At 40.9% G+C, this 144,179-nt stretch overlaps 5 protein-coding genes across 9 annotated transcripts; 3 read left to right on the forward strand and 2 right to left on the reverse strand.

Moving 5' to 3' along the window:
• Nucleotides 1-3,341: 3,341 nt before the first annotated feature.
• On the reverse strand, nt 3,342-13,110 carry ccdc124 (coiled-coil domain containing 124). Of its 2 annotated transcripts, none has more exons than XM_053504440.1 (5): nt 13,042-13,110; nt 12,169-12,335; nt 8,107-8,290; nt 4,535-4,634; nt 3,342-3,851 (listed from the first exon to the last, which is right to left on the reverse strand). In XM_053504440.1, exons 2-5 carry the CDS (start codon nt 12,325-12,327, stop codon nt 3,650-3,652), a joined length of 645 nt encoding a protein of 214 aa, XP_053360415.1. In that variant the 5' UTR covers nt 12,328-12,335; nt 13,042-13,110; the 3' UTR covers nt 3,342-3,649. The 2 variants fall into 2 exon arrangements, with proteins under 2 accessions (XP_053360415.1, XP_053360416.1); XM_053504441.1 differs by having other exon boundaries at nt 13,000-13,081.
• A 3,577-nt stretch (nt 13,111-16,687) lies between these two features.
• slc5a5 (solute carrier family 5 member 5) lies at nt 16,688-29,686 on the forward strand. 3 transcript variants are annotated; one of them, XM_053504409.1, is made up of 16 exons: nt 16,688-16,727; nt 19,196-19,545; nt 20,087-20,152; nt 20,228-20,279; nt 22,352-22,419; nt 22,819-22,973; nt 23,083-23,223; nt 23,388-23,517; nt 24,632-24,720; nt 24,862-24,974; nt 25,207-25,277; nt 25,833-25,919; nt 26,692-26,894; nt 27,069-27,172; nt 28,726-28,808; nt 29,403-29,686. In XM_053504409.1, the coding sequence occupies exons 1-16, from the start codon at nt 16,709-16,711 to the stop codon at nt 29,490-29,492; spliced, it is 1,821 nt and encodes a 606-aa protein (XP_053360384.1). In that variant the 5' UTR covers nt 16,688-16,708; the 3' UTR covers nt 29,493-29,686. The 3 variants fall into 3 exon arrangements, with proteins under 3 accessions (XP_053360384.1, XP_053360383.1, XP_053360385.1); XM_053504408.1 differs by having other exon boundaries at nt 16,706-16,736; XM_053504410.1 differs by lacking the exons at nt 28,726-28,808; nt 29,403-29,686 and adding an exon at nt 28,550-28,669 and having other exon boundaries at nt 16,706-16,736.
• A 2,902-nt stretch (nt 29,687-32,588) lies between these two features.
• jak3 (Janus kinase 3 (a protein tyrosine kinase, leukocyte)) lies at nt 32,589-66,032 on the forward strand. Its single transcript, XM_053503997.1, has 24 exons — nt 32,589-32,811; nt 42,535-42,738; nt 42,978-43,095; nt 43,426-43,543; nt 43,790-43,935; nt 44,042-44,306; nt 46,092-46,214; nt 46,553-46,710; nt 46,807-46,918; nt 47,240-47,420; nt 49,168-49,292; nt 49,436-49,567; nt 49,864-49,951; nt 52,832-52,953; nt 53,439-53,577; nt 53,743-53,891; nt 54,601-54,751; nt 55,802-55,932; nt 57,915-58,104; nt 58,341-58,465; nt 58,627-58,799; nt 64,150-64,267; nt 64,551-64,664; nt 65,280-66,032. Exons 2-24 carry the CDS (start codon nt 42,546-42,548, stop codon nt 65,397-65,399), a joined length of 3,291 nt encoding a protein of 1,096 aa, XP_053359972.1. The 5' UTR covers nt 32,589-32,811; nt 42,535-42,545; the 3' UTR covers nt 65,400-66,032.
• Nucleotides 66,033-82,146: 16,114 nt separating this feature from the next.
• Nucleotides 82,147-85,057, reverse strand: LOC128529697 (N-acetyllactosaminide beta-1,3-N-acetylglucosaminyltransferase 3-like). Its single transcript, XM_053503172.1, has 3 exons — nt 84,927-85,057; nt 84,775-84,815; nt 82,147-83,673 (listed from the first exon to the last, which is right to left on the reverse strand). Exons 1-3 carry the CDS (start codon nt 84,989-84,991, stop codon nt 82,556-82,558), a joined length of 1,224 nt encoding a protein of 407 aa, XP_053359147.1. The 5' UTR covers nt 84,992-85,057; the 3' UTR covers nt 82,147-82,555.
• A 37,463-nt stretch (nt 85,058-122,520) lies between these two features.
• On the forward strand, nt 122,521-132,595 carry LOC128530073 (N-acetyllactosaminide beta-1,3-N-acetylglucosaminyltransferase 3-like). 2 transcript variants are annotated; one of them, XM_053503791.1, is made up of 4 exons: nt 122,521-122,625; nt 128,036-129,177; nt 130,327-130,419; nt 130,555-132,595. In XM_053503791.1, exons 2-4 carry the CDS (start codon nt 129,147-129,149, stop codon nt 131,712-131,714), a joined length of 1,284 nt encoding a protein of 427 aa, XP_053359766.1. In that variant the 5' UTR covers nt 122,521-122,625; nt 128,036-129,146; the 3' UTR covers nt 131,715-132,595. The 2 variants fall into 2 exon arrangements, with proteins under 2 accessions (XP_053359766.1, XP_053359768.1); XM_053503793.1 differs by lacking the exon at nt 130,327-130,419.
• The last annotated feature ends 11,584 nt before the right edge of the window (nt 132,596-144,179 follow it).

The raw sequence follows: 144,179 nt of genomic DNA on the forward strand, positions 1-144,179 counted from the left end.
CTATTCAGGAAGCCTTATTGTGTCGGCCGGATATGTAGAGTTTTGCCAAAGAATTAGAAACGCTGTGTGTAAATGAAGCTGCTGGTTTTGTTCCGTGCCCTCAGATCATTCGAGTTTCCTTCCTCTCTGCTGTAAATGAACCCGAGATCGTTCACACGTCAGAATGAGACGTGACAGGCTTGAGATTGGAAATGAACGTTTCTCGGTGGAGGTGATTTGTGTGTATCGTCCTTGACCCCAGGTCGTGTGTGTGTGTGTGTGTTAATTAAATGTCTCTGCAGGACACGGCTGATAAATCCATAATCACACCTGCTAAGTGCGGCTCGGATTTTCCACTTCAGCAAAAAGCAGGCTAAAAGCAGTGGGGTTCTGATTTACTGCAGATTTCTGAGTTCGAGCGGCTGTAGGACGAGTCGACGCGCTGAAGACACCGGCTTAAAATAACTCACTCAGAAGATCAAAGGGGTCGTGAGGAGGTTTTTAACTAAAGAAAGACCGACTGGTTGTTCAGATCAGCTGAACGTCGGAAGAAAGACTCGGATCGGGCGATTGTGTGCTTTGAACGAGAAAAAGATCTGATGTTCTCGTGGATCGATTAGCGTTTGGTTTAACTGAAAGTTCAGCTACGTTTAGTTTTCTGGATCAGCTGATCACGTGGTTCAGTGAAGGTTCAGGTCAGACAGAAGATCAGACACAAAAGATCAGCCTGCCAGCACGGTGGCTTAGCGGTTAGCAGTGTGGCCTCCTCCAGGGTCTGGGTTCGATTCCCCTCTTTGTGTGCGTGGAGTTTGCATGTTCTCCCTCTGGGTTTGTGGGTTTCCTCCCACAGTCCAAAGACCTGCACATTAGACTAATTGGTGTCCCCAAATTGCCCATAGTGTGTAAATGAGTGTGTGTATGTGTGTGCTTTGTGATGATTGGCACCCTGTCCAGGGTGTATCCCGCCAGAGATAGGCTCCGCCCCCCGTGACCCTGTATACAAGATAAAGAGGTATAGACTATGAGTTAGTGGATCAACTAGATATTTTTCTATATAGTCAGGGCAAAGGATGATCAGCCCAACATTTGGACTGAGTGATGAGTCTGTGACTTTCACTGTGCTGTAACGTACATGTGACAAATAAAGGCTTAATTTAACTTAATCTGGCTGGATCTGAAGATGATCTGAAGATGATGGTACTAAAAAAACAAAGCCAATGAACAAAACAACCCAAAGCAAACGAGCACACCACTGATGGATTGGTTTATTAACTTGGACATTTAGTTCAATCAAAAGATCAGCTAATTAATTTGATTAAGTAATCAACTGGTTTAAACAACAATGGCAAAATCAGTTCAATCAAAATATCAGCTGAATTTTTGTTTATGTTTGGTTTTACAAATGACTGATGATTGGAACTGAGGCTGATCTTTCTGGTTAAACTTAAATAAGATCATTTCTAAACTAATCCTTCAGACTGGAGCTTCAGTTTAAACAAAAGACGATCAACAAAAGCTCCGACTCGAGTGATGTCGGGTTCTAACAAACGAACGCGGCTGATCGTTTCTGAAGACGGATCGTGCGACTCGGTGAATTGTTCAGATCGTCTGGATGTGGGATTTGACCAGAAGAGCTGCGGATGGTTTGGATTTATGACTGGCTGAATGTTTGCGTAGAGCGTAGGAGGATCAGTTAATCTCTCAGGTGGAACAGATGAAGATTGGCCGTTTGTTTCGTTCGAAGTCACTGATCAATAGGTTTAATCAGAGGATTAGCTGAGTGCTGAGCTCAAAAAACTAGATGTCAAACAAAGGTTTTAAACATCTTAATAAAGTGAATATAGACTAAAGTCTCCCTCACACACACACACACGTTGTTGTTGTTCTCCTGAAGGACCTGGCCCTGAATACAGGTCACATGGGATTTACTCAGCTGTGAGGAATTCTCCAAACACTGAGCTAATTTCATTTCAGTGTGTAACCTCATGGGGTTCCTGTGTGTGTGTGTAAGTGAGAGAGAAAACACCTGGTTGCTGCAGTGTGTCTTCCTGTGGAGAAAGCCCAGCAGTATTATTGTCCGTCTCTAAAGGTCTCTGCACCGCGGTGACGTCACTCGACCAGCGCTTGATTACGGTTCGGCGGAGACCTCAGGATCACAACTTACTGAGGCGTCATGTGACCGGGATGAATTTGTCCAACTTCGAAGCTCACCCCCCACCCTCGAATGATCGGGATATATCACATCAAAAGGTCCAATCCAACGTCTCACATCCTCACTAACAGATTAAACAGTAGGATCTTATGATCGTTGGTTTTAGCAAACAAACAAACAAACAAACAAAACACAGGACTGTTTATGGGATTGTTTGGATCAGCTAATAGTTCTTTTGTTCCACTAAAAGATCCACTGATTTAATTACTTTGATGTTTTGTCCGATCAGTATATGAATTCTAACGTTACCTCATCATGAAAAGGAAAGATCAGCCGAACTTTTTAAACAAAGAACCAAACAGACGATTCAGTAACGCTCTGGATCGACCAGCTGTCTCTCTGTGAGAAGGGAAGAGTTAATCACATGGAGCAGGTGATCACGTGATACGGTGCAAAAAACTCTAGGCAGGAGATCAACTGAATTTTATTTCAGCAAACGATCATTTAATCAGAATCTCTAACTGCTACTTCATTAATTTAAGTAGAAGAAGATTTTTAGCTTCTTGTTTTATATCAAAGAGCCGCAACAGACTCGATCCGACTAAAACAGAAAAAGAAAAGATTTTGCTAAAATTTTAAAAATCAGCAGTTCATCAGGATCATTATTTTAAATTTAACCGAAAGATCAGCTTATAATTTGAAATATCATATGCTTTAATCTTTAGAGAAGGCCAGGGGGATCATCTGGATCATCTCATCGGGCCTGAAAAAAGACCGGCTGAAAGTTTGGACCTGAGATGAAAAAGAGGAACTAATTTGGATTTTCAGAATGTCCTGTGGGAGTGACAGGAGCCGAATCTCAAACAATCTTCTATAAAATCCCGTGCAAACATTTAGTCTCCTTTTAAAACCATGAGCTCGGCAGATCAGCCCAAACCATCACTCGATCAAAACCATCAGATGATCAGGAGCGCTGTTTCTGACGTCACCAGGTAGCAACATCTCCGCAGACAGACACACACACACACACACACACACACACACACACACACGCACGTTCAGCAGTTTAATAAAGTCAGTACGTGTGAGCTGCAGCAGTCATGACGTGGTCTTTGAGTCTATGAGTCTAACACACTGCTGTAACGTCAGACTGGTGTTTATTCCTCAGACTCACGTCATCAACGGCTAAAACTCGGCTTTACAATCTTACTCCAGTTCACTCTCTTCTTTATTTTCAACAACAAAAACAAACAAACAAACAAACAAACGCTCTAATAATAAAATAAACTGCTGATGAAAAGTACTGATCTGCTGCTCAATCTGAGAGTGTGTGTGTGTGTGTGTGTGTGTGTGTGTGTTGTATGGCACAAACTGCAACTTAAATATGAATTTCAGGAGTCAGGTGTCTGTCTGCACGTGTCATCTTGAGGGGGCGTGTCATCTCGGTCGGGGCTCAGGGGTTGGTGCGGACCCTGCGTTACGTGCGTCAGTCTCTGAGCTCTCGCTGTGTGGGCGTGGTTACTTGGTGTTGTAGCCGACGAAGCGCTGGTTTAATGGGTTCTCCGGGGACTTCGTCCACTCTTTCTTTAGCTGCTGTTTGAGCTGAGACATGCGCATGTTGGGGTTCTCCATCTTCAGACGGGGCAGGTTGGCCTCCTCAAACGCAGCAAAGGCCGCCTTCATCCTCCGCTCAGGGTGGCGGTCCAGATCCTCTTTAGTGCTTCAGAAACACACACACACATTACACTAACAATTAGAGATGGGAAACAACAGTGACGTTACGTGGTGACGACACATAAGTGGCGATTCGATTTATATTGTAATTCTATTAGTATAACGATTTTTATAAAACCCTGATTCAATATTACAATTAAAGAGCAAACTCCTGAAATTATTTACTTCTACTACACAGGACGCTGTGCTGCCTGCCAACAGGTGAACAGTTTAGAGCACCACCTGCAGGATCATAGAGGAACTGCAACATTTTACAACTACAAATGCAAACATATAAATTAATAACTCATAAAAAAATTATATATTATACAAAATATATTGTAAACACAGTGTAAACACATCTCCTGTTAAACTGAACTTCCAGCCTCCTAACACACAGTATGAGTGCAGATCAATCCCTGCTTTCTGTTTCACCCAGATGAGGATGGGTTCCCTGTTGAGTCTGGTTCCTCTCAAGGTTTCTTCCTATTACCATCTCAGGAAGTTTTTCTTTGCCACTGTCGCTCTCGACTCGTTCATCAGGGACGATCTGATTATTCTGATTCACACACACTCACATTCCAAACAAACTTAAATAATTTTCTTTTTCCGCTTTGCTACAATAACCCTTGTTAAAAGTGCTATAGAAATAAAAGTAAATTTAATTAATAATAAAAATAACGATGATACCTGAGCATGGCGATGGCGTCCTCGATGGTCCGGGCCGATTCTTCCTCAGGAATGAAGTGGTTAATGTTCTCCTCCAGCGGCGTCTCCAAATGACTCTTCTCTATGAGCGGGAAAAAACAGGATCAGAAACATGTACTGTACGTGTGTGTGTGTGTGTGTGTGTGTGTGTGTATAGTGTAGTGTATGTAATGTGTGTAGTGTAGTGTGTGTAATGAGCAGTGTTTGGGGGATGTTACTTTTTAAAGTAACTAATTACATTACAAAATTACTGTGTTTAAAAAATAACCAGTTACATTACAGCGTTACTTTCTGATAAAAGTAACTAGTTTGAGTACTTTTCTATTTCTATAACTCCTTTGTGATTCCTCATGCATGTTGTTTTAGTCAAGACCTTTATAATTATTCTACCATCATCACTCAGTCAAGTTCAGCCCATAATCTGTTAACTACTAATACCCCTACCTTACCTACTAATACCCCTATCTCACCTACTAATACCCCCATCTCACCTACTGATACCCCCATCTCACCTGCCGATACCCCCATCTCACCTGCCGATACCCCTATCTCACCTACCGATACCCCCATCTCACCTACCGATACCCCCATCTCACCTACTGATACCCCCATCTCACCTACTGATACCCGTATCTCACTCACTGATACCCCCATCTCACCTACTAATACCCGGATCTCACCCACTGATACCCCTATCTCACCCACTGATACCCCCATCTCACCTACTGATACCCCTATCTCACCTACTAATACCCCCATCTCACCTACTAATACCCCCATCTCACCCACTGATACCCCCATTACACCCACTGATCCCCCCATCACACCTACTAATACCCTTATCTCACCTACTAATACCCCCATCTCACCTACTAATACCCCCATCTCACCTACTAATACCCCCATCACACCTACTAATACCCCCATCTCACCTACTAATACCCTATCTCACCCACTGATACCCCTATCTCACCCACTGATACCCCCATCTCACCTACTAATACCCCCATCTCACCTACTAATACCCCCATCTCACCTACTAATACCCCCATCTCACCCACTGATACCCCCATTACACCCACTGATCCCCCCATCACACCTACTAATACCCTTATCTCACCTACTAATACCCCCATCTCACCTACTAATACCCCCATCTCACCTACTAATACCCCCATCACACCTACTAATACCCCCATCACACCTACTAATACCCCATATCACACCTACTAATACCCCATATCTCACCTACTAATACCCCCATCTCACCTACTGATACCCCCATCTCACCTACTGATACCCCCATCTCACCTACTGATACCCCCATCTCACCCACCGATACCCCCATCTCACCTACCGATACCCCCATCTCACCTACCGATACCCTCATCCCACCTACCGATACCCCCATCTCACCTACCGATACCCCCATCTCACCTACCGATACCCCCATCTCACCTACTAATACCCCCATCTCACCCACTAATACCCCCATCTCACCTACTAATACCCTATCTCACCTACTAATACCCCCATCTCACCCACTAATACCCCATCTCACCTACTAATACCCTATCTCACCTACTAATACCCTTATCTCACCTACTAATACCCCCATCTCACCTACTAATACCCCCATCTCACCTACTAATACCCCCATCTCACCTACTAATACCCCCATCTCACCTACTAATACCCCCATCTCACCTACTAATACCCCCATCACACCTACTAATACCCCCATCACACCTACTAATACCCCATATCTCACCTACTAATACCCCATATCTCACCTACTAATACCCCATATCTCACCTACCGATACCCCCATCTCACCTACCGATACCCCCATCTCACCTACCGATACCCCCATCTCACCTACCGATACTCCCATCTCACCTACCGATACCCCCATCTCACCTACCGATACCCCCATCTCACCTACCGATACCCCCATCTCACCTACCGATACCCCCATCTCTCCTACTTATACCCCCATCTCACCCACTAATACCCCCATCTCACCCACTAATACCCCCATCTCACCTACTAATACCCTATCTCACCTACTAATACCCCCATCTCACCCACTAATACCCCATCTCACCTACTAATACCCTTATCTCACCTACTAATACCCCCATCTCACCTACTAATACCCCCATCTCACCTACTAATACCCCCATCTCACCTACTAATACCCCAATCACACCTACAAATACCCCCATCACACCTACTAATACCCCATATCTCACCTACTAATACCCCCATCTCACCTACTAATACCCCCATCTCACCTACTGATACCCCCATCTCACCTACTGATACCCCCATCTCACCCACTGATACCCCCATCTCACCCACTGATACCCCCATCTCACCTACCAATACTCCCATCTCACCTACCGATACCCCCATCTCACCTACCAATACCCCCATCTCACCTACCAATACCCCCATCTCACCTACCGATACCCCCATCTCACCTACCGATACCCCCATCTCACCTACCGATACCCCCATCTCACCTACTAATACCCCTATCTCACCCACTAATACCCCCATCTCACCTACTAATACCCCCATCTCACCTACTAATACCCTATCTCACCTACTAATACCCCCATCTCACCCACTAATACCCCTATCTCACCCACTAATACCCCCATCTCACCCACTAATACTCCCATCTCACCTACTGATACCCCCATCTCACCTACTAATACCCCCATCTCACCCACTAATACTCCCATCTCACCTACTGATACCCCCATCTCACCCACTGATACCCCTATCTCACCCACTGATACCCCCATTACACCTACTAATCCCCCCCATCACACCTACTAATACCCCATCTCACCCACTAATACCCCCATCTCACCTACTAATACCCCCATCTCACCTACTGATACCCCCATCTCACCTACTGATACCCCTATCTCACCTACTAATACCCCTATCTCACCTACTGATACCCCTATCTCACCTACGCTGTTTTGCGCGGTGGCCGTAAGTTCAGTTCATCATGATTCACTGTATAACAGATTACATTTTGAAAGAATAACTAAATAACTGAGTACCTAAATAGCGACCTAACGCGTTGAATTACTTGTTACATCAAAAAAGTAATCTGAGTACTCTAAGGCGCTACACCCAACACTGTCGATAACGGGTTAGTGTTTGGTGGGTTTGTAATCCTGGCATGAACCTCTGGACCAGCTGCTCTATAAAAGTGCACATAAGAACCTCACACTGCTTTACACTTTGTTTCACCCTGCAGGATTCTGATACACTCAAAGAAATGAGAGACTGGATTTTACATGGGACCAGACTGTGATGTCTAGACGACTGGGTCAGAGCAACTCCAACACAGCAGCTCTGGTCACATGGTCACATGGTCAGTGGGGTTCAGAACCTGCCTCCATGGTGAGGGTCACCCAGGGGTCACTAATGGGTGTGGGGAGTGAAGGCTGCTCAGAGGGGAGGGATTACTGTTATAGCTGATTGTTGTAGTGTGTGTGTGTGTGTGTGTGTGTGTGTGTGAGAGAAACCTTTCTTCTCAGGCTCTTTAAGTGCTTGCTCTTGGTCGAGGTTCTGCTTGATCTGAGCCCGTGTCACTCTGCCCGGTGCCGCCTGGCTCTGTTTGCCCTTCAGCTTTAAATCCTCCTCATCCAGGAGGCGCTGGTTCTCCCTCTTCCTCTCCAGAGCCTCCAGTCGCTTCTTCTCCTTCTCATCCTGCACACACACACACACACACACACACACACACACACACACACAGTTCCCAGTGTCTTACTTAACATGATTGTCATTTTGTGGTTTTATTCCTCCTGATGTAAAGAGACGGCAGGAAACAACACGACCCACGAGTGAGAAGTGAACAACGACTTTGAAGGTGTTTCAAGGACTCGTGCGTCCTGTGTGTGTCGCGTGATAAAATTAGACGTGGTGAGGGATTGAACGCGCGACCCCGCTGACCTGCATTACTGCATCCTATTATTACGACGGTGTCCCAATTCTACACGTTAACGTTTCCGTACGACTTTCACGTCACACGCAGCACTCGAGCTTCATCTCCGCCTACCACACTGTTCAAAAACTCAAATACACACACAACACTCTTACAACATCTGTGTCACACACTGGAGGTCGAACGCCTGTCCCGTACACTAAGAGGAACGTGTAGTAACACACACCTGCATGTACCGAGCTCCTGACAGTCGAACAGAAATAAGTGAATAACAGGAGATTTTGCCTTGTAGTGACTGTAGGCAGGAAATGATGTCAGAAGTAAAAGGTTAAAACTCTCCTCATCAGCTTTAACGCCACACGTCTCGTCTCCGTGTCCTCGGCCGTGTCCTTTCTCTGGAACACAATCACATCTGCTGCTTCTAATCGGTTAGTAACCAGGAAGTGATGTCAGAGAAAAGACAACACACACATCAGAGAGTTTAACACGGTTAAATCAGGGTGTGTGTGTGTGTGTGTGTTCAATCCCCTGGAGACATGTGCGTCCCAAATTAGCGTCCCCGAGCCCTAGATTTCTCTGAGTGCCGGCTCTGAAGCAGACGTCGTCTGTGTGATGAAGATGTCTCGAGGTGTTCCTGAGGTCGCAGGTCACAGAGCGGGGTGTGAGGAGCGTCAGGGTTACACTGCTCGATCAGGGGAACAATTCACCAGCACCGGTCTCCTGGTCAGTAATGAGGTCACGATTATTTAACATAAATTCCTATTGGCTTTGAAAACATTCTCATTTCCTGAACTCGTGTTTTTAACAGCAGATTTTCACTGGAGTTTAAACATAATTAAAACCGAAAGCCAAAACTCAAATAAATAAAAGCCTGAGATAAATCCCTGCACCTGGGTGAGGGCGTGTCGGGGGGTTTAGAGAGTTCAGGAAGCAGATCCGGTGTGCGCCGGGTTTCTGACACAAAGCCAGAACACTGCCTTGAACAGAACCAGGCACAATAATGAATTAACATCATTTGATCTTAATTATCTTATTTTCATCATCGTCGGAAACTAAAATCATAATTAAAAATAAAAATCTTCAATGACCCCTATGAATCCTTTTTCAAGTCCCCAAAACCACTGGAGTTACCCCACATGACCTCTAATGACCTGGGGGGTTAGTGTTTAAGGTACTGAACTAAGGCATTGGACTACGGTTTGGAAGGTCCCAGGTTCAAATCCCATGACCACCAAGTTGTCCCTGTTAAGACGGCGTCTGCCAAATCCCTAAATGTAACAACTTATTTAATAAACTCATTAAAATTAACCTTTACTTGGATGAAAATTGACCTCAATGAGCATCAGAGGTTAAAGGTCATCCGTGATACCAGTGAACAACCCCCCTAGAACAGATACATTTTACATTTACATTTAGTCATTTGGCAGACCCTCTTATCCAGAGCGACTTACATTTTTATCTCATTACACATCTGAGCAGTTGAGGGTTAAGGGCCGCGCTCAAGGGCCCAACAGTGGCAACTTGGTGGTTGTGGGGTTTGAACCTGGGATCTTCCGAACCGTAGTCCAATGCCTTAACCACTGAGCTACCACTGGCCCTAACACAAAGCTAAAAATAGACCAATCACAGCAGAGCGTCGAGATGAAACACACCGTGTCAAAGAGAGGCGGCCAATCAAAGGCAGAGATGATGATGAGATCAGATTTGAGGAGCTTCATTTTCTGAGAAAGGTTAAAAATCTCGGCATGCAGGGTCACATGACCTCATCCATCCAAAGGTCAGGAGACGGGAGACAGATGGACAGTGATGTGTCTGATACCGTGATGCTAATAACACAATGTTGAATCCATCAGGAGCTGAAGATAGACGTGAGGAAGAGGATGATGATAATGTCAAAATATGTCAAGAACTTTGAATGTATCCCTGAGTGAAGTCGCCAAAAACCATCACACGCTATGATGAACCTGGCTCTCATGAGGATGGTCCCAGGAAAGGAAGCCCAAGAGCTACCTCTGCTGGAGAGGAGAAGTTTATTAGAATGACCGCTCAGAAATGCAGATTTAAGCACCTCAGATTAGAGCAAACAGAAACACTCCTCAGAGCTCAAGCAGAAGACAAATTTCACATCCAGAGTTCAGAGGTTCATGAATCAGGCCCTTAGGGTCAAACTGCGGCAAAGAAACCATTACTTGAGTAGAAGGAAAGCAAAAGAGACTCGCTTGGGCCAGGAAACGAAAGAAGTGGACGTTAGATCAGTGGAACACTGTCCTATGGTCTGATGAGTCCAAATGTGAGTTCTTTGGTTCTAACCACCGTGTCTTTGTTAAACAAGAGCAGGAGAACAGAACTCAGTTCCTGAATGTATGATTCTTGGAACGGAGAGAGAAGGAAAAGCAGCCAACAGGTTCTCTATACCTCTGGGAACTCCTTCAGGATTGGTGGAAAACCATCCCAGGTGACGACCTCATGAGGCTGACTGAGAGAACACCAAGAGCAGGCAAAGCTGGCATCAAAGCAAAAGGTGGCGACTTTAAAGATTCCAAAATGTAAAATGCATTCTGGGTTATTTAACACATATTTGTTGAAATTATAAATTCCCTACATCTGCTACGTCATCAAGAGTGAATGTGAAATTCTGCGTGAAACTGCGATGGGTTCCCTTGAGACGTGTTGTAAAATAATGCAGTAAATAATAATGTAAATGTCAGCTTTTTGGAATGTGAGAGTTTGGCGCCACCTAGTGGGCATTAAAAGATGCACAAAGTTCTGTAAAAAAGATCATCTTACACATCTACTGTGCAACTGCGCATTTCTTCTGTTTTGTGTGCGTGACCATGACAACATCATCTGCTTTGTCAGGGTGTGAGCTTTACTTACAGCCTCAACACCAACAGTTAACAGTCGAGTTACGAATTTCCGCAGATATGAACAGACTGCGATTCTGCAAACATTCTGGGACGTGAACAAATTGCAGAAGTCTTTCATTTGTATTTCACAAAAAATAGATACTTAAGTGCTCCAGATATTTACAATTATAAACAACATTGTCAATATTGTATTGGGGAGAGGGGGGGTTTGTCCTGTAAAGCTGTCCTGATGGTGAATAATCATAATTTCAGAAAATCCTTAACAAAACAGAGTTCACAGTCCAATACAGTGGGAAACAGCTCTGAGGCAAAAAACACCATGTAGCGTTGACCCTCCCTCTCAGCTGTGTCACCAGCCCCGCCCCTCTCACGGCGATTTAACAAGAGCATTATGCAAAACGAAAACAACAAACCTGGAAGTTTTTTTTTTTATGCTGTACATTGTATATTTGTGTCAAAGGCGTATAAGACTCACTTTGTCAGATTTACAAACAAACCTGACGTATGACTGTACTCCTGGAACGGAACTTGTTCATAAGTCGGGGGCTACCTGTATTGCTGATCACTAAATTACTTATTTATCACGCAAGATGCTTTCTGATTGACAGCACCGAGGACACACACACACTCCCTTGCACGCACACACACACACACACACACCCACCCAATAAACCTCTAATGAGCATTAGATTAGTGTAGGTTATTATGAGGCACTGCAGTGTGTTAGAGGAGGAGTGTGCACAGATGATGATGATGACGATGATGAAGAGTCAGACCTTCCTTTGCTCTTTCTTCAGCACATGTTTGTCACTCTCCTGCCACAGCGCGTCCTCCAGCTCCGCCTGCTTCTTGGCGTCCGCTGCAGCTTTCACCTCGGCTTTCCGAGCTCGCGCCGCCGCCGACTTCGAGTTCTCACCCTGGAACTTCTTAGGCATCTCTGCACCTTTACACACACACACACACACACACACCAGAAGAAATGTTATTAAGAAATAATAATTTGCTCAAAACCTTAAAACAAACCTTTAATTAACAAGGATTCATGTTTTATATATTCTGTATATGAACCATCTACTGAAGGATGAACCCTCATTGCTAATCACGTGACAGGTGATGTCCAATCAGGGTTAACGCAGCTGTGTACCTCGGTGTGGGCGGGGCTTGTGTGATTAAAGGGGTTTCTGATTAGCATATTCATAGAAAAACTGAATATCTTAACCGGTGACGTCATCACTGCTTTCGTGACGTCACGTTCAGTTTTCGCATTAAGTGCAGACAAACACTGTGTGAAGGACAGAACACACTCATTTATTTACTTATTTTAACTGATTTAAAGTGTAAATGTTTAAAAGATCCGTCATGTTTATTATAAGTTCTGATGATAAAGGAGAGGTTTGTGTTTCTGGTGACTTTAATTCGAGGGAAGTAAATTCCAGTCGCTCGAGTCAACACTGTGTGTGTGTGTGTGTGTGTGTGTGCTAAGTGCTAACAGGCTAAACCCGCTAACTACCTGCTGCTGTGAGAGAAAATACCGCCTTTACCACGCGACACGCACAGACATTACTCTATTAAACATTATATATTAATTAGAGAAATGAATCCCGAACCCGAGATAAAGGAGAAGAGCTTTTATCCCTTTATTTCCCGACCTGTCGTGGCTCCACTCCGCTCGGGTGCTGATCCTCTTCCTCGCCGCCCGCTGAAAGAGCGAGCGGCGCTTTAACGGTCACTTCCGCCCCCTGGAGGCTGAGTGATACAACTACAACCTGATGTCATCCACACAGCGTTACAGTAATTTATTTTTTGGACTTGTTTAAAGATACTTAGGAATAACAGAGACTGAAATTAAAACAAATCTGTAAAAATATTTAGGCCGTCGTTTTTTAAAAATAATAAACAACAACAGTATCATTTATCGTCGTCTTATCGTTATTTGCATATTTAGTATTCCAAAAATGTAGGTGTGGACATGAGAAAGCTTTTACACGCCATCTTGTGGCTAACTGATGAATTACACCTCCGACCAAAAATACGAAATATATCAAATTATTATAGACTTTATATACAATTACCAAACCAAAATAGGTTAATTAAACACATAAAAATATTTCATAACCCATGACGTTATTACGGGTTGTTAATGGTTAAATAGTTTGTATAAACAGTTAAAATGTTAAATCTTATAATAATCTGATCTGATCTTTAATGTAATCAGTGATATTATTATTATTATTATTATTATAGCCCACGTCCATGTCTGTGTGTCTCTCTGTACAGCAGAACTCTCTGTCTAACTTATTAATACAAAGAAATCCCATTCTGTAAGGTTGAGTATCTTACGCCTTGTTTACACTAAGTTGTCCTTCTTTGGTGCTCAGACAAATACACTCCCTGTTCGGTAATCGGAGAGTGAATCACAGATGAGAAATGGAAAAAGTAGATCAAAGGATAAAGATGAAGTTTTGTCTTAAAACCACTCCAGCGTGTTAAAATTCACTTATACCACTTCAGCGCTGTTATTTCAGCCAAAGTGAAAATATGAACTAATCCCAGTAAAAATATTCACTTTATCTTTTCTAATTAATATCTATTGGTGCAGGTGTTTGTTTACATTGAGACAGTAGCGCATTAGTAGATTATTTTACAGTAGATTATTAAATCCCACACATAACTGTTCATAACATCACTTTTACTCCACATTTAGATTCACTGATGGTGCAGATTAAACTTCAGGTAGAGATCTAAGGACTGCAGGAGATTCAGTAAAGTCTGACAAAAAATTGTCTTAGTCTGATTTCTGGTCCTCCAATGTGTAAATTAACAAAGATATTACTGAAAGAATGAGTTCTGACCCAGTGTACAGACAAAACATTTCTTTTATAAATTCTACAAATGTACAAGAGTGAACATGAGAAAGCTTTTACAATTGATAAATTTCACACTTCGACGAAAAAGCTAAAAATATCAAATTATTATAGACTTCATGTATACAACCCAACAAAAAATAGGTTAAATAAACACACGTAATATTTTATAACTTATTTTAATAACCCAGCTGACTCTTTTATGTTTTTTAGAAAAATAAAATTATAAGCAGAGACAATAAACACCTTTATCGCTGTCTTGCGGCTCAGCGAGCAATTACACTTATGACCAAAGAATGTGTTTAAATATTATTATACTATATGGATTTAAATATAAATATGCAAAACTAATATGTTTAATTTCTTAACATGTTGAAAATATGTAAAAACAACTGCAACAGGAAAGAATACGATTGCATTTCCCGAGTTACTTATTTGAATGTAATAAATATTTATATAATATGTAACTGTTATTTTTTTAGGTCCAACTAAAATAGCCACACGTTTCCATCCCTTAATCTCCCTCTGTTTCACTCTTTCTTCAAATGTGCCATTTCAGTGTCTATGTGAATGAACTACTGATGAGCCACGCCCCTCACAGAGTACTGCACAGCTGAGCCACAAGCCAGGGGAGGGGCTCTTCTTATATGAGGTCACAATAGTAGGAATCTAATTGGCTTGTTTCAACCCCACCCAATACAAACAGTAAAAAAGTCAGAAACATCATGTAATTTATTATTTATTCATAATTTATCATTATCATTATTTATCTTTATTTCTGTGTGTCACATGACCTTTGAGTTACAGTTGAGTTCTCCTAAAATTGCATTAGCACTGTTACCACCAGGTAGCGCTCATACACACATACGGTACACCTGTAAGCATGAGCTCTGGTGCTGATTTCCATCGTCCTGAACACGGGGTGCCTAAACTTTTAAGCAACAGAATAAACATATAACCCTAAATTCTTCCCGCTGTATAAATCCAACCAATCACAGCACTTTGGGCTGTTCCCCCTCAGGGGTCGCCGCAGCCAATCATCTGCCTCCATCTAACTCTATCCTCTGCATCCTCTTCTCTCACACCAACTACCTTCATGTCCTCTCTCACTGCATCCATAAACCTCCTCTCTGGTCTCCTCCAGACCTCCTGCACATACGGTCATTTAATCCACCAAGCCCCGCCCACTGACTCCACCCACAACCAGCTATACAGCATGGCAGTGCAAGTGGCTCATGTGCGACCAGGTGGATCTCAAGAGGATGCACACACACATTCTCTCTCTCTCTCTCTCTCTCTCTCTCTCTCTACACACACACACACACACACACACACACACACACACTCTATACAAAACTAGTTTTCATTTCTCAGCTTCAGCACGGAGCAAAGAGGACGTCAGCAGTAAACAGGGTAAGATGAACAACTGGACAAATGTATCACTTCACAAACTAATAGATTTTATTTGTATCTTAAAAAAAACAAACAAAAAAAACAAACACAATATATTACTTTTATTATTATTTCCCAGTATTACAGCTCCACTTCCTAATAGGACAATTTTCATTTCATTATTACGGTATAGAAAAACTGTTTAAAATTCTCTGTAACATAAACAATAAACATACATTTTTCTAGATTTTACAGAAACTCGTTTTTTGTTAATAAACACATTATATCTTAAAGCTGTTTTGTATTGTATCTTAGAAATACCTTTATCATGTTTTACAATGCACAGCTTTATTTTCATTATAATAAATATTGTTTCTGCAGATATGTTTTCTCACATAGTTTCTTTTCATTATTATTTATTTTTTTTAAGTTTTTATTTTAAAACATTTCACACAAACAAAGCATTGTGTTTATTTATATATAAAATTAATCCTTTTAAAGTAATATTTTATAACTGAAGTGGATTAATGAGCTAAACAATGATACACATGTTAAATAGTAAAGTGTTATTATAATGTATAATAATATAAAAAAGGACTTTAGAACACATGGTTAAACTTAATATTATTACCGATGTACTAATGTTTAAATTTTATTTAATTAATAAATTGAATCTTATTTAATAAGACTTACAAGCATTACATTTGCTAAAATTTTGAATGTGATTTAGCTACAAGATAGGAGGATTATGTTACATAAATTCTGTGTATATCTAAATAATTATTGAAATTTATTCATATTTATTAACATTTCCAACATACAAAAAACATATATAAAGTAAACGAGTAAAAAATAAATGAGCATCAGTGAACTTCAAGTGAATTACTGTGAAACATTTTTTCTTAAAGAAAAAGAATGCAGCAGTGTGTGTATATGTGGATGTTTGTGTGTGTGTGTGTGTGTGTGTGTGAGAGAGAGAGAAATAGTGAGAAACAATGCAGCAAGATGTGCTCTGTGTGTGTGTGTTTTCACAGCTGAAGAGTGTGTGAGGAGAGTCAGCATGTCCGCAGCTGTAACAGGTAGAACATGTAAATAAACAGTTTCACTGCTAAATGAGATAACTCCAATTTAGCAGTTTTAAGAAAAACATTTTTTTTTCAAAAGAAACAAAAGATTTTACAAACTGATGCAGATATTTTGTGCATATTTTTGGTCACGGGGTGTTAAAAACACAAACAGCAAATGATTCTGTCAATCCAAGCTTTAAGCAATGGGAATAAGGAACTGAATGTTGGAGGCACCGGAGTGTAACGTGGACACCCTGAACATTTGTGACTGTAAGGCCTGGGGGTCCAACTTAACCCTGTCTCAGAAACTCCAAAATCAGCAAATAGAGGAAACGGTTTGAAGGAAAACCCAGGGACAGGACTCCAGTGGATGAACTATCGCCAACAGATCTGTACCCTCTAAGAGAAGAATATCAGTGTCCTGCAGTCAGTCTCCACTTAACCAGGCTCCTATACCACCCAGGTCACCACTTATGGGACACATGGTACTGCCCTGCTTTATGCCAATCAGCCCTGCCAACAAGCGTTTAGACGATTGGAGGCTCCCTTCCACAGAAGGGAAGGGGAATTGGTACTATTTATGGGTCTGGTCCCTGACTTACACATGCCTGTCCTCTCAGGCTCAGCTTCCTTGCCCTGCTTTCTCCCACAATAGCAGCTGATCACATGCTAAACCTGGACCCGGAGAAGTTACTGACAGTGCTGACACAGGAGCAGGTGATGAGGTGGAAAATAGTTGGGAAGTAAACTTCGTCCTTGAGAAATAAAAAAAAAAAAAAAACTGCTGGAGTAAAGTTTGTCTTGTGGAAGGCAATGACCAAGGTGTCGGGTGCCCACTATCAGCCACCTTCTTCCTCATTACACACCAGTCTCCTCTACCATTAGACCCTGTGCTGTGGCCAATAGTATGATCTCCTGGTTATACTGCTCTTAAAAATTAACATGGTGAAGGTTCTAGCCCATATGCACACTTTGTGCAGAGACGTGGGAATCAAGAACATGTTCCAGGAAATTGTTTACACTGTTCTGGCATTGTAGCCAAAGTTAAAAGTTCTGTCTACATTATCATTGGTATCCCATTTGAATGCATTGGCACATACCTGTTGGGATCCATTCTGGGCGGTGAATACATTTTGGTAATCTTTGATTACGCTACACAGTACCCTTAAGCTGTTCCTCTGTGAGAGAGAACATCAAAGAACCTTGTTCAAGAACTGGTTCTCCAGAGCAGTGGTGTAGGGCTCATGAAAGACATTTTAACACCTTTTATGAGAAAGCCTTTAAGCATCCACTGGGCTTGCCACATGGAGGCCACCCCTGAGGACTGCTAGATGTCACCAAGTAAGCAACAAGCCATGATCCTACTGATCTGTAGTTAAATAATTACAGGAGATAAACAACATTATTAACAGTGCCAAACCTTTAACAGGCCAGATCAGCCCACAGGAGATCAGGTCCTCCTCCTGCTGCCAAGCAACAGCTGTAAGTTGCAAAGAGAAAAGTATCACTTGCAGCAGCCTGGTAAGCAGGAAGACACTCAGTATCCCATATGAATTTGATGAAATGAACCAGTTTTTGATACCCTAACGTATGCATGTTCTGTAGAATCTTATGACCAAAAGGGCAGTTTACCCAGGTTTAGACCTAAACAGGAAACTCTTGAATGTTTCCCCATCAGAAGCCATGCGTGGATAAAACCATTCACAACATTCTGAGATCTCACACCGCGGCCTGTAACATGGGACTTGTATCAGGTGAAATGGACTCGTACAAGGCTGCGTCATACAACATTCACATAGCGGTGAAGAAGGCGAAGCAGCGCTCTGGGAGGTAATCAGAGTCACAGCTCCAACAGAGTGACTCTAGGAGCCTGTGGCAGGGACTAAGGACAATAACGGACTATAAAGCACCAACATCTGGTATGATGAACGCAGACGTGTCTCTGGCCGATGAACTGAACACCTTCTATGCTCACTTCGAGGCTGCAGGTAAACACTGCTAATAGCACTAGTATTGCTAAAAATGCTAATGCCAGCAGTGCTAATAGCTGCAGACAAGAAAAGAATGCCATTAATGGAAATGCGGTTATCATTTCTAAACACGACCTGAGGACAACCTTCAGGAAAGTGAACACCAGGACCAGCAGCAGGACCAGACAGCATGCCAGGTTGAGTCCTCAGAGTCTGTGCAGACCAGCTAGTTCTGTTCCTTTCCCAAAGGAACCCCATCCTGCTTCCCTCGACAACTATCGCCCTGTAGCCCTGACTTCAGTAGTGATTAAAAACACTTGGGTAGTAACCCTAGGTCTTGCTAAAGCCTGAAATGTTTAGATCAATTTTCAACTTGTTGGTTCCTATATGACATTAACCAGGGTGAATTTCCTTGATATCATCTTTTTGTAAAAAAGTTTAACATGGATGTGTAGACTTTATATCCACTGCAAAATGACTCTTCTTCTTCTTCTTCTTCTTCTGAATCAGACAGGTTGGGCTTCACAGTGGGAGACTATGCCGTGTTTGGTGCCATGTTGGCTGTCTCCATGATTATCGGTCTATTTCAGTCTTTGCGCTCACATGGACGAAGGTTCTCAGATTCAGAAAAGGTGGAGAATTTCTTCACGGGTGGGCGTAGCCTGGGGGCGGTGCCAGTGGGTGTGTCCCTGTGTGCAAGCTTCATGTCGGGCGTGCAGGTCCTTGGGGTTCCGGCTGAGTCGTACTTGTACGGCTTAAAGTTCCTCTACATGTGTTTGGGTCAAGGCATCAATTCCTTCCTGACGGCCACGCTGTTCCTCCCTGTGTACTACAGACTGGCCATCACCTCCTCCAACCAGGTACACACACACACACACACACACACACACACACACAATTCCACTCAGTCTAAGTTTCATTGTGCTTTTGACAAAACAGCTTTACACAAATAAAAATTCTAGATCAAATTTTTTTAAATGCTTCTACCTAATGAGCAAGCTCATGACATGAGGAAGAAACCTTGAGAGGAACCAGACTCAACAGGAACCCATCCTCATGTGGATGATACCAGATGGCAGGGATTGATCTGCACTCATACTGTCTGGACGTTCAGTAGAACAGGAGATGTGTTTAGGTTAATACGGAGTTGAGTTTGTTATTGGAGGCTCAGGTACAAAACTGTAGGGAACTCCAGTCCTAGACTGTGGAGCAGCGCGAGAACATCTAATGCTTTAAAGGTCAAAAGTAGTATTTAAACATTTTAAAAGCAAAATATCACAGTGTGGATAAGATTAGAGTGATGTTCTCATATCTTCTGAGGACTCTGCTGCATTCTTTACAGTACCACATCAAAAGCCCTGTGTGTGTGTGTGTGTGTGTGTGTGTGTGTGTGTATGTCAGTATCTGAGGATGAGGTTCGGCAGAGGCATGCAGCTGCTGGGAAGTCTGCAGTTTCTCATAGCTACAGTAAGCTTACACACACACACACACACACACTAATGTTTACACTCAGTTGATTATTATTTCTCTTTGTCTCTGCAGCTTCTCTACACTGGCATTGTTATCCTTGCTCCTGCACTCATCCTAAATCAGGGTACACATATACACACACACACACACACACACACACACACACACACACACACACACACAAACTTTATGAATATTTATTTAAGACTTAGAATGAAATAGAAAATAATAGCAATAAAACTTTTTAAATGATTCAAAATTTGGTTTAAAATCAAAATATAAGATAAACATAAAATACAGTGCAGTCGGTTCATTCAAAACATGCAGAGTTATGTGATAAATGTGACTAATGATTTATCACATCTGATCTCTTCTGGAACTCTGCTGGTTCCACCTGCGGGCAGCATAAAGGCTAAAGGCGGACTCCCCTTGTTCTGTGTGAACCCTTGGTATTTCTTAGTGGTCTGTTAGAGTTATATTCAGTGAGCAGATCTGTAATGTATTTAGGTCCTAGGCCATTGAGTGATTTATAAACAAGTAAAAGTACTTTAAAATCCATAAATGTTACAGGAAGCCAGTGTAAGGACCTGAGGACTGGTGTGATGTGATCAGATCTTCTGGTTCTAATCAGAATCCTGACAGCACTGTTCTGGATGAGCTGCAGCTGTCTAATGGTCTTCTTGGGAAGGCCGGTGAGGAGACCATTACAATAATCCACCCTGCTGGTGATAAAGGCATGGACACGTTTCTCCAAGTCTTGATTGGAAACAAAACATCTAATCCATGCAACGTTTCTGAGATGATAGTATGCTGATTTAGTTACTGCTTTGACGTGACTACTGAAACTAAGGTCTGTCTCTAGAATCACCCCAAGATTCTTGACTTGATTTTTAGTTGGTGAAGGTATGTGTTCACCTTCAGAGCTTCATCTCTGTTTCCAAATGCAGTGACCTCAGGTTTCTCCTTGTTTTACTGAAGAACTTTTAAAGCACATTTGAACCTGTGTATCGTCAGCATAGCTGTGATAAGCAATTTGGTTCTTTTGATTTCTGCATTATCAATATGAATATTAAAGTCCCCTGTTATAGCAAATCAGGTTCTGCAGTTCTGGGAACTCTTCAATAAAGTCTGGAAAGTATTTTGGGGGTCTGTAAATAACGATGAACAGAATGCGCAGGGCACCTTCTTAGTGAAATCCCTAGATATTTAAAAGACAAGTACTGAACAAATGACACGGTCATTGATAGACATCTTTAAATAGAGCACCTCCACCTCCACCTCCACCTCTCCTAACAGTTCTGCTGACGGTTCTTGGCTGTTTCATTAAGGACTGTTGCATCTTCTAGCCAAGTTTCATTAAAAAAACATAAAATCCAACTTGTTTGTGGTGATCAACTTAGTGATTAAAAATGTTTTATTTTTTAGTGAGTGAATATTTAAAAATGCTAACTTGACATTACGTTCTGTCCCCGCGGTAATCTTAGTTTGATGCACAATAGGTCACAGATTAGACGGGTCAGCTGTTCGGCTTGAGAAGGCCTTAGACTTTCTTTTTTGTGATAAAACAGAGATAGAGAAAGTGACAGGCACACTGGGTTCCCATCACTACTATAATAGCGGGGACCCGACACATCGCAGAAAAAGGGTGGGAGGGTTCGGCTCCAGAAGACACCAGGAGAGAGAGACGTGTCTGGTGAGATGGGCGCTGGCTCTGCGGTTTCTGGTGGCTGTATCATATTGTCCTGAATTCTCTGGCTGTTTTTCAGGAAGTTATCTTGGAGCTGTTGTAGTCTGTGACAGTCTGTCTGTGATGAGCTCTGTGGGCAGGACTGAGCCGAGATGTCCATGAGCAGTGCTTGTTTTGGCTGCCTGGTGTTATCGGTGTCCTTGTGGGATTCTTTAACCACATGATGACTCGAAAGCTGTCTGTGGTCACTTATACTTTGTCCAGGCGTTCATGTGCCATCCAGGATTGGCACCATCTTCTGAAGGATGATGGAGGCAGAAAGAGATATTATTCTTTAGCACGCTTGTACCAAGTTTGTTTGGGTGGAGACCATCCAGTTTAAACAGTTGTCTACGGACGCTATAGTCAAATTCAGCTTTCATTTAATGGGAAAATAATCAACTTCTGGATGATACACGTTTCTATAATAAGACGTGTGTGTGTGTGTGCTTGTGTGTGTGTGTGTTTAGCTACAGGGTTGAACATGTGGGCGTGTCTGATCTCTACCGGACTCATCTGTACTCTCTACACAAGTCTGGTGAGACGTTTCTGTTTTAAAACACACAACACACTGATGTGCTCATTTTTATTCCACAAGAACGAGAATGTGTTAAGATATAAACGTGTAAGAGTTCGGGTCAGGTTTTATTGTCATCATAACCGTGTTCAGTCGCACCAGTGCAAACGTGCAAAGAAGAGCAACAACACAAGACAATGCGATACTCTGTGATAGTGAGACAGACGCAGTCTTTAAACTTAATACTGAACTGAAATCTAATTCTGAACTCCCTCTTTAAACACTACTCGCAGTTTATGCCTCACTTTATATTTTGTTTCAAAATTGTATCCATTCATTAATGCTCTCTCCATAGCAGGGAGGTTGGTTTGCTGGTTAAAGAGTAAGTCTCTCTCTCTCTCTCTCTCTCTCTCTCCGCAGGGAGGAATGAAGGCCGTGGTGTGGACGGATGTGTTTCAGGTCGTGGTGATGCTTTCGGGTTTTATCGTCGTCTACGTTCACGGCACCGTCCTGGCAGGAGGACCAGCGCGAGTCCTAGAGACCGCCAACAACGGGTCACGCATCAACTTTAATGAGTATGGTGCTGAGTTTCTCTGAACGCAGTGTGGTGTGTCTCAGTGCAGCAGATAAATAGGTGAAATCTGCGGATTTTTCCCCGTGTCACGCTCTTTCTCTCTCGGATAGTTTTGAATTAGATCCTCAGAGGCGATACTCCTTCTGGAGTTTTACGGTCGGAGGGACGATGGTGTGGTTATCCATGTACGCAGCCAATCAGGCTCAGGTGCAGCGCTACATCTCCTGCAGGACAGAGCGGCAGGCTAAGTGGTGAGACGCAACACAATACATCATGCTAAGCTGAAGGCCGTTCATTTACTAGATACACTGTCACTGGATTGTAACAGAAGAGTCACTGTAGCTCCAAAATCAATACTTCACTGTCAGTGTGTGCATGTTGTTTATGTGTGTGTGTGTGTGTGTGTGTGTTTCAGGGCTTTGTTGATCAATCAGGTGGGTTTGTGTCTGATCGTGAGCAGCGCGGCTGTATGTGGTGTCGTGATGTTCGCTCTTTATTCACACTGCGATCCTCTCAAATCTGGCCGAATTACTGCATCAGATCAGGTCGGTCTCTCTCTCTCTCTCTCTCTCACACACACACACACACACACACACACACACACACACATATCATTCAATACATAAATACTTTTGGATTTACATTTACATTTAGGCATTTAGCAGACTCTCTTATCCAGAGCGACTTACATTTTTATCTCATTACACATCTGAGCAGTTGAGGGTTAAGGGCCGCGCTCAAGGGCCCAACAGTGGTAACCTGGTGGTTGTGGGGTTTGAACCTGGGATCTTCCCAACCGTAGTCCAATGCTATTTAATTATTAATGTACAAACAAAATGTACACACTTTTGGCTTGTTGAATCGAATTGTTGTCTATGAGTTAAACTGAATCATTCTTATTGCACAAAAATCAGCTTGACTCAGTGAATTGAATCTTTAGTCAAATTAAAGTGAATCAAATAATTTGTAATGCAAAACTATTCTCATTTATAAATAGGATTCGACACGCGGTCAGCTTAGTGGAACGCAGTTTATTATAGAGCGGTGTCTCTGCGTGAGAGTTTAGTCTGTCCCAGAGTCAAGTTCTTAAGGTAAATTTCCTATTGTGAAATGCATTGTCCCATAGAAATAATCTCAATCCTAATGACCGATTTCAATCCTAATGACTGATTTCCAACTCTATAATCATATTTTTGCATATAAAAACAATCAAAACATTTAATTGATAGACAATATGAAATAAACAGACATTAATCCTCACTTAACATAGACTTTTGATTTCTCTTGGCACTGGCTGCTTTAAAAACCAAACTCCCTTTTCTTCAAGCTACCGTTCATGATAACATTTCTGCGTCCCGCGGTGCTACAGTACGTCTTCACTAAATCTTACACAAAAATGCAAAAAACCCACAAAAAAAAGTAAACTAAAAGTTTTGAACGGCTCCCAGACAGACGCGGGCGTTTGATTTGGCTCGGTCCAATCGCTCTTATGATGAAAATTCTTCGTATGTCGAGACAAATTTCTTACGGAATTTCAGTTCTTAAGGCAAAAACTCTTAACGCTCATATGCCGAGGTACCGCCGTACTGTACAGTATATATGTCTGTGTTTGTTTTCGTGTGTAATATTTGAGTGTAATTCCAGTGATTGTGCTTACAGTACATGCCGTATTTGGTACTTGATATTTTTCGGGACCTTCCTGGCTTTCCTGGACTTTTCCTGGCCTGTGCATACGGTGGAACATTAAGGTAAATCATGAAGCGAATTCTATTCATTTGTCTTATCACTGCCACTCTCAGCCAATCAGAACACACTCCACTGCACTGATTGTAGTGAAGAATGATAGAATGAGGAATAAAGCGTTAAGGTTCCGGTCCGTCTCCTCACAGTACGGTCTCGACCAGCATTAACGCCATGGCTGCAGTTACGATGGAGGATCTGCTAAAGCCTTTAATGAGTGACTTATTACAGAGGAAACAGATGCAGCTCTGCAAATTACTATGTAAGAAACGCATATACAGTATTTTCTTTAGAACTAATTTATTGTTAACGTGTAGGGGAGTAGCCCCGCCCCTCAGCCTAATTAAAACAAATAATCACTTTACATACCATGATGGTGTTTTTGAAGGACACATTCCATGTGGTTTTGTGATGTTCTGATGTGTATATGTCTGTGTGCGTGTGTGTGCGTTTGTGTGTGTGTGTGTGTGTGTGTGCGCGCGTGTGTGTGACAGCGTTTCTGTATGGAGCCGGCTGCATCACTACAGCAGCTCTCTGCTCTCTCCTGGACTGGGGAGTTCTGCAGGTACACGAACAGTCTAGACATTTTACACCCCTGTCAAGTGCACAGTGTAAGAGTGTAGCACATCTCCTTCTTTTAAATGGTGCATGAGAGCTCAATCCTGAAACACAAAACAATAAAAAAGAGCAAGGGCTTCTTCCTAAAACATCATATTATTGAGAAGTCCAGCAGTGGACTCTGACACTAGATTTATATTCCAGGAATGCAATGCAGCTACACACCCTCGTGTTACAGCAGATAATTAGCTGACAAACAAGATGTAGAAAATGTAACACTGGAGCACTAGAAGCTGATGTGTTTGGGCAGAGTGTGTGGATAAGGAAGTGAGTGTGCGTGTGTAGTGGTGAGTCCACGGATGATAGACAGAGCGCTGCTGGGAACAAACTTACTGGGATTTTTCTGGGAGTGTCATGGCCCAAAGGGCTGATACACACGTCCTAGTCTGTAGGATATACTGTAGTATTATATGTGTGTGTGATGTTGATGATTAAAACCAGAGTAAGACTGGATGCATGTACAGTATGCATTCTCATTCCTGTATCCTGTATCCAATCACAGGGCTCGTTTACGGTAATGGGTGTGGTTAACGGGCCACTCCTCGGCACTTTTATACTGGGCATGTTCATCCCAGCTGCAAATAAACAGGTAAGAACCTGGGCATTAAACACCCGGTGCATTATGGGAAATCATCCCCTCTGCACAGTTCTCTTCTGTGCAAAATAATTTTAGTGGCAGAACACGAGACATGAATAGCTTCTTCTGTTAAGCTCTACTGTTTTGTTTAAGCTTAGGAAAAAATGGCTAAATCTGTACTAATAAATAATGAACTATGAACAGCAGGGAACTCTGTCCAACTGTATAAATACGAGGTTTGCCATCTGGAACACGAATCACATCAACTGTACTTCTAAAAGTTTCCCAGGTGACTTCGCTGGATGACTGAGAATCTTCACCCACATAAATTTGGCATGTAAAGCAGATCCACTTCAATTTAGCCAAACGATAGCATGTGCTCTTTTGATTCTTGGAAAACATGGAATTTGTGCTCATTCGACGCACTTTATCACATCACTGTATATTTTTAAAAACAATACTTCAACAATTCTTCGGTTGCCCTTCTTGATAATTCTTTAAAGGTTCTATGTACAACCTTAGAACAATATTTTCCAATAAAACCCCTTTTATCTGGAAGCAAAGACTCCTTCATTATAAAAAGATTTTCTAATAGTACTGTGTCTTTACTTGCTATATGTAACACAGATGGGAAAGTTCCTCTAGTAGCTTTTAGGGTTTCTAGAAGCTGTAACCATTTCTCCAGAAGCTGAAATTCTCTAAAAGTTGTAAACGCTCCTCTAGATGGTGGAAGGGTATCTCTAGAAACTCTTAATAACCCCACCTAGCTCGTCTCGGTTCTCAGGGTGCGTTTGCTGGCGTGGCGGTGGGGTTCTCTCTCGCTCTGTGGCTCGCTGTTGGAAGCTCCATTTATCCTCCAAACCCACAGAGGATGGGGGTGTTACCCACCAGCACAGACTACTGTCCTTCAGCTAACACTACACACAACTCCACCATGCTAACCCCACCATCGCCTACGCTAACACCTCCAGGAGCTGCAGAGACCTGGTGAGTAAAACGCATTGAGATGGAGGCAGGGCCGAGGAGCTACAGTACGAGGCTTCTGGGGACCAAGCTTTCTAATGTCCTGATATTCATATATACATTTTCATCTTATTTCTTTACTTGTTATCTTTGATTGATGGAGACTTTAAGTAACTTATCTGCGGCTCTCGGCTGTAGGCATTATGGGCTTCGTGATTTTTACGCCATATCCTACCTCTACTTTGGAGCGCTGTCCACCGGAGCATCTGTGCTAGTGGGATCAGTGGTCAGCTACCTGACAGGTGAGACTGCCACGCCCAGTTTACATAGAATGCTAGATATTTTGTTTAAATTCATATTTATTGGTATAATGTGTTTAACAATGACCATTTTTACAAATCAGCTTTACAGAAATACAGATATCAATTTGGAGCTTGAAATGTATAAATGACCACTGAGCAAGTCTGAGAAAGAAACTTTAAGAAGAACCAGACTAGTTCTTCTAGTCCAGATAGTGCAGTTCTAAAGCATTCCCTTCTGTAACTGTACAAAGTCTACAGTGCACTGTAAACCCCAATGAACACATTGAGAACTGTTAACTTAAATCATTACAATCAGTTCAAATTAATAGACCTTGATGAGTATTTTGAACCTTTTGGGATTAATGAGTTTGTAGAAATGACACTTTTCAAATTAGCTGAACAACTTTAATATTTTAAGCCACAGTAACGGTCTCCTTAAAGTTCCACCAACTTCGAATCTTCCAGCCTAGCGATTTTGTAAACCGGCCACGTTGAATTGTTTTGATTAAGATGGTGGATTGGTCTGTCTTTGCATGACTAAAGTTGATGTTTTTGATTTATGTCATCTGATTGTTTACAGTTTGGTGCTCTCTAGAGTTATGAATAGAATGTGTTTAGACGCACATGGGAGAAAACGTGAGCTCGACTTTTTGCTACCTACTGTTTAGAAGTTTAAAAGAAAGATTTCTTGTAATTGGCAAATATCAATCTTCAATTTGAATCGATTACTTTACTAACATGAATGAAGTTTTTTAAATTTTCAGGTTTACAACTCCGGTTTACGGGGTTTGAATATAAATCCTGAATTCCTACTAGATTTAGTTTTAGTGTTAATATTCATATATTTTAACTGAAGAAAAATCTTTTTGATTGACGGGCGTGGTGGCTCAGTGGTAGGTGTTTCCCCTGCCACGTGAAAGGCCTGGGTTCGATGCTCAGCCACTGGATGAAGATCCCGTCCCAAGCCCAGATAAAACGGGAGGGCTGCTTTATTAAGAGCATCTGGTGTAAAACCTGTGCCAAGCTTGTGTGCGGACCGGATGGTCCACTGCGGCGACTCGTTGCTGGGAGCATTCGAAAGACTAACCACAATTTCTTTGATTTGCAACAACTAAAAAAAAATTATAATTACTATTAAATAGTATGAGTTATGTTACTCATTAATGCAAATAAAGAATGATTAATATGAATGAGTACAACAAACTTAAACTCATAGTTCTGTTTACTTAAAATTGAAAACATCATTACTCAAAAAATTTGATGTGACTGAGTTTTGCCGACTTATTCGGGTTTACAGTGTGTAAAGTAAAAACATCCATAGCTTTAACTTTAAATCGATCAAATCAAACTGCAGTTATTGTTTTTGAGAAATTGCAGGATCTCCAAGCAAGAACATCCACAACCTGGTCTATGGTTTCAGTATGGTAACAACCACAGTGACCTCATGGTGACCTCTAGGCTGAACATGCTGTATGATGCCACTCCACCCCACCCCAGCTCATCATTCCTCCAGGCTCAGATGTTTTTATTGATGTTTTTATTATTGTTTTTAGGACCGACAGAGAGAGGCTCGATCCTGCCTGGTCTGCTGTGGTGGGATCTGAAACCTCAGCGTGAGGATCCTCAGGAAGGCACAGTAAGATCAGAGAAAAGTTGGATTTCATCAGAGCAAAAATAGCTTCCGAGGAATCTCCAAGCATGAATTCAAACATGCATCTGCCTCGGATTCAGACTGACATGCTGATTAGCACAAATACACAATTCACTCGGCAGCACGGAGATCTCTGTTTAATAGTAACTCAGGATTCCAGTGGAATTTATAGCTGTAGCTCAATGTCTTTTATAAATAACTCCTCTGGTGAATCAATCAAGTGTTAAATGACTCATTGATTCAATTACATGCTAATTAATATAAATAGTTCACAGTTCATTCAGCGGCACACTGACCTGTGTGTTTGTGTGTGTTCGTATAAGTGACTCCTTGAACATTCAGTTTCAGTCACATGAGTGATTTCCTCAATCCTGTAATTCATGCGCGTATGTAAACAACTTGTTTCCTGATCATAAGTCATAAGTTCCTTGCGTGATCGGATCCTCGGACTGAGTAACAGTCGATCCTGCGCGTTAAATTATGATCAACTTTAGGTGGAATTTAATGGAATGGTCGAACTGTGTAAACCTTCATCATACGTCAGGTTCTCATGACTCACGCTGTTTTTCTCGTCCGCAGGATGAATCGATGATCATTAATCCCCCCGTCGTCCATCTGAACCCTGACAAAGACACTGATCAAGAGGGAAAAGCTGTATCTGTTCTGTGAGGAATGTTCCTGATCTGTCTAATTTGTGGATGCAGAAGAAGACGTGCGTCCTCATAATCATGTGTGTGTTTTATATCAACAAATACAACTTAACCGCAGTGGAATAAATAATTCTTCCTTCTGTTGATTTTGTTTGATCTCTCTCTCTCTTTGATGTTAGACTGCAACAGACAGACGGATATTTAATGCCCGACGTTCCGTACATTCCTCATGAACCCTGAGTGTTGATGTTCTTATCTCTGCTCAATCCTGCTCCACTCAACACATGTCTAATACACCTTTCACACACCTGCACCACACCTGCCTGTCTCATCAACACACACGTGGATTCATATACAGATTAAAATGGAAGGAGGGATTAAACCATAAACAGCTGAAGAAGAATGCAAGCTGAACGAGCCGTTCCATGAACACGTCAATGAAGGACTGAGTTCTCTTTATACAGAACGTTTAACTGTAGACGGTGTTACAGAGCAGCTCTGCAGGAACAGGAGCGTACGCTCTACTGAGCAACCCTGAGGTCAAAAAAGTAAAGATAGACAGCAGTGTGTGTGTGTGTGTGTGTGTGTGTGTGTGTGTGTGATTTCTCTCAATAATCCATAATTCTCATTTCTGTAACTCTTCTTTGTGACTCTTCTGTACCAAAAATGGTTTGGGTACTGGTACAGGATGTGATGGTGACTCAGGTACTGGTACTGGTGCTGGTACTGGTACTGGTACTGATCCTAATATTAGTTCAGGTACTGATTTTGGTTCTGGTACTGAGACTAACTTAACTACTGATACTGATACTGTTATGATTATGACATTGGTATTGATACTCAGACCAACTTTGCTACTGGTACTGAGACTGGTACTGGTATGGTTATCATACTGGTCCTGTACTGAGACTAACTTTGCTACTGGTACTGAGACTGGTACTGGTATGGTTATCATACTGGTCCTGTACTCAGACCAACTTTGCTACTGGTACTGAGACTGGTACTGGTATGGTTATCATACTGGTCCTGTACTGAGACTAACTTTGCTACTGGTACAATCCTATCTTATGATAACCTTATTATAAAAGTTTATCTGCTTATTAAATAAACTTTTCTGAGTGTAGCTGTTTTCACTGTGTTGTTGTTCCTGATGAACGGACCGCGGGCCTGGATAAACCCGGCATCTCGTCTCCTCAGGCAGCCGTAAAGTCTTTAGAGTGTAGAGATGAAACACCAGTTTAAACACCAGTTGTACACAGCAGTGTGTTTCTCAGCTTTAAACTTTAACAGTCTTACTTTGTTTTTCTCCCGCAACGGAAACAAGAGACTGAAGACCAGAAACCACACACACACACACACACACACACACAGTTATAACATTCACACAGCTTTATCTTCCTGTCAATAGAAAGACACACACAACTATGACATTTTATATACACACAGGTGCATCTCAACAAATTAGACAAAAAGTTGGAAAGTTGATTTATTTCAGTAATTCAATTCCAAAAGTGAAACTCATACATTATACAGATTCACTACACACAGACTGAAATATTTCAAGTGTTTTTGATGATTTTGATGATTATGGCTTTCAGCCAACGAAAACCCAAAAAAGAGGAAGATGTGAGACACGAGAACCAACAGCGCAGAAGAGCTGAAGGCCGCTGTCAGAGCAACCTGAGCGTCCATACAGTAGGACCTCAGCAGAGACACAGACTGACCACGCACCCACACACACACACACACACACACACACACTTCAGTATTGGGCCGGCCCCCCTTTGCAGCTCTAACAGCTTCCACTCTTCCTGGAAGGCCGTCTACAAAATGTTGAAGTGTTTTTGTGGGAATTCGTGTCCATTTATTCTGAGGTCAGACAAATACTTTTGTCCATATAGTGTAGTAAGTGTGTGTGTGTGTGTGTGTGTTTGTGTGAAGCAATATTTGCTCCTGAGGAAATGTCTTTATAATTAATCAGGTGATTATTTAAAGTAAAACTATATTATTCTATTAATATTAATAATAATATTTTAATAATATCATTATGATATGATATTATATTTAAAAAAGTATTTATTCCATGTCCTTTATTTTTATAGCCGTATTATATGAAGATTTATTGCTGAGAAAGCCACTAATCAGCATCGAGTAAATGTGTCTGACATTATACATTATAACAATGATGCTAATTATTAACATTTTAAACATCATTATCCTGGGTTCATTGAGATGTGAGAGAACAAATCTATATAAAGTAACAAACCAAGCATGAAAATAACTGCACTTATAAAAACCTAAAACAGACATCAGATTTACAATGTTTGATTCAATTTAATTTTAATTATGTAGCTTCTAACAATCGTCATTGTCTTAATGCAGCTTCACAAAATGTTCCGCGAGTGATGTCACTAATTAATCAACAGCGTGGTCTTGCCCTTATGCTGTGTGTTGTACTATATATACAGTACACACCCCAAGTTACATCATTATACAGTGGATGAGTTGAAGGTTATTTATAAAGATATAATAAGATGCGTGCTTGTTCTCAGACTGATTCTGTTACACTTATACTGTATGTCACCAGTGTTGGGTGTAACGCATCACAACGCAACACATTAGAGTACTTAGATTACTTTTTTGATACAATATAACGAGTAATCTAACGCATTAGGTCGCCATTTAAGTACTCGGTTATTTAGTTACTTTTTCAACAAAGTAATCCGTGATCCAGACAGCAGGCATTCCCAATCCGTTAGTGTGTGTGTGAACGGTTTAATACACCAATCTGTAATGAAAGGGATAGGTAAATTACACATAGAAATATTTAAAGCAAATACAATGAGTTAGCTCAAAAATAAATATTAAATTGAATGAAATTGAATAAGAGTTATTTTACTCTATTGTGATAAAGCTAATGTTTTGTCCCACAAGTGTGTGCTTTCAACACAGATTCTGTATATGTTCAAACCAACTTTATTTTTAGCCACTTGGGTTTGTAACTAAAATGATCTTTTCCTTTTTTCAGGCAGCTTGTATAAAGCTGTGAGTTTGTGCGAGAAAGAGGAAGCGATACTTCAGTTTTCCTCAACTGTATAGTTACAAATGAGACGACATGAAGGGGAACGGCAGAAAAATGAAAGCGAATGGAGATGACGAGAAACGTCTGTATGTGTGGTTATGCTACAGGAAATCAATGTGATGTCACACACACACACGCACGCACATTCACACACTGCATTCAGGAAGAAGAACACACACATGCACATGCACACAACATGCGTTTTCATCGGACTGAAAAGTGACAACAAACATCATCATAGTCATCATCATAGCAGGTAAAGAACTGGAGTTTATATCCGTTACTTCGACATTAGGACATTAGAACATCTGTATGTGTGTGAGATGATGTTTAATGTTAACATTCATGTCGTGTCACAGTGTTGTGTGTGTGTGTGTGTGTATGTGTGTGTGTATGATTATAGGCATATATACGTTTCATGTAATCTTTAATAATTATACTACAATCCATACTTCGACTTCATCCACATAATATGACTATAAACATATACATCTGGCTTGTCGATATATGATGGCTGACAGGTCTGTAAACAGTAAACAGGAAAAGAGATCAGATTTTATATATATATATAGATATTATTTCTTTATTGGATTACTGTTATATCCTCAGCTTTATTCTCCTCAGACTGTTTTTATAAAATAACTTTGTGTCTAAAACACGAGAGAGTGCTCTAACATATTAGCGTTCTTTGCTTCTACTTCCTGTTCCTGAAGACATTTTCGTGGCCATAGCCCATAGCTTCGTGCCCATAGCTTCGTGCCAATAGAAGGAGAAATTCAAACGGTAATGTTTTCATGGAAACAGAATGTTACAATAATTCCTTTTTTTACATTATTATTCGTTTACTTTGTTACACATAACATCCTGTATGTCATAAATATTTATGTAAACATCAAATAATAAAAGATAACACTTTAAAACAATAAATGTGTAAATTTGGCAGAATTGATCAACATAAATACATATTAACTATTGACTATGTAAATTAACATTGACTATGTAAAGCTGCTTTGCGGCAATGAAAATTGCTAAAAGCGCTATACAAATAAAATTGAATTGAATTATTAATATATCTATCTATATATCTAATATATGGATATATTAAGATTTTTTTTAATTTTATTTTGCTTACATTGCATTATGCTTCCTTTATAAGCCTTTCAGATAAATTAATTGAATTAAAAGGGAAAGAAAGATTTGTTTTATATATTACACATACATACACAACTCAATAAGTTTGTACATGATGTTAAATTCAAACCAAATTCATTTTGTTCTTCTGAAAAAAAGCTGCAAATGTTGAAATACTATAATACATTAGGTTTCATACGGTACAGTATATGTTACATTCCATTACATATCCATATTATTAGAAATATTGCTTAAATATGTATTTAATTCCAATATATAATTAAATAACATAATTTTTGACACTTTCATCATTCTAGCAAAGAATTAGACCAAACAGCTGAGAGTTTGCACTGTGGAAATGATATTGTAATGTTACTAACTCTTCATTAAAGAGCATCCGAAGAGTCCGACACACTCCTAAGCCGTGTATACACCTTTATAAACTAACTCTGGATGTCAAGTCCCATATGTTTTATGTTCCATATCACTGTGACTTTACATGAAGCTCGTTAGTCCAAATGTTTTTTTATCTATAACTGATAGACTTTGCTTTAGTAACAGCACTTTCACCAAACGTTTGTTCATCCAGTCAGATTTATTCAGCTGATATTTTAAAGTAAGTGTAATGAGGTTGTGTGAGGTCTTCACAAAGCTTCAAAGCTGATCAAATTTCTTAAAGCCACAAGATCAATGTGTTGTTAGTGGAATAATGAGATCATTGTAGTGACTGTATTAATCTGATCTTATAATGTAATCATCGTAACATCAGACTAAACTGTTTTATTTAAGGTATAATAAACACAGAGGTTTCTTCAAAAATAACATTAAATAACATTTTTAGGATAAAAGTTAAAAGTTTGTAACATTTTTACTGTTTATATAATGTATGCTGTAATAAATTGTTCCCTAGTTATCAAACGCCGTCTCTGGCCTGCGCACAGCGCGTTACATTTCTCATATAATTTTAAAAATGTTCAATTCAAAGTTATTTTAAACATTAGATTAGATTAGATTAGATTAGATTCAACTTTATTGTCATTACACATGTACAAGTACAAGGCAACAAAATGCAGTTTAGGTCTAACCCAGTGGTTCTTAAACATTTCCTGTCATTCCTCTCTTAAGGCGGTGGGTGAATTTTTAAGCCTCAATCGTCAACAAAATGATAACAAAATCAGCCAAGTGTACTATTTATTGAAATATCAACTTCTAAACCAATAAGATCAAATAACACCAAGTTCAAAACAGATAAAATACACGTGCTATTGTTATAACAGGCTTACTTCGTCACTTATCTAGAGCTAAGGAAGTCGAGTGGCTTATTAACGTGACTGGGGTGTGTTGTCTCTAAGTGTCTTCCTACTTTGTCTCATGCTGTCCGCTGCCAGCGGTTTCAGACACAAAACACACACGGGTCTCTCCTCTGCGCCACCATCCCCACCATGAATCCAAGCGCAACATACAGTGGGCTTCATCATGTTTTCCTTTCGGCTGGATTTTTGGTTGATTAGGCTGATGATGCTGAATCACCTGCTTTTTTGTGGGCCATGTAACAAATGTATCCACTGACGTTATTACGCTCACTACATACAGTACAGTACAGTACGCTACTGACCCGGTTTGTGTCCGCGGTAAAGTTAGTTTGATATTCGCATCTTTGAATTCAATAGCTGCGTAAATAAACCCGCAAATAAGATACCCAGATATATTTCCTCTCTACATTGTCTTTAAGCTACAGCCGCCTTAAATTATACACGTTTAAAAGCATAAACACCAAACACCATTACGGCACAACAAATGATTTAGGGATCATCGCAAAATGCCGCACACCAACAAAAAGCGTAGAACGATCTTGATCTTCCCTTCTGTTCAGCTCCTGAAGGATCAAAAAGCAACTTTGTTGCTGCACTGGAAACTAGAAATGCCAGACTAGTACTGCCTGAAAAAATACAGAAACATCAGCATACACATTGGAATGAATGAAATGACATATATAATACCGAATGTTTCCTTATATATTGTTTCTCTGGAATTAACATGCTGACGTTAAACCGTTATTTTTGCACTATGGTTCCACTTTTTGTCTGATGTTATTTTAATTTACTTGTATTAATGATGCATTTCTTTGCGTGTGATTGTTTAGTTTAGATTGTCCGATCTTTTTTGTCAATAAAGAAAAGCATGAATTCGAATAGGAACAGTGCAGGATAAAGGTATAAGTTCTAAGTTTATTTAAAAAGGAATTTGCAAATAGATATGAACATAATATACAGATTGCTATTTTCTATAGACAGGAATTTAGGAGTAGACATGTGCGAATATATACTTAATCAGAAGTTTACAAATGTATTGTGCATGGATATTTGTATTTTCAAACAGCTACAGTATGTACATTGTTGTGCAGTCCATATTAAATAGTGTAATGGTAATGGGAAAAGTATAGGGGTGTGTGAGGGGTGGGCAGGTGTCAGGGGCAGAGTTCAATAAGGAGACAGCTCTGGGAAAGAAGCTGTTCCTCAGTCTGCTGGTTCTTGACCTGGGACACCTGAAGCGCCAACCAGAAGGCAGAAGAGAAAACAGTTTGTGGGCAGGGTGAGAGTAATCTTTAAGTATACTGCGTGTGCGATGCACACAGTGTTTCTTTTGAATGTCCTTAATGGCTGGAAGTGGAGTCCCTATAATACGCTGGGCAGTTTTCACCACCCGCTTCAGTGCCCTACGCTCAGCAACAGAGCAGCTTCCGTACCAGACTATGACAGAGTTGGTTAGGATGCTTTCTATTGCACAGCAATAGAAGTTCACCAGAGTAGTTGAGGACAGCTGGTTCTTCTTAAGTGTTCTCAAAAAGAATAGGCACTGGTGAGCCTTCTGGACCAGGCCAGAGGTGTTAATGGATCAGGATAGGTTCTCCTAAATGTGGGTCCCTAAGAACTTAAAGGGAGAGACAGGCTCAACAACCATACCGTTGATGTGAATGGGTTCATATGAACCTCTTCTTCCTTTCCTGAAGTCCAAAATGAGCTCCTTGGTCTTATTGGTGTTAAGGAACAGATTATTGTCCATGCACCAAGTGGCCAGGTGCTTGATCTCCTCCCTGTAGGCAGTCTCATCGTTGTTGCTAATGATCACCGTAGTGTCGTCTGCAAACTTGATGATGTTGTTCGATCCATACACAGGCCTGCAGTCGTGGGGTGAAGAGGAAGTAAAGGAAGGGGCTCAGCACACAGCCCTGTGGTACGCCAGTGTTGAGCATTACGGTAGTGGAGCAGATGTGGCCTACTACTGCAACTAACTCCTGGCAGGCCTGCCTCTGTCCACAATTCATCCTCTGCAACTGATCCAGAATGCAGCAGCACGTCTCGTTTTTAACCTTCCCAAGTTCTCCCACACCACTCCACTCCTCCGCTCCCTGCACTGGCTTCCTGTAGCTGCCCGCATTAAATTCAAAACGCCGGAGCTTGCCTACAAAGCTAAAAATGGCCCAGCACCCACTTACCTCTCTGCTCTAATCACCCCATGTACTGCACCACGTTCCCTCCGATCCTCCAGCACTGCTCGCCTCATCCCACCATCTCTCAGGGATCGAGGGCGGCATTCATCCAGGCTCTTTTCTGTTCTGGCACCTAGGTGGTGTAATGAACTTCCTCTAGATGTCTGTAGAGCTGAGACTTTGACTATCTTTAAACGAAGCCTCAAGACGCATCTGTTTCTTTAGTACTTGAATTAAAAAAAAAAAAAACTCTTCCCAGTTGTGTTGGACTAATGGCACTTGGTTATTAACCTAGTTGACCTAGTAAGTTATTACATACATAATAAGTATGTATCCAATGATGTAAACTTTAAATCTGGATAAAAGCGTCTGCCAAATGCCTAAATGTAAATGTATGTAAATGGCCTGACCCAACATGCTGGGGTCTGTTGGTCAAAAAGTCCATAAGCCAATTACAAAGTGAGGTGTTAATATCCAGATCTCTAAGTTTGATGATTATCTTAGAGGGTAAAACAGTATTAAATGCTGAGCTAAAGTCAACAAACAACAGTCGTGCATAGGTGTTTGTATTGTCCAAGTGTGTGAGTACAGAGTGCAGCGCTATGGAGACTGCATCATCTGTGCTCCTGTTGTATAGAGTGGATAGAAAAAGTCTACTTTCAAGAAGTGATATGACCATGTTGCATAAGTAAACACACTCCTTAAGAAACATGATGTAACAATGGGATTTGTGTTTCTGCTTGTTATCGAGCTGGAAGGTGAAACGTTTTCTCCTCTTCAGCTGTCTAACAGAGTCCTGCAGGTGTGTGTTTGGAGCTCTCATTGATTCCCTTTATCCTGACCAGAGCTCCAGCATCAGCTGAAGAGAAGCAGAACCATACAGTAGTGTGATGCTACCACATGCTTCACACTGCCTCTGGTCTTCTTTGAGTGACGAGCTTCTTGTTTTAGATTTATGTCCAAAAAGTTGCTCAGCAGACCAGAACACATTCAGTGACATGGGTTAAATGTTTTTGTTTATTGAGGTCTTTAGTCGACCCCCCCCCCCCCCGCCATCACCGAGGCAGGTGAAGAATAAGAGAGATTGTTGTCACATGCAGCAAGTGAGGCGTGCTATTCAGATGATCTTGCAGTTACTTTGTTTTAGCAGAAGGTCCCTCAGTGCTGGCCGCAAGCCCCCTGCAAATACTTATGCAACCAAGTTATTGTGAATTGTTTTTTTTTCTCTAAAATTTTATATATTTATTTGTCTTTCACTTGTTAAAGCAACCTGCACATTTACCAGGGAGATTTAAATATTTTATAACCATTTAAAATATTAATACATTATATAAGCATGTATTCTAACATTTATACAATAATTCATGCTTAGTAAATTGGTAATAATACCAAACTAGTAAAATCTTTATTATTTTATTAGAATTTATTTATTATCTAACCTTAAATGAATGTTTTGTTGCTTACGCAGTGCCATCACTATGCATCACTCTGTCTATATACTGTATAATAGAGTTACATTTATGTAGACAGACTTAGAAGATCCTTTGTCCTTGAAGATATGGAATTTCCTTCAGGATCAATAAAGTATCTATCTATCTATCTATCTATCTATCTATCTATCTATCTATCTATCTATCTATCTATCTATCTACTGTATCTAATACTTACATTATACATGTACTGTATGTATCATTTAGTGTTTGTCCTGATTGATTGATTGATCACATCATGGTAAAAATAGCGCCTTTATCTTAAAAGAGCAGAAAGGACATGGATTAAAATGAATACACTCGTTACTACGACATATCAGCTCTATCATGAAACCAAACCTTATTGTTAGACTGATTGTGAGGGGAAACACCTGCCTCAATCCCACAGAAATTCCACAAAGAGCCCAGAGCAGGGTGAAACAGTAACACACACACACACACACACACACACACACACACACACACACAGAGCTAAAACTAAATGAAACCGTAATGAGCGGTGCAAATGAGTTTAAACTCAACATAAATACTGAGGTTATAAACCACACACTGAAACATACACACACACACACAGTTTTGTTTGTGGTGTTCAAATTCTATTTTATGCTCATGCTGTAATTTATACTTTTAAACATAGAAGTGTTTAAAGCAGTGAGTCTGAGCCTGAGCTCTGTCCTGTCTCTCTACAATACACTGACCATAGTATACTCATCTCTCTCTACACAGTGTGTGTGTGTGTGTGTGTGTAAGAAAGAGAGATTACCTCAGATTAGAACTTCTATACACACTCACAACCTGTCTGAGTATTTTACATTTCGTCAGCCCTAATGAGTCACTAACACTGTTAGATCTCTTACAGACGGGAGGAGACATGTGACTAACCTTTTATTACTCAACTCATATATTACAATTATAATAAAGCTATAATAACACCAGGACGGGTCAGACTGGTACTGGTACTGATACTGGTTTAAGTACAGATACTGATACTGGTACTGTTACTGGTTTTGGTACAGATACTGATACTGGTACTGTTACTGGTTTTGGTACAGATACTGATACTGGTACTGTTACTGGTTTTGGTACAGATACTGATACTGGTACTGTTACTGGTTTTGGTACAGATATTGATACTGGTTTTAGTACAGATACTGATACTGGTACTGTTACTGGTTTTGGTACAGATTTTGATACTGGTTTTAGTACAGATACTGATACTGGTACTGTTACTGGTTTTGGTACAGATATTGATACTGGTTTTAGTACAGATACTGATACTGGTACTGTTACTGGTTTTGGTACAGATTTTGATACTGGTTTTAGTACAGATACTGATACTGGTACTGTTACTGGTTTTGGTACAGATATTGATACTGGTTTTAGTACAGATACTGATACTGGTACTGTTACTGGTTTTGGTACAGATACAAATACTGGTACTGTTACTGGTTTTGGTACAGATATTGATACTGGTTTTAGTACAGATACTGATACTGGTACTGTTACTGGTTTTGGTACAGATTTTGATACTGGTTTTAGTACAGATACTGATACTGGTACTGTTACTGGTTTTGGTACAGATATTGATACTGGTTTTAGTACAGATACTGATACTGGTACTGTTACTGGTTTTGGTACAGATTTTGATACTGGTTTTAGTACAGATACTGATACTGGTACTGTTACTGGTTTTGGTACAGATATTGATACTGGTTTTAGTACAGATACTGATACTGGTACTGTTACTGGTTTTGGTACAGATACAAATACTGGTACTGTTACTGGTTTTGGTACAGATATTGATACTGGTTTTAGTACAGATACTGATACTGGTACTGTTACTGGTTTTGGTACAGATATTGATACTGGTTTTAGTACAGATACTGATACTGGTACTGTTACTGGTTTTGGTACAGATATTGATACTGGTTTTAGTACAGATACTGATACTGGTACTGTTACTGGTTTTGGTACAGATACTGATGTTGGTACTGATACTGGTTTTAGTACAGATACCGATACTGGTAATAGTACTGAAACTGATACTGATGGTGATGCTGTTCATGGTACTGATAGTGGCTCATTCTGTCATTAGTACATGTCACGCCCATGGGTTATATTTTTCCATCTTGATAACTATTTACTTCACTATTTCAGGCCACATTCCTCCTTCATTTAACACAAACAATTTAACAGAAATTAGTTTTGCTTAAATGTATTAAAAATCCATATTCAATACTAGAATTTACTGTTTTTACTGAATTTGAGCTGCTCGATTTGCTAAACGTCAGGTTTTGCTCTTTTCATTAAGAATAAAAATCATGTTTATGTTTACAGTTGGCATAAATATTTCTTTAAGATAATCATTAAAATATGAGAAAGGTATTTTACAAACTATTTTGCTGTTTCATGTACATTAAAACGTCCTCTTTGTGTGTCAGAGAAGTTTCTATCAGCTGTGTTACCCTTTAAAAAAAATCCCCTCCAAGTCATCAAGGGTTTGTTCGAAGGTCACATGTCCAACATCAGGTGACTTCCCTTTTGGAGGGGGATTTGAAGACAGTGTGATATTTAACTCCTTCTCTTTAATATGACTATTAGTGTGTGCACATGGAGTAGATTAATTGCTCGTCAGCTGTGTTACCAACATGATCCTCTGAACTTGTCATGTGACGCTCGGCCCGGGGTCTGAAGATAACACCAAGCCCAAAAATGTCCGGAGTGAGATATCATCAGAATGAGTCCTTGTCCTCTGTGGTCCTCACCTCATATGGAGATTGACAGGGAAATATGGTTCAAGATCTCAGACTTGAAATGCAACACAGAAGAACAAAAGAAACACGAAGATAAAATGGGTGATGAGTAGTTATCAGTTTAAAAGGACACGCGAATGAGAAAAAGAAACACAAAAAGAAAAAGAAAAAAAAAACAATAAATGAAGATGAAATACAATTAGTTGGATGAGTTGGAAAACAATATAGAGAGACACCACAAGGTCCCACCTGGAGTAGACGGAGCACTGGTACACTATATGGACAAAAGTTTTTGGCCAAACCTGCAATGATATTGTATCCAAATAGATACACTTCAATATGGAGTCTTCTCTTCTCTTCTTTGTTCATTCTGTAGAGCGATATGAGGTCAGGCACTGATGTTGGACGGGAATAGACTGATATATATATATATAGACTGAACACTCAGGATTGGAGTGACACCAATGAGATCTGACCCATCTGGACTATTAGACACCATAGAGACACATGTGAACCACAGACACATCACAGACACACATCCGGACCGGGGAGACACCAGTGAGACACACATCCGGACTGGGGAGACACCAGTGAGACACACATCCGGACTGGGGAGACACCAGTGAGACACACATCCGGACCGGGGAGACACCAGTGAGACACACATCCGGACTGGGGAGACACCAGTGAGACACACATCCGGACTGGGGAGACACCAGTGAGACACACATGTGGACTAGAGATGCACCACAGATACATACCTGAATGGCAGAGACACAAATGAGATATATTTCTAGACTAGGGAGACACCAATGAAAAACACATCTGGACCAGGGACACACCAAAGGGACCAGGGACACACCAAAGGGACCAGGGACACACCAAAGAAACACATGTGAACAACTGAGATTACATATTGATACTGATACTGAGTGTAAGACCTTTGATGTCCCTGTCCTCAGGGTTGTTCAGCAGCTGTACGTAGTCGTTCCCTCAGCATCATACCACGTCATATGATACCTTAACGTGTCAAATGTTAACCTGATGTTCTTTACACAAGTGAAGAGTAGCTACATGTTAAAAGTCGTAAAAATGAACGTGTGTGTGTTTTGCAGGAGACGCAGTGATGGACATGAGTGAGGAGGAAACGAAGCCGCTGATGACGTGCGAGCGCACGGGGAGTCACAAGTCGAGCTGCGACTCCTTCATACTCGTGCACTTGCACTGCAGCACGACGTCGAAAAGCGACAGCACGCTCTCCATCCCTGCAGGACACGTGACCGCTGAGAGCATCTGTGTTCTTGCAGCTAAAAACTGCGGTAACACACACACACACACACACACACACACACAGACTAGGATTGTTTTAATTCTGTAATAGTTATAAAACACTAATTTCACCCAATTTGCTCAGTAAGATCTGTTCATGTGTAACTGGTTTCATATTGATGACATCATACAATGACATTATCTACATGAGTCTAGACCTAATCAGCACTGCTTTCTTGGTTTTTCTAAATGTGTGGTTGTGTGTGTGTGTGTGTGTGTGTGTGTGTAGGGATACTCCCAGTGTTTAACAGTTTATTTGCTCTGGCGTCAGAGGATCTGTCATACTGGTACCCACCAACACACATTTTCAAGAGTGATGAGAGTGTAACTGTGCACTACAGAGTTCGGTGAGTGTATACACACACACACGCACACACACACGCACACACACACACACACACACACAATGTAAAGCCCCGCTCACTAAGAGAAGTGATAAGTTTACAAAGAGCGATACACAAAGAGAGATGAGTCCGTCTGCACTTGTGGTCTCTGTCGCTCTCTCTCAAATGAAAAAGTAGATTTCTGGGATTTTTCTTGACTCCCAGAACTTCCGGGAGAGGTGGAATGTCCGGCCGTATACTTTAATCAGAATGTTATTGTAGTTAAAGCAACTCTGTGTAATTATGGACCTGATGTGTGTGTGTGTGTGTGTGTGTGTGTGTGTGTGTTTAAAGGTTCTTTTTCTCAGGATGGTTTGGTCAGGGTTCCAGAGCAACGTATCGTTACAACCTGAATTCTGAGAGAATCTGTGCTGTTCTGGATTACAGTGTCATTGACTATCTCTTTGCTCAGGTAACACCAACCCCCCCCCGGCCACACACACACACACACACACACACACACACACACACACACACACACGAGGCTGTTCAGGAAATGACCCCGACCCTGATCCCGACCCTGACCCTGACCCCGACCCTGACCCCGACCCTGACCTCGACCCCGACCCTGACCCTGACCCCGACCCTGACCCTGACCCTGACCCCGACCCTGACCCCGACCCTGATCCCGACCCTGACCCTGACCCTTTCTTTCCAGTCCCGCAGTGATTTCGTCTCAGGCTGTGCAGGGGTGTGTCCTCCTGTAAGTGCCATTCAGGAGTGTTTGGGTTTGGCTGTGCTGGATCTCTGGAGACAGGCCAAGGAGAAAAACCACAGTGTGAAGGAAGTGTGTAAGACCATCAGGTACTCACAGATCTCTGCTAATCTGGACATCTGCTCCCGCACTTCATGAATTCTGAACCATTCTTTGAAATAGGGTTGTAGTAAGTTACCTGCTTTTATCTGACAGCTACAAGTCGTGTTTGCCTGAGACACACCGGCGAGAAATCCAGCAAATGCCCCGTCTGGCACGCTACCACATCCGTAAGAACCTGAAACACTTCCTGAAGAAACTGGGTCGCTGCTCAGCTGGAGAACGAAGCCTGAAGCTCAAGTATCTGATGGAGCTGAGCGCTGTGGAGCCCAACTATGGCTCTGAGTGTTTCATTACGTCCTGCTCCACTGTGAGGGTCTCTGGAGAGGGCGGGATCCAGACACGTTCCTCCGATGTCCAGGTAACACAGACATCGCTGGTAACACACCTGTATCTCACTTTTAACACGCCTATACTGTATGTCACCACGACCACATCTGTATCTCACATCTGTATCTCACATCTTACGTTTACTGCAAATGCATCTCACCTTTACCACAAGTGTATCTGATCTTCACCGCACCAGTATCGGATTGAAAAAGCTGGCTCCACTTTGTTCTCTCCAAGTGCAGACAAATAATATTTGCGTAATCCTGTTGTAATTAACACACACTTAGGGCTGTGTGAAGACATCAATCACACGCAGGGGCACCTGCTGTAAAACAGAGTGAGGAGTGATTACCTGCATCGAGTTTAATCATATAGCACTTTTAATATTCATAAGACTGTCAATGGCTAATAAACATAATAAACATTATTAAGAGAAAATCACCCGTCTACGCACACGTGCATGTGAGAGAGAGAGAGAGAGAGAGAGAGAGCACAATCCCACCCTATATTAGGGAACTTTATTTTTTGTTTTCTTTTCTTCTCTCCTTTTTTCAGTCTCTTTGGCTGTGCTTTCTCCTTTCATTATTATTTTTATTATTATTATTTTTATTATTATTATTATTACCTTTGCTTTTTGCATGTCTTCTTTGTTAGTTTTCATCCCTAACATCCCTTAACACGAACAGTTAAAGGCATTTATATATTTTTAATCTGTTTATTTGTTTTTATTTTGTGACTTTATTCTGAGCTCCAGCAGTGCAAGTGTATACAGGAGCCGTCGTACCTTACACACAGAGTAGTGTGTGGTCTGTACGCGTCAAGTGTGTGATGTGTTGTGTGTGGGCTGGGGGGCATTGTGTGTGTGTGTGTGTGTGTGTGCAAAACCATGCCCTTTCAGAATCTCACTCCAAGTTTTTCTGAAAAATGGGCAGCTATGCCACTTAAATTAAATAAATAAATAGATATTATATGTAAAAATTAGATGGTAAATTTAACATCAGACTTTATTATGAAATTAACAGAAATTATCAAACTAGACAAAAAATTGCCTTAATACCGACGCTTATGAGTCAATACCACGGTTAATGTAGGGGATCTGACCTTTAGCACACCTGTATCTGACCTTTAGTTCACCTGTATCTGACCTTTAGTTCACCTGTATCTGACCTTTAGCACACCTGTATTTGACCTTTAGTTCACCTGTATCTGACCTTTAGTTCACCTGTATCTGACCTTTAGTTCACCTGTATCTGACCTTTAGCGCACCTGTATCTGACCTTTAGCACACATGTATCTAATCTGAAGTTAGCTGGCTAATTTTATCTAAGTATGTCACGTAACATTATTACAGTTTTATAATGAACTTCCAGCCTCCTAACACACAGTATGAGTGCAAATCAATCCCCTCTATCCGTTATCACCCAGATGAGGATGGGTTCCCTGTTGAGTCTGGTTCCTCTCAAGGTTTCTTCCTATTACCATCTCAGGGAGTTTTTCCTTGCCACTGTCGCCCTCGGCTCGTTCATCAGGGACGATCTGATCATTCTGATTCACACACACTCACTTTCCATACAGACTTAAATAATTCTTTTGATTGTGTAAAGCTGCTTTGTGACAGAGGTTTAAGCGGTAATGACGAAGAGTGAGAGAGTGAGTTGAATTAAACAAGTCTGTTTTTGGGGTCATTTTCTTGCATGTCCGTGGTCCTGTAGCCTGTAACCGTTACTGTTGGCTGTGAATGTCCTGATTGCAGTTTGAGTTCAAGCAGTTTTAGGATTTCTCCTCACAAATTCTTTAACGTCTTTGATCATTTTAGGAATGGCAGACCTTTTGCGACTTCTCACAAATCACAGAAATCAACATGAAGCGTCTTTGCCAGGAGCAGCTTCCTGGTGAGGGACGTGTGGTGACTCTGACCAGACAGGATGACAGATGTTTGGTGAGTAGAACTTAGTCACTGGTGATCGCTCCTCTGATACACCAGCAGGTTTTGTAGGTTAGTGCCAGTCTGATAGAGGATGTGGGACTGATAAAAATCAGCTAATGCTGATCAAAAAAGTGTCAAAGTGTCTAATCAAGGAAAGAATAAGACAAGTAGTTGTAAGCTAAATGTTTTGACCCCCCGGACGTAAAAGTGACTTAATTGAATCTTCACAAAATCTATGTTCTGTAACACCATTGTTATGATAATAATTCTAATCAGGGATTTCTTGCAGTACTAATATTACAGTATGTATTGCAGTAAAAAGATGTACATGTGTACTTTCTGAAAAACAGGAAGTGGAGTTTGAGACGCTAGCTATGGCTTTGTCCTTCGTGTCACTCATTGACAACTACTTCAGACTCACCACGGACTCCAGTCATTATTTCTGCTCTGAAGTGGCTCCTCCGAGTCTTTTGCAGGACATTGACAGTCACTGCCACGGCCCCATCACGTATGTCAATCACCAGCTCAGCCTCCTTGCTAAAGACTATTATTAGAGCTTTGCAATAGGATGATGGTGGATTTGTCCATGTTTTATTCCCTGTAGGTCAGAGTTTGCAGTGCACAAGCTTAAAAAGGCTGGAGCTAGAAATGGTACGTTCCTCCTTCGGCGTAGCCCCAAGGAGTTTGATAAGTACTTCCTCATGGTCTGCCTGCAGGTGAGACTCTAGGTTTACTCTGTGTTTCTCTGTGATCTATTTTACTATGAATTTGCAGAAGTGTTGCGTATAGATCTTATAAAGGCCGTGTACTGTTTATACTGTATTACTATTACATATCAGGTCATATTATTTCTCATCAGAACTAAACCAGTTTTAACCCAGACAGGCCACGCCCACAAAAAATCTAATTATAAGCAACACAAGCTATTTTTTTTGTTTGTTGCTCATTTAAATAACATCTACACAGTACATTATGTGCAGTATGTGTCAGATATCTCTGAGTCGTAAGTGTATGTGTGGTGTGTTTGTGTAACACAGACGGCACTTGGTACCGACTATAAAGACTGTCTCCTCGAGAAGAACGACAAGTTTCAACTGGCAGGAATCCACAGCTCTTTCGACAGTCTGAGGCGGCTGGCAGACTTCTACAAGGAAAACACACTTTTTGTGTCTGACTTTCCTGTCAAACTGGGAAAGTGTTGTCCACCACAAGCTAAAGGTACGGATGGGCAAGTGTAAGTGAGACTGATGGGTGTCTCAGTGGGACCGATGGGTGTGTAGTGGGACGAGATGGGCGTGTCAATGTGTCTGATGGGTGTGTCGGTAGGACAAGATGGGTGTGTCAGTGGGACTGATGGATGTATTAGCGAAACAGACGGGTGTGTCAGTGGCCCTGATGGGTGTGTCAGCCTCACTGATGGGCGTGTCAGTGGGACTGATGAGCCACTGACCCACACTCTTTTTATGTATGTACAAACCCGATTCCAAAAAAGTTGGGACAGTTGTGGAAGTTTCAAATTCCACTATTTTATTCAGAATACAACATAGATGACAAATCAAATGTTTAAACTGAGATGTATCATTTTAAGGTAAAAATAAGTTGATTTTAAATTTCATGGCATCAACACATCTAAAAAAAAGCTGGGACAAGGCCATGTTTACCCCTGTGTGAAATCCCTTCTTCTTTTTATAACAGTCTGTAAACGTCTGGGGACTGAGGAGACAAGTGGCTCAAGTTTAGGAATAGGAAGGTCGTCCAATTCTTGTCTAATACAGGCTTCTAGCTGTTTAACTGTCTTAGGTCTTCTTAGTTTCATCTTCCTCTTTATGATGCGCCAAATGTTTTCTCTGGGTGAAAGATCTGGACTGCAGGCTGTTTCAGTACCCTGATCCTTCTCCTACGCAGCCATGATGTTGTAATTGATGCAGTATGTGTTCTGGCATTGTCATGTTGGAAAATGCAAGGTCTTCCCTGAAAGAGACGACGTCTGGATGGGAGCACATGTTGTTCTAGAACTTGGATCTACCTTTCAGCATTGATGGTGCCTTTCCAGATGTGTAAGCTGCCCATGCCACACACACTCATGCAACCCCATACCATCAGAGATGCAGGCTTTTGATAACAACTTGGGTTGTCCTTGTTCTCTTTAGTCCAGATGACCTGGCGTCCCAGTTTCCCAAAAAGAACTTCAAATTTTGATTCGTCTGACCACAGAACAGTTTTCCACTTTGCCACAGTCCATTTTAAATGAGCCTTGGCCCAGAGAAAACACCTGCTGCTTCTGGATCATGTTTAGATATAGCTTCTTTTTTGACCTGTAGAGTTTTAGCTGGCAACGGTGGATTGTGTTCACTGACAATGTACAGTAGCACTTCTGTATGTGATGCAGTGCCGTCTAAGGGCCCGAAGATCACAGGCATCCAGTGACTGACCCTTACGCACAGAGATTGTTCCAGGTTCTCTGAATTTTTGGATGATACTATACACTGTAGATGATGATAACTTCAAACTCTTTGCAATTTTTTTCTGAGGAACTCCTTTCTGATGAAGCCAATATTTTTCGTCACAGCATTGGGGGAATTGGTGCTGGTGATCCTCTGCCCATCTTGACTTCTGAGAGACACTGCCACTCTGAGAGGCTCTTTTTATACCCAATCATGTTGCCAATTGACCTAATAAGTTGCAAATATTCTATTCTGAATAAAATATTAAAATTTGAAACGTCCACTTCATTGCATTTTGTTTTTATTCACAATTTGTACAGTAACCTTTTTTTTGGAGTCGGGTTTTTATTTAGACAGGTCCAGATTTCCACTTATGGACACAAAGACACCTCCCCTGGTCTGTGCTGCGGACAGACCGTCTTCATCAATGTTCTCATGCAGACGGCTTTTTATTAAAAGTTGGGGAAATGGGGTGCCAATACTTTGATGGACTCGTTGTGACTGAGTGTACCTGTGTGCAGAGCTCTCGAACCTGATCATCGTCAGGAACAGCAGCATGTGTGAAGCGCCGAGCTCCCCGACTCAGCACCGGCACCGACCCAGTCACATCCAGTTCCACATGATCAAACACGAGGACTTAACCTGGGTGAGAACACACACACACACACACACATACAAACTGTATTTGCACAAAACGTACAATAAGAACTAAAATAAAACCAGTACAAACCAGTATAAATAAACTCTGCTCTTATTACTAACACATTTTTATTATTTATAATTTTTCAGAAGGAAAGTCTGGGTCAGGGCTCGTTCACACACATCTACAGAGGCTATAAAGTCAACCAGCGGGATGGGGAGACTCACACCACTGAGGTTCTGCTCAAAGTTCTGGATGTAGATCACAAAAACAGCTGGGAGGTGTGTGTTACAGCGCTAACTCAGTCGCTAACCGATAGTTAGCATCTAACAGAAGCACAAAGTTACTAACAATGTTTTAAATGCAGTTTAATGTTTACTTAATTATTTCCAGTAATACAAACATTCCTGTACATATATGAAGATTTATTAAGTTTCTGTAATTACTATTTTAAATGAAACTATTAGTAACAGATAATAGATAATAATAATAATAATAATAATAATAATAATAATAATAATAAAACTCACAGCACAGTCAGGCTGATCATCATCTGGAGTAAAATCTGTGCTTTTAGTCTTTTTTCGAGGCAGCCAGCTTCATGAGCCAGATTTCCCATAAGCACTTGCTGCTGGTGTACGGAATCAGCGTCCATAAATCTAAAAGTAAGTCCCGCTCGCTTTTTTAGCAGTTGTGTTCATTTGTGCTTGTTCAGTCTACTGTCATGTTAGTTGATGTTTATTTAATGCTTAATTTATTTGACACTTTAACTGAAAAAGGCCTAAAGATGGAGGTTTAATTTTAAATGAGGGGAAGTAGATCATTGTGACGCGCCCCCATGGGGCTGTGATGTATTAGGAGAGAGGTTATCTGAAGAAATGTACAATGGGTCAAAAAAGTATTTATTCAGCCACCAATTGTGCAAGCTCTCGCACTTAAAAAGATGAGAGAGGCCTGTAATGTTCATCATGGTTATACCTCAACTATAAGAGACAAAATAAGAAAAGAAAATCCAGAAAATCATTGTAGGATTTTTATAAAATTTATTTGCAAATTATGGTGGAAAATAAGTATTTGGTCAATAACAAAATTTCATCTCAACACTTTGTTATATACCGTTTGTTGGCAATGACGGAGGTCAAACATTTTCTGTAAGTCTTTACAAGGTTTTCACACACTGTTGCTGGTATTCTGACCCGTTCCTCCATGCAGATCTCCTCTAGAGCAGTGATGTTTTGGGGCTGTCGCTGGGCAACACGGACTCTCAACTCCCTCCACAGATTTTCTATGGGGTTGAGATCTGAAGACTGGCTAGGCCACTCCAGGACCTTGAAATGCTTCTTACCTTGAAGCCACTCCTTCTTTGCCCAGGCGGTGTGTTTGGGATCATTGTCATGAAGATGACGTTTCATCTTCAATGCCCTTGCTTTTTTCCTTTACACGGTCGTCCTGGTCCCGCTGCAGAAAAACAGCCCCAAACCATGATGTTTCCACCCCCATGCTTCACAGTAGGTATGGTGTTCTTTGGAAGAACTCAGCATTTTTTCTCATCCAAACACAAAGTTCTATTTTGGTTTCATCTGACCATATGACATTCTCCCAATCCTCTTCTGGATCATCCAAATGCTCTCTAGCAAACTTCAGACAGGCCTGGACATGTACTGGCTTAAGCAGGGGGACACAACTGGCACTGCAGTGTGGCGCAGTGTGTTACTGATGGTAGCTTTAGTTACTTTGGTCCCAGCTCTCTGCAGGTCATTCACTAGGTCCCCCGTGTGGTTCTGGGATTTTCGCTCACAGTTCTTGTGATCATTTCGACCCCATGGTGTGAGATCTTGCGTGGAGCCCCACATGGAGGGAGATTATCAGTGGTCTTTCATTTTCTAATAATTGCTACCACACAGCCTTCCTAGCCTGGTGCAGGTCTACAGTTTTGTTTCTGGTGTCCTTTGAGAGCTCTTTGGTCTTGGCCATAGTGGAGTTTGGAGTGTGACTGTTTGAGGTTGTGGACAGGTGTCTTTTGTACTGATAACAAATGCCATTAATACAGGTAACGAGTGGAGGACAGAGGAGCATCTTAAAGAAGTTACTGTGAGTTACTGTGAGAGCCAGAAATCCTGCCTGTTTGTTAATTACCAAATACTTATTTTCCATCATGATTTGCAAATAAATTCTTTAAAATCATATAATGTGATTTTCTGATATTTTTTTTCTTATTTTGTCTCTCATAGTTGAGGTATACAGATGAAGATACAGGCCTCTCTCATCTTTTTAAGTGGGAGAACTTACAAAATTGGTGGCTGAATAAATACTTTATTGCCCCACTGTAGAGTTGGTTAATAAAGCCATTGATCTGCACTGGAGCTAATGAAATATGTAGGACATATAGTTATACATGTGTGACATACAGTATACAGTAAATACAGTACGTATATGACATTAGGAGGTGGGCATCCTGTACCTGAGTAAATGTAGAGATTGCCTAAAGCAAAGATCACTTAAGTAAAAATAGAAGTCCTCCATTTACACGTGTACTTAAATAAATGTATAAAAGTACTCACCTTCAAATCGAATGAATTATCAAAAGTACAAACCTTGTATTAGCACATAGTGGAAAATCTCTCTCTCTCTCTCCTCGCTTCTTATTTCAAACACCTGCTATTAGGCACGTCTCAAAGGAAGGGAAAGTTACACAGCTATCTATAATAGTCAGTAGGTGGCAAATCTCCCGCTTCAATACCACACACCGCTGGGGTCATGTGATGCACCGCCATACAGAAGTGCGTAGAAGTAGGAGTACAGACATTTGCTGAAGGATGGAATGGAGTAAAAGTAAAAAGTGTCCTCTTACAAAACTACTCAAATAGAGTAAAGATACATAACACATTTACATAAATATAAACATAAATAAAAAATAGAAATGGAAAAATCACGTGATAAAGAATGATTAAAATCACCAGGGAATCGGGGTGGAAAGCATCACATCAGATACGAACATATCAGAGGAAATTCATGTTTTATTCCTTTTGCTGGTGTGAAAACTGGAAGGAAAAAGTTAAATAAACAGGATTAGATTCATTTAGGAGCACTTTCACTTGGGATTAGGAGCACTGTGGGTGGAGCCTTGTGGGCGTGGCCTTGTTGGACAGAGCTTAGGCTACATAGTGAGATCAAACAAAACTACAAATGCAACAACTTTACACTCAGAACCCAAATATCCGGTCTCAGCGTCTCATCTACGTGAAAAGTAAAGCTGGTCCTCGTGTACTTTTCTCTTCAACTTTCCTTTTAAAATCTCTCTAGAGTAAATGTGTGTGTGTGTGTATGTGTGTGTGTCATGTTTTCATTTCCATTGCTGTAAAGAGCTCTTAATGAACCCACTCAAGCGTCCTGGAGTGATGATGATGACGATGATGATGATGAAGCTCTTGTGTTTTTACTCCATGGCCTGAAACAATGATGAATCTGATTATTTTAACCCCCAGCATTAGGCTTTACAAGCTTGGCTGTGTTTTACTAACGAATGTAAAAAAACCTTTCTGTAGACATCATGGTTCAGGAGTTTGTGAAGTACGGAGCTCTGGATCTTTACCTGAAGAGGTCGAACGTTTCACTCAGCTGGAAACTGGACGTGGCCAAGCAGCTCGCCTGCACACTCAACTTCCTGGTGAGAAAGAAATAACAAAAGAACCCTAAGAACCTTATTCCACAGCGCTTAAGCCAGCAAAGATTCTGGTCTTGTGTAGCTTTAAAATATTTGTAATATGTCAATTTTACTAAAAGAAAAAAAAAAGTTAAAAAAGTTTTTACATGTACATAATTCTATTTGATTATTTTAACTTATATTTATTCTCAGTAAAAATAACAGATTTTTACTAAAATGCAGATTCTGCCCTTTATCTAAACATGTTGCATGAGTTACACTTTTCGGTGCAGACTGTAGGCGACTCCACAGGACTAAACTTTAAAGAAACTGTAAAAGAATTGTATTTATGTTTTAAAATAAAGCCAGTTTATTCCTTTGGCTGATCGAATAACGACAGGGTTAAACCCTCTGTGTGTAGAATCTGATTCAGAATGTGGATCAAAATAAGGCTAAACTGATGTGATTACCTGTGTGTGTGTGTGTGTGTGTGTGTGTGTTTCCTACAGGAGGAGAAAAACATTGTTCACGGGAACATCTGTGCAAAAAATCTGCTTCTGGCCCGAGAAGGAGATCCGAACTCAGAAAACTCACCTTTCATTAAACTCAGTGATCCTGGCATCAGTGTGGCCATGCTGGGCAAAGAAGGTAAAGGTCAAAGGTCAAAAAGGCTGATGTTATTTCAAAAAGAATAAACTGAAGCACTCACTCGTGAACACACTCACTGTCAGGTGGAGAGTTTATATAGACTTTATATTTAATGCTCTTATGACAGTTGTACTGGTGTGTGTGTGTGTGTGTGTGTGTGTGTAGTGGTTTTAGACAGGATCCCGTGGGTGGCCCCGGAGGTGTTGGAGAAGCTGGAGTTGGGGCAGCAGTGTGATAAATGGAGCTTTGGCACGACGCTGTGGGAGATTTTTAACGGAGGAGAGATTCCCCTGCAGCGCCTCGACCCCAGACAGGTGGCGCTCTCACACTTCAGAGTTCATTTCCATATAAATGTGAAAGCGGTGTCTGATAAGGGTTCGATGTTGATCCCCATGCCAGAGCACGTCTCTCGGCGCAGACAGGCGCGGTTAAAGCAGCGGTGTGTAGTGTTTAGTGTTTAGTCTAATATTTATAGTGTAAGTGATATCCACTGGGAAGTGTTTTAATCTTCAGAACAATTAAAGTGTCCTAATAATTAACAAACACATCCATCTCTCATCTGTTTATATCGATCTGATTCTACATGTAATGTCGTGAAACGTCAGTCAGACAGGCCAGTTCATGTCACCGCTTTACCTCTGAGCTTTACGAAGCACTGACACTGGACACTCCCTACACTCCTTACACTCCTTACACTCCATACACTCCCTACACTCCATACACTCCATACACTCCTTACACTCCATACACTCCTTACACTCCCTACACTCCATACACTCCTTACACTCCCTACACTCCTTACACTCTTTACACTCCTTACACTCCTTACACTCCCTACACTCCATACACTCCATACACTCCTTACACTCCTTACACTCCCTACACTCCATACACTCCTTACACTCCATACACTCCTTACACTCCCTACACTCCATACACTCCTTACACTCCATACACTCTTTACACTCCTTACACTCCTTACACTGCTGAGACACCATGGTGTGTTTGTGTGCATGTAAACAGAAGCAGCAGTTTTATGATCAGCGCTCACAGCTGCCGTGTTTGGAGTGGGCAGAACTGGACGACCTCATCTCGCAGTGTATGCAGTACCAGGCCGAGCTGAGACCGTCCACCCGCTGCATCATACGCCACCTTAGTGGCCTCATCACTCCCGGTAACACACACACACACACATAAAAAAAAAAAAAAAACACACACACACACATAGAAAAACACACACACACACACACACACACACACACACACACAGAAAAACACACACACACACACACACACACACACACACACACACACACACACAGAAAAACACACACACACACACACACACACACAGAAAAACACACACACACACACACACACACACACACACACAGAAAAACACATCACACACACACACACACACACACACATAGAAAAACACATATATACACACACACACACACAGAAACACACACACACACACACACAGAAACACACACACACAGAAAAACACATACACACACACACACACACACACACACACACACAGAAAAACACATATATACACACACACACATAGAAAAACACATATATACACACACACACACACACAGAAACACACACACACACACACACAGAAACACACACACACACACAAACACACACATAAAAAAACACACACACACACACACATAGAAAAACACATATATACACACACACACACACACATAGAAAAACACATATACACACACACACACACACACACACACACACACAGAAACACACACACACACACACACACACAGAAACACACACACACACACACACACACACAGAAACACACACACACACACACACACACACACAGAAACACACACACACACACACACACACACACACAGAAACACACACACACACACAGAAACACACACACACACACACACACACACACACACACACACACACACACACACAGAAAACATACATACACACACACACACACACAGGAAAACATACACACACACACACACACACACACACACAAACAGGGAAACACACACACACACACACACACACACACACACACACAATGTGGTTTAAAAACAAACATTACAGTGTCTGTAACATCCCGAATGTGTGTGTGTTTCTCTGTGTGTGTGTGTTTCTCTGTGTGTGTGTGTTTCTCTGTGTGTGTGTGTTTCTCTGTGTGTGTGTGTGTGTGTAGATTACGAGGTTCTGCACACCAGTGCCTCTGTGCCAGAGAGAGACAGTTTCTGGAGAACTCTGAGCAAACAACAACAACAACAGGATGTGTATGAGGAGAGACACCTCAAGTTTATTTCTTCTCTGGGGAAGGTGGGAACACACACACACACACACACACACACACACACACACACACTGACAGAGCGAGGTTGTTATAAACACTCCTTTCATTACTCCAGTTCATTAGGAGCAGGGTGCAGGTTTAATTTCCCCAGTCAGCCAGTAGGGGGAGACACGTTTCCGTCACCTCACCACTCTACAGGTCCAGTAAAGACGATCGCTGTGGGACGATTAATTCATTGTTTTATAAAACATTAAAGCCAGTCAGATTTCCATTATGATGTTGTAAATTGTTTATTTATGTCCCACAAAGCGATTTTAAAACTTTGCTCCATTACTAAGCGGCGTGTCTCAATAAACTCCCATTATCAGGTGTTTACTTCAGGAACTCCACACAGCTGGAACAGCTGGAACACCAAACAGTTGTTTCAGTAGATTAAAGGCGATACAGAAAGTGTTTGAAATGAAAACGCTGAAACTGAGACTGAAATACTGAAGACTAGTTACAGGAAATACTCGTGATTACAGGGCTTTTTTATTTTTATTTTTTTTACAATTGCTTAAGCACAATTATAAAGACAAGGCTTATTTACAGACTGCTGTGCTGAATCTCAAACAAATAAGTAACTTTTATACTTCCCTAATGATATAATCCGTGTTAGAGTTTTTTGTTAGTGTAAAATAAATGAATATAAAAAAAAAACTAACTAAATAAACACGACACCAGTACTGTACATTGAAATTATTTCTCTCTCCACATTGTAACACCATTCAATTCATTCATGTTTTTTTAAAGGTTACATTTCAAATCCGAACTCATTCGAAATACAACATAGGACACAAACACAAACATGTGGAGACAAAACAAAAGCGGACAGTGGACAATACTGAAGTGGACATTACTCATCTCCACCTGTTCATGCCGTAGGTCTTTTATGTCTCTATTTCTTTCACATGGCCCTCGGTACAGTGGTTCCATCTGGATGTGACGCCTTTAAGGACTCGCGTCAGTGTTGTTGGAGAGACCTGATGGACTTTACATCTGTGTTTATTCAGGATGTTTGTCTGAATTTCTCAAAGACATATCGCATTATTGGACAAATCAATGTTTATAATAGCTCTCTCGATTTCCTGCAGTGTGTAAGTGGTGTTGGTGAATGAGTGTGTGTAGAGTTCACACACACGGACGCATCTCTGTGTTGGCAATGTTAATTGTTGGTAAAGCTGTCTTTGGTTTAAAATAAAAGAAGAATATTTAATCTAATCTAAGGGGAAATATCATTCGAGTAACGCAGCAGCCTGTGTACAGTCTCAGCTCAGAGTGATGTCATATCCCCATGCAATCAGCGCTGATGATCACATCACTCATGTGTCCAATTCCTCCCCGTCACTAGGGGGCTCCACATTAAGGCTACTACTACCACTCAGTTTGGAGTAGTGTTTCCTCCAAACCATGTGACGCCAGCCAACCGCATCTTTTTGAACTGCTCGCTCACGCCCCCCGACGGGGCGGAGTCACACACTTGAAGGACAGTACTATCCGCTCCTTACAGACGCCCCTGATTGGCTGTAGAGCGGTGATTAATGTGGGAGCTCTAAGTACCTCTCATCCCTCCCCTCTGAGAGAGCTCGGCCAATCAGCTCCCTCTAGACCTCCGGCTGCGAGAGGTTACAGCATCACCCGGGAATCAAAGTCTCCGGATGATAGGGCGAGCGCTTTACCACTGCGCCACCCGGAGCCCATAAATTATTTATTTTTTTTATACTAAATGACCGGAGGTGACTGCACGCGGTCATTACACTCTTACAGAATGATTAAAGCTCAGTTCAGCTAAAAAGAAGCACATTACCAAAACGAGTTAGCAATTCTGTCCTGAAAATAGAATTATTTTTTTAAGACATAATATACAAAACACATAATATAAAAATGTAATATAATTAGAAACCTTAATCAGTGCTAGATTATACAGTATTACTGTTATATATTACTGCATGTGTGTGTGTGGGTGCAGGGTAACTTCGGCAGGGTGGATCTGTGTCGCTACGACCCTCTGGGTGATAACACGGGCGAGCTGGTGGCGGTGAAGCAGCTGCAGTCCGACAAGCAGTCCAACATGGCCGACTTCCAGAGAGAGATCCAGACCATCAGCTCGCTGCACTGCGACTACATCGTTAAATACAGGGGGATCTGTTATAGCGCAGGTCTCTTACACACACACACACACACACACACACACTGCTATCCTATGACATTACAATTTACTGTTTATTTACACCAACCAGCAATAGGTCTCTTGTGTGACGTTCACTCATGAGAGATCTCTACGACTTCATTCAAGCCTTTATTGATCTTTCTAATGTTATATGAAGTCCTGTATAACAGGAGAAGTGTGTGTGTCTGTGTGTGTGTGTGCGTGTGTGTGTGCGTGTGTGTGTAGGACGATTGAGCATGAGGTTGGTGATGGAGTTCTTGCCATTCGGCAGTTTAATCAGCTACATGGAGAAAAACAAACACATCATCACCACACGGAGAATGCTGCTGTTCACCTCACAGATCTGTAAGGTATATACACACACACACACACACACACAGATGACACCTCATCAGCACACACACACATACACACACAGAGTAAGAGAAAGATACCTCACTCTTTCATCTTAAATTGTGCATGTGTGCATGTGTGCATGTGTGTGTGTGTGTGCATGTGTGTGTGTGTGTAGGGGATGGAGTACCTGCAGAACCTGCGTTATGTGCATCGTGACCTGGCAGCGCGGAACATCCTGGTGTCGAGCGACACGCTGGTGAAGATCGCAGACTTCGGCCTGACTAAGATCGTCCCTCTGGATAAAGAGTACTACAGAGTCACTCAGTCGGGAGAGAGCCCCATCTTCTGGTACCCAGCTCTCACACACCAGCTCTCACACTCCAGCACTCACACACCAGCTCTCACACACCAGCTCTCACACACCAGCACTCACACTCCAGCTCTCACACACCAGCTCTCACACACCAGCACTCACACCCCAACACTCACACACCAGCACTCACACCCCAACACTCACACACCAGCACTCACACACCAGCACTCACACACCAGCACTCACACCGCAAGACACTCACACCGCAAGACACTCACACCCCAGCACTCACACCCCAGCACTCACACCCCAGCACTCACACACCAGCTCTCACACCCCAGCACTCACACACCAGCACTCACACCCCAGCACTCACACGCCAGCACTCACACGCCAGCATTCACACGCCAGCTCTCAAACACCAGCACTTACACCCCAGCACTTACACACCAGCACTCACACCGCAAGACACTCACACCCCAGCTCTCACACACCAGCTCTCACACCCCAGCTCTCACACCCCAGCACTCACACACCAGCTCTCACACACCAGCTCTCACACCCCAGCACTCACACACCAGCACTCACACACCAGCTCTCACACCCCAGCTCTCACACTCCAGCACTCACACACCAGCTCTCACACACCAGCTCTCACACACCAGCACTCACACTCCAGCTCTCACACACCAGCTCTCACACACCAGCACTCACACTCCAGCTCTCACACACCAGCACTCACACTCCAGCTCTCACACACCAGCTCTCACACACCAGCACTCACACTCCAGCTCTCACACACCAGCACTCACACCGCAAGACACTCACACCACAAGACACTCACACCCCAACACTCACACCCCAGCACTCACACCCCAGCACTCACACACCAGCTTTCACACACCAGCTCTCACACCCCAGCACTCACACACCAGCACTCACACCCCAGCACTCACACGCCAGCACTCACACGCCAGCTCTCAAACACCAGCACTTACACCCCAGCACTCACACACCAGCACTCACACCGCAAGACACTCACACCACAAGACACTCACACCCCAGCTCTCACACACCAGCTCTCACACCCCAGCACTCACACACCAGCACTCACACACCAGCTCTCACACCCCAGCTCTCACACACCAGCACTCACACCCCAGCACTCACACACCAGCACTCACACACCAGCACTCACACCGCAAGACACTCACACCACAAGACACTCACACCCCAGCACTCACACCCCAGCACTCACACCCCAGCACTCACACACCAGCTCTCACACCCCAGCACTCACACACCAGCACTCACACCCCAGCACTCACACGCCAGCACTCACACGCCAGCTCTCAAACACCAGCACTTACACCCCAGCACTCACACACCAGCACTCACACCGCAAGACACTCACACCGCAAGACACTCACACCCCAGCTCTCACACACCAGCTCTCACACCCCAGCTCTCACACCCCAGCACTCACACACCAGCTCTCACACACCAGCTCTCACACCCCAGCACTCACACACCAGCACTCACACACCAGCTCTCACACCCCAGCACTCACACACCAGCACTCACACACCAGCACTCACACACCAGCACTCACACCCCAGCACTCACACACCAGCTCTCACACACCAGCACTCACACCCCAGCACTCACACACCAGCTCTCACACACCAGCACTCACACCCCAGCACTCACACGCCAGCACTCACACGCCAGCACTCACACGCCAGCTCTCACACACCAGCTCTCACACACCAGCACTCACACACCAGCTCTCACACACCAGCACTCACACCGCAAGACACTCACACCACAAGACACTCACACCCCAGCACTCACACCCCAGCACTCACACCCCAGCACTCACACACCAGCTTTCACACACCAGCTCTCACACCCCAGCACTCACACACCAGCACTCACACCCCAGCACTCACACGCCAGCACTCACACGCCAGCTCTCAAACACCAGCACTTACACCCCAGCACTCACACACCAGCACTCACACCGCAAGACACTCACACCACAAGACACTCACACCCCAGCTCTCACACACCAGCTCTCACACCCCAGCACTCACACACCAGCACTCACACACCAGCTCTCACACCCCAGCTCTCACACACCAGCACTCACACCCCAGCACTCACACACCAGCACTCACACACCAGCACTCACACCGCAAGACACTCACACCACAAGACACTCACACCCCAGCACTCACACCCCAGCACTCACACCCCAGCACTCACACACCAGCTCTCACACCCCAGCACTCACACACCAGCACTCACACCCCAGCACTCACACGCCAGCACTCACACGCCAGCTCTCAAACACCAGCACTTACACCCCAGCACTCACACACCAGCACTCACACCGCAAGACACTCACACCGCAAGACACTCACACCCCAGCTCTCACACACCAGCTCTCACACCCCAGCTCTCACACCCCAGCACTCACACACCAGCTCTCACACACCAGCTCTCACACCCCAGCACTCACACACCAGCACTCACACACCAGCTCTCACACCCCAGCACTCACACCCCACCACTCACACACCAGCACTCACACCCCAGCACTCACACACCAGCACTCACACACCAGCTCTCACACCCCAGCACTCACACCCCAGCACTCACACCCCAGCACTCACACCCCAGCTCTCACACCCCAGCACTCACACACCAGCACTCACACCCCAGCACTCACACGCCAGCTCTCACACACCAGCTCTCACACACCAGCACTCACACTCCAGCTCTCACACACCAGCACTCACACCCCAACACTCACACCCCAACACTCACACCCCAACACTCACACCCCAGCACTCACACACCAGCTCTCACACACCAGCTCTCACACACCAGCACTCACACACCAGCACTCACACCCCAACACTCACACCCCAGCACTCACACGCCAGCTCTCAAACACCAGCACTTACACCCCAGCACTCACACCCCAGCACTCACACACCAGCACTCACACCGCAAGACACTCACACCACAAGACACTCACACCCCAGCTCTCACACCCCAGCACTCACACCCCAACACTCACACCCCAGCACTCACACACCAGCTCTCAAACCCCAGCTCTCACACCCCAGCACTCACACCCCAGCACTCACACCCCAACACTCACACCCCAACACTCACACCCCAGCTCTCACACACCAGCTCTCAAACACCAGCTCTCACACACCAGCTCTCACACACCAGCTCTCACACCCCAGCTCTCACACACCAGCTCTCACACACCAGCACTCACACACCAGCACTCACACACCAGCTCTCACACACCAGCTCTCACACACCAGCACTCACACACCAGCTCTCACACACCAGCACTCACACACCAGCTCTCACACACCAGCTCTCACACACCAGCACTCACACACCAGCTCTCACACACCAGCACTCACACACCAGCTCTCACACACCAGCACTCACACACCAGCTCTCACCCACCAGCTCTCACACACCAGCTCTCACCCGTACCCCACTCTGCTGTAACGTCGCGCCTGGCACAGAAATGTCGCGGTGTTACGGAGCGAGTCCATGCATTAGTTCAGTGTCTCCATGAGTACCGCGCTTGTGTTCATGCAGCTGATCAGGTGTCAACGTCTCATCAATAACATCACCTGCTGCGTCAGTTTTTCTGAATTGACCTCATATAAGACGAGCCCCTCCCCCTGGTGTGTTGCTCAGCTCTGCTGTTCCTTGCAGGAGCTCATTTACATAGACACTGAAATGGCGAGTTTGGAGAAGGAGTGAAACAGATGGTTAAGTGCATTATCTGAGGTATTTCAGATGGGATATTAACACACACACACACACACACACACACACACACAAACCTTTGGGGGAGCATCGAGTTAATAAATAAGGGATAGAATATCTGGACCCACCTCATGCTATAAATCTCTACTGAACATCACACACACTCACCTTCTATACCACTTTATCCTGTGTTCAGGGTCGCGGGGGCCTGGAGCCTATCCCAGGAGGCTTAGGGCACGAGGTGGTGTGTGTGAATGCGCACATACATACACACGCTAGAGGCAATTTTGAACACCAATCAACCTAACCTACCCACCAAGCAGGGGGTGAACATGTAAACTCCATGCACACAGAGACGGGAATCGACCCCGGACCCTGAAGGTGCAAGGCGACAGTGCTAATCACTACACACACACACACACACACAGAGAGGGAAAAAACCCCAAAACAAAGCAGCGTACTCACTGGGCTGTGCCTGTGCTTGTCAGTGCCCTCCAGGTGGGTGCTTTTTATAGCTTTAGTGTTTATCCTGATCCTGGCACGGTGTGTGTGTGGTGTAAAATTAAACTGATGATCAGGGTAAAGCTCCGGTTCATTAACTGTGATTATGTTATGACGTGATTGTCAGGTGTAGCTCAGTGGTTCAGGCACCTGGTGGGCCCTTGAGAAAGGCCCTTAAGCCTCAACTGCTCATAATCACTACAGATTTATAATGAAATAAAAGATGTAAGTCGGTCTGGATCAGGGCGTCGGCCAAAAGCCTAAATAAGGATGTAAATGTGATTGACCCCCTTTAGGTTTTTTTATATTTTCTTAGAAAGAGCCAGTATGTTTAACACAGTATTAAGGAATACTCGATATTGGCAAGTGTGGTCTCTCATTTCCTTTCGGAGGAATGTTATTTGTTTGTTAAGCCACACAGTGACCTGTGATTCATTCAAACATTTAAAATGCATTCTACATTAAGTCCTGACTCAGTGAGAAACAGGTGCAGATGATGACAGATGATCAGGCCGGTGATTAGTATACAGATGATGGATGCTGAGCGCTCGGAACAGACGAGAGGGGAAAAGAAACAGCCAGTGTTTTAAACTCTATCTTCACAGAGTCAAAGGCTTCAAGGTCACTTTAAAACAGTAAAACATGTCACTGGGTTATTTTCAATCAGAGTCCAGTCACCTGGGTAGGAAAATAGGTACTGCAAAAACAAACAAACAAATAATTAAATAATTAAACCAAAGACAAAAGCGCGGCTGAGAATGGCGGCTGGAGGAGCACGTGACTCGAACCTGACTCGTGTGTAGAGATGGAAAGAACAATGAGGCGAGGCTGAATACACAGGTACATCAAGTGCACAAGGCGTGTGAGCTAATGAGAACAGGAAGATCCATGCCCATATAAGGAAAGTGGAAATCAAAGACAGAGCTTTCCACCGCTAAAGAGTTTAAATCTTGATGGGTAAAAATGTTCCTGTTTTTAAAAATATGTTATAAAGTTATAAAGAGTTTAAAAAAAAAGTTAATTCTAGTTGGCCTGTAGAACAACATTTACCATTTTTGTTTAAATCTCTTTCAGGTACGCACCGGAATCTTTATCTGAGTATAAATTTTCACACAAATCCGACGTGTGGAGCTTCGGCGTTCTTCTCCACGAGCTGTTCTCCTACTGTGAGCTGAGCAGGAACCCCAAGCGGGTATGTGAGGAATGCTAATCACACTTCAATAATATTGCTATGCTTTTCTCATCACCATGGCAACTGTGTTTATCTTTACACGTGCCAAATACTGACGCATGTAATTTCGCTTTGAGCTTTAATGATTATTATTATTATTATTATTATATGATAAAATGCTAGAAAGGAAAAAGACAGAAAGCTAAACCAAAGCATAAAAAATGTACACATGTCTTTGAGTTAATGGAAACTTATAAGACATTGTGGAATAATACCATGTTGTGTTGTGTTGTGTGTTGTGTAGTTGGCACTGCATCGGATCGGAGGTGACGTCCAAGGCGCCATGATGGCCGCTCATCTCTTCAACATCCTGAAGGAAAACTGGAGGTTACCTGCGCCCACCATGTGTCCACCAAAAGTAAATACACACTTATAAATACACCGTTCCACAGCACAGCACACACAGTCCTCTTGTTGTGATCACATCACTGACCCACAGCATTTCTGATCGAGAGTTCCCCAGACAGGTCAGACTGTTGTGAGACACATCATGACCTGTGTTTATGTTTGTGTAAAAGCTAACAGACCACATGACAACCTTAGTGCTCCTGTTGGCTAAATTCATCAGAGTTGAGATTAGCTGCTCAGCGCTGTCCCTGTCGCTTTGGCTAAACCCAGGACGTACACGTGCGGAGAGCATGCTAGCGATGTGTTTGTGTGCCTCCTTTGGTTACAATCCAGTTGTCATTCATCACACTTTAATTGCTATTGCAGCTGAGGTATGTGACAAAATGATTAAAGGGAAAAATGTAGATGAGCCGCTCAGGGTTAACCAGAAGCTATATATTTAATATATCATGCCTTATATATAGGGCATGATATATTACACATGTATATATAATGTTTAATATATCATGCCTTAGCTCAGGGAATAACAGCAGTAAGTGCAGAGGAGTCCAGATGTAAGAGTCCAGCTGTGAGAGTCCAGCTGTGTACGTGAGTGACTCACCTCCCGCTCTTACCTCTCGTCCAGGTGTACAGCATGATGATGCATTGCTGGGCTTTCAACAGCGTGGACAGACCCACCTTCTCCTACCTACAGGACCTGATTGAGAACAGCCTCCAGGATGAGCGGGAAGGAGTTAAAGGATGAAAAGCGTATCACAAAGAATATAAAACATATATCTAAATAATGTCGACTTTTTCCAGCCGTGAAAGATTTCACTTTGGGATTAATAATGTACTCTATCTGTCTAGCTTACTGGTTACCTCCCAACACACACAGATACATCTTCACACACACACACACACACACACACACATAGGACTATATTGTATAACAACTGTAACTTCTATTACTTGTTTAATAATTAGACATTTTAGCTCATTTCATAACTATACATCTATTAAGCAGTATTATTATTATTATTATTATTATTATTATTATTATTATTATAAGCAGTATTGTTAACACCAGGAACTCATAAAATAAGTAAATCACTTTAGATATTAAACATGAGCACAAACACATAAACATTATTTTTACTCAGTTCTTGAAATTAACTAAAAGCTCGAAGACTGTAACGTAGAACCTTACGACAGAAATACACAGCCTGGTTTTTATTTGGTCTTACACACAGCTTTAATGACATTTGTGACTTACTTTTATATTTGTATTTGTGCTTTTCAAATATTTATATCCAAAGTGGAAACACGTCATCTCATTTATATTCTTCTCATTTTTATGTATCTATAATATCGACAATAAAACAGAGTTTTGTTCTCATTGTTCCACTTCACTTCGCCGAGCTCACACCGAACCCCGAGGACTGGGAGGAAATCAGTATTAAAAAAAAAGAAAAATTCCTCGTAAACTCCAGGGACGCTGTCACATGTAAAGTCACAGAAATCAGACTTTCGCTGGTTCTAATGTCTGATATTAACATCGTATCCGAGTTGCTGCAGCCACATGATTCACTAATTTCTCATTGATGAGACAACTGCATTGTACAGGTGTTCCTAATAAAGTGGACAGCGAATGAATGCATATTATTGGTTCCATACAACAGCGATTTTGCACTTTATAACTCCTGGCTAGCATTACAGGAGTTAGCTGTTAGCACACTTATAGTAGCACAAAAGCACACGCCATCGTCCCGGCTGAAACACTCGGAGGCTAACTCTAGATTAGCTAGCTGGTACGAGCTAACAGCAGGAAATTTCAAGCGTAATAACATACTGTAGAGCCATTTCTTTAACCTAAAGTCATTTATCGATTGATGAATACGATGCTACAATGATGTGATAAAAGGCTAACAACTTCCCTCACTTGTAAATAAATGATCTAATAAATAAAAATAATTCCTGATAAACTATTACTTCCAACACAGCACTTTATGCAACGAGCCGTATTAATCATTAGCTGTTTATACAATCCTGTGCCTCTGCGTCACACTGCGGTACACAAAGTCCCTGCTCTGCATTTTAGAAGAGACAGCACTGACCTAATTAATGATGGCTCATTATAGCATGACACTGGTTTGTGTTCCTCACCCTATAGCTTAACCTACAGTAACCTCCGGTGGAAATTAGCAATGTGTACAATATTTGATATTATATAAAGGTGTGTGACTACCTTTTGAGGTGTGTAATTACCTGATAAAGCTGAAGGTGTGTCTTGATTGAATGGAATTCCTACACCCACATGATGATTGTGATAATGGCTCGTTTTTTTTTTTTTTTTAACATTAAAGGATTTTATAAACACACCTGTAATTACGGCATGTAACAGGGAGTGACCTGGGGTGTCGATAGACATCGAATTTGCATTTAAATTCTTAGTGATCTTCAATACCACAGAAAAGCAAATTCCATCCATCCTGAGGGAGACGTCTAGCATGCAACCAGAATGAAAGTGGTTATATGCACGCATCAGTTTTAAATCTTACATTCCTTTATATATTTTACATTTTTTTTAGACTTTATAGTTGGACGGGATTTGTTTCAACATACCCAATCCTGTCATGCTTGCTAGCAGATGTTAGCAATTAGCATGTGTTCTCCATGACCGACACTTACATACAGTATTTATCATTTATTTACTGAAACTATACTGTGTCCAGAACACTAAACAAGAGAACAAACATAAACAAATCTTATCAGAGAATCTCACTAACCAGTGGGGAATCTACTGTATGCTACACTTGATAACTGGTTAAACTGGAATAGAGTGGTTTATGCTGGAGTATGCAGTCATTGGGGAAATTTTACAAGGGGCGTTCGAGTCAATGTGGGACTTTTGATTGTACAGAATAACAGAACACAGTGCTGAGAGTAAAAACTCCCTTTATTTCTCTATATAATCCCCCGATACACTGATGCACTTACTGTATCCCAGTGTCTCACTAGTGCTTCGACACCATCAAGGGAAAAAAGTTTTTTTCTGTACGCCAGAACAATGATCCATGTCTGAAACGCCGGCCTCCCAGGAATGTCCCAATCATGCCTCAATCGGCCACCTTTAAAGTCCAAATCATATGTAAATGTCTTGTATCGTCAGTTGCTTTTACATCATTATTCACCAGAAATCTCAGCAGTTAGACTCGAACGCCTCTGTCTTGTGTACCTGACAATGGGTTCCTCCAAATATTTCCACAAGAAGAATATTAGATTGAATCTAAGGGTAAATGACTGTGTGAGTGTTTTTTTTTTTTTTTTTTGAAAAAAAAAAAAAAATGTGGAAAATCAGGTCAACCAACAAGAAATAAAAACACGGCCTCCCTCCCATGGTAGCACCCGCTAACCTTGTAATTTACCTTATATCCAAGACAGAGAGTGTGTGTATGTGTGGAAGATTTAACCAGGCCTAGCCTAACACAACACTGGATTTAGACCTGCTTTAAACGAGTAACGCTTATAAGACTGCTTACTCACATCGCCTATTGTTGAAGTGCGTAGGAGAATTACGCACTATTGAGATTATAATAACTGATTTTTTTCAAACCTTAAGTACGTAAAGCATGTTCAGGTGCATGGAGTTCACCACCTGTTAATCCGATCATTAAGTTTCATTCCTGCCCTGAACATGTAACAACTGTACAGACCGAATCACAGTATCAGCTCATCACACAGATCCCAGCCTTGTCTCACAGTCGAGTTTCACCCGGTCGCTGCCGATTACAGGTGATTGAATCCATCAGTAAGGATTGAGCAAGTGTTCATCTCTAGACACAAAACATATTTAATAAAAAATGACATGAAACAGACACATGAGGCCCTGTATGTAAAAGAGGGTTGATAGCATTTTCCACTTCTGCTCATTGTGCTGAGTCGTCGTCTTAGTTTTCTTGTTGTATCAGCAAAACACAACTTATCAGCAATTCCTAATGCAGTAAAGCATGACTGGGATTGTTTGTAGTAGCAGGGATTGTGTGAACGGGAACAGCCCATGAGCTGTTCTCGCAACATCTACGTGTTGAGCACTTTGGCCCGAGTACTGATAAACTCCACCGGTGTGTTGCTTCATCAGATTGTTATGACGAACACACTCTGCTCCACCTACAGCAGTTCATCATTTAGACCACTTTTTAGTTTAGTGCGGTGTGTGTGGGTGTGTCGGTTCTTGGGGAGGGGGGTAATTAAACAGGAGTAAAAATAGTTGTGGTTGTCCTGAGGGTTTTACCTGCAGCTGCAAAACAGGTTGTTAAATCAGGCATCAGAATGTGAAGAATGATGTTTTTGTGCTTTTCTTTAGCCTTGAGACTTACTCTTACTTCATAGAATAAAATAAAATATCTTTATTGACATTGGAACATGTGGCATGTCCAACAAAATGATGCACATTTCACATATTACACAAACTGCACAAATTACACTTTATACACTTTACACACTTTAAACAATTACACATGTTGCCTCAAAATTTGCGCATATTGCACAAGAAATGTGTATATTTTGCACTTTACCCATACTGCCCCAAATTGCCCATGGAATGACAAAAATTGCACAAGATTTATGCATATTGCAGAAACTTTCACTGCGCAGTTGATGCTTTACTCCTCTGGATTAAAAGACTTCAGAATGAACTTAGATTTATGGTAACTAATTAAAAGTAACTTATAAACTACACACTTTTCCATCATGGCTGTAGAAGGACTGCAGCATGTCAAGAAGAAGTGAAGCGTCAGTGTCAGTTAAGAGGGGTAAGACCCTGAGTGACTGATCAGAAGGTTGCAGGATCAAGCCCCAGCTCCACCAATTTGCCACTGTGTTGGGCCCCTTAACCCTGTCTGCTCCAGGGGAGCCACTGCAGCCGTGCACACCCCCGCCAGAGCACTGCCTCCACCATGTCTAAGGATCAGGTTGTCTTCTTACAGGGCACGGCTAGTTATTTATTTATTTCAATAATTCACTGTGCAGTAACGTATCTGTGACGAATAGAGGCTACATGGTAAAAGACCTGTAAACACACCCAGACAGGTCTGTTTAGTTTACATTAGCATCACAATGCTGTTATTGTAGTTATTAAGATATGCTTCTGTTCGCAGCAGCAGGAATTAGTGTTTATCTTGTGACATGTTCAGGCATAATTAGCAAAGGTGGTTGACCTACTTGCAACATTTAAAAACACTAAACACTAAACCTCCATATTCCATGTTTATTTTGTTCAGTTTGTTCACAATTAGACAGATGATCGCTAAGGTTTTTTTGTTTACATAGAACTGTTGCCAGTCAATTATCTATCTATCTATCTATCTATCTATCTATCTATCTATCTATCTATAGCTTTGGAAAAAATAAGTGAACGCTGCAAAATAATCATTTTTTTATGTTTGTAAAATACATAAGAAAAAACAATAACCCAACAGTGTTCGACTGATAGCACTGATAGTTAGTAATCTAGTAACCCAGTGTAATGATCTATTTATTAAGCACTTTTGTAAGTCGCTCTGAATAATGTAAATGTAAATCTTAATGTTTTTTTTCCTACAGGTGCATGTGTTGGTGAGATGAATAGTTAATTTGTTCAAATTTAAAATATAACTATTGTTATTTAAAGTGTATATTTAAAGGAAATGACATCATCACAACACATCAAAATAACCCAGGATCATGCAGTATTTGCAGAGCTTTAATAACTCAAACTAAACAAAATGCAAATAATTAGTAAACATGTTGTGTTTATGCTTTGGCTAAATAACATTAATAAATCAGTATTTGGTGGAATAACCCAGATTTACAGTCACAGCTTCCGTGAGTTTTGTCTCTCCAGCAGTTTGACACTTTAGTGTTGGAGAACTTTATACACCAGCCTTTTACAAAAGAGCAAACAGCTCAGCTTCACGTGATGGTTTGTGAGCCTCCATCTTCCTCTTGATGACATTCCAGAAGTGTACTGGAGTAAATTGCAGTGCTCTCTTATTTATTTCCATCTTCTATTTGGGCTTTTTAAATAATCAATGATATTTATTTTACGCAACCTCTAATCTATCCTTTCTATTCGTGGTAGCTCATAGTGTTCTACATCTTAAACTACGGTGTCTTATGACCGTAGACATTGATGGTGATACTGTCTTGCCTAGATGTTGTTAAGGTGTTTTTCTTTACCAAGTCAATTATTTTGTTATCCTACACTTTACTCCTAATCAACATTTGGAGACTTGCACTATGGAACTCCAAAGTGTTCAAAATTAAATAAATAAATAGGACATAATAAAATAAATAACTCTATGAATAAATAAGACACATACATGTAATATAAAAAATTATATTGTAAAATAATGGAACCCATTTTGAAAAAAAGCTTATTATTGTGAAATATATTGCTCTCTGCTTTATAAATGTACTTGTAATTATGAAATGATATTTCATTGTCATTATTTTTCCCAATAACAGAGATTATTGCAGAGGCATTCTATTTAATTCCAGCTGTTTTTATTTTAAAATGTGATTGTTTCAAAGTCAGTTTTTATTTTAAAATCCCGTTTTTCACGATTTTGTGTAATTGTAAGATAAGATAGGTGTGATGTGCTCGTATCTTCTGGTTCTAGTGAGGACTCTCGCTGCTGCATTCTGGACTAGCTGAAGCTTATTTATGCATCTAGCTGAACAACCAGACAGTAAGGCATTACAATAGTCCAACCTAGAGGTGATAAAAGCATGAACTAGTTTTTCTGCATCGTTTAGCGACAATATATTTCTTATTCTGGCAATATTTCTGAGGTGAAAGAATGCTATCCTGGTAATATTATCTACATGAGCTTCAGATGAAAGGCTGGAATCAATAATCACACCGAGGTCTTTTACTGTTGCACTTGATGGAACAGAAAGGCCATCTAAAGTTACAGAGTGATCTAGAATCTTACTTCTAGCTGTATGCGGTCCTATGACTAAAACTTCTGTTTTATCCCGATTAAGCAGAAGGAAGTTAATTAGCATCCAAATAGCGTCAAATGGAAAATTAGTGCACTATGCAGGGTGTACAATCCCTTGTTTCAAACACCAAGTAGTGCCCTTGATCAGGGGTTAGAGCACATATAGGACATATATTTACTTTACATTTAAACACATCATCCTTTACCAATAAAAACTAAATATAGTAAATATACTGTGTATACATTGAGCAATCCTTAGTGAAGTTTAACTATCTCGAAGTTTACTATTTCAATATTTCTTTGCTTGGCCCACATTTTAGCTCATAAAAGTATGCAGTAAACTCTGAGTACACACCTAGCATGTAGAAAAATATTAAGAAAACCAATGAATAAAATATTTATACACAGTAAAATAAGCAGTGTAAAAAATGCAGTGTTAAATGTTATCCATTCTAAAAGAGTTAAATTAATACCAACAGTGTTAATAAATGTTCTTTTGTAGTGTAGTTGCAGGGGTGCTACATGGTGTAATTACATTTTTACACTTGAAGTGCAAAAACCCCGCCAAATTATCTTTGCCCCTCCCCTTTTAACCATCGTGAAGACGAACAAGCCATTTTATCCACATGCCAGCTGCAAGGTGAGGTCTTTCTCTTTCTATACTTTAATTAAAAATATATATATTTTAAGTACTTACTAAATACTTTGTTAGGAGTGAAGATGCTTGTCAAAGTTAAGTTCAGAAGTGAACAGAAGTATGTGAAAGTTTCTCACTGCGATTTGAAACTTTCCGATTTTCTGGATGAAGGTAATTGCATTTGTAATTATATATAAAAAAATAAGCATTAAGCTGACAGTGTTGGTGCCGTTTGCCACTCAATTGAATCTTATTTCAGTTCGTTTACAGCCTTCGTGAAGTTCGGCATCAGTGTTTCTAGTAGGCCCGAAGCCTGGAGTCTGGCACTGAAATAGACGAGGACGTCTTTGAGGACGTTCTGAAGCAACCGAATTTGGGTGTTTTCCAGATACTATTGCCAGATTCTTCAAATGGTAATGTATATCGTCAAAATGTACGTAGTTGAGCATTGGCAAGTGGCGTGGTTGTTTGTGCTTTGCAAATGTCTGGGGAGCATCAAAATATCATGCCTTAAGGCTTAATTAAACTTAATTAAAATGTATTTTGTGGTCGGAGAGCGAAAGCGAGGTCGGAGTTCAAATATCAGGCGGTGAAACTTCAGAGCAAAAAACAAAGGCGGAAGACGTAGTCGAAAGGGAGAGCGGAGATTCGAGAACGGGAGGTCAAAGAGCGAGGCGAACAAATCCGAGACGCGAAAACGAGAAACAAAGCGAGCATGGCAACGTGCGAGAAAATCAAGGCACGAAACGCACAATAATCCAGCAGTTAGAGCCACGCACAGCGTGTGCCTAAATGCTGGATTAATGACGGGGAAATGAGAAACCGGTGAGCAGACAGGGCGGAAACGGGGGCATGGGAAATGCGCATGACGGGCTAGGGAATACATGAGCACGTGAGGAGAAGTGACAGCGTGGGGAAAAAGACGGCAGACAGGGCGTGAATCAGGAAAAATTTTTTATTAAGCACGTACAAAATTTTTTCTTTTTTTTAACACAATTCATATAACATGCTGCCGTATTAAACGTACATTCACATCAAGTACCACAAAGAGAGTTATCAGCAATCTCCCAAAGTTACCACAGTTCTCGATCAGGCGATATTTAGAGTCGACATTTCATTTTAATTTAGATTATGTACTGTAGCTCAATTTTTAAAAGGAAAATGATTAGATATAAGAAACTCACTCCTTGGTATAATGACCACACGCGCACTTTAAAACAGACCGCTCGGAAATTAGAACGTAAATGGCGTCAAACTAAATTGTTAGTATTCTAAATAGCATGAAAGGAGATCATCCTGAACTATAGAAAAGCTCTTAGTGTAGCAAGATCAACGTATCTCTCCACTCGTATAGAAAGAGTGGAGGGATACAGGCCAATATCAAACCTCCCCTTAATCGCTAAAGTTCTGAAAGATAGTATCGGAGCAGCTCCTTTCATATCTACATAGAAATAGCATACATGAACTGTATCAGTCAGGATTTAGGCCTCATCAGAGTGCAGAGACAGCACACATTAAAATAGTAAATTACCTTCTTTTGGCCTCTGATCAGGGTTGCATTACTATACTTGTGTTACTCGACCTCTTTGCAGCTTTTGACACCATTGATCAAAGTATTCTTCTTCAAAGATTAGATAATGTAGTAGGAATTATGGGAACGGCCCCTTTTTTTGGCTTAAATAATGTAGATATAAATAATGACTATTTTTTATGTTCTAAAGTGGAGTTTGGTGTTACACAGGGTTCAGTTTTAGGCCCACTGCTTTTTTCCCTTCACATGCTTTCTCTCGGCAACATAATTCGTAAGCATGGTATTTGTTTTCATTGTTATGCTGATGACACACAATTATATGTCCCAGCAAAACCAAACCCAAAAAAACATTTTACTTAAGTTGAGCAATGTGTAAGAGATTGGATGTTAATTAACTTCCTTTTGCTTAATCCTGATAAGACAATAGTTCTAGTCATAGGACCGCAAGCAGCTAGAAGTGAGCTTTCTTATCACACTGTAACTTTAAATAGTCTTTCTGTTCCATCAAGTGCAACAGTAAGAGACCTCGATGTGATTATAGATTTGAATCCTTAATTTGAAGCACAAATAGATAATATTACCAGGATAGCATTCTTTTACCTCAGAAATATTGCCAAGATAAGAAATATATTGTCGCTAAACGATGCAGAAAAACTAGTTTATGCTTTTATCACCTTTATGTTGGACTATTGTAATGTCTTACTGTCTGGTTGTTCAATTACAAAATGTAATTGCACAGCTTTTATCTTCTTAATTTTTCATGAACAAATTTAAAACACTTCTGGCCGTGCTTCTAAACTGCTTAAACGTTCATTCCATTGATCAGTTCAGTCCATATACATTTAAACCAATGAAAATGGAGAGTAAAAAATGGAAAAGATGACAGTAATTCAAAAGAGTACACAATATTTTTGCAAGTTCACACTTCAGTCACATCCTGTTTATCATGTCTCATGTGAGGTTTCAAATATTTTCAGCTAAGAAATTTTCGACAAGAACTGTAAGAACAAATCAGCATTTTGCACAGAACTGATCATCTATTGTGTGTGTGTGTGTGTGTGTGTGTTTTCTTAAAGTGTATATATATGTATATATAATGCTGTTCTTCATCATTGCTGTACAGGTAAAGTTTATGTGTTCTCCTCATGTATCCTGCACATCTGCAAGCCGTCATTTTAGCCCTGACGCACTGGATCAACACAAAGCTCACTACAAACCAGAAAGATTAAATTTCACACAAAGCCGTCAGTGTGCAAATGGATCAATCAATCAGAGCCATGCAAGCTTTGCTACACTAAGGGAAATTTACACTCTGTGTGTTACATTGCTCAGATGTACATTACTGCATTAAGGTGCATCAAATGTAAAAAAAAAAAAAGAACTATAAAAAAAACATTAACCTGTGTAAAGGGACATTGCTCATTACTCAGCAGCAATTAGCAGAACCACAATATTTTACAGTACACTGTGTGTGTGTGTGTGTGTGTGTGTGTAACTTAACACTTAGATTAAATGTTTTTTATTAAATTACATGAGTTAACAGCTGTTCAATGTCTTAACAAACAGCATTCTTCATTACATAACTAACAAATTGTACATTATTAGCAGACATTTAAAACCAGAAGCTGCTTCATTATAATCTGATGACACATCTGTAACGATGCATGAGGGATTGAGTTGTGTGTTGTTATTATCCTGAATGATATTTGGCTCTTAATTATATATATATATATATATATATATATATATATATATATATTCGATTCAATTCAATTTTATTTATATAGCGCTTTTAACAATGGTCATTGTCTCAAAGCAGCTTCACAAAAATATTTTTTTTGTGCATGTGTGAGAAAAACACTTGTGGGAATGATGGCGCTGCTCAGAGAGATGATGAAGATGTCGGTGAGAACATCTGCCAGCTGTTCAGCACATTCTCTGAGCACTCTGCCTGGGATGTTGTCTGGTCCAGCAGCTTTACGTAGGTTGACTCTGCGTAGAGTTTTCCTCACATCAGCCGTTGTGAGACACATTACCTGGTCGTTCGGAGGAGGGGTGGTCTTCCTTGCAGTCACATCATTCTGGAAGCTTTTCAGTGCATCTGGAGGGGAACCCTCACTGTCACAGGCAGGTGATGATGTCCTGTAGTTGGTGATGGCTTGTATACCCTGACACATGCGCCGTGTGTCACCGCTGTTCTTGAAGTGGTTGTGGATCCTCTGGGCGTGTGTGTGCTCGCATCTCTGATGGCCCGGAACAGTTTGGCCCTTGCTGTTCTCAGGGCCACCTTGTCCCCCGCTCTGAAGGCAGAGTCCCGGGTCCTCAGAAGTGTACGCACGTCTGCAGTCGTGAAATGATGTTCTTGGAGACAGTTACATCATCGGTGCACTTCTTGATGTAGCTGGTCACTGATGACATGTACTGCTCCAAATCGCTGAATTTGCCGTAAGTTGTGGCCTCCCTAAACATGTTCCAGTCTGTGTTAAATGAAGCTAGTCCTCCTGGATACAGCTACATACACCAGCCTCGGTTAACTGGTAGAGGAGGAGGCGTCGCAGTTATTCACAATGATAATTTGACTATTGTACAAAAACACGGACACAAATTTAATTCATTTGAAATTCTTTATAGTAACATAAGTGTATTTAACTATATTAAGTCAGCTCAGTCGATCCCGCTAATTGTCATTTACAGACCTCCAGGGCCGTACTCGGAATTTCTTAGTGAATTTGCAGATTTCCTCTCAAACCTAGTCATTTCTGTAGACAAAGTGTTAATTGCTGGAGATTTTAATATTCATTTTGAAAACCCAGAAGACCCTCTGAGAACTGCATTTATGTCTATACTGGACTCGGTAGGAGTAAATCAGTGTGTAGTAGGACCCACTCATAAAGCAGGTCACACTTTAGATTTAATAATATTATTTGGATTAAGTATAAGAAATTTATTCACAATACCACTATCTGAAGTTATCTCAGATCACTATCTTGTCTCATTGCAAGTGTGTCACAATAATAATGTACACACAGCGCCGCGCTACCGTATGAAACGTACATTCACATCAACTACCAAACAGAGTTTTATCAGTAATCTCCCAGAGTTCCCAACTTCGATTAGATCACCGTCTGACCCCACAGAACTCGATCAGGCAACTGAATATTTAGAGTCGACATTTCGCTATACCCTAGATAATGTAGCTCCAGTCAAAAGAAAAATTATTAGAGATAAAAAACTTGCTCCCTGGTATAACGATCACACGCGCACTTTAAAACAGACCGCTCGGAAATTAGAACGTAAATGGCGTCAAACTAAATTACTAGTATTTCAAATAGCATGGAAGGAGAGCATCCTGAACTATAGAAAAGCTCTTAGTGTAGCTAGATCAACATATCTCTCCACTCTTATAGAAAATAACAAAAATAATCCTAGATTCTTATTTAATGCTGTAGCCAAATTAACCAGAAATAAGACCACTGCAGAAATCTTCACAACAACATCATGCAATAGTGAGGACTTCATGAACTTTTTTAATAATAAAATTGTAAATATTAGGCATAAAATTGAGGTTTTGAAACCGAACAATGTAATTGATGCAGATGTTAATCTAGCCATGTCAGACCAGAACCTAGAATACTTTACTCCCCTTGAAGAGAATGAACTAATTTCACTCATCTCTTCTTCAAATTCATCAACCTGTATATTAGATCCTGTACCGACACATTTTCTTAAACAGATAGTACCAGCAATAATAGAACCCCTGTTGAGAATAATTAATTCTTCACTCAGCATTGGATATGTTCCAAAATCTTTTAAATTAGCAGTTATCAAACCAATAATTAAGAAACCTGACCTCGACCCCTGTCAGCTGTCCAGTTACAGACCAATATCAAACCTCCCCTTTATCTCTAAGATCCTGGAAAAGATAGTAGCGGAGCAGCTATGCTCATATATACATAGGAATGGCATACATGAACTGTATCAGTCAGGATTTAGGCCTCATCACAGTACAGAGACAGCGCTCGTTAAAGTAGTAAATGACATTCTATTGGCCTCTGATCAGGGTTGTGTAACTATGCTTGTATTACTTGACCTCAGTGCAGCTTTTGACACCATTGATCACGCTATTCTTCTTCACAGATTAGAAAATGTAGTGGGAATTAAGGGTACAGCCCTCTCCTGGCTCAGATCCTATCTGACCCATCGTTATCAGTATGTAGACTTAAATGGTGATTATTCTGCATGTTCTCTAGTGGAGTTTGGCGTTCCGCAGGGTTCAGTTTTAGGTCCACTGCTTTTTTCCCTTTACATGCTTCCTCTGGGCAACATAATCCGTAAGCATGGTATTAGTTTTCATTGTTATGCTGATGATACACAGTTATATGTCTCAGCAAAACCTGATGAGAAAAAACAGCTTACTAAAATTGAGCAATGTGTGCAGGACATAAGAAATTGGATGCTAACTAACTTCCTTCTGCTAAATCCGGATAAGACAGAAGTTCTAGTCATAGGACCGCATACAGCTAGGAGTAAAATTTTAGATCATACCGTAACTTTAGATGGCCTTTCTGTTCCATCAAATGCAACAGTGAAAGACCTTGGTGTGATTATTGATTCCAGCCTTTCATTTGAAGCACATGTAGATAATATTACCAGGATAGCATTCTTTCACCTCAGAAATATTGCCAGAATAAGAAATTTATTGTCGCTAAACGACGCAGAAAAACTAGTTCATGCTTTTATCACCTCTAGGTTGGACTATTGTAATGCCTTACTGTCTGGTTGTTCAGCTAGATGCATAAATAAGCTTCAGCTAGTCCAGAATGCAGCAGCGAGAGTCCTCACCAGAACCAGAAGATATGAGCACATCACCCCTATCTTATCTTCACTCCATTGGCTCCCTGTGAAATTTCGCATTGATTTTAAAATACTACTCTTGACATATAAAGCATTAAATGGTCTCGCGCCGCAGTACCTGAGCGAACTGCTAGTGTCTTACGATCCGCCACGCCTACTTCGATCAAAGGATGCAGGCTGCTTGTCAGTACCGCGTATTATGAAAAATACAGCTGGGGGCAGAGCTTTTTCTTACAAAGCCCCAAAGTTATGGAATAGTCTTCCAAATAGTGTTCGGGACTCAGACACAGTCTCAGTGTTTAAGTCCAGGCTAAAAACCTATTTATTTAGCCAAGCATTTTTATAAATAGATTAGCCTTAGGTAAAGGAGCAGATCTGGGGGACTCATGGACGTAGAGTATTATGGTGAACTGGTATGTTTGGATGCTGTCTTCCTCACTCTCATTGATCACTCAGGTTTGCTGACGGTGAGGTGATTGTTTGCTTTACATGTCAGGAAGCCCTCATGTTTGTGTTTCCTTCTGGCTCTCCCTTTTAGTTATGCTGTCATAGTTAGTCCTGCCGGAGTCTCTGCTTGCACTCTACAGTTAATATACATTCACATTATACATTGTGTGACTGTGACCATACCTAACTGCCATCTCTCCTCTTCTTCTCTTTCCCCCCCTCTTTCTTTGTCCTCTCTCCTCCTGTCCCCCCCTTTCACTCTTTCTCTCTCTCTCTGTCGAGCTACACATGTCGTTCCTGAGCTGCCAGTGATCCAGACTCCCTCTGCCCTCCGGACCTGTCTGACCCATCCTGGTGCCCCGCTTCTGGCTGAAGATCTCGTCACATGGATGCCCCGTGTGTCTCTTTGGGATGCGTCTGGTGTCTGGGAATGATTCTCTCTACCTAGAAGACGGTTCTGGCCTTGACTGGTGTTGGCAACTGTTTCTCTGGGGACTTGACAGTTCGATAGTTCATGACTGGAACTTCTTACAAGTCTACCTGGGTCTTCAATAACTACCTGGACTCCATATTAACATCAATTAACATCAGCTATTATAGCTGAACTGCCTCCCACCCTACACACTGTATAAATGCAGATTATTTACTGCTTTCTGTTTCACCCAGATGAGGATGGGTTCCCTGTTGAGTCTGGTTCCTCTCAAGGTTTCTTCCTATTACCAGCTCAGGGAGTTTTTCCTTGCCACTGTCGCCCTCGGCTTGCTTACCAGGGACAAACTGACCATTTTGATTCATACAAATTCACATTTCATACAAACCTAAATAATTCTTTTGACTATGTAAAGCTGCTTTGCGGCAATGAAAATTGCTAAAAGCGCTATACAAATAAAATTGAATTGAATTGAATTGAATTGTTTTCGATACAGTCCTGAAGATCAGAGATGACACCTGCTCAAGCACCGGTTTTGAGCGCCTGGCGAGTGGTCTGTATGCTGGAATTAGCATAGCAGGGATGTTGAGTAGCCGAGGTGGGGGCGGGGCTCTGCCCGATATGCACAGAGGATGTTTGTGTAAACAAGATCCAGTGTGTTATCCCCTCTCGTTGCAAAGTCCACATACTGATGGAATTTAAATCATATGTAGAGTATGTAATGTGTGTAGTGTGTAGTATAGTGTATGTAATGTGTGTAGTGTGGTGTATGTAATGTGTGTAGTGTATGTAATGTGTGTGTGTGTAGTATAGTGTATGTAATGTGTGTGTGTAGTGTGTAGTGTAGTGTAGTTTGTGTGTGTGTAGTATAGTGTATGTAATGTGTGTGTGTAGTGTGTGTAATGTGTGTAGTATGTGTGTAGTGTAGTGTAGTTTGTGTGTGTTTTGTAAATGACAAATATGAAAGTTGTTCAGCTTAGTGAGATGTAGAAGTGTACTAAGTGTAATGTGTATATGTGCAAGTGTGTGTGTGTGTGTGTGTGTGTGAGCTCTGTGGAGAAAGCTCCTGTGAAGGTCCAGTGACACGCTCACAGCTCAGACTTGCGGGCGTCCTCATGGCAGCAGATTCCAACCTGTGTGCCCAGATGATTAAATAAATAAATAAATAAATAAATAACAATATCAGGGAGTTTGTAGCTACAGTACCAGGGTAACCGATATTGTGTCAATATTTCGATTTTCCGATATCGATATTGTTTTCATTTGACAGATTATTTAAATCATCAAATGATTTAAAGATTAAATGTTACTAATTACTTGAGATGTTACCAAGTAAGCATTTTAAACCTTTCCTTTAAAAAAATGCTTTTTGACCTACTGGAAACTTGAACCAGTTCTCAGCATCAGTGATTAAAACTATTAGCACCCCAGCCTTGTAACAAAGCATACTTTTTATCCATTTGTAGCTACAGTTACTCAGTGAGTTTCTGCTGTCTCTTGTATTAAAGCAGCTATAAAGACTCATTACCTTAGTGGTCACTCTCTCTTTCTCTCTATTAAATTTTTAGGTTCAATTCAATTCAATTTTATTTATAAAGCACTTTTAACAATGGTAATTGTCTCAAAGCAGCTTTACAAACATGAACAAATTAAAAAAAAAATAAAATCTTTGGAAGTGTGTATGTGTGGGAAAACTGTGTCTAGATAATAATGAGATGAATGAATGAAATGTCTCTGATGAGAAGCCAAGGGTGACGGCGACGGTGGCAGGGAAAAACTCCCTGAGATGGCAATAGAAGAAACCTTGAGAGGAACCAGACTCAACAGGGAACTCATCCTCATCTGGGTGATAACAGATAGAGATGATATAACACCATATGATAGAGATGATATAACATCATGTGTGTTATGCAGCTGAGAGTTCAATATAACAGAAGTTCTTTAAATTGACATGAAGTCCAGTTCAGCACAGGGAGTCAGCAGGAGCAGCTGGAGCTGGTCCTTCTCTGGATGCCTCAGGATCCTCACAGGGTCGACCTTTGTCTACTGAACCTGGTACAATCTCCAGATGCCTCGGGATGGGTAGAAAAATACAGATCAAGTTAATAAAAAAAAGTAATAAAAAAATACTTCAGCTTGTCAAGTGGCTGAGAAACCACAAAGAATTATTTTTTTCTATGAAAAATCACAACATATAACATAGACCTGGACTACTGTCAAAGCTGCTGTTATAGAGATTATAGAATCAACAGCTTCTAACCAATCAGAGTGCAGGAGAAACAATAATAAATAAATAAATAAGTAAATAAATAAATAAATAAATAAATACACTGCTCTGTTCGTTCCTGATCCTGAAGGCATTAGGTTTGTCCCACTGTACACATCTTTTCGACCCTTGGGACAGAATTATTTAATCTGATCTATTATAAGATAGTTGGTGACTCATTGTTGAACCTACATCTTTGTGACAGAGAGTCTGACGTTCCCTAATGAAGGATTCTGATTTCATCACGACCGCCCCAGACACTTGTTTATGAGTTGGAATTTAATGCCACATCAGTGACTTTATTGTGATACTGTAAGTGTTACGTGTGTGGTTAGATGTTTGTTAAATAAGACAAACGTTCGTTTCTGTCAAATAAATAAGTCTTTATTTATTATCATGACACAGATGGACACAGATAAAGATCAGGTTAGGTTAATAAGGTAAATCAGTCCATCACAGAACTTTTCCCCACAGCTGCAGGAACATAAATATTAGACATAACCTTTAATTTTTTAGCTAAGAAAACATAATAATACAAAATTGACTCGTGCATGGAGGATGAGGTTACCCAACAACATACAGAGAGCACACCTAGGCTAAACAGGAGGAGTTACATTCTTCATGTTTATTATTTTAAAGATTCCAGCTCTTCATATTATTTCAGTATCATGAACGAACCTGACCAACCAGCTTGGCTCAGGTGTAAATCTCTCTCAAAATGTCTGTGTAATAAATAAACAAGCTGAAAGATCAGTCTTGTGCAGATTTTCGTTAAAGATTAGCCTCTTTTTTTCCGCAGTCCAAATCTTTTCGATGTATTTCATTCCATAGCAGGTAAATCTGATCTGGGAGAAACTTGTGGCCGAGGATGATCTCGCGGTAGTGGCAGGGATCATAAATGTCCATTTTGTCAGATGGAATGATGAGGCCGTCAGCCCAGACACCCTGGTGGTCTGTGGGTTGGAGTCCAGCTCGTTGAAGACACATGCCCATGTAAACATCATCAATGGGCATCAGGGTGATGGACTGGGACATTTGGAGGATGGTCCTGGCAGTGAAACGAGAGTACAGGTAGCCGCCTCCGCTACAGTACGGAGCGTACAGGTCACCTTTCTCGATCTGCTCTGGGATGAAATATTTACTGGTGTTGTCCCGGATAGGTGTGCTGTCCAGCAGCAGCTGGCCGATGAACAGGTGTTTGCTTCCATCCTTATCGCGCTGTCCCTTAAGGAAATCCACCATGTTGTCCGTGTTGGCAAAAACGTCATCATCTCCGTTTAAGATGAAATCCGCAGTGGGACACCAGTTCTGCATCCAGTCCAGGAACAGGACCTGCTTAAGCGTGAGGTTGTAGAAGGAATCGTTGAAGTCCCACTGCAGGATGTCGTTGTACCGCTTGTTCTCCAGTTCCAAGAGTTTGTTCATCCTCCGCTTCTCAAAGCCTGTTCCGGTAGTGCCAGACAGGAACACCGTGCGGATCCACACCCCATTCTGCAGTCTCTCCGCTGCCCATGTTTTGCGCAGGACTGCCCGTCGTTCGTAGTTCTTCGGAGAACTTTTGATGGCCAGCAGAAAAAAAGGTTCTCCTGATACCTTTGGAATGTCACACTTGCCAGGAACAGTGAGCAACTTTGGGAAATAGCGGCAGTGCCTGTAATAAAGGAACTCTTGGATGAAAGCAGGCAAATCCCAAAATCCCTCTATCTTTTCAACACCCAGGTTTTGTTCGCAAATAGGATTCTCTTCCGGCTGGGCCTCACGGACCATCTTCGGTGATGTGATTTTGTCGCAGTTTTCTGATGAAATGACTTTGAGGATCACAAGCAAACACAAAGAGTTCACAATGAGCAGAGAGATGGTCTCCAGAGCTCGCCTCTTTCCTCGGGTTCCTGACAACAACAGCACAAACAAAAATTACGAGCCATGAAATCTTTCTAGCTACATTCCTAACATGCTAAGTTAGTAGTTAGTATATAGCAAATACAGTGTGTTAGCATTAAAAATAAGGCTGATCCTGTGTACACACCCAACTTTGGCAGACGCTAATGAATATTAATGAGAATGCAAACGCAATGGTCACGTTACAAGGTGACGAACAAACAAGATGTCGGAAACCCAAACAATTAAAGATTTTTTCTTGGTAGAATAGCAAAATGCTACGAGCAATGTTGTTGCGATGGAACTGCTTTTTCTGTACTGATTTCCTTCATGGTTAGTAAAGTATCTGTGTACCTGAACAGCAGTGGACATTGTAGTTGCTTTATTAAGCTAAAAGTTGACAATTTTACATGCTGTATTTATAAAAATAAAAATTAACATCTTTTCTTTGCCTTTTCTTTTCTGTGGATCAGCATGTGATTAATATTGACATTAACTTTACAAAATCAAGGCATACTTGAACTTTAATTCTATTGCAAAGAAATATTAGCACTTTACTTAAATTATACAGTTTTGCAACAATCCATTAGATGTAGACTTGCCGTATTGTTTGCTGAAAGTCTAATTAACGATGATTTAGCAGCAAAGTGATATGTTGATTCATTATATTAAATTGTATTGCGATAGTTTTTAGCTTAATCTGGTTACCAGGTTGGTCAATAAACCAACTTTTATAAAACTAATTAACCTAATGTTTTACAGGGGCACGTGTATGTACTAAGTTATGATATAAATGCCATGATGACGCTCCGTAACTCTGAGCAGAATCTCATTAATAATAATAAAAACAGTTCATGTATGATTTTATTAATAATCTACAGTTCAATATGCTAAACAGGAAGAAAAAAATGCTTCAATGTAAATTTGGCGATAATGAACAGTACGGCACATTTAAGCTTGTTATCTAATAATAATAATAATAATAATAATAATAATAATACTTTAGAGTTCACAAGTTATGAATTATGAATGAATATGAAATATATATGGGTTTTTAACCAAACCTTAAAAAAAGTAAAGAAAAAAAGAATGTGAAGACTTTCTCTACTTACTGTATATCCAGCTGACATTCTCCATGTTCACCTGAGGACAACTAAGATAAACAGAGAAAACCATCATGATTCATCTTTACTTACAACTACAGAGGGAATGCATCAATGGCCAAAATAAATAAATAAATAAATAAATAAATAAATAAACTTACCGAATATTTTCAATGTGTTTATACACGCCTGAAAGGTGTGTGTAAAGTGGAGGTAGCTGGTTCATTTTGTTGTCTGTAAGTCTCAAGTGTGTGTGTGTGAAAGAGAGAGAGAGAGAGAGAGAGAGTGTGTGAGATAGACTGAGCAGTGAGACTGGGCTTTTATTTGGAATCCGTATTTCAGGTATTACTATTGGGTGGGCGTGGCTAAACAAACAAACAAATGACAGTTTATGGACTTCATCCTCCCATTTCATACCACATTCATTACCAGTTCACTCCCTCCTGCATGTGTATGAGTGTGTGTGTATATGTGTGTATGTGTGTATGGTGCAGAAAAATAGGATGACTGCTGTTTATGAAAGCTGAAATATTGATTACAATATTTAAAAAAAACTCGTTTTTTACAAACCAAATCAAACTTCTGTACAAGACTCACATTTTTTTTAAATTGACCTCAAATACTTTATCTAATTTTCACATGCTGTAAAAGGGCACATACTTTTATTCATCAGACATGTTTCGTATCACGTGAGTAATTATTTTTTCGTGAATGGTTTACGTCACAGTTCACGTGTGATTTATTTTAAAAACTGGAGATGGTTTTGTGTTTGTGCTCTTTGATGTCGCCATGACAACCCAACATCTCAGTGACATTAATATACAAAATAATATAGAATTGACTTTGTGGAGTTGATCCACATCCACATTAGCTTTAAACTGTTATACTGAACTTCCAGCCTCCTAACACACAGTATGAGTGCAGATCAATCCCTGCTATCCGTTATCACCCAGATGAGGATGGGTTCCCTGTTGAGTCTGGTTCCAAGGTTTCTTCCTATTTTCCCTCAGCACCGACATGCTCAGCTTGTTCATCAGGGACAATCTGATCATTATGATTAGTGCCTATTTTTTCACATTTCCATAATTTTCTTTTAATTCTGTAAAGCTGCTTTGCAACAATGACCCTTGTCAAAATCATTAAACAAATAAAGAATTGAGAACTTATTATTGATCTCAACATGTTTAGCAGTGGTGATTTCCAGTCCTGTTCCTGCACACTCCACTGGTTTCATCTGAACAGCTGGAGGATGTTCTGCTGGGAATCCTCGGGTCTTACCGTTCATGTAGAGGTTACTCTGACACGTCCCGCCTACCTAAACACGGTCACATACAGAGTTACACACAGTGTTCCCTGATGGCACTGGTGTGTTTCAGCAGGATGATGCACCCTGACACACAGCACACTACGCTCAGGAACGGTTTGAGGAACATGACTAAGGGGGTCGAGGTGTTGACTCCAAACTTTCCAGAGCTCAATCCAGTCGAGTTAATATGGGATGTGCTGGAACAACAAGTTGGGTCCATGGAGACCCGGTTTCACAAGGCTCTGCTTCTGACGGCTTGGTACCAGATACTACGCACACCTTCAGAGGGGTAGTGGAGCCTCAGATGACTTGGTGGCACAAGGGGAACTACACAGTATTAAACAGTGGGGTGTACAGTATATTAAGCATATTAAGCATTCATACACTTCTTCTGACAAAGGAAGACTTTGTTTAGGGTTCTGTGAAGGGTTTACCTTTAGAACTACTACTACAGACCAATTAAAATTGTAGTGTATGAAATTTAACAATTCTTTATTAAATAATTGAGCATTTCGAAAATCCAGAAATAGGTTCTGCTTAAAACCTCTTCTGATAGGAGTTCTACAGTTAGAACTACTCAGAAGTAAAACAATGTTTGACTTTTCCTTGTTGCTTAAATGATTCTAAGTCAGAAACTATCAAATAAAATTTAAAATCCCTAATTGGACCCTAATTGACACTTTGCTCTAAACACTCATTGAGAGACGTGCAAAATGCACCTTTAAAGAACATGAAACATGAAAATACACAATTCCTCTGGGAGAGACCCTCAAAGAGCACCGAGATAAGGACCAAGAGCAACCTTTCAAGCACAAACACACCCAGTGTGTAATTAAGTGTTCAGACTTAATTACTGAGATGGAAAATTCTTCAGATGAAGCCCTCGGCCCTGCACATGAGGATAGCATGCTTTAGCAATGCTTCTCATACCTCTAATACTTCTGCTGATGTAACACTAAATCCAAACCCTGCAGATCATCAAAGAACACTGCAAGAACATTTACTAAAGAACCTGAAAAACTAATTCCAATTCCACCAGATCAACATAAACATCAACATCACAGCTTTCAGAGATCGACACGGTCGCTCCACACCCTGATACACTCTCAGAGATAATTACCTCACCCAAGAATGTGGAACCACACCTTGTACCCTGCTGGAGAGCTTATGCCACACCTTGTGGCATTTGTTCTTTTTTCATCTGTGACATCAATGAAGTTTTGCTAGCATCTCACTCTCAGACCTACACTATATATGAAGCTATCCTTATTAAGTAATATTATAAATATTTTATTTATTTGTTATATTAGCAATAGTTCTTAACATACGTACACACACACACACACACACACACACACTGGTGCGCGCTGGTTTCTGATTTTACATGAAGTTACATGAATCTGTCTAGTTTGATTTTACATGAAGTTTACATAATTTATTTTCATGGAAGAAAATGAAAATTCAAAAATCTAATATACAGGTTATTAAAAGAAACATCAGCAGCATGGTATCATAGGGGTTTGCACAGTGGCCTTGCATGTCCACAATCCAGGTTCGATTCCCGTCTGGGGTCTGTGTACATAGAGTTTGCATGTTCTCCATTCAGAACCAAAGGCATGCAGATTGATGTTCCTGTAGTGTGTAAATGTTGAAGTTCCTAGATGGATGGCTGGAAAGGAACATGGTATAAAATTATGAAGCATATGAAAATTTGTTTGTGCAGTAACAAAGCATCATCAGTGGATCCAACACACAGCCTAGTGAAGCTGGAGCTCCAGACCAAAGTCTATAAAATGTAATAACTGCCCTGGAGGCAGAAACAGATTTAAAGAGCAATATAATATAAGCAAATGACAACACAGGGCACATTCCATAATTCATAACTGGAAATACAGGACGTGCAGGATCCACCCCGAGCATACATACTAACGTCTGCATGAACTCACGTAAAATGCATTTATTACAGTAACAGTTTATTGTGTAGATTCAAGCCAGGAATAATTTTCATAGTTTTCCTTTCCTCCATATTGTATTCAGACAATTTAACACAATATAATTTAGATAGTGTGTATAACAATGAACACTGTCACAAAGCAGCTTTACAAAAATATGTATTCTAGATATAAAGAAAAATAGTTACTCTTACAGCTTGATCAGTTTGTCCCTAACGAGCAGGTGGAGGTGATGGTGGTGTGGGAAAATCTCTCTGTGATGGACATGAGGAAGAAACCTTAAGAGGAGTCAGACCCCTAAAGGAACTAATTCTCCACTGGGGGATGAATATTTATGGTTATGTTTACAGTCAGGCATTTTGCACAGTCTCATTATTCAGAGTGACTTGTATTACTTTTCATCGTTAAATAAATCTTTACAGTGGTCACTTACCTGGTCACTAACTGGAAGTACCATCGGTCATATCGAAGATATAAAAAATATCAGCAAATCAAAAGGTTATTGTTGTGCCAAAGACTTCCTAACACCTGGCAATTGATTAAAAGGTATGGCTTCATGGTACTAGATAGAGTTTTAGACAAAAATGTTGGCTAAAGTTGCAGCTTTTATAGGGTTTAGGATGAAAACTGAAGTGTTTTCCTGTTGGAAATGGAACATTAAAGACAATATTCGTTCGAGGAAAACAAAAAATGTGAACTTACATTGCTTGTAAGTTATATACAAGTTTATATAAAACTTATAAAACTTACACAACAAAAAAGTCTTTAACTTATCATTCCGGACCCTTGACCTTGATTAAAAATCAGATTCGGACCTTCTGATATACAGAATACTGTCTAGGGGAAAGACAAGTCCAGACAGCTCAGAGGAACTGGTCATGAAGTCACATTAAGATATAAGTGTTAAAAAGTGTTTTTAAATGCTAGAACCTCAAAGCAAATCGGAAGAACATTTTATAAGCCCTTCAAAAACACACAAACAAACCCAGATTAACGAAGTGTCTAATAAAAATGAAGACTTGTCAGAGCCATTGCATGTCGGCGCTAGGTACAGAAAAGGTCAACATTCAATTTAATCAATTAAGTAATTAAAGAGAAGATAAAGTATAACAAAACAGCTACATCAGTCACATCCTGGGAAGAGCCGAATTAAAGGAGAACAATGTGTGAACAATGTGAAGTTGTGCTCCACGTGTCAGGTACACCCATGGGAGAGGTCTGAGAAGCTGTGGAGAAGGCTCCACCTGGACTGTGCAGGTCCTTATATGGGAAAACATTTATAATGATTTTTAGTTCATACACCTTAAACATGGCAACAGGTAAACACAGCGAACACGGCCACATCAGAAGTTTACGATGTATTCCCGCAATGATTGTGTAAAGCTTACCATGAATGGAAAGGCATCTGATGGCTCAGCGCCGATCCCAAGGACACAGGAGAACACCAGCATAGTATAACCAACAAGTATAAAAAAGCATAAATATTAAATAATGGATTAAAAAAAAGTGTAAAAACAGTGTACAGAGAAATGTCATTGAGTAAGACATTTACCATGAACACACATTTAGAATAAAATTATTTAACTGTTATGTGGCAAATCATTATGTAGAAATTTATTAATTTATGAAAGGAAATGAGTTCAATGCACTTCTGGTTCAGGCCTGTAGGTGGCGCACTAGTCCATGTGAAAATCTGGCCATAAACTGAATATAAAACAGAATCTAATGGAAGCTGAGATCAGACAAAACTGATCAAATAAAACATTTAAACAATTTCTCAGCTTTATAAACAATAACCATTACAGAATTATTTTATATCTTTACAATTAACTATCTAATATAACACATGATATCAGCTCTACTATCAAAATTACTGCTCATTCTGATTGGTCAGAAGGTTTTGATTAATTCTCTCTAAAAGCAGCTCTGACTGTAGGGAAGGTTTATATTAAAGTGCTTGCTTTTGAAACGTTATGGTTTCCATAGCAACAGTTTATTCACAGGGGTTTGTCCATGTAGTAAGTGAGATGAAGTATACACTTCTTTACGGTTTCTCAGTCTGTGGTTTCTCAAGCTGTGGTATTGCTTTTTTCTATTTGTTCTATGATAGCAGACATTTGCAAAAGGCAGTGGTCATGTGACTGGGGCAGGAAGGCACATTAGGCAAGGGGGTAAAATAGAATGACAGTTTTTTATTTTGTAACCCGACCTTGGGAAACTGCATGTCTGGGGATAATCTGCACATTGTTCTGTGGTGTTGTAAGAAGAGATAAGGAATAGCATGCTGCGAATTGTTTGCATGCTGTGAAGTGTTTGTGGTGACCAGCAAGTAGTATACTGTTGCATGCAAAAGTTTTCACACCCTAACACTGAAATGATGATGCTAACAGCTTAAGTGCCCTCCAGATTTTTTAAAAATCTGTTTTGTGTTACATGTAATGTTGTGGAGCGTCCTGATGATAGAGTTACAGTGTTACCTCTGAACGTTATTATAAAATAAATAAATGTCTCTTTTACCCGCAGAAACCTTCACTCTGTCTCTCCTTCCTCTGTGTCTTCCTGCACCCTATTATCCCTCCCAGACCCAGACTCCTTCTCCTCTCTACCACTAGAGACTGCGACTGAAACTTTCCTCTCCTCTCTCTCCTCATCCATAGATCTCCTTTGCCCGCTGTCATCTAAACCAAGGAAGACATCTTGTCCTGCTCCTTGGCTATCTGATGTACTGCACAACAACAGGAGAGAATTAAGAACTGCAGAGAGAAGATGGAAGAAATCACAACTTGATGCAGATCTCATCTTTTACCAAACTCTTCTCTCCAAATTCTCATATGACGTGACTTCTGCCAAAACTACCTTCTTCAGAGAAAAGCTGGAAGCCTCTGCACATGATCCTGGCAAACTCCACAACATTTTCTTCTCACTACTTAACCCACCGACTCCTCCTGCCCCTTCCTGTCTGACTGCTGACGATTTTGCCACATTCTACGATGGGAAGATTGCAGCAATCCACCAGTCCTTCGCTCCCAACCAAACTCCTACGGCAGAACCTCAGGACCTTCCCTTCCCTCCCTTAGCAGAATTTTCCAACCTGTCATCTGATGAGGTTCAGCAGATCATCTCGTCATCTGACCCCACCACCTGTTCATTAGACCCAATCCCTTCCACAATGCCAGTCACTGAGAAGCTCCATGCTGCTAGATCTGCTAAACTATCATCTGTCCTCATCCTCCTGGACCTGTCAGCTGCATTTGACACGGTGAACCACAAGATTCTATTATCTATTCTTACAAGCCTCGGAATTTGTGGAACAGTGTGGCAATGGTTTGCTTCTTACCTAGAAGATAGGTCATATGAGGTAACATGGAGAGAATCTACATCTGCCCCACGTCGACTCTCTACTGGTGTCCCGCAGGGCTCAGTACTTGGTCCTCTTCTGTTCTCCCTCTATACGCGGTCTCTTGGTAAGGTCATATCATCGCATGGATTTTCATACCATTGTTATGCAGATGACACCCAAGTTACTCTCTCCTTTCCTCCCTCTGACACTCAGGTTTCCACCCAGATCTCAGCATGTCTGGCAGACATCTCATCCTGGATGGCTGCTCATCAGCTGAAGCTCAATCTCAGTAAAACAGAACTGTTGTTTATCCCTTGTTACTCATCCCCATGTCAAGACCTTGTGATATCCTTGGACAACAACCAAATCACTCCCTTAACCACCGCCTGCAATCTTGGGGTATCCGTGGACAATCATCTGTCATTTTCCTCACACATCGCTAACCTTACTCGCTCTTATCGATTTCTTCTTTACAATATCAGAAGAATTCGCCCATTTCTTTCTTCACAGGCTACTCAGGTGCTTGTTCAGTCCCTTGTTATCTCAAGACTGGACTACTGCAACTCACTCCTGGCAGGCCTGCCTCTGTCCATGATTCGTCCTCTGCACAGATCCATTGTTTTTAACCTTCCCAAGTTCTCCCACACCACACCACTCCTCCGCTCCCTGCACTGGCTTCCTGTAGCTGCCCGCATTAAATTCAAAATGCTGATGCTTGCCTACAAAGCTAAAAATGGCCCAGCACCCACTTACCCCTCTGCTCTAATCACACCACGCACTGCACCACGTTCCCTCCGATCCTCCAGCACTGCTCGCCTCATCCCACCATCTCTCAGGGATTGAGGGCGGCATTTATCCAGGCTCTTTTCTGTTCTGGCACCTAGGTGGTGGAATGAACTTCCTCTAGATGTCCGTACAGCTGAGACTTTGACTATCTTTAAACGACGACTCAAGACGCATCAGTTTCTCCAGTACTTGAACTAACACCCCCCCCCCAAAAAAAAAAAAACCTCTTCCCAGTTGTGTTGGACTAACATAACTAACTTAGTTATTAACCTAGTTAACCCACTGTATGTATCCAATGATGTAAACTTTAAAGCACTTTTTGTAAGTCGCTCTGAATAAGAGTGTCTGCCGAATGCCTAAATGTAAATGTAAATAAATAATAATAATAATAATAATAATCATATCAATAATTAACAATTCTTTTTTTTTTTTTTGTATTTTTCCACTAAGTGTTGCTAATTAATTTAAAAGGAAACACGAGTCAAATTATATGTGATCACAGACATATTAACCCCCTTCACTGACTGTTACTACAAAGATGAATAATGAACTCACACGGATCTGTTAATGCTCCAAAAACCAACATATGATTTATTATAAGACACAGTTTCACACCAACAAACCGTGTGTTTTATAGCCATTCACGACAAAACAGACAAGTACTGCATTCATCATGTATTTACCCTCTGTTTTTCAGGAAAGTCTCTGACTCAATGCCAGAAAGCTAACATTATTTTAAATATTTCCTTTTCTAAGATTTTCGTTTCCTCATACAGAGGATGACAGAAACACACTCAATTTTCTAAATTCAATAAAACTCAAATTCACTGCAATTCACTCCACATGACCTGAGAGCCATGCAGATCTTTTCTTTAGCCCAAATGTCCTGCTTTTAAACATTTAAAGGTGTGAGATCACTGTAAAAGACATCATTCATATTGGTTGATATTATAAACCATTACCATATACAAGTGCGTCTAAAAAAAATCTAAATATTTTGAAAAAGTCTTTTTTTTATTTTAGTTTTATTTTCAATTATTATGGCTGACAGCTCATGAAAAAAAAATGAGTTTAAGTAAATGGCTTGCATGGTAAGACTGCTGACAGTTGGTCATCGACTCCCTCTACAGGGACCATAAGCCACAGAATGTCATCACTAAAAGGGCTGTTCCCAGAATGCTTTAATAAGACATATTGACTGACATGATTAAAGAGTGATCTCATATTTGTCCAGAGAGAACATAGGATCCTTACAAGGGGTGAATCATCTGGAATAAACAGCAGTTTGGTTTTACTAAGATTAGGTTTTAGTTGTTTAGCTGTTATCTAAGATGAGATGTCTGTCAGGCATGCTGAGAACTGGGTGGAAACCACCCGAACAATGGACTGTTCTCTCTGTCTCTTAACCAGAACATTACACGCGAGGACTAACTGCATGTATTCTAAAGTTTTGTATATTAGTATAATTTTCAAATAAGATGTTACTGTTTCAGAAGGCTCATAGTATTGTCTTGCATAAAGCAAAGAAAACAACTAAGGAGATTGCTGAGACTACTAAAACTGGGTAAGGACCTGCTCAATATACTGATAACCCACAGTAGTGGTTATCATGTCACCTGAAGTTTAGACCTCACTTTAAATGAATCCATAGCATAAAAAGTATTAGTTGCCTCTGTCACTTTTAGGTTCAGCATTTTTATCATGGTACGACATAAAAAAGATTGAAAAAAATCAATCTTTAAATGTTTTGCTAGTCTATCCTAGAAGTATGTGCTGCCTGTAGCATGTTTCTTTCGTTACTTACAAGTTCAAAACTTTATGTCCAAGTGTTTCCAAATTTCCTCCTATACCTTTCAAGTAGCCATAGGAAAACCTGGTTACGTTTAATTCACATCAGCAAGAGGTGTGATTTCAGGAATATATTCTATTTTATCTTATCACTTAGTCAACCTAAAATCACCAAAACCAGGACTGTTTGGGGTTGCAGTTGTGCAAGGAGTAAGGAATAGTGGGAGAAAGCCAAAAACATCCTGCGCTTGCCTCCGGTTTATTTAGTTAAAGGTTTGCACAGAGTTCCAAAACAAAGCTTGCTGAAAAAAAAACCTTGTTGTTGAGGACAAATATGACAGGGGTCACGCCTCTCCCTGGCATTCAAGTCACATGTTCTTTTTGTGCCCAAATACATAAGGGATATGGACCTATTTATTTATTTTTTTAGTATCATGTCCAGTACAGTTGCAACTATGTCAATTTTAGGTGCTATATTTAGCATTCCAGATGATTCAGTTCCATTGAGTTCTGCACATCAAGATGTAAAGCTTTCTTACATTTGCTGGACAGACGTTCCATACTTTTATACTGGAAGTCCACTAGGTCTTTCTCCATCTCTCAGTAAATTAAAGATTTATCCTTTTTTTTAAACTGGAGAAGCTTAAATACAAAATTAAAGGTTCTACTAAGATGTTCTTTTATAAATAACTGGTTACTGGTTATTTCTTATTTTACAAATTTACAGGTATTAACTATTTAACTTTTTTGAGCTGAGACATGCTGTGGAAAGTATGTATGACCTGTCTGATACACATCTAAGGCATGTGTGTGTGCGTGTTCTGTGTGGTTGTGTTCTTGGAGTGCTTTTTAAAAAAAAATCTCTATTGTTGTATACAATACTATTATGTTATAAAATAGTAAAAGTATAAATATTTTATTCATTGGTTTTCTTAATATTTTTCTATATGCTAGGTGTGTACTCAGAGTTTACTGCATACTTTTATGAGCTAAAATGTGGGCCAATCAAATAAATATTGAGATAATTAAACTTCACTAAGGATTGCTCAATGTATACACAGTATATTTACTATATTTAGTTTTTATTGGTAAAGGATGATGTGTTTAAATGTAAAGTAAATATATGTGCTATATGTGCTCTAACCCCTGATCAAGGACACTACTTGGTGTTTGAAACAAGGGATTGTACACCCTGCATTAGTGCACTAGTTTTTCATTTAACGCTGTTTGGATGCGTTCCTGCTTAATCCTGATAAGACAAAAGTTCTAGTCATAGGACCACATACAGCTAGAAATAAGATTCTAGATCACACCGTAACTTTAGATGGCCTTTCTGTTCCATCAAGTGCAACAGTAAAAGACCTTGGTGTGATTATAGATTCCAGCCTTTCATTTGAAGCTCATGTAGATAATATTACCAGGATAGCATTCTTTCACCTCAGAAATATTGCCAAGATAAGAAATATATTGTCGCTAAACGATGCAGAAAAACTAGTTCATGCTTTTATCACCTCTAAGTTGGACTATTGTAATGCCTTACTGTCTGGTTGTTCAGCTAGATGCATAAATAAGCTTCAGTTAGTCCAGAATGCAGCAGCGAGAGTCCTCACTAGAACCAGAAGATATGAGCACATCACCCCTATCTTATCTTCACTGCATTGGCTCCACGTGAAATTTCGCATTGATTTTAAAATACTACTCTTGACATATAAAGCATTAAATGGTCTCGCGCCGCAGTACCTGAGCGAACTGCTAGTGTCTTACGATCAGCCACGCCTACTTCGATCGAAGGATGTAGGCCGCTTGTCAGTACCGCATATTATGAAAACTACAGCAGGGGGCAGAGCTTTTTCTTACAAAGCCCCAAAGTTATGGAACAGCCTTTCAATTAATGTTCAGACGATTCTAGGTTTTTGTACAGTAAATGGGGGGCACATGGGAAATCAGATTCAATTAGAAATACATAATGGCTTTGAAAACAGTAAACATAATTTTCAAAATCTTGAGCAATGCCCAATGCCTTTATACGAGTGATATTAAGCTAAATGTGGCCCTATACACGAGCCTGAAAATCGTTTAGTATTTTGCATAGATTGTGCAATAAAATTCTGTTATACAGTACTAAATAAAAAAAAACATCAAATAGATGCTAATTATTTTAACATGCTTTATTTCAATCACTAATATTAACTCTATGTATTGTGTGTGTTTATGTGTGTGTGTGTGTGTGTGTGTTCAAGTTCAAGTAGGCTTTATTGTCATTACAACCATATACAGTTAGTACACAGTGAAACGAAACAACGTTCCTCCAGGACCAAGGTGCTACATGCAACATAAACTTACAACATAAATTAACAGAAACACTAAACTAGCTAACCAAGAGGCCTAGTTAACTGGCTAGCAGAGACAGGACAGAGAGACCTAACATAAATTACAACATAAATTAACAAAAACTAACTAGCTAAGTATAGCTATTTTTAAAGACAACATAAAGTGCACGTGCAAATGTGCAAACTAGAGCAACAACAAAGTGACAGTGCGCAACCACGACATAACAGAACATAAATATGGTGTTGAGGTAGTGGGTAAACGTAAACATTCTTTAAAAAAACAGCAGCAAGAATTGAGGAATTAGTGCAAAAAGTAGTCCAGTAATGATCATTGTGCAAAAGATAAACAGTGAAGCATTTGCAGGTTGGTGTGTACGATAATTCGGTGGTGTAGGTCAGTGTGTCTGCACTTGTGTTGATTAGTCAGTCCAGTCCCAATATTTTGAGGTAGTTGAGTTAAGCTGTGTGATAATGTTTGTGTTAGTGTGTCTGTGTGTGTGTGTGTGTTTATTAGTCCAGTCCCTTTTTGTTGAGGAGACGGATGGCTTGTGGAAAAAAGCTGTTGCACAGTCTGGATGTGTGTGCCCAAATGCTTCGGTACCTTTTTCCAGATGGCAGGAGTGTGAAGTGTGTGTGAGAGGGGTGTGTCTGATCAGCCACAATGCTGGTGGCTTTGCGGATGCAGCGTGTGGTGTAGATGTCTTCAATAGAGGGGAGAGAGAGACCCCGATGATCTTCTCCGCTGTCCTTACTATCCGCTGTAGGGTTTTGCGATCCGATATGGCACAGTTCCCAAACCAGACAGTGATGCAGCCGCTCAGAATGCTCTCGATAGTTCCTCTATAGAAGGTGGTCAGGATCGGTGGTGGAAGCTGGGCCTTTCTCAGTCTTCTTAGAAAGAAGAGACGCTGTTGGGCTTTCTTGTGTAGGGAGCTGGTGTTGAGGGACCAGCTGAGGTCCTTCTCTAGGTGGACACCCAGGAATTTTATGTTTTCGACGATTCTCACAGAGGAGCCGTTGATGCTCAGCGGAGAATGGTCGCCTCGTGTCCTCCTAAAGTCAACAACCATCTCCTTTGTCTTTTCAACATTTAGAGACAGGTTGTTGTCTTTACACCAGTCCGTTAGCCTCTGCACTTCCTCTCTGTACGCTGACTCGTCGTTCTTGCTAATGAGACCCACCACGGTCGTGTCATCAGCGAACTTAATGATGTGGTTCGAACTGTGTGTTGCTACACAGTCGTGAGTCAGCAGTGTGAACAGCAGGGGACTGAGCACGCAGCCTTGTGGGGCCCCAGTGCTCAGTGTGGTGGTGCTGGATGTGCAGTTTCCGATCCGTACTGACTGAGGCCTACCGGTCAGAAAGTCCAGGATCCAGTTGCAGAGGGAGGTGTTCAGGCCCAACAGGTTCAGCTTCCCAATCAGTTGTTGGGGGATGATAGTGTTGAATGCTGAGCTGAAATCTATGTACAGCATTCGAACATATGTGTCCTTCTTGTCCAAGTGTGTGAGGGCAAGATGTAGTGTAGTGGAGATGGCATCGTCCGTTGAGCGGTTAGGACGATACGCAAACTGCAGTGGGTCCAGTGAGGAGGGCAGCAGGGTCTTGATGTGTCTCATGACGAGCCGCTCAAAGCACTTCATAATGGTGGGGGTGAGTGCAACGGGACGGTAGTCATTAAGACAGGACACAGTAGACTTTTTGGGCACGGGGACGATGGTGGTGGCCTTGAAGCACGTGGGAACGACGGCGCTGCTCAGAGAGATGTTAAAGATGTCGGTGAGAAACATCTGCCAGCTGTTCAGCACATTCTCTGAGCACTCTGCCTGGGATGTTGTCTGGTCCAGCAGCTTTGCGTGGGTTGACTCTGCGTAGAGTTTTCCTCACCTCAGCTGTAGTGAGACACAGCACCTGGTCGTTCGGAGAAGGGGTGGTCTTTCCCGCCGCCACGTCGTTCTGCCTGTCAAACCGAGCATAGAAGTTATTCAGCGCATCTGGAAGGGAGCCGTCACTGTCACAGGCAGCTGATGTCATCCTGTAGTGAGTGATGGCCTGTAAACCCTGCCACATGCGCTGTGTGTCGCCGCTGTCCCTGAAGTGATTGTGGATTCACTGGGCGTGTGCGCGCTTTGCCCCTCTGATGGCCCGAGAAAGTTTGGCCCTTGCTGTTCTGAGGGCCACCTTGTCTCCCGCTTTGAAGGCAGAGTCTCTGGTCCTCAGAAGTGCACGCACTTCCGCAGTAATCCACGGTTTCTGGTTGGGTCGTGAGATGATGCTCTTGGAGACAGTGATGTCATCGGTGCACTTGTTGATGTAGCTGGTCACTGATGACGTGTACTCCTCCAAGTCAGTGAAGTCGCCGTAAGTTGCAGCCTCCCTAAACATGTTCCAGTCAGTGCTTTCGAAACAGTCCTGAAGAGCAGAGATGGCTCCTGATGGCCAGGTTTTTACCTGCGTCAGAACCGGTTTTGAGCGCCTGACGAGTGGTCTGTATGCTGGAATTAGCATTACAGAGATGTGGTCTGAGTAGCCGAGGTGGGGGCGGGGCTCTGCCCGATATGCCCGATGGGGATGTTTGTGTAAACAAGATCCAGCGTGTTTTTCCCTCTCGTTGCAAAGTCCACATATTGATGGAATCTAGGAAGCACTGACTTGAGATTTGCATGGTTGGAATCTCCAGCAACAATAAACAGTCCATCCGGGTGTGTATTTTGCAGTTCACTGATCTTTGTATACAGTTCCCATAGCGCTTCCTTAGCATTAGCGCTAGGTGGAATGTACACTCCGATAATGAAAACAGTGGTGAATTCTCGTGGTAAATAAAAAGGTCTGCATCTAACAATCACAAACTCCACTAGCAATGAGCAATAACTAGAAACTAGCACAGAGTTCTTGCACCATTTCGTGTTGATGTAAACACATAAGCCGCCACCGCAAGTCTTACCGCACAGAGCTGCATTTCTGTCTGCACGAAACGAGGCTAGCCCGTCTAGCTGAATAGCGGCGTCCGGTACTCTGTCGCTGAGCCATGTCTCCGTGAAAACAAAGACACAGCAGTCTCTAACCTCACGCTGTGTAGCCTGCTGGAGTCGGATGTAGTCCAGTTTATTGTCCAGGGAGCAGACATTAGATAAGATGATGGACGGGAGAGCCGGCCGGCTAGGGTTTGTTTTTAGCCTAGCACAGACTCCCGCCCGCTTGCCGCGCTTTCGCTTCCTCGCGCACCGCTTCCGATGACCCTTCCTCCGGCCTCCGGCATCAGGCAACGCCGAGGCTTCGAGGCCTGGTTCACGCAGCAAGCCGAGGTCGCGTAGCTTTTCCCGCAGGTCATCGTCGATATCATTAACCGGGTTATTTAGGTTGAAAAGTGTCTGGCTGTTGTATGTACGGACACCAGTGGCGAAGATATCCATACACATAGAAAAATAAACGCGCTACACACAAAACGTAAACAACGCAGCACCATTTTGGCTCCGGAGCGGCCGCTGCGTGCTACTGCCGCGCCGCCATCTTGGATCCATTTGTGTGTGTGTGCGTGTGTGTGTGTGTGAGAAAGTTGTCTGCGATGTGGGTTAACTGTACCATTACACATATGCATGTACACATATGTATCAAAACAGCTGTATTCTGCATTTTTGTGACAGTTACTAAATAGTTCAACAAACGTATCCATACAGGCTCTCTGTGACTCTACACTGAGCACTCCCAGGTCACTCAGTCGCTCATCAGACATGGTTGTTCGTTGGTGGTTCTTGATTAGTTTCAGGGTTCAAAAAACCCTGGAGGTCTTCGAAAGGTTCCAGAAACACAGTAAACCCTAATATACTGGTGGGGTTTTTCATGCCCCCTTTATGTTTTCTCTCCAGAATCCTTTGGGGTTGGTGTAGCTCATGCTTTAGATCTACTTAGTTTAACTCATAGATTTCTGCAAATGGAAAAAGAGGTGACTTTTCTAAAAATAGTTTCAGATAGAAACTCATGTATTTCCCACTTAATAATCTTTCAGAATCAGTGAAATTTTCTTTTTTTTATGTCCTTAGTTTCATCAACAAGTACACTGAATGCCACACTCTGTTTGACCTCTTGGATGATATTATGCCGAACCATCTCTGCCAAACACTCCAGGATTTTATTTTATGCTGTATTGCTCATGTATTTAGCATTTCCGGTAAATAGTTTTTTTTTTTTTTTTTTTTTTTTTTAATATTGGATTGTGTTTTGCTATTTGCTCCAATATGGCCAGAAAGTTCTCCCTATTCTCAGAGTTCTCTGCTTCACGGTGGCCTCTTTGAGGAATATTTTGTGTAGCAGTAAGAAGGAGAAAATCTGTCACAGTTTTTATATAGTCCCGATTTTCTTTTATTCTTTTTTGGTAGTCTTTATCAATTCATTTTAACAAAGTCTTTATATAGTGCTTTTTTCTAGTTTGCAAAACCAGAGCTCGAAGTGAAAGCAGAGTGAAGGACAGAAGAGAGTGAAAAATGTCTGCATGCAAAACAATAGGTCGAGTTCTGAGGTCGAGGTCGTTGTAAATATTCTATCCATGGATATTCTTTATAACATGTAGAATTAAATGCCTGGGAACATCTTTAGCTTAGGCTGCATAGGACCCATTGCTCTGGGTTGTGAAATATCTAAACATATTAAAGATTAGCCACCATTATTTCAGCCTTAACAGTTTTTACAGTAAAATGATCTAAAACAATGGTAGATGACATCTGTCAATATACCTTGAGGGCCAACAAAAACAGCAAATTCTGATCCGGGAAGAGTGGGTGGTGCTCTTTGTCTGATTTTGCCTGATAAGAGCCAGGTGTTTTTCACCCTCAGCGGTTTGGGAGCTTTTCATCACTGGGTATATCTAAAACATAAATAATAAGACTTTAAAATAAGGTTTTATTTGTTAACATTAGGTAATGCATTAGCTAACATGAGCTAACAGTGAGCAAAGTAGTTTTTCAGCATTTATTAATCTTTGTTAACATTAGTAAAATGTAATGTTTGTGTTAGTTTGCAGTGCATTAACTAATCTTAAAAAAATACATTTACAGTATGTGTTACCACATAAATCCATATTAACAAAATTACGATGTTTAATACTTTTATCTGTGAAGTGGTATCTTGTGAACTGACTGTAAAGATGAAAATGCTCATGTTGTGGCTTTTACCTCTTGCTGAAGCTAATGTAGACCTCACTGGTCCTCTTTGCCGGGTTATGTTCTGTCCTTGCGGGTCCAGGCTTACTAATTTCTTGGCCTGCACTGTTGGAACTTTGACTCTGGACTGCACTGGACTGAGCTGGACTGCACTGTCTCTGATGATCTCTGACATGGTTTCTTCTTAAAGAATATCCTTGTGCTGTGTCTGGCTCTCTCCTCTTTTCATTTTTAACTTTTTCTGCTAAACGCTGCCTTAAAATAAAAAAGCATTCAAGTCTCCTAATTACAGACTTACATTCATTTAAATAACATTCTTAAACATTTTAGTGTTTATAAAAGGAATGTTATCATAGCATTTTTGGGAGAATATTTTTGTACCTTAGTCATAAAAATAAATAATAGAGTAACATTTATCTATTTACTATTTATAGGCAGCTTTTCGTTTCATTCCATTCCCATATATGGGGCACTACATTCTTTTTATCCCAATAAAAGGATCAATTGATATAGCATGAAAAAAATAAAAGTTCTCCATGTATAATCCGGCAGTTATTTTTTTACAAGTGTATAAAGTTGGCAATAGTCCCATCCTCGCGTAATAATTTTTTAAAGGTGAGATGAGATGGCAATGAGATGGCATAACGTCGGAACGACATGTAAACATGGTCCAAGATGGCAGCGCCCTTGTCGTCACTATCGAGTAGCAAAAAGGATGAGATTATTGTCAGACCTCCACCAAAAGTCAGTAAAAGGGTTTATAAACAATGCTATATGCATCTCACGTCCATAAAAAAAGAAGAAACGAAGGATTTTACACGCACACGGTGGGATACATTTAGAAACTGCATCAAACGGTGGCTTGACTTGCAGGGTGAGAGTCAGAAAATAGCAGAAACATACAAACATTGTCTAGAAATCGAGTTTGACGGTGTGCCCGAAGGCAAGTGGGTTTCACTCCACTTGCTACCGGTGTTTTATTGACAAAAAGCGCTTGGGTGAGGCCGAGAAACGAGTTTCACGGCGCCCTAAAGCTGGTGATGATCATAACACAGACCAGTCTGTGTCATCGGGAAATAGTATTTCGTCAACGTATTGCCCGACAAAACCTTAGGTCCAGTACCGGACTGCTGATAGCTGGTTCGGGTCCTGTACGTCCTGCTTTGTGCATAATTTGCAAGAAAACGGACAAGTACATCACTGTGGCAGGCAAACGCCAGAAGGACAATCTTTCACAAGCGGAGACGCTGTCGGCAGGTATAAAGCACACAAGCACACGTTTGAACTTAAAGTTATATGCCATATGCTGAGAACCATAACTAACTTTCAAATACATCAATATTTACATTACATGTACATTATAATGTTTATAGTGCAGTCAGTTTTTGCATACAAATATGCATGAACAGTCAGAAGTGTTATGTTTTTTTAAATACATATTTATTTACAATTTTATTTAATTAAATGTTTGTTTTTTTACAGGCCAGTTGCTCAAAGCAGCTGTAATGAGGGAAGACACTAGCATTCTTGTGCATATTAAAGACAAAGACTGTGTGTCTCTGGAAGTACGATATCACAAGTCCTGTTACTGTACAGACAGTACAGGGAAACCTCGAGTTCTAATTGGGAAAGAATCACAAGGCTGCTAATAAGACTGTGCATTAAGCAGTGACCTGGTGTGTAGGAGTTTATCTGCCAGCATCATTTGTGCCACGAATATGCTGTGCTTGACGTTCTACGTCTCTTGGCATTAACAGATTTACAGCTATCAGTGAGTTTCTCCTGTTTGATCAGATCAGATTAGAAAATTAAAAAAGTAAAATTAATTTTTTTTTCCATAAGAAAAAACAAACAAAAAAAGTTTTGTAAAGCTGAAAGAAGCACTGTGGTGTAAAGTCTGTGCAGTACGCTTAACAAAATAACTGTAATCCCCCTTTTTACCGACCTCAACTGGCCAAAAAAAGGGCATATGTAAGGCATCCAGGAAGCACAATGCTAATAATTCTCACTGGGTTCTGTCCTCTCTCTTTCTCTCCTTATTATTTGCCCCCATCAAAAAACTAAAACTAAAGACATTCAGTTATCAAGCGAAGACAAAGAAGAAATCTGCAGCAGGCAAGGAAGTAATTCTATGTGCAGACAAGAAGCTTTTCTCCAGACTGCTCGTCATAGGTCAAAGAAGAAAGATAGACTTGAGGGAAATTCTCTCCTACTCTTTGGGAACTGTGTCATATCCTTTATCCAGTGCTGATGGTTCTCTTGCAAAAACAAACAAATCAGCTCTAATGGATGTTCTGGAAACCAAAGGTGGAGACTGTTTAGTTGACAGAGTACCATTAAATGGAGCTATACTTTTTGATGGCATGGCAGTCATTCAAGCCATTCAGTCCATACCAAGTACCTTTGGGGAGCTTGCTGACACAAGCACAACTGTACATGGATAGATTTTGTGATAGACAAGTACACTGAAAAAAGTGAAACTGCTGTGTCATTGATACAAAGTATGTTTCTAAATTGATCTGATGGAAATTTTTGATTTCCTATACGAAACTGATATTTTTACGTTGCTTAAAAGTAAACATCGGAGCCCCTGTTAAAACCTAAATGTATCCGTTCACTCAAAGGGCATTTGTGCTTCAAACCAAAAGTTTGCCGTGTCACGTGACCTCATGACGTAGTATTATCGCGGACTGAATCACGTTCTGCTGGCGCCCATAGTTTTTCGAAGGAAACAACAGGTAAGAAAGCAAACTCATGTCATTTCTATGTTTAATGTGTCTCTTTCATGAGCAAATTTATGATTTATGTCAGGAACAACTACTTTGTAGATTAAGTAGATTGAAACACCGGAGTTTCTACGCCAAGTCGGCTGTGCCGAATAACATGAAATTAATTATATTTAAGTACCGTGAAAAATTAATAGGAAAGTGACCTAAACACAGAACAAGCCAGTTTGGAGTGAGTGATGTTTGTAGTGTACTTATAGTTGTGTCTAAAATCTTCTGGACTTGCTAACGTGTAAGTAATGTTAATATCACTAAAACTATATTCCCTCGTATGAAACGGGGCATTAGCACATGTTCCTGACATACTGGTTACACTTTATCACACGTTTTTAAGGTTATCAGTATATAAACACTGGCAGCAATTTGACACGTAGATTTAACGTTACTACAAGTCCAACAGGCCAACCGATTAAATTAACCATGTAAATTAAATGTGAAATAAAACTCAAAACAGTTAATTATTTATATATACAATTATTAATAAAACTTCCAATTTGCTTGGTAGTATTAGGTTGAAATAATGGGCGGAGCACTGTCACACTGTCCACTAGTGTTTACACAGACCAACAAGCTGAGGTTAGACATTACTGTGTCATGAAGTTTAAAAGTAAACATGAAATCTTTATTCAGAGAGTGTTAATAGGCCTGTTAGCTTTTCTGAAAGGGCATTATTTTACCCATACTGCAGAAATTAAGTCCTAAAATGCACAAATAAAAACATTATGTGGATAAATTTTGAAATGGAAATGATACAATAGAATTGCAGTGAATTTAGTAAACGTCAGTGTAATCTAAATATCCTAAAATAAACTACCTGAAAATTATGAAGCACTGAAAATTAGTAGTTGAATTATCTGATAATATCAGAGAATAATTTTAATTATCTTTTCTTTCTATACACACTGTAATTAAGGTTTGCTAAGAATTTTTTTTGTTCATTTTTTTTTTTATAGATCAGTAATGAGTTTCTGAGAATTACAACTGCTCAAACTGTTGCTTGTTTTCCTTGAACAAGCAACACTACAAACCTCATTGAGATAATCAGAAACAGGGGAGGAATGGTCAGAGAGAAGACCAGAGATATAATCTTCATCTTCAATTTCTTGATCTGGTATGTACTTGCTCAAAAAAGCAAAAATTAGCTTGGCGTCAAATTATATAATATATATACATATATATAAATATTGTGAATGGAAGCCACAGGAGCTGAGCAAGGCATCCAAATCAAGTTGGCTGTGACGCACTAAATTACTAGCAGAATAAAACATTTTAATTAACTTGTTCACAGGTTAGTGTATGCTGTCTGAATACAGGTTTCAATATGGAAGTATAATAGTGCCAAAATTCCTCAAAGCAAAATAGCAAAATCTTCTCATGCACACAGGATATCATGAAAAACACTAGAAATTAAATATTCCCTACAATTTTTTCTTTTATTCCATATTTATTTGCTATTAATAATCTTTTATTTTTAAGGTCACGGATCATATAAGCATTTCACTGCATATCGTACTGTGTATGACTGTGTATGTAAAAAAATTACATTTGAATTAAAAAAATTGTATATTAGACATAAACTATTCGCTAATGATCAATACCATTTTAAGGTGACTTCGTATGACTCCATTCACAAAATGTATTTGAATGGAAGAAATCAGATATTGCAACTGACCCCAGCCTTGGACCAGATCAGGGACAGTTGCAACATGTTACATTACATGTAAAATACATAAAATGTCTGTCTTTGTGTTTATGTAAATGTCTTTATTTATTTATTAAATTGTTTGTTTTTTTATTTTTGCTGCAGTAAGCATATTATTCATATTCATGTTATGGTTATGATTTTTTTTTATTAGGTATAAAACAAAATAACATTTTGTTGGTTTAATCCTTACCTTAAATCAATCGTTTGAGAGCTTAGTATTTTTACATGTGATGTTGTAACGGGTTCACTCTTTTTGCATGGGTGGCACCACAGACACAAGACGAGGTCTTATGGGAAAAGTGGTGATTTTATTTAGAAAAAACAGGGAAGAAGAGGGTTAAAGGAGGGAGGAAGGAAAATAGGAAGGATTTTTAACGCAGAGAAAGCCCAAGATCCATTAACATTAATTATCACCAGCCAGCTCAACCTGACGGCCTTGCTTATTACAAAGGGAGCCTAGAGGGTGCGCGAGGAGCAACAACAGGTTGAGGCGCAGCCCATTACAGACGCACACAGTGACAAATGTTTTTAAAGTAACTTAACAGTAACGTAATTAGTAATCTGATCACTTTTTACATGTAATAATCAGTAATGTAATTAAATAATTTTTTTTTTTTTAATTTGTAGTAAATTACTTCCCCAACAATGTTCAGGAGGGACTGGATACTAGGAAAGCATCACTTGTAGTGTATTTTCTAAAGACGTCTGAGTGTGGTGCCTCATGATGCAACAATGTACATAATACATCATGTTCAGTCCCACCCAGGGGCTATTTACTTTAAACTTTCCCAGTTTAATCTACAAATTTATTTAAATGTTAGAGGCTTCATGTCAAATTTGAACAGCCCGGTGGCCACAAAAGAAAAGAGTGTGCAGGTTTAATTAGTAGAGTAATAGCACAGCTTTGCCTAAAATAAACTGTACATGATCTTTAGGAAAGGATCAAGCAGGTAAGGCAGAGTGACACCAGACTACTACAGAAGTCTTTTTGACTCTTTGCCCAGCTAGATCCAGCAGGTTTTGAAGTCCTTCATAATAAATATGGATTGCAAATGCATTAATAGCGACTCTTGGGGATTTTAGCTATGTCACCATGAAGTCAACCCTGGCCAATTTTAAACCATTTGTGCACTGCAAGACAAGAAAAAAAAATCTCTGGACATGTATGCTAATGTAAATAAAGGATACAGCTCCATAGCTCCCTCAGCTTTGGGAAGATTGGATCACAACCTGGTCCACCTCAAGCCCCTATATTTACCTGCAGACCAGAGGAAATCTGTGATCACCAGAACTGGGGAGTTGATCACAGGAAGCTATTGCTGTATGCTGCTTTCTGAGTAATGAATCATGGCTAACTCAGGACATCAAGGCATCACTGAACAGAAAAAAATGTGTTTTGTAGTGGTGACAAGAAGGAGATGAAAAGGGTATTGACAGCATTGAGGGGAAAATTAAGGAGGGTAAAGAGAGTTACAGGGGGAAGCTTGGGAGTAAATCTGTGATAAAATTGTCCCTGATAAGCAAGCCGAGTACGACGGCGACAGTGGCAAGGAAAACTCCCTGAGATGGTAATAGGAAGAAACCTTGAGAGGAACCAGACCCAACAGGGAGCCCATCCTCATTTAGATGATAACAGATAGCTGGGATTGATCTGCATCATACATCATACTATAACAGGAGATGTGTTAAAGTTAAAATCTAGTCCAGTTTATTCCTGGAGGCTCAAGTAGACTGTAGAAAACTCCAGTCCTGAACTATCAAGCGACTAAAGTCACAAGTCCTCAGAGAACAGCTGTCTGCATCAGTCGAGGATAGGACCGTTTTTGTGGAAAAGTGGAACCGTCCCCAGTCTCCATACGCATCCCAGGCAGACACGGGGCATTCATATGATGAGATCTCCAACCAGAAGCAGGACACCAGGACGACTCAAAAAGATCCAGAGGGGGGTCTGGATCACTGGCAGCTCAGGAGCGTTATGTATAGCTTGACAGAGAGACAAGTAAAGGAAAAAGAGAGAGGATGGGGGGAGGAGAAGAGCAGGAGAGATTAGGCAGTTAGGTCTGGTCACAGTCACACAATGTACAGAATAATGTAAATGTATATTTAGTGCAGAGTGCAAGCAGAGACTCTGGCAGGGCTATGACATCATAACTAAAAGGGAGAAGCCAGAAGGAAACACAGACATGAGGAGGAATTGAGTTGTAAAGCGACCAATCACTTCACCGTCAACAACCCTAAATGATCAGTGAGAGTGGGGAAGACAGCATCTAAACATACCAGTTCACCTAATACTCTACGTCCATGAGTCCCCCAGATCTGCTCCTTTATCTAAGGCTAATCTATTTACAAGAATGCTAAATAAATTCTGGACTAACTGAAGCTTGCTTATACACCTAGTTGAACAACCAGACAGTAAGACGTTACAATAGTCCAACCTAAAGATAATAAAAGCATAAACTAGTTTTTCTGCAAAAGAAAAAAAAAATAACAAAAGAATGCTATCCTGGTAATATTATTTATTTGTGCTTCAAATTAAAGATTGAAATCTACGAGGTCTCTTACTGTTGCACTTGATGGAACAGAAAGGCCATTTACAATTACAGTGTGATCAGAAAGCTTATTTCTAGCTGCTTGCAGTCCTATGACTAGAACTATTGTCTCATTAGAATTAAGCAAAAGGAAGTTAATTAACATCCAATCTCTTATGTCCTGTACACATTGCTCAACTTTAGTAAAATATTGTTTGTTTGGTTTGGTTTTGCTGGGACATATAATTGTGTGTCATCAGCATAACAATGAAAACTAATACCATGCTTACAAATTATGTTGCCCAGAGGAAGCATGTAAAGGGAAAAAAGCAGTGGGCCTAAAACTGAACCCTGTGGAACGCCAAACTCCACTAGAGAACATGCAGAATAATCACCATTTAAGTCTACATACTGATAACGATGGGTCAGATAGGATCTGAGCCAGGAGAGGGCTGTACCCTTAATTCCCACTACATTTTCTAATCTGTGAAGAAGAATAGCGTGATCAACAGTGTCAAAAGCTGCACTGAGGTCAAGTAATACAAGCATAGTTACACAACCCTGATCAGAGGCCAATAGAATGTCATTTACTACTTTAACGAGCGCTGTCTCTGTACTGTGATGAGGCCTAAATCCTGACTGATACAGTTCATGTATGCCATTTCTATGTATATATGAGCATAGCTGCTCCGCTACTATCTTTTCCAGGATCTTAGAGATAAAGGGGAGGTTTGATATTGGTCTGTAACTGGACAGCTGACAGGGGTCGAGGTCAGGTTTCTTAATTATTGGTTTGATAACTGCTAATTTAAAAGATTTTGGAACATATCCAATGCTGAGTGAAGAATTAATTATTCTCAACAGGGGTTCTATTATTGCTGGTACTATCTGTTTAAGAAAATGTGTCGGTACAGGATCTAATATACAGGTTGATGAATTTGAAGAAGAGATGAGTGAAATTAGTTCATTCTCTTCAAGGGGAGTAAAGTATTCTAGGTTCTGGTCTGACATGGCTAGATTAACATCTGCATCAATTACATTGTTCGGTTTCAAAACCTCAATTTTATGCCTAATATTTACAATTTTATTATTAAAAAAGTTCATGAAGTCCTCACTATTGCATGATGTTGTTGTGGAGATTTCTGCAGTGGTCTTATTTCTGGTTAATTTGGCTACAGCATTAAATAAGAATCTAGGATTATTTTTGTTATTTTCTATAAGAGTGGAGAGATATGTTGATCTAGCTACACTAAGAGCTTTTCTATAGTTCAGGATGCTCTCCTTCCATGCTATTTGAAATACTAGTAATTTAGTTTGACGCCATTTACGTTCTAATTTCCGAGCGGTCTGTTTTAAAGTGCGCGTGTGATCATTATACCAGGGAGCAAGTTTTTTATCTCTAATAATTTTTCTTTTGACTGGAGCTACATTATCTAGGGTATAGCGAAATGTCGACTCTAAATATTCAGTCGCCTGATCGAGTTCTGTCGGGTCAGACGGTGATCTAATCGAAGTTGGGAACTCTGGGAGATTACTGATAAAACTCTGTTTGGTAGTTGATGTGAATGTACGTTTCATACGGTAGCGCGGCGCTGTGTGTACATTATTATTGTGACACACTTGAATTGAGACAAGATAGTGATCTGAGATAACTTCAGATAGTGGTATTGTGAATAAATTTCTTATACTTAATCCAAATAATATTATTAAATCTAAAGTGTGACCTGCTTTATGAGTGGGTCCTACTACACACTGATTTACTCCTACCGAGTCCAGTATAGACATAAATGCAGTTCTCAGAGGGTCTTCTGGGTTTTCAAAATGAATATTAAAATCTCCAGCAATTAACACTTTGTCTACAGAAACGACTAGGTTTGAGAGGAAATCTGCAAATTCACTAAGAAATTCTGAGTATGGCCCTGGAGGTCTGTAAATGACAATTAGCGGGATCGACTGAGCTGACTTAATATAGTTAAATACACTTATGTTACTATAAAGAATTTCAAATGAATTAAATTTGTGTCCGTGTTTTTGTACAATAGTCAAATTATCATTGTGAATAACTGCGACGCCTCCTCCTCTACCAGTTAACCGAGGCTGGTGTATGTAGCTGTATCCAGGAGGACTAGCTTCATTTAGAGCAACATACTCGTCCTGTTTAATCCAGGTTTCTGTTAAACAGAGTATATCAAACTCCTGATCTGTAATAATTTCATTAACTATAACTGCTTTAGATGCGAGAGATCTAATATTTAACAGTCCTAGCTTCAGATCAGAGGTGCCGGCTGCGCATTCAGTCTGATCCAAGTTTGTGGTCTTTATGCTAATTAAATTACTAAAACAGACTTTCTGAGTCTTTCTAAATTTGATTTTAGCTCGGGGAACAGACACAGTCTCAATACAGTGAACCCTGGGTGACGACTCTTTGCAGCTAGCAGACGGTTGGTTTAGTCTGTCTGTCTGCTCCCTGGCCTGGGCTCTGGATTGTCACCGATTAACTAGGCCTTTTCTAAGACTATGAGCTATACTACAAGAAATGAGAGCAACACCTTCCCGAGTGGGATGGACACCGTCCCGCCCTAACAGGCCAGCTTTGCCCTCAAAGGTCTTCCAATTATCAATAAAGCCCACGTTGTTTTCGGAGCACCACCTGGACATCCAGCGGTTCAGCGACCATAACCTGCTGTAAGTTATGTCACCACGTCTCATTGGGATGGGACCAGAGCATACTACTCCATCGGACATCGCCTTCGCTAATTTAAACACCTCTATAAAGTTATTCTTGCTAACCTCTGACTGACGAAGGCGTATATCGTTTGCTCCAGCATGTACTACTATCTTGGAGAACCAGTGCTGTCCTAGAGCCCTAAGATTACCTGCTATGTCCGGTGCTCTGGCTCCTGGGATACACCTAACCACTGCCGCTGGCGCCCCTAAAGGTCTAGCTAATTTCACGTGTCTCATTATAGAGTCTCCTATAACCAGAGCTCTTTCAGGTTTCTCAGCGGGTGCATCACTGAGGAGAGCAAACCTGTTGGACACGTGAAGCGCAGAAGAGGTGTGCTCCGGTGGGCTAGCCTTAGCGTTAGCTTTGGCTGAACGAGTATGCCGCCGAGTCGTCACCCACTCGCCCCGCTGTGAGGGCTCTAATGCCGGAGTCGGGGGCTGGTTATCTCCGCCTGCGGCACCCAGACTGTCCGCTACAGGAATAACGCTGTTCTCACACTCTCTAACCCTCTCTAAAGTCTGGATGCGCTCCTCTAACGCTGATATCTTCTCCGTCAGAGTGCTCACTAACACACACCTATCACAAATAAAATTACCGCTAACGACGGAGGAAGAATGTCTAAACATCCTGCACTCTACACACTGAACAAGCTGAATATTGGACATGATAACGTACCTGAGTCGGAGTTGTAGTTGTTTGGAGCTGAATTCCGTTTGTTGTTTTTAGAAAAAGAAACTCGCGCGTTCTCCAAAAAGCGCAGAAAAAGGCGAAGCCAAACAGTGTGAGATGTAAAAACTAGTTGCTATTAATATTATTATTGTATAAATGAAAAAAAAGTATGTAATTTAAACGCTAACACAAACGCAAACTTTCGCGGCAACGATACGAAAACAGGAAGCTACGTCAGCTGGCATTACACCAGACAGTTTTCTATTTAGGACTGAGGGGAGTCTGCAGGCGGAAGCTCTTTGTTTTTGCATCGTCAAGTTCAAGTTTAAGGCTGACCAAGAGTCAGCACTGAGTCCGACACGGAGTCTGAGAAACCAGTTCGTTTGGTGTTGCCTAGTTAGCTCTATAAAAAGCCTGCAGACCCAGCCTGGGGAAGTAACCCCAGCCCTGTTTTTTGTGTATTTATTTTTGTTACTGGGCATTTTTTTGTTAACCATTAAACTTTGTTTTTTCAAAGGAGGGGAGGGGGGAAGGCTCCGAAACTGTCCGTTACTTAACCCTCTGAGGTCCGTGCACGCATATATGCGTTTTAAGGCGTTTTCCCCTGATGACACCAATAAGAACTTAAATTATACTTTCAGTTTTGATCGTACAGACAAGATCTATATATTAATCAAATCTGTAAAGTGTCTACTTTTTTTGTATGCACACATGTTAAAAATAAAACTTTGAGCATTAATAAAATAAAGAAAACAAACAGGGTGCACGGTCTGTCGCTTTGGTCTGCGTAAACTGCAGGGAGAAACACGTAATTAAAATGAACTGAAACTCAGCAAATACTCCACAGAGGGACACAATATACATATCTATAAAAAGCTTGAATTTTACATTTACTAATTCAACTCGAAAACAAATCATCTGTTTTTATGTAATCCTGTATGAAAGGAGTGGTACAGATTCTCCTGTATCGGCTCATTACAGCTAATGTGATCCCGCCTCCCCGTGCGCACGCTGTTCATATGGAAATGAACCTTTCATCAACAGCTCGTGCACAGGGAGGTGGGATCACTTTAGCTGTAATGGAAAAAAAAACAGCATAAAAACAGATTATTTGTTTTTGAGTTGAATTAAAAAACCCCTCGATGTTTGCCAGTTGGGAAATTAATGCCCCTGCCCACACCAAACAGGCTGTGGTCCCACATTGCAGTGGATTTCGTAACGGATCTGCCAGTGTCAAAAGGGTACACAACGGTGTTGGTCGTACTAGATCGCTTCTCTAAGGGCTGCCGATTTCTCCCATTGAGCTCTCTTCCAAGCGCCCTCCAGGTAGCAGAAACCCTATTCGATTCAATGTTTCCCTACTACGGTATTCCGGAGGACATTGTTTCAGATCGTGGTCCCCAATTCATCGCGAGAGTCTGGAAGGCTTTCTTCCAGAAGTTGGGGACCACTGTTAGCCTAATGTCCGGTTATCCCCCCTGAATCTAACGGGCAGGCAGAGCGGACTGTCCAAGATCTTGGGAGGTACCTCTGCGCAGTAGTCGGCAGCATGTAGTAGTCGGCAACATGAGTGGGCAGACTGTTTATTCTGGGTGGAATATGCACAAAACTCACTAAAACACTCCTCTCCTGGCTTAACACCATTTCAATGTGTGCTGGGGCACCAACTACCGCTCTGTCCCTGGGATGCCACTCCCACTGATATCCCCATGGTGGATCAGTGGTTTAAAAGAGTGGAAAAAGTATGGGAGAATGCGCACACCAAAATCTCCCGAGCAGTTCGCTGGTTTAAAAAATTCGCCGATAGACGGCGAAGGGAAAGTCCTCTGCTCCAGGTAGGCGATCGAGTGTGGCTCTCAAGAATCTTTCCCTCAACCTCCCTTGTCGCAAGCTATCCCCTAAATACATTGGTCCCTTTCCCATATTAGCACGAATCAATCCTGTCTCTTTTAAGTTACAGCTTCCCGCTCATGTGCGTATTAACCCTGTATTTCATGTGTCTCCCCTCAGCCAGTAGTGCGGGGGCCCCTGGACGGAGGCGTCGCAGAGCCTTCGCTACCCGGGGCTGTGGAAATAGCGGGCGCCCCGCGTTCAGAGTCAAAAAACTTCATAGACTCCCGAAGGAGAGAAGGTTTCCTGCAATACTTGGTAGATTGGGAAGGGTACGGACCGAAGGAGCGCAGCTGGGTCCCGGCACGTGATGTGTTAAGTCACGAACTCATTGCAGAATTCCACCAGACATGGCAAGATCGCCCAGCACCACGGCCTCCGGGCCGACCCCCCCCGCCGGCAAATCCAGCGGGTCGGTGGGTCCCGACTCCCTTGTGGGACCCATATTTCACTGGCATTACACCAGACAGTTTTCCATTTAGATCTACAAAATGGTATCGATCAGACAGGTATGATCTAAACCATTTTAATGCCTGTCCCTGAATACCTATGTGATTTTGTAAGCGATCTATGAAAATATTATGATCTATAGTGTCAAATGCAGCACTAAGATCAAGCAAGACCAGTATTGAGATGCAGCCTTGGTCCAAAGCTAAAAACAAGTCGTTTGCAATTTTAACTAAGGCAGTTTCTGCACTATGATGGGGCCTGACACCTGACTGAAATTCTTCAAGGATGTTGTTTTCCTGCAAGAATGTGCATATTTGAGCTGATACTACTTTTTCTAATATTTTTTATATAAAGGGGAGGTTTGAAATCGGTCTGTAATTTGTTATTTCATTTGCGTCCAGATTAGATTTTTTAAGAAGCGGCTTAATAACTGCCAACTTGAAAGGTTTAGGGACGAGACCTAGACATAATGAAGAATTAATAATGTTTAAAAGTGGCTCTCCAACCGTATGCATCACTTCTTTCAAAAATCTGGTTGGGATTGGGTCTAACAGGCACGTTGTTGATTTAGCTGAGGTGATAAGTTTATACAGCTCTTCCTGTCCTATACCTGTAAAGTACTGAAAAACTAAATGTGAAACTTTAGGCTGAACTAGATCATGAGATGCTATTAGAGGTTGAACCTCCGTTATTTTCTTCCTTATGCTATCGATTTTTTCATTAAAGAAGTCCACAAAGTCTTCACTGCTAAAATGTTGTGGAGTACTCTCTGCAGGCATCTTAGGTTTTGTTTTTTATCTCTAACTTTTTTTAATCTGATGGGAGCAACAGTGTCTAATGTACTGGTAACAATAGTGGCCATGCTGCTAGTCACTTTATCTAGATCATCTGCATTTAGGGGTCTAATAAGTAATTGGGATAGAGCCGGCAGATTACTTGTGAATCTGTCTTTAGTAGTCGGATTCATATTTTTAACAAATCGATAAAGTGGGGAGGCACAGCTAATCTGTTCTACGGGTAGAGTATATATCAGGAGTTGATGATCGGTGATATCATTACTTTGAGGTAAAATCTCTATATTAGAGACACCGTGAAAAGAACTTAAAATTCAAAACAATCAATTTGAATCTGTAAATCGTCTAGTTTTATTTGTGTATACTCACAATATCCAAAAAACAATGCGCTTTTGTAAAATAAAGAAAATAAACAGGGTGCGCTCTCAGCCGTCTCAGTCTCCGCGAAAACCTTTTTGAAACACGTCACTAAAATGAACTGAAACTCCAAAATGCAGCAGCACATCCCGTTTTTAACCTTCCCAACTTTTTTCCACACCACCCCACTCCTTCGCTTTCTGCACTGGCTTCCTGTAGCTTCCCGCATCAAATTCAAAACGCTGATGCTTGCCTACAAAGCTAAAAATGGCCCAGCACCCACTTACCTCTCTGCTCTAATTACACCACGCACTGCACCACGTTCCCTCTGATCCTCCAGCACTGCTCACCTCATCAAGGGATGTAGTACATGGCGGCGCACGCTGATGCAGCGGCTTCTCAAGCTCCCGGAACAAAGCCTCTTGATAGCACACCAGATACAAGAGACATTGCTTTTTCAGCGCTGAAAATGCGAGGGAAGTATAGCGTAACTGAACTGTTGTACATCAGAGACAGTTTGATTATTTCTATTCCACCAGGACTAAAATCAGAACTCTGAAGACAGCGCCTCCTGAGAACATTGAAGTGGCGTAGCAGAGCGTGGGGACAGCGGGCAATAGGAAACGTTGTGCATGCAGACAGAAGAGAGGAAAGCGCGCGGGAGCGTCTGTACAGTTAAAGGCTAGCCGACCTCCGATTCCAACTCTCTTTTTGGCCAACGTCTGCTCCCTGGATAATAAAATGGACCTGCTACGTTTGAGGATTAATGCTCACTCTGAGATGAGGAATTGCGCTGTTCTCTTCCTAACGGAATCCTGGCTAAACCAAAACATCACGGACCGCGATTACCGGTCGGGGAAAAAAAGAGGAGGTGGACTCTGTATAAACAGTGGTTACTCACGCGGAATGTCTATGACTGCCATGCACTCTGTCGCGGCAAATGGCAACAGCCAAAATAAATCAGTCGCAATTCAAAGTAATTTGTGAAATGACCGCCAGGTGACGCAAGTGGACATTTTGTAAACGGCTGCAATTAATTTTGTTTAGACAGACTCTTTGTTTCTCTCTGTCTACTGTTATTGTTATTATTAAAGAAAATAGCACAAACAACAGCTCAAGGGCTTGTAAAAACATTTTTATTTTTAACGGTAAAAATGTTGTCACCGTGCTACACTCTAAACGTGCACTAACACTGTGCTAGGTTCGAAAGGAGCTAAGTGATATAAACTTACCCATAAAAGGAATTATCAGACCAGGTAAGTAGTAACCAGTATCTTTTACTCACACTATGTTGCCAATAACAGTTTAAACACAATTGCATGACAATTGAGTCTCTGGTTTTATCTTTTTGAAGTCGTTAAAGTCTGTTTTGTGATCACTTCCTGTATTAATCAGTCCTGTCAATAGTGTCAAAATTGTGTGTCACCAGGTTTGTGACAGTTTCTCCTTTCTAAAAGAAGTGTGCACTTGGATGAAAGAGTGGGTACCAGCTCAGGCGACTGATACTTTCCTACCACCAAAGGAACGTTCGATGAGTTGGTCTGTGTCTCTTCACGATCAGACTGGGAGGCTCGCCATCGATAGAAAAGGATCTTCCAAGTAGTTTCACTCTGTCCATAAGACCTGTCCTGTTTTTTTTTTAAACAGGAAATTTAAAATAATGTTCTATATATGTTGTACAACAGTCATACTAAAGCATAACAACCATGTAACATTAAGCATCACATGCTGCATAATACTGAATGACCACATGTTCAGCCTATTTATCACACTTTAGTTCAACTTCAAATCTCAACTCAATATCTAGAATATAACATGCACCACCTTATACTTACTTAATAACAGTTGATAATAAATCAACAAAAATGGCATACTCTTATATCCCTGGATTAGAGAAAAACTGTAAACAATACAGGCTCTACCTAAATTAAGTTGCAACTCATAGCTGTAGTTGCAATATTAATACTCTAATAAGAGTACCCCTTTTAGAACAAATTGTTTTATCTACTCACAGCAGAATTTAAACATTAAAGTTTAACATTTCCTTCACAATATTAAAATAAAATCATCTATTTCTTAAAACAAACAATTGAACAAAAAACAGCTGTATTCAGGTAACTTAAATATCAGCTTACTATGTCTGTACTCTTTGTAAGCTTTGTATCACAGTTAGCAAACAATATCAGCATCATGCAGTTCACTAGCTTACAGAGACAAATACAGATGGAAACTTCAACTCTCGGTTGCTCCTCCTTATTCCCTCTTCCGTGTTGGTTCTCTAGCTTGCTAATACACTCACTTTTATCACTCTGTTAATTTAAAATCTGTAATTTTCCTCTCGTTTCCTGTCGCCATAAATCACGTTCATCTTCTCTCTTTCTCTCACATACTCGCGCATGGTTGAATCACGCAATTGGCCTCGTGACCTGCCAATCATGTTCAGCTAGGGGAGGAACTATCACTCCTGATTGGCTGATTTCTTCCTAAAGGACATTACGCCATTTTGGCTGTTCTATTACTACCTTTATTTCTTTTAAAGGGATATCAAGCTATTTTAACCCTGTATTGCCACTGGGTTACAATGTCAATTTTGGAGTCAGTGGTCCGAGCACAACGTAATGATCTTTATATGATAAAACGACTTGCGGCATGAATCTACAAGAGACGCTTCAGTTTCAACTAATCATTTAACGCTGAACCCAAACAGCAAAAGAACATGATAATAACAATTTAAAGAATAGCATTTATCTTGATTTTAGCTGTTTATGTCCAGCATTGAAAAGTTATTTTATTATTAATAATTAAAGCTGCTCACATCGCGCGCTTTCATTTTAAAAAATGCAGTGTTTAATCAGCAAGTATATGTCGCCTTTTTTATGAGATGAATAATTTGATTTTTTGAAGCTGTTTGTGTCGGCTCATATCGGGAGCATTTTGATCAAAGTGGAGATGAAAAGTGAAAGTGTGTAACAACAACACAGCACAATGCATGTGTGTGAATGGCCGAAATGTGGTTGGGAATAAACCTTCAGTTTCAAACAATCATTCAATAACATGATAATAATTAAAAGTAAAATAGTATTGTTCTTTTTGCTGTTTATGTCCACCATTTAATACTTATTTAATTATTAATAATTAAAGCTGCTCATATCGCGCGCGCTTCCACTTTTAAAAAAATGCAGTGTTTAATCAAGTATATGTCGCCTCTCTTTGTGAAACGATATGAGCTCGTGTCGGCTCATATCGGGAGCATTTTGATCAAAGTGGAGATTAGAAGGAAAAAAGGAAATGTGTCTACAAACAACATAGCACAATGCATGTGTGTGAATGGCCGAAATGTGGTTGTGAATTAATCTTTTAGTGAAAGTAAAATGTTCGCGTGAACCCGCGGCGATGAGACATTTATAAGAGATTTCTCTTTTCCAGAAATACAACAAACACACATTTATACGTGTTAAATAAGCGCTGTCTTTGCGGCGCTGTGCGAAACGCACGCCGATGTGAGCCGCCTTATCTCAGTCATAATATACAAATGTGTTTTAGCTGTGTAGTGGACCGCGCGCGCACAACCTCTCGCGGGCGAGCCTCTGAATACGCTGTTTTAACGGGGGTGGGGATAAGAAACACCGCACCAGCAGAACTATGCTAATGATTATGAATGCGTCGGGGAAAACAGCAAGGAAACTGACTGGCCATTTTAATAATTCATTGATAAGTTTCGGCTGTGAGTGGATGCGCTGTAGTAATCCACGTTTCACACGAATTACATAAGCTGATTTTTCCCCCATTAGTCTATATAAAAGCAGACATTTTGCTTTCTGTAAGCACATATTTTTCACGTCTGTGAGGCGAGTATACACGGAGTTTCGGTTTATTTTCTGACGTGCTTAAGTTCACAGAAACCGAGACAGAATAGCGCTGTATCCCTGTTTGCTTTCATTATTTTACAACATCATAACGTTTTGTCGTCATTGTGCGTGCACTTAAATAAAAGTAAAGTCTTATAAAGGCTATGTATCTTATATAGGTTTATTTGATAGTTTTTGCCCATTAATCTGACAACACCTGTGACTCACCCACTTTTCCTGATACACACAGCCAGAGTTTTCTGGCTACGCGAGTGTTACACATGATAAAATATAAAGGCTCATTTACTTTGCTTAAATTCGATGGAACTAAGAAATGCCTATATTTAAGTTCTAAATTTGTACTGTAATTTTAGTACTGTGATGATAAATTCGTTTAATGTTTCACTGGTATTTTATAAGGTTTTTGTCGACGGTGGTACAGCACAACGGGGGTGCTGGGATGTGAAAATGTAATTTGTTAAAATGTTTTTATTATTTATTAAAGTATTTTATATATAAAAGTCACTGCTTCGAGTCGATAGAGTTCATGACAACAAAGTGTCGGCCATTCTATCTGCCGCAGGAGTTTAATGTTGTGTACGTCACCATTGTTTACATCCCGCCGGGTGCTAATGCTAGCATAGCATTGCAGGAGCTTCATGATACCATCAGCTTGCTGCAGACTAAACACCCGGAGGCATTTTACGTGGTTGCGGGGGACTTCAATTACGTGAAACTGACGGACACTCTTCCCAAATTTCACCAGCATGTGGAAATTCCAACACAGGGAGAAAATATTCTGGACTGTGTGTATACAAACATCCGCGGTGCATACAGAGCTTTCCCCTGCCCCCATCTTGGCGCTTTCGATCCCATATCCATACTGCTGGCGCCAGCCTATCGCCCCCTGCTGAGGAAGACAATACACACAAAGAAAACGATCACTGTATGGCCCAGTGATGCAGACATTGTTCTCCAGGACTGCTTTCAGTGCACTGACTGGCAGTTCTTTAAAGAAGCATCCACTTACGGGGATAAGCTGGACCTAGATGAATACACTTCTTCCGTCCTCGGCTTTATATCTAAATGTGCTGATGATGTAACCACCACCAAGACAATTACCTGTTTTTCTAATCAGAAGCCCTGGCTGAATGCTGAAGTAAAGGCTCTGCTGAAAGCTAGGGATACTGCAGGTGATGCATCAGCGCTAAAGTTGGCGAGGAAACAACTGACGGCAGGCATTGGGAGGGCTAAATCCACAAACGCCCAAAAAAATCCAGGGTCACCTTACTTCCAACGATCCGCGAAGTATGTGGAAGGGCATTAAGTGCATCACAGACTACAACACCAAAGATGCACAAGGAACATGTTTGAGGAACATGACAACCCTCCTCCCTGTACCAAGCTCCCATCACTTCCTGATGACACGCCCCTTAAAGTAACAACAGCCGACGATTCTAAAAATAATTCCTCCACATTATTAAGGACTCCACCCACCCTGCACATGATCTATTTCAACCTCTTCCCTCGGGAAGAAGGCTGAGGAGCCTTCAGTGCAAGACCACCAGGCTCAAAAACAGCTTTTACCCTAAGGCAATTAGACTGCTGAACTCTAGCCGTGCTTTGTAGGTCCTCTCCCAATAAACACAATCAAACTTTTAGTGTAATATATAACTCTATGGTGCAATACATATATAACCCTATAAGTCGAATATACAATGTGTGCAATACAGCCTCTGAAAATGTGCAATACACTATGTATAGTTTATGTCTAATTTACTGCATAATATATCTCTGACTGCTCTTATTTATATTCATGTATATACATATTTACACCCTCATATTTATACTACTATGCTATCTCTGTGGCTTAAACGGGACCTGGGTCCTAATTTCGTACCAGAACATGGAAGTGTGCTGGTATGACAATAAAGCTTCTTGAATCCTTGAATCCCACCATCTCTCAGTAATCGAGGGCGACATTCATCCAGGCTCTTTTCTGTTCTGGTACCTAGGTGGTGGAACGAACTTCCTCTAGATGTCCGTACAGCGACGCTGATTATCTTTAAACGACGAGGTATCTGTTTCTGCAGTGCTTGGACTTACCCCCCCACCCCAAAAAAAACTCTTCCTAGTTGTGTTTGTGTTTCCAGGCAATGTCATGGAAAATGCAGACTGATGATGACACGGTTCCGCAGTACAGTACATGAAAGCCAAGCCAACTAAGTGGGGATTCAAGTTGTTTGTTCTTGCTGGTTCTTCAAACAGGTACACTATGGACTTTTCTGTGTACACAGAAAAGAACAACTTTTGCACAAGCCGTGGCTTATCATATAATGCAGTGACGTCTGTTTTGGACTGTAAAGTTTTAGGCTCGGGGCACCATGTGTACACAAGTCCAAAGCTCCTAACAGACTTGCTTTCCATGAAGTTTGGTACATGTGGGACTTACAGAGACAACAGGAAGGACTACCCTCGGAATGCAGATTGTCTTCAGTGTCTTCAGTTGAACAGGAACTGCTTTTAGGAGTGGCACAGGGATGTGTGACTATACAAACCATATACACCCATTTTTTCTTGTACTGTTCCTGTTTGCACCGTTTGCTATTACTGTAAATGTATGTTTTTGTTTTTTTCAGTTTTTATTTTGCACTGTTCCTGATGCAGTTTTACCCTGCATGTATGTTTTTGCATAGTTTATATCATACACCGTTTTTGGTTTGCACCATTTTACCCTAAATGTTGTTTGCACTTTTTGCACTTATTTTTAACTGTTTCTGGAATTTTTGCAAGTGAATCTTAAGTTATTCTAAATAAACCACAATCAAAAAAATATGTTTCTGTACTCTAATTTTCTTGTATCACTTTCCTCTGTCCCATACCTGACTGAAAGGGGTAATTATACAGCTCATTATGCAGGTCTTTGTCTTCTGTGAATTACTTCATTATCAGTCACTTGCGCGCATATATGCTTTCTAAACAAAAAGTGTCTTTAGAAAGTGTAAATGAATGTTTCGTGTTCTTTAAATGAGTAGGCGAGATGATTGTCACATCATTTTAAAGTAAAACCTCTACACTACAAGATCCAGGTCACAAAAGTCTTGTACACAAATCTCAGGGCTCCAAAACACCTTTAGACTCCTAAGGGTTAGGGTTAACCAGGTAGACCTGAAAACACATCACCACCTAGTGACACACGGACTGTGTGTTTGTTTTTTGTGTGTGATGGGGAGGTAGATGTGTGGGTGTGTTATTTTAGTATGTCTATAAAACTACCTTATCTCTCTCGCTCTCTCACTCTCTCTTTGTCTCTGTACATATCTCTTAAACATATGGGAGGGCTTATTCATTGGTATCGTTAACAGTGTTAACACTGAAATTGTAAAGATCTGTTTTCAGAACATACACACGCGAACATTCTTCATGACGTTTTCTTCTTCATTACAGGTAAATACATTTTATGGTTATTTGATTTGTTCTGTGTGTGTATGTATGTGTGTGTATGTGAAAGAGTTTTCTCGTCTTGTTATTAGTTTAATTGTTTAAATCAAATAACTCTATCAGTTTATCAGTAGTTTTATCTCTTCATGTGAAGCAAAAAATGACCATTAACTGAAAATGCAAAGAAAGCTCTCTGTCAGTGAGTAAGAAATCTAAAGATATGTTTGTCATCAAGTTTCTCTCTTCCTATTCATCCTATTATTATTATTATTATTATTATTAATGACAATTTCATTCTTTGTTCTTTCATGGAAACTGTAGCCGAACTCTAACACAAGAGCAAAATTCCAGAAAAATAATGAGTTTTGAAAATTCCACAAGTCGATAAATTATCTCGGACTGGGAGGAGAAACTAAAACCGCATAAGATATTTAAGTTTATGATGTATACAGACTTTATTACAATTTTGCGTATTCAAATGCTGTAATGATGTTATTATAATGATGTAATATTTCAAAATGTACAGTATACATGTCAACAAGAAAAATATATGCCTCTGTTCTGACAGATAAATGCTAACATTAACGATGATAGGGAACATAACACTACACATTGGTGCCATAATTCAAGTTTAAAAACTGTTAAAGTGTGTATACATTGTATGGATAGACAAACACACACACACACACACACACACACACGTAGACACACAGTGCCAAGTCAAAAAAGAGTCACACACTCTAATATTTCATTAAACCATGGCAACATTTCCATAAGCTTATGCAATTTCACAATATTTTTCTCCATCCAAAGTCACATTAATTTCTCTCCAGGATCTTGATATTGTAGCGTTTTTACGCCGGGAAGAATGCTGGAGAGACGAGTGAGCTTATTTGCTACCCAATGCAATGGCTGGGAGTACTTTATTAAGCACACAGCATGTAAGGCATGAGCAGCACCTTCACTCAGGAGCCTACATCCAATTCAGCGCTAGCTTGAACTGGAGCACATTTCACACGTCACACACCTCAACACACACAACAGGGCCGAAGTCACTAACCCAAACACCTTTCTCCATCATGGTGAACACACCGACATCCCCGCAAGGCATGCTGGTCGTCAGCCGCCGCCCCGCCCACGCCACAATATTGATTGGTATTGATATTGATTGGAGAGTCCTCCAGAGAGATGCCACCACAGGCTTGTACAGTGGACACGATGCATGATGGGTGCATCACTTCATGCACTTCCCGTCTTACCCTAACGCACATATCTCTCTGGGATAGGCTCGATCTGGCCTCATCAGGTCACATGACCTTTTTTTCATTGCTCTACAGTCCATTCTTTACAGACTCTAGCAAACTAAAGCTATTGTTCTGATTAGTCTCACTGATAAGTGGTTTTCTTATGTCTACTGATGTGGTTGTTTAAGAAATGAGAAGCTTTAGGTTAGGTAACTTGTTACCATATAAGACTTTGAGAGCTAAACATAACGTTGCAACTGGTCAGCGATGTGTTAGATCTCTCAGGTGACACCCATCCTGTCCAAATGTGAGGTCTGCTGGGCTACAGTCTGCAGTACACACTGTGAAATGAACATATCTTACATCTCATCAAATGTATCTAAAATTTCTTAATATAAAACTCTGATCCTGAATACAGGATAAAGCTATAGAGTGAATGAGTGAGTGTAACCTTGGACATTTAACTAAATTTTTCAGTGCAAATTTCTTGTTGTATTGGATGATAATTGTGCTACTTCAAAGCATTTATTTCTAGAAATAAGCTAAATGATCAGCTAATTTAACATTTCAATTCAATTTATTTTATTTTATTTGTATAGTGCTTTTAACAATTGGCATTGTCCCAAAGCAGCTTTACACAATCAAAATAATTATTTAATTTTGTATGGAATTAGAATGTGTATGAATAAAAAAGGTCAGATAGTCCCTGGTGAGCAAGCCGAGGGCGACAGTGGCAAGAAAAAAACTCCCTGAGATGGTAGTAGAAACCTTGAGAGGAACCAGACTCAACAGGGAACCCATCCTCATCTGGGTAAAACAGAGAGCAGGAATTGATCTGCATTCATACTGTGTATTAGTTGGCAGGCAGTTCAGCATAACAGTTGATGTTAATTGATGTTAATGTGGAGTCCAGTTAGTTATTGAAAACTCGGATAGACTTGTATGAAGTCCCAGTCCTAAACTATCGAACGGTCAAGTCCTCAGAGAAACAGCTGCCAACACCAGTCAAGGCCAGAACCGTCTTCTAGGTAGAGAGAACCATCCCCAGACAGGAGATGCATCCCTGACGAGTCTTCCTGAGATGTAAAGAAACCAATCACCTCACCGTCAACAAACCTGAGTGATCAATGAGAGTGGGGAGGACAGCATCTAAACATACCAGTTCACCGTAATACTCTACGTCCATGAGTCCCCCAGATCTGCTCCTTTACCTAAGGCTAATCTATTTATAAAAATGCTTGGCTAAATAAATAGGTTTTTAGCCTGGACTTAAACACTGAGACTGTGTCTGAGTCCCGAACACTATTGGGAAGACTATTCCATAACTTTGGGGCTTTGTAAGAAAAAGCTCCGCCCCCAGCTGTAGTTTTCATAATACGCGGTACTGATAAGCAGCCTTTGATCGAAGTAGGCGTGGCGGATCATAGAACACTAGCAGTTCGCTCAGGTACTGCGGCGCGAGACCATTTAATGCTTATATGTCAAAAGTAGTATTTTAAAATCAATGCGAAATTTCACAGGGAGCCAATGCAGTGAAGATAAGATAGGGGTGATGTGCTTGTATCTTCTGGTTCTGGTGAGGACTCTCGCTGCTGCATTCTGGACTAGCTGAAGCTTGTTTATGCACCTAGTTGAACAACCAGACAGTAGGGCATTACAATAATCCAACCTAGAGGTGATAAAAGCATAAACTAGTTTTTCTGCGTCGTTTAGCGACAATAAATTTCTTATCTTGGCAATATTAATAAGATATTTTATCTTGGTAATATTATCTACATGAGCTTCAAATGAAAGGCTAGAGTCTATAATCACACCGAGGTCTTTTACTGTTGCACTCGATAGAACAGAAAGGCCATATAATGTTACAGAGTGATCTAGAATCTTACTTCTAGCTGCATGCGGTCCTATGACTAGAACTTCTGTCTTATCTGGATTAAGCAAAAGGAAGTTAATTAACATTTTTTCATGTCCTGCACACATTGCTCAATTTTAGTAAGCTGTTTTATCTCATCAGGTTTTGCTGAGACATATAACTGTGTGTTGTCAGCATTACAGTGAAAACTAATACCATGCTTACGGATTATGTTGCCCAGAGGAAGCATGTAAAGGGAAAAAAGCAGTGGGCCTAAAACTGAACCCTGTGAAACATCAAACTCCACTAGAGAACATGCAGAATAATCACCATTTAAGTCTACACACTGATACTGATCGGTCAAATAGGATCTGAGCCAGGAGAGGGCTGTACCCTTAATTCCTACTACATTTTCTAATCTGTGAAGAAAACTATGATCAATGGTGTCAAAAGCTGCACTGAGGTCGAGTAATACAAGCATAGTTACACAACCCTGATCAGAGGCCAATAGAATGTCATTTACTACTTTAACGAGTGCTGTCTCTGTACTGTGATGAGGCCTAAATCCTGACTGATACAGTTCATGTATGCCATTTCTATGTGTATATGAGCATAGCTGCTCCGCTACTATCTTTTCCAGAATCTTAGAGATAAAGGGGAGGTTTGATATTGGCCTGTAACTGGACAGCTGACAGGGGTCAAGGTCAGGTTTTTGTAATAATCAGTTTAATAACTGCTAATTTAAAAGATTTTGGAACATAACCAATGCTGAGTGAAGAATTAATTATTCTCAACAGGGGTTCTGTTATTGCTGGTACTATCTGTTTAAGAAAATGTGTCGGTACAGGATCTAATATACAGGTTGATGAATTTGCAGAAGAGATGAGTGAAATTAGTTCATTCTCTTCAAGGGGAGTAAAGTATTCTAGGTTCTGGTCTGACATGGCTAGATTAACATCTGTATAACTTACATTGTTTGGTTTCAAAGCCTCAATTTTATGCCTAATATTTACAATTTTATTATTTAAAAAGTTCATGAAGTCCTCACTATTGCATGATGTTGTTGTGGAGATTTCTGCAGTGGTCTTATTTCTGGTTAATTTGGCTACTGCATTAAATAAAAATCTAGGATTATTTTTGTTATTTTCTATAAGAGTGGAGAGATATGTTGATCTAGCTACACTAAGAGCTTTTCTATAGTTCAGGATGCTCTCCTTCCATGCTATTTGAAATACTAACAATTTAGTTTGACGCCATTTACGTTCTAATTTCCGAGCGGTCTGTTTTAAAGTGCGCGTGTGATCGTTATACCAGGGAGCAAGTTTCTTATCTCTATTAATTTTTCTTTTAACTGGAGCTACATTATCTAAGGTATAGCGAAATGTCGACTCTAAATATTCAGTCGCCTGATCGAGTTCTGTGGGGTCAGGCGGTGATCTGATCGAAGTTGGGAACTCTGGGAGATTAATGATAAAACTGTGTGGTAGTTGATGTAAATGTATGTTTCATACGGTAGCGCGGCGCTGTGTGTACATTATTACTGTGACACATTTGAATTGAGACAAGATAGTGATCTGAGATAACTTCAGATAGTGGACTTGTAAATAAATTTTATACTTAATCCGAGGAATATTATTAAATCTAAAGTGTGACCTGCTTTATGAGTGGGTCCTACTACACACTGATTTACTCCTACCGAGTCCAGTATAGACATAAATGCTTTATGCACAGGGTCTCCTGGATTCTCAAAATGAATATTAAAATCTCCAGCAATTAACACTTTGTCTACAGAAACGACCAGGTTTGAAAGGAAATCTGCAAATTCACTAAGAAATTCAAAGTATTTACAGTATGTACGGCCCTGGAGGTCTGTAAATGAGAATTAGTGGAAGAGACTGAGCTGACTTATTATTTGTAGCTACACTTGTTATATTACTATAGAGAAATTTAAATAAATTAAATTTGTGTCCGTGTTTTTGTACAATAGTCAAATTATCATTGTGAATAACTGCGACGCCTCCTCCTCTACCAGTTAACCGAGGCTGGTGTATGTAGCTGTATCCAGGAGGACCCGCTTCATTTAGAGCTACATACTCGTCCTGTTTAATCCAGGTTTCTGTTAAACAGAGTATATCAAACTCCTGATCTGTGATAATTTCATTAACTATAACTGCTTTAGATGCGAGAGATCTAATATTTAACAGTCCTAGCTTCAGATCAGAGGTGCCGGCTGCGCATTCAGTGTGATCCAAGTTTGTGGTCTTTATGTTAATTAAATTACTAAAACAGACTTTCTGAGTCTTTCTACATTTGTTTTTAGCTCGGGGAACAGACACAGTCTCAATACAGTGAACCCTGAGTGACGACTCTATGCAGCTAGCAGACGGTTGGTTTAGCCTGTCTGTCTGCTCCCTGGCCTGGGCTCTGGATTGTCACCGATTAACTAGGCCTCTTCTGAGACTATGAGCTATACTACAGGAAATGAGAGCAGCACCTTCCTGAGTGGGATGGACACCGTCCCGCCCTAACAGGCCAGTTTTGCCCTCAAAGGTCTTCTAATTGTCTATGAAGCCCACGTTGTTTTTGTATGAACGAAAAAGCAATATAATTAAAATGCTGATACATAAAATGTAAGGCTAAAAATAATAGTGTATGTGTAGAAATAGCCTTAAATAGTTTCTAGTGTTTAGTTTACAGTTTATGTATTATTTATTAAAATACAAATGTTTAGATAAATGTGACTAAATCACAGATATTTTGAACTGTTGTCATGTTTGCACTGTTAGATAAAACTTTAAAGTTTAGACTGTTGATAATGTTTCGTTCTTAAGCTCATATAACATGAATACACGTGAATAACATGCAAGGACACTCAGGAATGTTTCCTCTGTGGTACTATAAACTCTGCTTGACTAAATGTGACAGAGATCGTGTTGTTATTAAAGAAACCTTTGTTTCATTACAACATCTTGACATAATACAACCAAAACTTACACTTACAACAAATGTTTTAAAAGCTGTTCCGGTAGACAACTATTAAGGGGCATCTGGACTAAAACACAAGAAACATTTATTACAGAAATTGGTGAGAGTTATTATAACTGACTTTGTGTCTGTGAATGAACGTCACTTTTCCAAAATTAATGCAGGATTTAGACAGACGTGATGTTTCAGTATTTAGGATCAGGATGGGAATGAAATGATCGTATGTGTTTATTTATCACAATATTTAATGTAATATTTACTGCAGTGGTTAATTTCAATGTCAATAACTTATACACATTTATACAGCAGCAGTTTCGCATGCAGTGACCTGAATAAAAAAATATTCATGTCTAATTTATGTAGAATCTCATGGTGTAAATGTTTTGTTTGTTTACCTTTAATGTACATGATTTAATATTTGTGCGTCTTTATTGTTTCAGATAAACATGCTTGTACAAGTTCTGAAGTGGATTTGCGGTAAGTTTTACACCTTGTCATATGAAGCCTATCACAAGCCGGTCTGCAGCTTTATTAATCATTACTATAGGCACAAACGGACACCTTCAGCGTAAAGCCCAAATGGAAAAAATGTCTTAAACATAACTACACTGTAAAAAATGTTCATAATTTTAACAGGAAAATATAAATGCTACAGAATAAAACCGTATTTCACAAAACTTGGGATAACCGTAGAATTTACAGTGAAAAACTGTAATTAGTTTAACAGAGTAAGACCTTAAATTTTACAGTTAAAAACATATACAAAAAATATTATTTATTGCAGTAAAATTTATGATATACTGTATTTATAAAAAGGAAACTCTTAGAGAAGGTATTTGTTACTAATATCATGAAGCATCAGTTTATATTTTACTAAACCTTTGTTGATAGAGTTTAAAAATCAGAAAAATATCTGCTTTGTAAAAAATAAACCGTAAATTTACCGCACAGCTGTGGTTGCCAGAAATTTACCAGACCCGCAGGTGGACACCTTTCCTTCCCTTTTTCCCTTCCTCCCTCCTTTAACCCTTTCCTTCCCTAAGTAAAATTACCCCTTTTCCATAAGACCTCGCCACATGTCCGTGTTTGTTGTTGCCCCCCTTGTGCCAAACCTATTACAAAATACATGAACATATTTAACACCCCGGTGCAGTGTGCACATAAAAACCACAATGCAGGACAGAGGACATAAACAATTTTAACATGTGTGTGATAAAATAATTTTTTGTGTAAAGTTGTAATAAAAGTTCTTCTATAAAATTATATGCTCAGATTGTCTGCCCAAAACGCTTAAAAAATGTCCACCCTGACTCTTGTATATTTGATAATAAGAATTTAAATATTGTTTTGCTGTCTTTATTAAAAAATACATAGGACCATGCTGATGTCCAAGTCCTAAATAAACGTTTAAAATTTTCATTTAAAATTTTAAAAGTACTCTTAAATTATAGTTTCTTAACAGTAAAATCCGAATGCTTAGCAATTTAAATTCTATCTCTTTTAGCTCCCAGCTAGTGTGATAAAATGATGCTTTCACAGAATTGCTGAATTAATTCACTGATAGCAATTGTGTAGTACTGTAAGTATGGTAGTGTAATGGTGCGCCTTGTTGCCTTGCACCTCTAGGGTCTGAGTTCCATTCCCGGCCAGGCTCGATTCCCGTCTCTGTGTGCATGGAGTTTGTATGTTCTCCCCGTGCTTGGTGGGGGTTTCCTCCAGGTATACTATGCACATTTCAATGTGCTACTCTCACACTCTTGACACCTCTGAGAGAAACTCACAGATGATGTGTTTGATGTATTGGGTTTACATTTGAATAAAAGCCTGATTTAGAATCTAATGTCTCTCTGGCAGGACCAAGGAGAAGGAAGCTGAGGACCACTCTGCTGCTTAGCACGACTGCTCTCTGTTTGTTATTTGTGATGCGGACAGGCTTTGAGAACAAGAAACAACAAAAGACTACTGGCAAACCAGGTGACAAATTTGAACCACAGCCGTCACCAGAGCAGTCCAAGAATTTGTCCCACAAATGTCAGAGAAATGTCTCTGTGTCTAACATCACTGGGTTTTCCACTTTGCCAGAAAAGATTAAAAACTTTTTGTTTTACCGACACTGCCGGCATTTCCCGATGCTACTTAATGTTCCCGGTAAGTGCGGCGGTCCTCAGAACTCTCCACAGGTTTTCCTGCTGCTGGTCATTAAAAGTTCTCCACCCAACTATGACCGACGGGAGGTTCTGAGAAAAACATGGGCTTCAGAAAGACTTCAGAGTGGCATGTGGATCCGCACTGTGTTTATATCAGGCACCACAGGTAATGGTTTAGAGAAGGAAAGACTCAATAAACTTCTGGAACTGGAGAACCGTATGTACCAGGACATCATTCAGTGGGACTTTCATGATTCTTTTTACAACCTCACGCTGAAGCAGGTCTTATTCCTGGAGTGGATGGAGAGGTTTTGCCCTCATGTGCACTTCCTCCTCAATGGAGATGACGACATTTTTGCCAACACAGACAACATGGTGCAGTATCTCAAAGGGTTACATGATAATGATGGAAGCAAACACCTGTTCACCGGCCACTTGATGCAATATATGGAGCCAATTATGGAACCAGCCAGCAAATACTACTTCCCAGTCCAGATCTATGAATCAAAGCATTATCCTCCATACTGCAGTGGGGGAGGCTACCTCTTGTCACAATTCACTTCCAGAATCATCTACAACATGTCTCAATCCATTACCTTGCTCCCTATCGATGACGTTTACATGGGAATATGTCTGGAAAAAGCTGGACTTAAACCTGTCTCGCATATTGGAGTGAAGACACTGGGCCTGCACATTCCCTCAAAAAAGCTGGACATGTACAATCCATGCTACTACCGTGAGGTTCTCCTGGTCCACAGGTTCCTCCCTCATCAGATATTTTTAATGTGGCATGAAATCTATCGGAGCGATTTGGTTTGTGAACGGAGAGGATTTAATGCCCAGCCTGAGGATTTAGTACCAAAATGATGCTGTGAGAAGTGTGAGAGACGTTAAGAAGAAGGAAGGTTTATAGGTTATATGTTTACTTTAGAAACCAATGAAAAAATGTACAATAGTCAGAGGTGTCAAGTAATGAAGTACAAATACTTTGTTACCTTACTTAAGTAGAAATTTTGGGTATCTACTTTACTGGAGTAATTATCTTTCAGCTGACTTTTTACTTCTACTCCTTACATTTTCACGCAATTATCTGTACTTTCTACTCCTTATGTTTTAAAAATAGCCTCGTTACTCCTATTTTATTTCAGCTTGTCATTTAAAAAGCAAACAAACACAAAAAGAAAACATCCGGATAAATCGCGCCATACGGATGGAGCGAATTTGATTGTGGTTGGATGAGAAGTACACTGTAAAAAATGATTGTAAGGCTATGTAAATAAAACAAACAAAAAAAGTGTATTTTTTACTAATAATAATTTTGTTAAAGTGAAAACTTTAGAGTATTAAGTAAAACCTATATATTTACTTAATTTAGACTTGCAAATCTTAAACCTTCAACAGTCAAGTAAATGTTACTTATGATTCTTTGACAAATCTAAACAAATTAATAAAGTACTTATGTACCTTTAGAAAATCAAGTAGAATTTAAGCTGACTTTAGGTAATCAGCGCATGCGCAAAAAAAAAAAGCTCTCCCGCAATCATCACCTTCTCTAAAGTGCTTCTCCGTTTTCTTTGACAGGTAAGTAATAATTAAAAATGCATAATATTTTGGACATTATATATTTGGTAATTGTGTTAACCCTGAGCAATTGAGTTGTCATCACTCAATTCTGTATATTTTCTGGACATTTGGAAACGCGAGTTGATAATCTTCAGTCTACACCACACGACATATTTAAAATCTCCGTGTTTTACATAAAGACGCGTTAGTCTGGAATGTGTTACTTTATCCGTGATATATGTTTTTGTTTAATTGCATTTTGTTGAAATGAAATTTTGTGCAGTTGTTCGGGGCTTCTTGTCATATTTACGCGACATTTTAAAACCTCTAAGTTTTACAAAAGATGTAGGGGGAGAGCAAGATGGCGCTGTTCCGAGCAGACATGGTGCGCTCTTAATCTTCAGACATCATCAAGATTTGCATGCCATACTACTTTTCCTTATCATTTCATGTAATATTTTTATAGGGACCAATATTAACGTTGTTTGAAAAATTGGTTATATGGTCAAAGCGAAACACTACTCCGAAGTGAGCATGGAGAAAAATGTGAATGTCGAGCCCTAACAATTATTCACCCCATATCCTGATGCAGTGCTGACAGACTGAACCAGTGCTTGGTGGGTTTTTTCTGGGTACTCCGGTTTCCTCCCACAGTCCAAAGACCATTCAGTTTAGGCTAATTCTAATAAATTGGCATTCCCAAATTGCCAGTAGTATGTGAGTGTGTATATGTACAGTGGTTAATCAATCGGAATGTAGGTCCTACCGTCGCCGCGCTCGGCGGTACCGTTTGGCTTTGTGCGTTTGCTGGCTTTTACCGTTGAGTGGCGCTATATAACTACAGGCTGACGCCTCATGCCTTAGTTCATTCTCTGCTGGATTAATGAGACACAGAGTTTTAGAACTGCACGTAGTAGCGGATAAAATCAAGTAAAACATTGTAGTTAAACAAATTTATAATCACAGAACTAAAATGACGATACAAATGTAGAATTTTAATTAAATTAAATCTTATTAGGATCAAATTTAAACAAAATAAATGTTAACACAGTGAGCCTTTAAATTTTATCACGTGTAATTAGAAAAGACGCGTGTAGGGTTTTGTGTCGTCTTATATCTTGTGTTCTTTAAATTTATAGTATTCAATTCAATTCAATTCAATTTTATTTGTATAGCGCTTTTAGCAATTTTCATTGCCGCAAAGCAGCTTTACATAGTCAAAAGAATTATTTAGGTTTGTATGAAATGTGAATTTGTATGGATCAAAATGGTCAGTTTGTCCCTGGTGAGCAAGCCGAGGGCGACAGTGGCAAGGAAAAACTCCCTGAGATGGTAAAAGGAAGAAACCTTGAGAGGAACCAGACTCAACAGGGAACCCATCCTCATTTGGGTAAAACAGAGAGCAGTAAATGATCTTCATTTATACAGTGTGTAGGGTGGCAGGCAGTTTAGCATAACAGTTAATGTTAATATGGAGTCCAGGTAGTTTTTGAAGACTCTAGGTAGACTTGTAGGAAGTTCCAGTCCTAAACTAACGAACTGTCAAGTCCCCAGAGAAACAGTTGCCAACACCAGTCGAGGCCAGAACCATTTTCTAGGTAGAGAGACTCATTCCCAGACACCAGACGCATCCCAGAGAGACACACGGGGCATCCATGTGACGAGATCTTCAGCCAGAAGCGGGGCACCAGGATGGGTCAGACAGGTCCGGAGGGCAGAGGGAGTCTGGATCACTGGCAGCTCAGGAACGACATGTGTAGCTCGACAGAGAGAGAGAGAAAGAGTGAAAGGGGGGACAGGAGGAGAGAGGAAAAAGAAAGAGGGGGGGGGAAGAGAAGAGGAGGAGAGATGGCAGTTAGGTATGGTCACAGTCACACAATGTATAATGTGAATGTATATTAACTGTAGAGTGCAAGCAGAGACTCCGGCAGGACTAACTATGACAGCATAACTAAAAGGGAGAGCCAGAAGGAAACACAAACATGAGGGCTTCCTGAGATGTAAAGCAAACAATCACCTCACCGTCAGCAAACCTGAGTGATCAATGAGAGTGAGGAAGACAGCATCCAAACATACCAGTTCACCATAATACTCTACGTCCATGAGTCCCCCAGATCTGCTCCTTTACCTATGGAAAATCTATTTATAAAAATGCTTGGCTAAATAAATAGGTTTTTAGCCTGGACTTAAACACTGAGACTGTGTCTGAGTCCCGAACACTATTTGGAAGACTATTCCATAACTTTGGGGCTTTGTAAGAAAAAGCTCTGCCCCCAGCTGTATTTTTCATAATACGCGGTACTGACAAGCAGCCTGCATCCTTTGATCGAAGTAGGCGTGGCGGATCGTAAGACACTAGCATTTCGCTCAGGTACTGCGGCGCGAGACCATTTAATGCTTTATATGTCAAGAGTAGTATTTTAAAATCAATGCGAAATTTCACAGGGAGCCAATGGAGTGAAGATAAGATAGGGGTGATGTGCTCATATCTTCTGGTTCTGGTGAGGACTCTCGCTGCTGCATTCTGGACTAGCTGAAGCTTATTTATGCATCTAGCTGAACAACCAGACAGTAAGGCATTACAATAGTCCAACCTAGAGGTGATAAAAGCATGAACTAGTTTTTCTGCGTCGTTTAGCGACAATAAATTTCTTATTCTGGCAATATTTCTGAGGTGAAAGAATGCTATCCTGGTAATATTATCTACATGTGCTTCAAATGAAAGGCTGGAATCAATAATCACACCAAGGTCTTTTACTGTTGCATTTGATGGAACAGAAAGGCCATCTAAAGTTACGGTGTGATCTAAAATTTTACTCCTAGCTGTATGCGGTCCTATGACTAGAACTTCTGTCTTATCCGGATTTAGCAGAAGGAAGTTAATTAGCATCCAATTTCTTATGTCCTGCACACATTGCTCAATTTTAGTAAGCTAAAAGTAGACAGATTTAGTAGATTTATTAACTAAAATAAATGACCATAAAAATTATAACATTGTCAGGACGTTCTACTGCGTCAGCTGATGTTGGTCATTCAGCCCCGCTTGTGTTTGTGCGTTATTAGAAGAATGAAATGCAGTAGACTGTTATGATCTGTAACGGATTCGACCCATGTTGCACGGGCGGCACCATAAAGCACGGACAAGAGGCGAGGTCTTAAGGGAAAAGGGTAATTTATTTAGGTAAAATGGGGAAGGAAAGTGTTGAAGGAGGGAGAAAGGAAAGAAAGGGATAAAGGTTGTGCATGTGCAGTTCCGGGGGCTGTGCCACACTGGCATGCGGGCACACAGCTGACGATAAGTGTTGGTGCGCGGAGTGGCAGAACTGAGCACGCGGAGGCAGCGCTCCTGCGCGTGACGGCGCTTCCGTGACGGCGCTTCTCCCGCTGTCGATGGCCGGCGCGAGTTCTCGCTGACGCAAAAACCTAACCACACTTTTCCTCTTCGGCAGCGGGGCTGCGAGGGCGGGCACGGTGCGGGAGTGAAGGTGCCGCGGGAGCTCGCGCAGCTCTTTCTCGCGCTGTCCTCAGCGCGGAGATCAAAGGGCGGAATTCTAGTGTCCTTGTTTAAAGCCCCTCGGGCGCGTCACATCTCCCCACTGACATCCTTTTTCATATTCTCCATTACATCACGTACTTCCCAGACCTCAGACAAACCTCCGCGCCTTGCTTTTATAATGCGGAGCAAGCCCGAGATCATATTAACGTTAATTATCGCCAGCCGGCACAAATAGGCGGCTCCCGTCCCTTTGCTGCCTATTCAGGGAGCCTACGGAGTGAGGGAGTAGTTATAGTAGATTTGGGCGTACACCCATCGCACGCGCACGCCGTGGCAGATCATCATAATTGTCCTAAACTTGTATTTCATAAGGTTTTCCGAGCGGTGGTACAGCGCAACGGGGGTCATTATTTACTATTAAACATTAAACGAATTTACAAAACTTAATGCGTGCGATTAAGCGCTGATTCTACGTAGGAAAGTAAAGAAGAGGATCCTGATGCTCAACATTCCGGAGACCAAACCCCATTTAAATTAAATTAACAAATATTGCATGTAAATAACAATAGCCCACGTTTAAAAAAGCATTTTTATTTAGATTATAAAAAAATAATCCTGCATCTATTTTAGGTGTTCCAGCTGCCACTGTTCTAGAATTTAAATTAAATCAAATCTTATTAGGATCAAATTTAAGCACAATAAATGTTAACACAGTGAGCCTTTTAATTTTATCACTTGTAATTAGAAAAAAAAGCGTGTATGGATTTGTGTCATCTTATTTCTTGTGTTCTTTAAATTTATAGTAGATTTATTAACTGAAATAAATGACCATAAAATTAAAACAGTGTTAGGACGTTCTACTGCGTCAGCAGATGTCGGTCTTTCAGCCCCGCTTGTGTTTTTGCGTTATTATAAGAATGAAATGCAGTAGACTGTTATGATTTGTAACGGGTTCGACCCATGTTACTTAAACAACTCAGTTCAGGTGTAAGTAAATGGATAGAAAGTAAATGTCTGTGCTGTTTGGGGGAGGGACGTGCTAATGATTTGGTCGGCTCTGTGTGTGTGTGTGTGTGTGTGTGTGTGTGAGAGAGAGAGAGGGGTGTCGCGGTCGTTTTCAGTGAAACAAAGGCTCAGCTGAAAAATGTTAGGCACATCAGTCACTTAACCCCCGATAAAAGGTATTTAAGTGTTATGATAGTTGTAATATAACAGATGCGCACTGAATACTAAACCTAAACCAGGCACGGAGATTAATGAACCAAGATAGCCCCCATACCCGTTTAAAAAATAAATAAATAAATAAATACCAAATAATATTATTGTGTATAGACTGATTAAAAACAATGCAATTTATGCTATCATAAGGAAAAATAACAAGTTCTTTGATTCCAATGATTAAAAAAGGTAACAATGTCAACTTTAGAATCTAGAATCCAGGAGATTAAAATTACACAAATTTAAATCACTAAAAGTCTCCAGAAGAGCCTCAGATTCAAGAAGTTTTTAAAGTGGGGAGAAGTGCATTTCAGTTCCTCTAAATGTATAGGTGAGAACAGCCGATTCACACCTGGGGAGGGTGAATCATTTGTATTTGAATGTTGTCTGGCATTGTAAAGCACTATAGTGACACTAAAAGAACAACCCAGGATTAATAGGAATTCTTATACTGCATAAACATTATTTAGCACAAAAAAATTCCTCACGCTCGGGAAAACTATGCGTGCGGTTGAGCGCTGGTTAGACTATAGGAAATTAAATCGGAGGGTTTTTATTTAGACTATTAAAAAAATAACCTGCGTCTATTTTTAGGCGTGCCAGCTGCCACTTTTTAGTTGGAAGTTTTCAATACAAAGCTTATAATGCCCACATGACATGACGGAATAAGGCACGGCTGGTGATGATTGGGGTTTGTTGGGTTACAGTGGATTTTACTACGCGGTGTGAGTGCAATGGCCATCCGTCTGCTCGCGCTGACTCTGCTCTCCGCGGATGGCCGTACCGCCACCCTCCCACCTCTCGCTCCTTTGAAGTCCCTGGGGCGCGTTCCATTTGCCCTGCTTGCATGCCGCACTTCCGCGTTGTTGCACGCGCGCTGCATACACAGCGCGTAGTAAAATCCACTGTAGCCCAACAAACCCCGAGTATTTTATAGCGCGGGGTGCAAGCCCGGGCAACGATAGCAACGATAGCTCACCAGTCATGTGTAATTCTGCGGTCCCGCTGCTTCGCATGTCTGAAGGGGAGGCCGCCTAACTAGTGAGCGAGGAGCGATATTGATTTGGGCGCACACCGTGACAGGCTGAAAAAACTGTGTCAGATTAATGTGCAAAAACTATATAATAAAACTATATAAGACTACATGGCCTTTATAAGACTCAACTTTTATTTAAGCGCACTCACAATAACGAAAAAACGTTGTGATTTTGTAAGTGTTGTGATTTTGTAAGTGTTGTAAGCTGAGCTGCGACGGTAATAACCATTCCAATTGATCAACTACTGTATGTGTGCCCTGCGATGGATTGGCACCCTGTCCAGGGTGTACCCTGCCTTGTGCCTGTAGGAAATATTTAATTCTTAGTGTGTTTCATGATATTCTGTGTGCATGAGAACAGAGTGATTTTCTTCCTGTTCTCACGACATAAGCTGTGCTTTCAAAAAACACATCCTATGGAAGTTTATGTTAAAGGTCGTAAAACTGTTGAACGCTCGTAAATGCAGAGCTACTCCTAAATTTATGTACTTCCTTACCTTATCTGTTAAAAGCATTCCAGACTGGATGTAAACATTCCCACATCCACCTTTTCTTTGGTTCTTTGTGTGTGTGCGTATATATACTCCTGTCTCCCACAATAAACTTTGAATGTCCCACTGAACACTGACTTGTGTGCTTCATTGAGGGGTTCCCTGAGCTCAGGCGGGACAGCAGAATACAGGCGGAGCACTGAGTAGACCAAAGGGGGTCTAGCAAAATTCAAGAAATCCTTACAATTTGGGGGCTCTGTCTGGGATACCTCTAATCAGGTGAGTGCTGCTTTAAATTTTTTTCTCTATAAGCATAGAGCAAGCACACTCCCTGGGTTTTTGGTATCTGGACCATATACAGTACGGGGGAGGATTGTCTTGGGGCTTTTACGCCTGTTTAGCGCGCGCTCGCTTCTGAAAGGTTCCTTGAACTGAAGCATAAGTGTGGAAGCTGTATTCTGTTGCCTGCTACTTGTCTTTGTGTGTTGTTTGTTGAAGATATTGGTTATTTCTGTCGCGGGTTAATTCACATTTATAAAATGGGTAATAAGACCACAACTATTTATGTGAAATCCTTTTGTGAGTTGCTCATCTGTGCCTGTCTTCCCCGTACCCACAAAACCGTGCTCACCTTCGTCGGAAGTGTGTGCCTCAGGAAAGGGAAAGACTCCCAAGAAGGTGTCAGGACGAACTTCTGACAGCCCTCTTTCGGATGATCCCGAGGATACTGATGGTGAGGATGATGATAATTCGGACGATGAAGGTCCGGATGAGAGGTCTCGCCCCAAACCTCGACAAGAAAGCACTGCGTTTGTTTTCTCTTTGGGACCAAAGGGTCCAAAAATCCTTCCACCATTCGTAAGCACGCTGAAGGATATTATTAAGATGCTCTCTTCTCCCAACAAAGCTTTGAATTTTGTTGATATGCTGATAAAGGCTTCTAGGCACTGTCAGCCCGTGGGTGCGGATTATCGCTTTATTTTGCAATCGGTTTTGGGAGATGGGTACGATGAGGCTGATTTGATAAAAACGGTAAAATGCTTAGACTCTAAAACAGACAAATTGGCTGTAGTGGAAAAAGAGGAAATATGACTTTCTTCGAGGTAATTCTAATGAGGCTATGAAACTCTTAAAAGATGAGCTAACTACTTATCTTCTTGCATGTCAGCAAGCTAGTCAAGATCTGTCACAGGTAACTAATTGTAGACAAGAAAAGAAAAAGTTTCTTGAGAGGTTTCGAGAGACCTGGACGCTTTTGGATGGTATGACCCTGCCTGAAGCAAACCCTAACTCACTTTTCCTTACCACCTTCTTGAATAATTGTCGACCAGAAATCATGAAAATTTTAAAGTTTCAATTGTCAGATGGTTCTACAATGTATATTAAAAAATTAGGTGAGCGTGTGAGAACACTAGAAGGAGATGGTATTTTAGAAAATAAACATGTTTGTCTGTGGAAAGTGGAGGATACAGAGGTAGAGGAGGTCTGCAGGGTCAGAGTACAGCCCGTAGGTCTGGTCATTTTTATTACTGTCATAAATAAGGTCATTGGGCTTGTGAATGTCGCATGAAGGCCTGAGATAAGGAACGTAGTGGACAAAATATGTATAATCGATTGAATGATGGTCAGTGGCATGATGCTAATGAGGTGTTTTCTCCTAATTCTTCCCAGCAACCGCCGTAGAGAGTGCAAAAACAACAGCAATATAGACCCAATCCCTTCTCAGGGATGCAGGTAGGAGCATATGATGCATAGGGATGCCCTCAGAGTTCCAGCCCCGCGATGTTACTTCGTACTTTCGAGTTACCTCAGGAATAGATGAGATTTTAAGCTCACTGCTCAAGCAGAGTGTTGTTAAACCATGTGTAAGTTCTTATAACACACCTGTTAATCCAGTACTAAAACCTGATGGTATGTGGAGATTTACAAAAGATCTGAGAAAAATAAATGGCATAATTATCCTTGTTGCACCTGTTGTGCCTGATGTGCTGTCCATTGTTTTCTCTAGACCTTGTCATCATTTGCATTTTTCTGTTATTAACCTTTGTTCTGCCTTCTTCAGTGTTCCTGTAGAAGGGCAGACACAGCCATTGTTCGCCTTCACCCACAGGGGGCGTCAGTTCACCTGGTCTCGTCTTCTGCAGGGTTAATTGACTACCCAAATGTTTTTTCGGCTGTAGTAAGAGATGCACTTGGTGATCTAACTCTCCCCACTGATTCTGTTGTCCTATTGCACGCAGATGTTTTACTGGTGTCCGCCGCTGCGAAGAAGCCACCACTTGTCTCCTGAAACACCTGGCAAAGAAGGGTTTCAAGGTATCTAAGACTAAATTACAGTTTTGCAGAGACATTGTAAAATACCTGGGCTTTGAACTCTCCCAAGGTCAAAGAAGGCTCTTAAAGGAACGAATTCAGCTTATCATCGACACTAAACGTCCGAGCACTAAACATGCTTTCATGGCTTTTCCTGGGACTGCCGAACTGGAAAAGGCCCTATGTTCTGCTCCAGCACTGGGCCTGCCTAACTATCAAAAACCGTTCCATCTAAAGGTCTGTGAGCACGGGGCACCGCTATTGCTGTATTGGCACAGGAACATGGGGGGGAGTGAGACCATGTGCTTTCTTATCTAAAACTTTAGATGCTGTGGCACAAGGTTTGCCTGCCTGTCTCAGGGCTGTGGCCACCTGTGGGGTGATGGTACAAGATGCTGAGAAGATTGATCTCTCTCATCCTTTAATTTTGTATTCTCTATATCAGGTTAAACAAGTGCTACAGAACCTTCAAACACAACATATGAAGGCTTGGATCTGGGTATGAGATTATCCTTTGTCCTACAAGTAACTTAGAGATAAAATCCACCTCTTCTTTTGACACCCTCAGATATGCTCTGGCACGCTTGATCAATGCACAGGATGACAGGCTAGTAGAAAGAGATCATAACTGCTGCTTAGAGATTGTTCACTCCACTAGTATACGTCCTGATATGTCTTCTACATCAACAACTGGTGAATCTATGGACGTCCAAGGTAATACGCTAGCTTATAGTGTTGCTAAAGAAGCAGCCTGAAAAGAGATTTTCTTTCCTGACTCTGGTTCTGATTTGATCAATACATCCTTTCTTGCTAGCTCTTTGATTCCAGATGTAGATTTATTGTCTTTACAAGCTTCAGAATGATTCCTCTTTTTGGCAAGCTCAAGGTGCCTACGTTGCTTCTGATAGTTTATGGTATTGTGCTGATGGTTGTTTGTGCCTGCCGTCTCATTGTCTTCTGTTTCTCGTGCGTGAGTTCTATGGTGTTACACATCGCGCGCGAAGGGGGGTTAAGGAAGATATGAAAGAACTCTTTTACATAGCTAACATGCTTGGAACAATTGATTCATTAATATCTAGATGCTTGGTGTGTGCTCAGAATATGTTTAAATATCTTCTGGTTTTGGTAGACAAGTTTTCTAGGTGGGTGGAAGCTTTTCCGTGTGCTCGAGAGAATGCAAAGGTGGAGTCCTAGTGAAAGAAATAATATCTCGTTATGGTGTACCTTATGCTATTGACTCAGATAAAGGAACACCTTTTACATCACAGGTAACACAGGATTTGTGTAAATATCTTTCACTGTCCTGGTATTCTCACATTCCTTATCATCCACAGTGATCAGGTATAGTAGAAAGAACAAATAGGACACTGAAAGAAAAATTGACTAAAGCAATGCAAACCATGGGGAGTAAAAACTGGGTTGATCTGTTACCTGCTGTTCTAGCTGAAATAAGAATGACACCATTAAAAGACGTGCACATGTCACCATATGAAATTATATTTGGCAGACCCTTTCCCGTGCCATGGAGGAAAGGTAAACCCGCGATAGGAACAACTGATCTTGATGTACATATTGCTGAATATTCTGCTGCTCTAATAGATACTCTAACTAAACATTATGAACAAATTGCTGATGTGACTTTAATACCCTCAACAAAACCCACACATCCTTTTAATGTGGGAGATACTGTTCTGGTAAAATCTTTGACCCCCAGAAAACTGGGAGATTGTAAATATGACGGACCAGCAGAAATAATCGCAATTACTCGTATTGCTATCCTAACTGATCTTTTTCCACAGTGGATTCATGCTACTAGGCTGAAGAGATGTCCTGTCGGCGTGAGACCAAAAGATGAATAAATGCGTGTGTATTATTATCTTTCTGTCTCTGTGATTTTTGTTTCCTAGACTAAAGACGTGCTGCAGTGATGTCCAACCCATGACGTGACCTTGATGGAGTGACGTGACACAGAGGGATCGCCTTGGATTGCCACGGGTCGACTTTACTTCTGCTATTAGTGTACCATTCCTGGTGGTGTCTTAGCGCCTCGTGAGGTGGGACGAGTGCAGATTGGGCGTGCCCGCACTCTGAGCACTGTAGCGTCAAGAAAGGCAATAGTTCACCACTAGTAGTTATTTATGAGTTTGACATTGTGAACAAGGTTTTTGACACACACGAGTTTGCACTCAACCTGTCATGTTTCTGTGTATTTTTCGCTGTGTGCAAAATTCTTTGTATGAGTATGTTTCAGGGAATGTTCCTGCGCCGCGTCCGATGGCCTATTGTCTGCCAGCGACTTCTTAAAAGCTCTGAGTTTTATTCAACGATGTTTCTTATGAATAAAAGGGGGGAATTGTAGGAAATATTTAATTCTTAGTGTGTTTCATGATATTCTGTGTGCATGAGAACAGAGTGATTTTCTTCCTGTTCTCACGACATAAGCTGTGCTTTCAAAAAACACATCCTATGGAAGTTTATGTTAAAGGTCGTAAAACTGTTGAACGCTCGTAAATGCAGAGCTACTCCTAAATTTATGTACTTCCTTACCTTATCTGTTAAAAGCATTCCAGACTGGATGTAAACATTCCCACATCCACCTTTTCTTTGGTTCTTTGTGTGTGTGCGTATATATACTCCTGTCTCCCACAATAAACTTTGAATGTCCCACTGAACACTGACTTGTGTGCTTCATTGAGGGGTTCCCTGAGCTCAGGCGGGACAGCAGAATACAGGCGGAGCACTGAGTAGACCAAAGGGGGTCTAGCAAAATTCAAGAAATCCTTACAGTGCCCTAAGTCTCCTGGGATAGGCTTCAGGCCCCCACGACCCTGAATACAGGATAAAGCGGTATAGACGATGAGTGAGAGTGAATTCCCAAAATTACATAATTTTCTTTGTAACTTTAACTACCTTTTTATGTTTTCTATATTGCGGAATATATTTCTTATGTGAATTCTTTCAGCTTTATTATCTTTGCTACGGACCAGTTGGGAGTGAAAACAGAAAAGACAATTAGTTTTCTTCAGTCCTCACTAAAGTTTATTAATTAAGCAAGCTTTTTAGTATAACCGAACTTTGTTTAGTATGTGGCTATGCAAAAAATTTAACTTTACTGCATCAAAAAAATCAGAACTGCTAAAACATTACAGACTGAAACACTGGCACAGCACACAAAACCCCTTATTTCTTTGTCCATACTCAGATTGTCCTTGTAG

This window comes from Clarias gariepinus, chromosome 9 (genome assembly GCF_024256425.1).
Source record: "Clarias gariepinus isolate MV-2021 ecotype Netherlands chromosome 9, CGAR_prim_01v2, whole genome shotgun sequence".
Classification (NCBI taxonomy): domain Eukaryota; kingdom Metazoa; phylum Chordata; class Actinopteri; order Siluriformes; family Clariidae; genus Clarias; species Clarias gariepinus.

Coding starts and splice junctions, on each gene's coding strand:
- ccdc124 (XM_053504440.1), bottom strand. CDS start 12,327: ATGCCTAAGAAGTTCCAGGGTGAGAACTCGAAGTCGGCGGCGGCGCGA. Junction 8,291..12,168: donor TGAAGAAAGAGCAAAGGAAG/GTCTGACTCTTC, acceptor GTGTGTGTGCAG/GATGAGAAGGAGAAGAAGCG. Junction 3,852..4,534: donor GACGCCATCGCCATGCTCAG/GTATCATCGTTA, acceptor GTGTTTCTGAAG/CACTAAAGAGGATCTGGACC.
- slc5a5 (XM_053504408.1), top strand. CDS start 16,709: ATGTCCGCAGCTGTAACAGGTAGAACAT. Junction 20,280..22,351: donor TGCACTCATCCTAAATCAGG/GTACACATATAC, acceptor GTGTGTGTTTAG/CTACAGGGTTGAACATGTGG. Junction 23,224..23,387: donor ACAGAGCGGCAGGCTAAGTG/GTGAGACGCAAC, acceptor TGTGTGTTTCAG/GGCTTTGTTGATCAATCAGG.
- jak3 (XM_053503997.1), top strand. CDS start 42,546: ATGGACATGAGTGAGGAGGAAACGAAGCCGCTGATGACGTGCGAGCGC. Junction 44,307..46,091: donor CACGTTCCTCCGATGTCCAG/GTAACACAGACA, acceptor TGATCATTTTAG/GAATGGCAGACCTTTTGCGA. Junction 49,293..49,435: donor AACACGAGGACTTAACCTGG/GTGAGAACACAC, acceptor ATAATTTTTCAG/AAGGAAAGTCTGGGTCAGGG.
- LOC128529697 (XM_053503172.1), bottom strand. CDS start 84,991: ATGAACCAGCTACCTCCACTTTACACACACCTTTCAGGCGTGTATAAA. Junction 84,816..84,926: donor AAACACATTGAAAATATTCG/GTAAGTTTATTT, acceptor TGTTTATCTTAG/TTGTCCTCAGGTGAACATGG. Junction 83,674..84,774: donor GAATGTCAGCTGGATATACA/GTAAGTAGAGAA, acceptor TGTTGTTGTCAG/GAACCCGAGGAAAGAGGCGA.
- LOC128530073 (XM_053503791.1), top strand. CDS start 129,147: ATGCTTGTACAAGTTCTGAAGTGGATTTGCG. Junction 129,178..130,326: donor AGTTCTGAAGTGGATTTGCG/GTAAGTTTTACA, acceptor TTGCACCTCTAG/GGTCTGAGTTCCATTCCCGG. Junction 130,420..130,554: donor TTGGTGGGGGTTTCCTCCAG/GTATACTATGCA, acceptor TCTCTCTGGCAG/GACCAAGGAGAAGGAAGCTG.